At 39.9% G+C, this 144,179-nt stretch overlaps 10 protein-coding genes across 16 annotated transcripts in view; 6 read left to right on the top strand and 4 right to left on the bottom strand.

Moving 5' to 3' along the window:
* Positions 1 to 6,648, bottom strand: part of LOC127418559 (E3 ubiquitin-protein ligase Topors-like) — an 8,027-nt gene extending 1,379 nt beyond the window's left edge. The window contains exons 1-3 of the mRNA XM_051659137.1: positions 6,483 to 6,648; positions 4,562 to 5,545; positions 1 to 2,951 (exon numbers count right to left, since the gene is read on the bottom strand). The exon at positions 1 to 2,951 is cut by the window's left edge and continues 1,379 nt beyond it. Coding sequence (XP_051515097.1) covers positions 1,062 to 2,951; positions 4,562 to 5,545 — 2,874 coding nt within the window. The 5' untranslated portion in view covers positions 6,483 to 6,648 and the 3' untranslated portion in view covers positions 1 to 1,061. The remainder of the gene's footprint in view (positions 2,952 to 4,561; positions 5,546 to 6,482) is intronic.
* A 5,505-nt stretch (positions 6,649 to 12,153) lies between these two features.
* Positions 12,154 to 27,651, bottom strand: LOC127418635 (hepatocyte cell adhesion molecule-like). 3 transcript variants are annotated; one of them, XM_051659298.1, is made up of 4 exons: positions 27,539 to 27,651; positions 14,771 to 15,100; positions 14,260 to 14,547; positions 12,154 to 13,998 (listed from the first exon to the last, which is right to left on the bottom strand). In XM_051659298.1, the coding sequence occupies exons 2-4, from the start codon at positions 14,991 to 14,993 to the stop codon at positions 13,844 to 13,846; spliced, it is 666 nt and encodes a 221-aa protein (XP_051515258.1). In that variant the 5' UTR covers positions 14,994 to 15,100; positions 27,539 to 27,651; the 3' UTR covers positions 12,154 to 13,843. The 3 variants fall into 3 exon arrangements, with proteins under 3 accessions (XP_051515258.1, XP_051515256.1, XP_051515257.1); XM_051659296.1 differs by lacking the exon at positions 27,539 to 27,651 and adding an exon at positions 15,577 to 15,686; XM_051659297.1 differs by lacking the exon at positions 27,539 to 27,651 and adding an exon at positions 15,577 to 15,686 and having other exon boundaries at positions 12,154 to 13,995.
* Positions 27,645 to 30,506, top strand: LOC127418630 (zinc-binding protein A33-like). The gene is made up of 5 exons (XM_051659287.1): positions 27,645 to 27,850; positions 27,933 to 28,166; positions 28,249 to 28,387; positions 28,720 to 28,746; positions 28,915 to 30,506. The coding sequence occupies exons 1-5, from the start codon at positions 27,791 to 27,793 to the stop codon at positions 29,457 to 29,459; spliced, it is 1,005 nt and encodes a 334-aa protein (XP_051515247.1). The 5' UTR covers positions 27,645 to 27,790; the 3' UTR covers positions 29,460 to 30,506.
* A 12,597-nt stretch (positions 30,507 to 43,103) lies between these two features.
* Positions 43,104 to 46,878, top strand: LOC127418628 (E3 ubiquitin/ISG15 ligase TRIM25-like). The gene is made up of 5 exons (XM_051659285.1): positions 43,104 to 43,167; positions 45,283 to 45,836; positions 45,930 to 46,025; positions 46,108 to 46,341; positions 46,424 to 46,878. The coding sequence occupies exons 2-5, from the start codon at positions 45,285 to 45,287 to the stop codon at positions 46,607 to 46,609; spliced, it is 1,068 nt and encodes a 355-aa protein (XP_051515245.1). The 5' UTR covers positions 43,104 to 43,167; positions 45,283 to 45,284; the 3' UTR covers positions 46,610 to 46,878.
* A 27,654-nt stretch (positions 46,879 to 74,532) lies between these two features.
* On the bottom strand, positions 74,533 to 75,784 carry LOC127418639 (erythroid membrane-associated protein-like). The gene is made up of 2 exons (XM_051659304.1): positions 75,516 to 75,784; positions 74,533 to 75,347 (listed from the first exon to the last, which is right to left on the bottom strand). The coding sequence occupies exons 1-2, from the start codon at positions 75,529 to 75,531 to the stop codon at positions 74,803 to 74,805; spliced, it is 561 nt and encodes a 186-aa protein (XP_051515264.1). The 5' UTR covers positions 75,532 to 75,784; the 3' UTR covers positions 74,533 to 74,802.
* Positions 75,785 to 81,166: 5,382 nt separating this feature from the next.
* On the top strand, positions 81,167 to 95,878 carry prelid1b (PRELI domain containing 1b). 3 transcript variants are annotated; one of them, XM_051659301.1, is made up of 6 exons: positions 81,167 to 81,283; positions 83,896 to 84,019; positions 84,095 to 84,320; positions 89,638 to 89,751; positions 89,865 to 89,943; positions 94,455 to 95,878. In XM_051659301.1, exons 1-6 carry the CDS (start codon positions 81,196 to 81,198, stop codon positions 94,556 to 94,558), a joined length of 735 nt encoding a protein of 244 aa, XP_051515261.1. In that variant the 5' UTR covers positions 81,167 to 81,195; the 3' UTR covers positions 94,559 to 95,878. The 3 variants fall into 3 exon arrangements, with proteins under 3 accessions (XP_051515261.1, XP_051515262.1, XP_051515263.1); XM_051659303.1 differs by having other exon boundaries at positions 81,234 to 81,297; XM_051659302.1 differs by lacking the exon at positions 89,865 to 89,943.
* A 3,496-nt stretch (positions 95,879 to 99,374) lies between these two features.
* On the top strand, positions 99,375 to 106,011 carry si:ch73-290k24.6 (mucin-4). Of its 3 annotated transcripts, none has more exons than XM_051659226.1 (5): positions 99,376 to 99,776; positions 100,088 to 100,129; positions 101,329 to 101,565; positions 102,398 to 102,559; positions 104,901 to 106,011. In XM_051659226.1, exons 1-5 carry the CDS (start codon positions 99,728 to 99,730, stop codon positions 106,001 to 106,003), a joined length of 1,593 nt encoding a protein of 530 aa, XP_051515186.1. In that variant the 5' UTR covers positions 99,376 to 99,727; the 3' UTR covers positions 106,004 to 106,011. The 3 variants fall into 3 exon arrangements, with proteins under 3 accessions (XP_051515185.1, XP_051515186.1, XP_051515187.1); XM_051659227.1 differs by having other exon boundaries at positions 99,379 to 99,679; XM_051659225.1 differs by having other exon boundaries at positions 99,375 to 100,129.
* Positions 106,012 to 108,623: 2,612 nt separating this feature from the next.
* LOC127418618 (steroid 17-alpha-hydroxylase/17,20 lyase) lies at positions 108,624 to 117,233 on the bottom strand. Its single transcript, XM_051659259.1, has 9 exons — positions 117,034 to 117,233; positions 116,628 to 116,871; positions 114,055 to 114,193; positions 113,676 to 113,905; positions 112,392 to 112,478; positions 111,949 to 112,313; positions 111,436 to 111,539; positions 110,718 to 110,917; positions 108,624 to 108,748 (listed from the first exon to the last, which is right to left on the bottom strand). The coding sequence occupies exons 2-9, from the start codon at positions 116,847 to 116,849 to the stop codon at positions 108,746 to 108,748; spliced, it is 1,350 nt and encodes a 449-aa protein (XP_051515219.1). The 5' UTR covers positions 116,850 to 116,871; positions 117,034 to 117,233; the 3' UTR covers positions 108,624 to 108,745.
* Positions 117,234 to 130,946: 13,713 nt separating this feature from the next.
* Positions 130,947 to 134,058, top strand: egr4 (early growth response 4). The gene is made up of 2 exons (XM_051659283.1): positions 130,947 to 131,432; positions 131,805 to 134,058. The coding sequence occupies exons 1-2, from the start codon at positions 131,336 to 131,338 to the stop codon at positions 132,809 to 132,811; spliced, it is 1,104 nt and encodes a 367-aa protein (XP_051515243.1). The 5' UTR covers positions 130,947 to 131,335; the 3' UTR covers positions 132,812 to 134,058.
* Positions 134,059 to 139,312: 5,254 nt separating this feature from the next.
* Positions 139,313 to 144,179, top strand: part of LOC127418568 (F-box only protein 41-like) — a 17,721-nt gene continuing 12,854 nt past the window's right edge. The window contains exons 1-6 of the mRNA XM_051659181.1: positions 139,313 to 139,983; positions 140,410 to 140,608; positions 140,692 to 140,765; positions 142,789 to 143,015; positions 143,234 to 143,373; positions 143,491 to 143,574. Coding sequence (XP_051515141.1) covers positions 139,313 to 139,983; positions 140,410 to 140,608; positions 140,692 to 140,765; positions 142,789 to 143,015; positions 143,234 to 143,373; positions 143,491 to 143,574 — 1,395 coding nt within the window. The remainder of the gene's footprint in view (positions 139,984 to 140,409; positions 140,609 to 140,691; positions 140,766 to 142,788; positions 143,016 to 143,233; positions 143,374 to 143,490; positions 143,575 to 144,179) is intronic.

Below are 144,179 nucleotides of genomic sequence, written 5' to 3'. Positions count from 1 at the left end.
AATAATAATAATAATAATAATCGGCACAGATTTTTACAGATTAATCAGTAATACAAATATATCGATCTACCTCCACTCGAGACACGTTCTTCAAAGCTGAACTACTTTTAACATGACACAACACTCATGTCACGAGTTGCAGGAAAATAGCGAGCCTTGATGCAATCTGGCACATGCATATATTGAAAAACTACTAAGAGATGACAGAACGCAGTAGCATGTCCTGTATGAACAACCCCTCAAGGCTAGGGTATACTTCGTTTTTCCATATGCCTTTAAAGTATAGTCTTTTCACAGCGAGCCCATACGAATGTGTTTGACGCGTGCACACAGCGACTGCTTTGTGATACTCTTGTAGCTCAGTTAACAGCAGGAGCAAAAACACAGACTGTCTGCGTGCCTAGAAAAACTACGCTGCACGCAAACAGTCGTGATGGAATTTGCGTCACATGCAAGGGCGTAGATTTGGCTTGTACACTGGGAGGGTTGCAGCATGAAGCATCTACGTATTTCCAATAATCATGGTTCCATTGAAATAATGGGGGGGGGGGGGGTTGTACTTGCTTTTTTTTATTATTATCCCCCCTGGAATCTACGCCCCTGGTCACATGCTTTGTGTGCGGGTCCACGAGACATACCGGCACGTAGAAACCTTAAGTATTCTTTGGCCTGAAGGATAGGAGTTGGGGTAAGTCTTGCATGAGTTTGCAGCTTCAGTGTTACCATCTAGACAAGACTGTTGGGTTTTTGTTGGTTTGTGAGCAGTTGGCACAGCGAGTCAGCACCAGGTTCGAGTCAGAGGAAAACTGTAACTATACTATACAATACACATTAACAATAATAATAACATTGCAAATGACAAAATGTTTTCTGAATGTTTCTTAAGCAGTCTTTGATTGAGTCTTTCAAAAAACAACAAATGTTTCTGGCTAGGCATTCAGACAAGCATAATTAGTGTCTGTAACAAGTACGTTAGTATGAGTTCTAGCTAGCCGTGTTGGCCTCCGTCTCTTGTCCATCACTGTCCATGTCCTTGTTTTCCAAGCCCGCTGCATATCCTCTTACGTTGATTGGTCCCTTTGAGGGCTAACAGCGTCTTCTTGTAAGCTTATAGGACTCTTGCGGTTTGGTAGTGCCTCTTGGTTTTCCCCCGGTAGAAATTCTTTAAAATCCTGCAATAAAGTTTCTAGCAGCCGTGTTTCCGACGGTGGGGTCGTCGCCACTGAAACCACTGGGAAAGGGTCTGGCATGGACTCCAAGAGGTTATCAGCATCCAAACCTTTGGTGTCCGTATTCCGGGTGCAGTCAAGAGCATCGGAACTGTTATGATCAACTACATCCATCACACAGTCATCCAGGTTTAATGAATGGTCAGGAGAATCACTATGGCTTACTGAGCTTGAGGACTCTAGAGAAATATTCGTAGAGGGCAAAGTCACACCAATATTGTTCTGCAACACATCTTGCTCAGGAGTACCTTCCCTCTGCTCGTCATCACCTCCTGCTGCGGTATGGTCTATATCATCCATGACACGGTCCAGACAGTCAATGGTACGATCGCTGTCACTGTCAATAGTGATCACAGTGGGTGACCACTGCTCCCTCCTCTTCTTTCGGTGCCTCCGCTTCCTTTGCTGGTACCACTGCATGTCAGGTGCACTTCGTTCATAGATAATCTCCACACTTGGGCTCCGACTTTGTGGCCGTTCATGGCTGCGCCGTCGTTCCCTGCGTCCAGGCCGTTTTTCCTTGGACTTAGTTCCCTTCTTGTGCTGCCGCTGGGCAGCTCGCTCCAAGTGGCGGGTTTTGTACTTGCGTTTGCCACTGGGTTTGTCCAGGTGGGATCTTTCTAAGTGCAAGTCATCACTACTACTGCTGATGGACCGTCTGCAGCGTTTATGGCAACGCTGCGACTCACGAGAGTGACTGCGGTGATGGTGGGAACCAAGAAACGAGTCCAAATCAGGAGACCTACTCGTCCTTTCCCTTGTTCTTGTCCTCCTGCGCTCTTTCTCCCAGTACGAAGGAGATTGCGAGTATCTGTCTCTCACATGTCGAAAGCGCTCCGGACTCCTGTCATTGCTGGTGTTGTTTCCAGAGGGCGAGCAATCGCTGCCACTCAAAATGGACACCGATGGACTCTGGCCTGACCAGCTCCGGTGCGAATGCGCTTGACTTGGCGAGCGCTCTTGATTGCTGGCGTGCTGCGACCGTTCCAAAATCTCATCTCTCTCCTTGCTGTCTGACCGCCGATGTGAGTGGTCTCTGCGTCTCTTGTGAATGCTGAACCCAGAACGTTCTTGATTTTGGTGTGAATGTGACCATGAACTCTCCTTGGACTGATGTTGGTGGCTATGCGTATGATGCCAACGGGATGATGGGGAGCAACTTTGGATGTCTTTTTCCTTGTTGTGCGAGTCTGGGTGTATATGGTGGGGACTGCATGACGGCACGAGGCCTGGAGAGGAGTCGGGGTTAAGCAGGTTCTCATGGGACTGTGATGGAGCCTGCACCTGGGATGTCTCTGGTTTCATTACTGTTGCCATCGCATCTGTGGCTGCTGCCTCTGGCTCCTCTTCAGATGAATCAGATGAGAGCTGAACAAGCTCAGGTGTCCGCTCGGCCATGGGCTTCACATATCCCACAATCAGGCACTCTTCCTCATCATCTTCACCCGGTCCTGCTGAGACAGTTGCACTCACTGAAGGGGCAGTCATTTCCAGGGCACTCAGGGCTAGGGCTGTGCTTGAGCCTGGCTCCAACCCTTCATCCTGTGATTGGCTGGATGAAGGGAGGAGGGTTGTGTAGGAGGGACCAGGTGTTTCATCATCCCACACAGACTGGCTCAGTAAACTTTCCGTGCCGCTTGCTGTGGGAACAGATGGAAGGCATTCCTGGACAAAAGATGGATTCTCCATGACATTGTCCTCACTATCATTATCATCATCATCCTAGGAAAGGAAAGACACAGAGTGAGCGCACATTTTACCTCCTAATGTGATGTATTTCTAAGTGAAACAGGATATTCAACATGATAAAAATAAGGGGTGGCAATTGATTTTGCCGATACTGATAGGTGACCAACTAAGGTGGTGGAAAAGGCTGATAACCGATTAATCAGCTGATAGTTTTAAAAATAAATTCATAGAATGGTAAAAAAAATATTCTTAGTCTTTCCTTACTATGACAGGCACAGGCATAGTGTCTACAAGAGTGCAAAATGAATAAAATCCCAGATGCAGTTTTTTTGCGCAACCTAAATCCCAATAATAACCAGAAAAAAGGAACATTCAATGAACAACGTGGGACTTTTAATTATAAACAACCCTGAAATTCACCTCATACTCTTATTTTGAAATGATGGAGATGTTCCCTTTGTTATGATGCTCTATATTTAAGTAATTACCAAATTAAGCTTTTAGAAGCCAATATAGACACCACATGAGGGATTTTGTACAGAAATATTTCATCAGATTTTATTTACAAGATAAATAGTTGGAGACACGATTTTTGTGCTATGGGCAACGTTTCCAAATAAACATATTTTACTTTGCATGCCCTCGCTTCAATTCAGATTGTGGAGGACGACTCCCCTACTAAACTCCTCCTGCACCCACTTTTGAGGAGGCTGATGATCAAGTACACATTCTACAGCATCTCGACATATACCAATGGTAACAATTCTTTTACAAATCTCTTGTTATTTGCTATTATTCCCAAAAACTTTGTCACATTAAAAGCAAGGGGCTACTTCGTTTGTCCATGTGTTGTTTCGTCACACACGTGGTCGAGCGCTCAGCCTTTGACCTTAAGTGCCATTAAATTACTGTTAACTATTGATAAGATAGTAGAAAGGCTGAAATGAAGGGGGCCTGGTTACTACCACCCCTGGAGTCGTGAGTTCGAATCCAGGGCGTGCTGAGTGACTCCAGCCAGGTCTCCTAAGCAACCAAATTGGCCCGGTTGCTAGGGAGGGTAGAGTCACATGGGGTAACCTCCTCGTGGTCATGATTAGTGGTTCTCGCTCTCAATGGGGCGTGTGGTGAGTTGTGTGTGGATCGCGGAGAGTAGCATGAGCCTCCACATGCTGTGAGTCTCCGCGGTGTCATGCACAACGAGTCACGTGATAAGATGCACGGATTGACGGTCTCAGAAGCAGAGGCAACTGAGACTTGTCCTCCGCCACCCGGATTGAGGTGAGTAACCGCGCCACCACGAGGACCTACTAAGTAGTGGGAATTGGGCATTCCAAATTGGGAGAAAAGGGGATAAAAAAAACAATGACTAAATAGCCATTTGGTTATTTACTGACATTATTTTCCATCCTAAAAAACAGAGGCAGATTTTTTCATTTGAAAAGATAACAAAGAGAAACAGTTTCTCTTTATAATAACGTTCACAGATTAATCGTGCACAACAAGACCAGGAACATGCTATTTACTTCACGAAAGTTAATAAAGTCATATGGTTTTACGTTGAAAACATTAGTTTTATCTTCGGAAAATCTCACAAATCTCACAATATTTTACAGAGATAAATGTTTCTCTTTTGTGTGTCTCACCTCAGAGATGGCGATAACAGAGTCGTCAGAGCTGCTTCCCTCCTCGTAACTGGGGGCGGGGCAATCGTAGATGGCCTGCTGGTCATATGCCTCCATGCTGAGGGTCGAGCGGGCAAAACTCACCAGCTCATGCAGGAAGTGGTCAGTGCGTGCCAGCAGGAAGGGGCGGAGCTCGTCCCGGATGGCCGAGTCCTCCATGTTGTAGTTTGTGATGCGTGACATGATGATGTGCTGCACGATGTTCACCAGTGAACCATGCGAACCGTACAACACCGTCAGCTCACGCTGCAGCCATGGCAACAGCCGGTGCAAACACGCGGGGTTCTGTCGCAAGAACGCGGCCGAAACGTCCCTCTGCCTCCCCGCGTCTCTTGTGTTCCGCACACGTACACCAGTCCTGTAAAGTGCGCGCCGGAACGCCACCACATCCTGGTCTCGCAAACGCCTCAGGCTCCGCCCCTCGCCCCGCCCCCGTCGGCGTGCTCTCAGTTGCATTACCATTTGCTCCATGTCTTGGCTCACGGTAAGTGGCGCTGCGTCTGAAAAACCGTCAAGCATCACGTCGTCGTCTAGTGTGGGGGACGAGGAAGGGGCAGGCTGTTGTAACCTGCGGCTCGGCCTCGCTCTGCCTCGGAGCATTCGGGGGCGGAGTACACGTTCAGCTGCGGCGGCGTTTGGAGCTGCTACGTTCTCTGCTGGCCGCAGCACAAACTCCTTAAAATCATTTTCGCCTTTTACGGAGTGGAATATGGAGTGGAACGGCTGCTTGCAAAGTGGACATTCGGCTTTGTTCTTAGACCACTCATGGATGCAGTGGAAACAGAAGCGGTGCAGGCAGCGGTCCAGCGATGCCACGTTTTTGAAGCCGTCGAGACAGATGGGGCATTTGGAGTCTGGAGAAGCATTAGCCAGTAAACGCTGAGAAGATTTGCCACCACTGTCTTTCTTCCTCACACGCAACTTCATCTTAGAGGGGGCCATCATCTACAACACACATAAAATCATTATTATACATGAATGCAACTGAGAAACTGTTTAAAGGAATATTTCAGGTTCAATACAAGTTCAGCTCAATCGACACAATAGTAGCATAATTTTGATTACCACAAAAAACAGAAACAGATCAATAGTCCTTTTTTTTAATCATAAATTCTCCTCCCTGCACAGTAGGGGGCGATATGCACGAAGAATGTGAATCACCATAAACAGAAGAAGAAGAATGTGAAAGTTAAAGTGGAGATTTATAGTAAAAAAGGGCTTAAATAATGATCTATTTCTCACCCACACCTATCGTATCACTTCAGAAGACTTGGATTAAACCACTGGAGTCGTACAGATTACTTTTATGCTGCCTTTGTGTTTTTTGGAGTGTTAAAGTTCTGGTCACCATTCACTTGCATTGTATGGACCTACAGAGGTTAAATATTCTTCTTAAAACTTCATTTGTGTTCAGCAAAAGAAAGAAAGTCATACACATCTGGGATGACATGAGGGTGAGTAAATGATGAGAGAAGTTTCATTTTTGGGTGAACTGTCCCTTTAAGTGTTTTACTTCCAATATACAAATATCAACATAACCATTTTACTCACACTGGCATGCTGCTAATAATATAAGTTTGTCATTATTAAATGATGAAAGATGTCAAAATAGACGCATTTTCACAAGTGGACCGATTTATTTAATGAGTTTACTAATAAAAATGATCAGATTTTCAAATATTCTTAATCATAAACGTCCCAAAGGCATCCGAAAAAATACGTCTTCCAGATGTAAACAAACATCACACAACTCACCAGGCCATCACAAATACTGCCAAACACAGAATAAATGTTCAAGTTTACATACTTGACTGAACAGATGGATAAATAAATTGAAGATCATTAAAAACGCTGAAAAGAGAGTTTAATAACACATTCTTACCTGATCAACTCTAAATCATCCAAACACAACGTAGAAACGCTCATAAACACATCTATGACACATCAGCGTCTTTTTCATGCTGATAAAAACATAAAACTAAAATAAAACCTCGATTAAAGTGGAGCGGTTTCACACTGCTGTCCAGGAACAGAACCAGAACCTCCAGGAAGTTCGGAACAAGCAGCGCGCCGCTTCCGGTAGAAGACTGACGCATGCGCGCCTCTAGCGCACTGGAGCGGTATTGCACCTGTGGCATTGCCAATAGAATATAAAATGCTATATAATTTAAATATATATATATATATATATTCATGTAATAAAAAAAATATTCAGATTTAAAATATATGTATACATTGCTAAAAACATAATAAACATCCATTTTCATCAAATATATGTATGTTTATTGCCTCTCTGTGCATTTAATTTAATTTAAATAATTTAAATAAATAACTTAATAAATGTAAACAACATTTTATTCAGATTTAAAATATATGTATATATTGCTAAAACATAATAAACATCCATTTTCATCAAATATATGTGTGTTTATTGCCTCTGTGTATTTAATTTAATTTAAATAATTTAAATAAATAATATTTAATAAATTTAAACAAAATTTTCTTTAGATTTAAAATATATGTGTATATTGCTAAAAACATAATAAACATTCATTTTCTTTCAATACGTGTTTATTGCCTATTTGTGTATTTAATTTAAATAATTTAAATAAATAATTTGTAATAAATGTTAAAAAAAATAATGTATTCAGATTTAAAATATATGTATACATTGCTAAAAACATAAAAAAACATAAATTTTCATCAAATATATATTTGTTGATATAAAATGGATGTTTATTTTTTTTTAGCAATATATACATATATTTTAAAACTGAATAAAATTTTGTTTATTGCCTCTCTGTGTATTTAATTTAATTTAAATAATCTAAATAAATAACTTAATAAATGTAAACAAAATTTTATTCAGATTTAAAATATATGTATATATTGCTAAAAAACATAATAAACATCCATTTTCATCAAATATATGTGTGTTTATTGCCTCTCTGTGTATTTAATTTAATTTAAATACATTTAAACAACATTTTATTCTGATTTAAAATAGATGTATTATTGCTAAAACATACAGAAACATACAAATCATATAAATATAGTCAAAATATCAATTCAAACATCAGATAATCCAAGTTCAGGAGAAAACTGCATTTGCTCTCTTATAAACAATAATTAATGTTTGAAATAAATAAATAAATAATACAAATTCTAATGTCTATGTTGTTCTTCGAATGGTTAATATATATCAACGTAATCTAATCTAAATATAATAGTGGTTTTAAACATTTTCATATCTAAACACAACATTTTATTATACCAGCACTTACTATATTTAGATAATATTACAGCCGGATATTTTCTTCTTATACGACTGAATCCGATTCTGATGGTTACATTATTCAATTTTTATTTATGACTAATAATAAATAATTTGTATGAACGTAACAATATAAGAGATAACAATTCTTTCAATAAAAATAATAATAATATGGTATATATATTTTGCGCTTTTCATTGCCTGTGTTAACATATGGTTTACATTTATTAAAAAATGTTTACGAAATTAACTACTACTTTTGCCTTTACAATACACGTTAAAAAATAAAAACAAATGAGGAGAAATATGGAAAATGCTCATTGGCCAGAGTACTTTTTAAAATGAAACTCCAACCGCCAGATCTTATAGTATTACTAAAACAATCTTCGCGGTTCGAGCGTAAGTTTACGACAGTTTGCTGATACCATACAAATGAATGGGGAGAGCCGTAAACTGACACCATCCAGTCGTAAAATCGTCTGTGACTTCCCTTATAAAACAGCTATTTTATCATAGTAAACTCCACACATAGTTCAGTCCAAAATATTTTTAATGTGTAAAACATGTTGAAGATTAGAGTAAATGCGGTTAATTCATTAAAGTATTAAATGTTTCCTCACAAAAGTAGTTTATTCAGCACACTATAGCATCTCCTCCATAGACATCCATTCAAAACGAACGGCGTCTTGTCACCTCGGCTAAGCTAGGCTCCTTAATTCCGGTCGCTGTCTTGGCGTCCGATCGTATGTTTCCGGTCGTCATTCGACACGTGGAAACGGTCTGTTTTCATTTACATCTACGATTAAAATAAACAGATAAAAATCATGTATGTTAGTCGACGCTGTTTGGGCAGAATTTCCTCCATCGTGAGTATCAGTACAAGTGCTGAATTTGATGCGGTTTGTCATGTTTACATTAGAGAAACAAGAAGCTAAAGTTATAAACAGAACATTTGGGAATTTTAAATGCATTATGAAACATAGATGTAGATATTTAAATGTTCACATAGCTATATAGTTCTATACTTGACTTTATGACTTCTTTTTACAATGTTTTATTTTTTATTTTGTTTTAAACAAATAGAGTTATTAGAAGTTATTTTTACATTTAGCATAGTAGCTCAAATGTTTTTATGACTTACAGTAAAGTACCATTACATCATGTGAACTCTGGAGTACCAGGCAAATGTAATCATATATAAATATGGTATATTGTATATATCATTCATTAAGTACCATAGCATCTACAGTTGAAGTCAGAAGTTTACATACACCTTAGCCAAATACATTTAAACTCAGTTTTTCACAATTCCTGATATTTAATGGTAGAAAACATTCCCTGTCTTAGGTCAGTTAGGATCACTACTTTATTTTAAGAATGTGAAATGTCAGAATAATAGTAGAGAGAATGATTTATTTCAGCTTTTATTTCTTTCATCACATTCCCAGTGGTTCAGAAGTTTACACACACTTTGTTAGTATTTGGTAGCATTGCCTTTAAATTGTTTAACTTGGCTCAAATGTTTTGGGTATCCTTCCACAAGCTTCTCACAATACGTTGCTGGAATTTTGTCCCATTCCTCCAGACAGAACTGGTGTAACTGAGTCAGGTTTGTAGGCCTCCTTGCTCACACACGCTTTTTCAGTTCTGCCCACAAATTTTCTATCAGATTGAGGTCAGGGCTTTGTGATGGCCACTCCAATACCTTGACTTTGTTGTCCTTAAGCCATTTTGCCACAACTTTGGAGGTATGCTTGGGGTCATTGTCCATTTGGAAGACTCATTTGCGACTGAGCTTTAATTTCCTGGCTGATGTCTTGAGATGTTGCTTCAATATATCCACATAATTTTCCTTCCTCATGATGCCATCTATTTTGTGAAGTGCACCAGTCCCTCCTGCAGCAAATCACCCCCACAACATGATGTTGCCACCCCGATGCTTCACGATTGGGATGGTGTTCTTCGGCTTGCCTCACCCTTTTTCCTCCAAACATAACGATGGTCATTATGGCCAAAGAGACCAGAGGTTTCATCAGACCAGAGGACGTTTCTCCACAAAGTAAGATCTTTGTCCCCATGTGCACTTGCAAACTGTAGTCTGGCTTTTTAATGATGGTTTTGGAGCAGTGGCTTCTTCCTTGCTGAGCAGCCTTTCAGGTTATGTCGATATAGGACTCGTTTTACTGTGGATATAGATACTCGTCTACCTGTTTCCTCCAGCATCTTCACAAGGTCCTTTGCTGTTTTTCTGGGATTGATTTACACTTTTCGCACCAAACTATGTTCATCTCTAGGAGACAGAATGCGTCTCCTTCCTGAGCGGAATGATGGCTGTGTGGTCCCGTGGTGTTTATACTTGCGTACTATTGTTTGTACAGATGAACGTGGTACCTTCAGGTGTTTGGAAATTGCTCCCAAGGCTGAACCAGACTTGTGGAGGTCCACAGTTTTTTTTTCTGTGGTCTTGGCTGATTTCTTTTGATATTCCCATGATGTCAAGCAAAGAGGCACTGAGTTTGAAGGTAGGCTTTAAAATACATCCACTGGTACACCTCCAATTGACTCCAATTAGCCTATCAGAAGCTAAATTAAGCTTGACATCATTTTCTGGAATTTTCCAAGCTGCTTAAAGGCACAGTTAACTTAGTCTATGTAAGCTTCTGACCCACTGGAATTGTGATATAGTCAATTAAAAGTGAAACAATCGGTCTGTAAACAATTGTTGGAAAAATTACTCGTGTCATGCACAAAGTAGATGTCCTAAACGACTTGTCAAAACTGTAGTTTTCTAATATTAAATCTGTGGAGTGATTAAAAAATGAGTTTTAACGACTTCAACCTAAGCGTATGTAAACTTCTGACATCAACTGTATCAAAGCACTATTGATGTATCAATGTATTATGGTATTGTCACAAACTTTTCTGATATAAGTTCTGTACACTAATATACATAAACGTGTGTATGTGTGTGTATATATATATATATATATATATATATTATAATTTATTGACATGATCTATTGTGTCTTCTGCAGGTTCTTCTAGCTGTGGTGGTGTTGTCCTGGGGTTTTGTCATCTACGGCACACGAATAGCCGCCCAATGGGAGCTGGAGAAGAGATTAAAGATAAAGACAAAGACGTAAATCACAGTAAACGGCTTTGAATCAATAGCACTGTTGACTGCTGTGAAATGTGTCTGTTTGATACGTCTCATTCCATCTTTAAGACACATCTGGATACAGGAGATTGCTTTTGAAAGGAGTTCATCCAGAATTACACTCTTTCTAAAAGACCCTCAGGAGTTTCAGCGGAGATGTGGCGATGAAATCACATTCCAGACTAAATCAGAAAATATTTCCTCACATGCTATAATGTAAAATGCGAGTTTTTCAGTGTGCTGTATTTCATACAGGGATGTTTATACTTGAATTTTATATATTTTCATAATAGCAAAGTTAGTGTTTTGCTCATTATTTTGTTAATATCTGACATTTATAAGACCAGCTATAAGAGCAGTACACCCACTAGGTGGTGAGCTGCACCAGAAACAGGCACGTTTATTCATGACAAACACACTGTTACACAATAAACATGAGATCTGGAGAGAGAAAGAACACTTGTTGATACCCATTTGACTTTCTTTCTTCTGTGGAACAGAAACAGAGATGTTAAACAGAATGGCAGCCTCAGTCACCATTCACTGTCATACAAAAATGTTTCTACCATGACAGTACAATAGTGACTGTATTGTCATTCATTTAACATCTGTTTGTGTTCCACAGAAGAAAGTCATATGGGTTTGGAACGACATATTTTTCATTTTTTGTTGAATTTACCTTAGTATGTTGGTACGTTTGTTATGTATTAGATCTTTGTCCCCATGTGCACTTGTAAAGTGTAGTCTGGCTTTTTTATGGCAGTTTTGGAGCAGTGGCTTCTTCTTTGCTGAGCAGCCTTTCAGGTTATGTTGATATAGGACTTGTTTTGCTGTGGATATAGATACTCGTCTACCTGTTTCCTCCAACATCTTCACAAGGTCCTTTGCTGTTGTTCTGGGATTGATTTGCACTTTTCACACCAAACTACGTTCATCTACGTTTGTATTTATTGTTGCAGCGTGTGTTGAACGAAATTGAATAAATAAAAAGAAAATACAAAATCATTGAAAGGAATAAAAAGTCAAAGAAATTTGGTCTTTGTGAGTGCAGTCTCTACAGAATGTTTATCCAGGAATCATAGATGACATGGAAATGCATGAAAGACAATCTGTGTTTATTAGCAGTGTAGTTACGTACACTTATAAATAAAAAAAAAAAATACATTCTTTATAATATATTCTTTACTTAGGTACAGTAAACGATAGTCTTATCAAGAACCATTTTCTGTGTAAAGGGTTCTTGAGTTGAGCCATGTGGTTCTGTGTAGATTACAAGCCTAATATACTTTGTTTCATCATAAATGAATAAGATCAGTGTTTTGGTTTCTGGGTTCTTTAGAGCTGCAGGAATAAGTAGGGAATAAAAAGTTCTTTGTGGAACTTAAAAAGGTTCTCCAAAAACACCAGACTGTAAAATAATGTAAAAGTTGTACAGTAAAAAAAACTTTAATTGGTTAATGGCTGGTTACCTTAACACATGTGGTTAAAAAAATGTAATATATTTAACAGGACAATGCATGGAATTATACAGTAAAATATTGTATTTTTTTTTTTTAATGATTTTACTGTATAATCAGTAGTAAAAATGTATATTACTGTATGTTTAACCAGGGACTAAAAACAAAATGTTTTTCATTTCCATACGTTATGAGCAAAAACAGTATTTTTTCGTTCCGGTTCGGAAATTCTGCAGTCTTCCTTCCAAATGGTAACCGGTTAGAACAAAATAAAAGGATGGTTAATATCGTTCTTTTTTAAAGTGACGGTACTCTGTGCTAAAGGGGTGGGTGAAATAACAGTTTCAGTGTTGCCAGATCTTGCAAGAGAAACTGGTCTGGAAAAACAAGCCCAAAATAAGCCACTTGCCTCACCAAAATAAACAAAAATAAGCTATTTTTTCCTGTGTGGTGGATTTATCAGCATAGAAATCATAAGCAGTTAATTAACAGTTAAGTATAATTTTAATTACAGATCTGCTTCTCAGTCAAAACCCAACAGCATCAAATCTGTATTAATGCATCAAATATGAATATTGACCCTCTTCGCAGAATGAAAAGGTACGAACAGTGTGACTATTTTAAAACATTCTCAATATAATAACTGAAGCGTCTCTTACTGTAGGTTTAGTTTAATTCAAGTGTTGCATCACTGTTAGTTTTGTTACATCCTCTACATTGCAAGCAGCAATGGGACATGCGGTGAGATCGAATCCAAGATCATTTCAAATACCGCTGGTACTATTCGCTCTGATCCTAAAGCTTTTTTCTTGCCAGGTGATGTTTCAGCACACCTTTAAATTGCTCAGCAGACACATCTGATTGATTACAAAGCTCAACTATTGCAAAAAAAACATGTTGTCAATATAAAGTTCAGATGCATGTAACAGGAATACACCTAAATAGAAACCTGTAATTGACACTTCTCACAATTAGTGAATCGTGGCAGCTATAATCATAACATTGATTATTGTTCTGATTAACTGTGCAGTCCTAATGGTGAATGAGAATAACTTCTCCTTTTGTGTTCCATGACAGAAAGAACGTTATACAGGTTTGACAGAATTATCTTTTTTTTTTTTGGTCAACCTTTAAGACAGACAGGATGAATGAGAGTGTGGGCACGAACAAAGATTTGTTGTAGAGTCTAAAAACTCTTGAGAAAGCTTGATCACTCTCATTTCGTCATTCTTACTCCTCTGGAGTTGGAGAGGAGTGTTTGGAGAATGTTTGGAGAGGAAATTGCTGACATGCTCTGAATGGATCCAGATGTTCAAGAACGTCTTCCCCTAGCGAATATCTTATTCATCAGTTATTTACTTGAGTGATGTTGTCTGTTCTCTCCTCTCCTGCCCAACACTTTTAGATCTGACGTCATAAACCAGAACAGCAACAGCAGCCACGCCCACCAGACCAGAGACGACCAATCGGATCACAGCTTCAGTGAAGCCATAACCACATGTGTAGTCTTCTGAGAAAAGAGAGACTCTGTTAGTTGCTCAGGGCCATGTTTTGCAAACTGTCAGTTTAGAGAAAAAAATCATTATTATGGGTCACTGGGGTTTGAACTACTTTACACAAGCATCTTTATTCAGAGCGTGAAACAGAGAAAACAACAGATACACTGAACTTAGTAAAACGTGAAATGAGACATGATGATGAATGAATCTACAGTATAAATGAGGCCACAAATGAGTTCAGTAACAAAACATCGATATCACCGCTGACGTACCTGAACACGTCTGACAGACTTCAGTAATGTTCAGATGTTTCGTCTGGTTTATGATGGGATTGTTGATCACACAGCTGTAGATGTTGTTCTCCTGATATTCCAGCTCCAGATGTAAAGAGACAGTACTGCTGAGATCAGACACACTGACGGAGGAGAATAAACGGTTTCCTTTGTACCAGGAGAGAGTCACCTGTGTCACATTCACCACTGAACACACCAACACACATATAGAGCTTGAAGAACATTGAGAAGAGTTTCTGCTGATGATGACAGGAACGGGCAGATGAGCTGCAAAATATAAACAGACAATAAGAGGGTTGTTTTATGTCAGTTCATTCATATTTAAATCAATTAAAATGTTGAGAATCAAATGTCATTAAAAGTCAATTACAGATCACAAGGTTAAAGTCATCTACCATTTCATAATAATCTAAATAATGATGAGAGTGATTAGTATCAAACATTTCAAAAGATGCATGTATATCAAACAGGGCAAGTTTTCTGTACTCACCATAGACAGTCATAGTGAATATTTTCAGTAGGGTCTCTTTGCTTTTGGTGGTTACATTATATTGTCCAGAGTCTGTAGTTCTGGTGTCTGTGATGGTGAGAGATCCAGTCTGATCCAGCTGTATTCTGCCTCTGAATCTCCCATCAGCAGCATCATTAATGACATTTTTGGCTTCTCTTTTGATGTGAGCAATGAGAATTTGTTTAGGTCCAAACGTCCACATGATCCCATCATCTCTCAGTATTTCAGTATCATTATTCTTTAGAGTAACAGAATCTCCCTCCGTCACTGACACTGACTCTAAAACATCTGTCTCAACACCAAACACACCTGCAGAACAAACAGAGACAGTTACTAAGAGAGCCACTGGAAATCATTTCATATCATTTCAAAATGAATTTGAATGTATAATGAGATAATCTGCTGTTCGCATTTTCACACAATGAGTTTGATGAAGGTATTTGGTGTTCTGTCTGTGACTGAGTGCTCGAGCAGCATTCATGATTTCAGTAAATGCACTATATGATCAAAAGTATGTGCACACCCTCTTCTAATTTACAGGTTTATCTATTCCAGTAATTCCAGTAAAAACAAATCTTAATGCAACAGCACAAAGTCCAGACCTGAACCTCACTGAACACCTTTAAAATAAACTGAAAGTGTCTCAAATCATAGACAGTAGTATTGATTGATTGATCTGACATTAACTCATGTTAAAGACAAGTAAATGCTGTCATTAGTTGTAGTTAATCACACTGTACTAAAAGAGAAAGAACTGAAGTCATAAAAACATATTTATAACTTACCAAACAGACTCCAAAAGCACAAACAGAAAGTCACGTCAAACATTTTCTTCATCAGTTTCAAATAAACAGCTCATAAAACAGTCCACAATTGTACAATGACTAGAACTGAAACATACACGACAGAAACGGGGTTCTTGTGCTCTTAAACTCTGATGATCGTTTCATTAGATGCCAAACGACTCGTCTGACGAGACATGAGAGGAGGAGACTGATGATGATGATGTGTCGCTCGAGAATGAATCTGTGTTTTGAATCAATAATCGATCTCGTTCACTTTCGTACACTGACTCATTTAAGTCTCTTTCTTTCTAAACCAATGACCTCTAGTTTGTAAAGTCGTGTGGAAGTACTTGTAATGACCAACCGAACAATACACCCCTTGACTAGTGATAGGGATTTTGATTCATCCTAGTGACTCGAATCTTTCGAATCTGTTCACCAAAAGATTCATTTGGAGACATTGCTGCGTCCCAGTTCGCATACTTATACTATGCCCTTAAAGTGTGCACTCTTTTTGTGATGGAAAAGTGTCTACTGTTTAGTTTGCATCCTGTCACCATACACCGACTTGTTAATCATCATGAGTAAATCTGATCTTTTTAAGATGATTAGCAGATGTTAATTAGTTTGTGATGCTTTCCAGATGAAACGATCTAAAACAGACATCTCAGAGATGTAAGTGTGCTATCTGGGTAGTTATCATGATATGCACGTTCCTCATTTAATTTTTACTATCATTCATTCATTGTTCTTCAATGTTTCTGTGAAGAAACAGCATGTTGTTGTAGATCTGTCACAGGGTGTTTCATTTAGAAAGCCACTGATGTTTTGATATATAATTATGCATGTAGTAGTGTGTAGTTAATGTAAACAAAACTAATCTCTTCTGCTGAGCAAGGGATTGTGGGCAGTATTAGCTGAAAGAGAGGCTGAGATTGGAATGACATACTACCCATCCTACGTTTACTACTTCTGCCAGATGTGTCTATGGCAGATATGAGTATTATGGTAGTATGCAAATCCGAACACAGTTTTCAAGGATCCACACTTTGAAAATCGACAGGACATAGTAGACCATCCAGGCAACCTTGAGACACTCATTTCCACATACTATGATTTGGGACACCCTAATTCTGATCTCAGATACTGTTTACAGTATGTCAGAGATGGTGCGGATTGGGACGCAGGGAGCATCTATCATTTTGTGAACTGCTGAGCTCAACTTATCAAAATATACATGAAATAGTGTCCCCTTCGGGGTTGGTGCCCTATGCAAACTGTGCATCTACGTATATGGAACTGCGGTTCATCATAATAGGAAAAAAATATTTTTGGTTGTTTATGGTGAAAACAGTTGTGGTGCTTATTTAAACACTTTCTTAAAGGTGCTACAAGCGATTTTAGCTTTTGCTGTAACTTCCAGGGGACTGAGCCGTTAAATTAGCAACAACACCTCTTTCCGAAACCCCGTACATCAAAGATGGTCGGTGCTTCTCAATCAGAAGGCTGCAGCCTAGTTAGGGTGGATATCTCGACTGCCACGTCATCAAGCACCATTGAAGGTCATTTTAATTGTGAGGACCCTTAGAAGGCAGCCTTGTTTTGAAGCCTTCATTCGGCATATTTTGGATGATGCATCAAGTGCAAACTTTGTGGCCTTCAATCACCCACAATCCCTTGCACGTGTCCCAATTTATTAATAAAAAGGGCAGATTTTTTTTTATTTTTCATGCTATTGCATCAATGTGCACTGTCCAGGATATTTCCTCCATTTCTACAAAGAATTTGTAGAGGATCAGCACAATTTTCACATCTGTCATCTTCGATGCCACTTGTTCTCTTCAAAGTTTTCACGCTGTGACTGCGGAAGCGGAAACTTTTTATGACATAGCCATGCGCACTTACAAAACTTGACCGTCTCTTTCTAGCGCTGAATGCTCAGGAGGAGCCTAGCCTACAGCCGAACTAGGCTGTAGCCTTCTGACTGAGAAGCGCCCGGTGTTGAGACCAACTCAACTTAAAGATGTGAATTGTAAATACTTGCCATGTTGTATATTTTGTATTTGAAATCCTGACTCTCTTAGTAACAAAATTAAACGTGTACAAATTGAAAAACTGAGTTGATTCAGTGATTGTACTGTGGTAAATAATGGCATGTCCCCTTTATTTCTGAAAAGTATATGAACATGAGAACGGTCAAAATATATACACACTGGCAGCTAAATTTTGGAAAAATGTACAGATTTTGCTCTTAAGAAAATAAATTGGTACTTTTATTCACCAAAGTGGCATTCAACTGATCACAATGTGCAGGTGCATCTCAATAAATTAGAATGTCGTGGAAAAGTTCATTTATTTCAGTAATTCAACTCAAATTGTGAAACTCGTGTATTAAATAAATTCAATGCACACAGACTGAAGTAGTTTAAGTCTTTGGTTCTTTTAATTGTGATGATTTTGGCTCACATTTAACAAAAACCCACCAATTCACTATCTCAACAAATTAGAATACATCATAAGACCAATAAAAAAAACATTTTTAGTGAATTGTTGGCCTTCTGGAAAGTATGTTCATTTACTGTATATGTACTCAATACTTGGTAGGGGCTCCTTTTGCTTTAATTACTGCCTCAATTCGGCGTGGCATGGAGGTGATCAGTTTGTGGCACTGCTGAGGTGGTATGGAAGCCCAGGTTTCTTTGACAGTGGCATTCAGCTCATCTGCATTTTTTGGTCTCTTGTTTCTCATTTTCCTCTTGACAATACCCCATAGATTCTCTATGGGGTTCAGGTCTGGTGAGTTTGCTGGCCAGTCAAGCACACCAACACCATGGTCATTTAACCAACTTTTGGTGCTTTTGGCAGTGTGGGCAGGTGCCAAATCCTACTGGAAAATGAAATCAGCATCTTTAAAAAGCTGGTCAGCAGAAGGAAGCATGAATGCTCCAAAATTTCTTGGTAAACGGGTGCAGTGACTTTGGTTTTCAAAAAACACAATGGACCAACACCAGCAGATGATATTGCACCCCAAATCATCACAGACTGTGGAAACTTAACACTGGACTTCAAGCAACTTGGGCTATGAGCTTCTCCACCCTTCCTCCAGACTCTAGGACCTTGGTTTCCATATGAAATACAAAACTTGCTCTCATCTGAAAAGAGGACTTTGGACCACTGGGCAACAGTCCAGTTCTTCTTCTCCTTAGCCCAGGTAAGACGACTCTGACGTTGTCTGTGGTTCAGGAGTGGCTTAACAAGAGGAATACGACAACTGTAGCCAAATTCCTTGACATGTCTGTGTGTGGTGGCTCTTGATGCCTTGACCCCAGCCTCAGTCCATTCCTTGTGAAGTTCACCCAGATTCTTGAATCGATTTTGCTTGACAATCATAAGGCTGCGGTTCTCTCGGTTGGTTGTGCATCTTTTTCTTCCACACTTTTTCCTTCCACTCAACTTTCTGTTAACATGCTTGGATACAGCACTCTGTGAACAGCCAGCTTCTTTGGCAATGAATGTTTGTGGCTTACCCTCCTTGTGAAGGGTGTCAATGATTGTCTTCTGGACAACTGTCAGATCAGCAGTCTTCCCCATGATTGTGTAGCCTAGTGAACCAAACTGAGAGACCATTTTGAAGGCACAGGAAACCTTTGCAGGTGTAGTGATTGAGATAGTGAATTGGTGGGTTTTTGTTAAATGTGAGCCAAAATCATCACAATTAAAAGAACCAAAGACTTAAACTACTTCAGTCTGTGTGCATTGAATTTATTTAATACACGAGTTTCACAATTTGAGTTGAATTACTGAAATAAATGAACTTTTCCACAACATTCTAATTTATTGAGATGCACCTGTATAGGCAGAACATTAATAACGTGAAAAATTACTGTCACAATTTGAATTTTTTTTTCATAACTTCTTAAACTACTTCAAAGAGTTCTCATCAATAAATCCACCACGTGCAGCAATGACAGCTTTGCAGATCCTTGTTATTCTAGCTGTCGGTTTGTTCAGATACTCAGGTGACATTTCACCCCACACTTCCTGTAGCACTTGTCATAGATGTGACTGTCTTGTCGGGCACTTCTCACGCACCTTACAGTCTTGCTGATCCCACAAAAGCTCAATGGGTTTAAGATCCAGAACACTCTTTTCCAATTATCTGTTGTCCAATGTCTGTGTTTCTTTGCACACTCGAACCTTTTCTTTTTGTTTTTCTGTTTCAAAAGTGGCTTTTTCTTTGCAATTCTTCCCATAAGACCTGCACCCCTGAGTCTTCTCTTTACTGTTGTACATGAAACTGGTGTTGAGTGGGTAGAATTCAATGAAGCTGTCAGCTGAGGACATGTGAGGCGTCTATTTCTCAAACTAGAGACTCTGATGTACTTATCCTCTTGTTTAGTTGTACATCTGGTCTTCCACATCTCTTTCTGTCCTTGTTAGAGCCAGTTGTCCTTTGTCTTTGAAGACTGTAGTGTACACCTTTTGTATGAAATCTTCAGGTTTTGTTTTTTTTGCCAATTTCAAGCATTGTATAGCCTTCATTCCTCAAAACAATGATTGACTGATGAGTTTCTAGGGAAAGCTGTTTCTTTTTTGCCATTTGTGACCTAATATTGACCTTAAGACATGCCAGTCTATTGCATACTGTGGCAACTCAAAAACAAACACAAAGACAATGCTAAGCTTCATTTAACGAACCAAATAGCTTTCAACTGTGTTTGATATAAATGGCAAGTGATTTTCTAGTACCAAATTAGCAATTTCGCATGATTACTCAAGGATAAGGTGTTGGAGTGATGGCTGCTGGAAATGGGGCCTGTCTAGATTTTATCAAATGACTTTTTTCAAATGGTGATTGTGCTGTTTTTTGTTTTTTTATATCAGTAATGTCCTGACTATACTTTGCAATCAGTTGAATGCCATTTTGGTGAATTAAAGAACTTAAGATTTGTGAAAAGGTGTGCCGTCACTTCCGAAAACAAAAGAGAAGGAAAGCACAGGGCCCAGATAGTGTTTCACCCACTTATCTTAGATCCTATGCTCTGTATGTGTGTGTGTGTGTGTGTGTAATAGATGACAGAGAGAAGAGTATTTGATGTGTGCTGCACATACAGACTATGTATTTATTTAATTCAATCACAGCTTAATAATCGCACTAGGCCATGTAGCGAACTGCTTATCTGGAGATGAGAAACTACAGTCAAAAACACATAGAAATGGCAAAATAAAAGCTCAGTTTAAATGGACACGTGTATTTTTGCTGAAATACTACATTTGTTGGGCACATAATATGTCCTGGAAAATTGTGCCTTTTAAAAGAGTTGGAACCCTGAACAGGGGCTTAAGCCACACCCCAAACACACAGCACCCCTGATATCTGCATATATATATATATATATATATATATATATATATATATATATATATATATATATATATATATTTAATCCCCTTTTTCTCACAATTTGAAATGCCCAATTTCCAATACTTAGTAGGTCCTCGTGGTGGTGTGGTACTTGCCTCCATCCGGGTGGTGGAGGACAAGTCTCAGTTGCCTCCGCTTCTGAGACCGTCAATCCGCGCATCTTATCACGTGACTCGTTGTGCATGACACCGTGGAGACTCACAGCATGTGGAGGCTCATGCTACTCTCCACGATCCACACACAACTTACCACGCGCCCCATTGAGAGCGAGAACCACTAATCGTGACCACGAGGAGGTTACCCCATGTGACTCTACCCTCCCTAGCAACCGGGCCAATTTGGTTGCTTAGGAGACTTGGCTGGAGTCACTCAGCAAGCCCTGGATTCGTACTTGTGACTCCAGGGGTGGTAGTCAACATCAATACTCGCTAAGCTACCCAGGCCCCTGATATCTGCATATTAATGAGTGAGAGAACTGAGGAAACACAAAAATCAAGGCTCAGTTTTCAGTATGGTACAGTGTTAGATAAAACAAAATACATGTTACAGCAAATCTTACATATTAATAGAAGAATTACATCTTACATGTTAATTTAACCTACCTGTTAAGGGGGTTTCCCTGCCTTAAATCGGCCTGAGTTAGCCTACCCCCACAACCTTACATAGGATAAGACAAGCAGGTACAAGGATTGTAAAAAGAATGAATATTAATTTATGGATAAAGAGGTTAGGAGAATGTTAGGGTAAGGGTAGGTGAACATTAGTGGAACATTAGAATAATGCTAGAAGGACTGTAAAAGGTGAAGGATGGGCAAGGAGGAGGCGGGAACCAGCTGAACAGTAAACATAACGTTTAATGATAAAACGCAACATAACAAAAATGTTCCGCGTGCGTCTCTCTCCCGAACCGGCATCTCCAGCTGCCCTTTATCTCGCTCCCCTACTGATAAGCTGATTCAGCGCCGGCTGTGCTCCATCACGGCCTGGCCACACACTCCTCCCCTGCCCGATTCAGGCCGGGGCACCACCGGACCAAAGTCTTTAACAAGTCTAAGCTATTTTTCTATGTAAACAAGCGGCATGCCAGTGCAGTTCCTATCTACTTGAATGAGTTAAGACCGAAATCTCCAAAATGGTTGGTCAAGATTACGATCACAGAACATATTTCAAATCAGCAGTAAAATCTGACAACACTGTTATAATGAATTGTGCTTCTGTACCTCAAATTACGCTAAATAAAAAAAAATTCCCAGCTTGTATAGCTAATGCACATGCGTGTTCTCGAGTTGACTGACAGGTGATGATTGAATTGAAAAGGTGATTGGCTCTTTTAACTGTAAGGTGGGACTTCCTTTTCACAACTGTTGGGCGTTCCAATTTCTCCCATTCATTTTAATAGAAATGGCTCATCTATGCTAAATAGTATCTGGCTGGACTCATGGTGGGGACACCAGCACAACAGCATTATGTGGGGACCAGCAACCAAACTCTTTCATTTAGCAGACGTTTTAATCCAAAGCGATTTACAGTAGAAATGTTAAATGCTTAAAGTCTGCAAAATTATATTACAGAGAATCTACATGCTGCAAGTAACTGTGTAATTTGAAAAGTACATCAAATTGCTGAATGCAATTTTGACAGTCGAAGGAAAAGTCTAAAGTTCAGACACTAAAGCCAAAGGCCAAACATGAGAATATCTGTAGATCCACATGTCAGGTCAAACATCATTAGAAACAGAGCTGATCTAGATTGCATACAGTTTCAATTTAATTTGATTATTGATTTTTAGCACTTTGATGCTACAATAAAACATCTATATCAGTATTTCTGTTTATTTTAGTTTTTCATTACTTTCTGCAATATCCCTGTTTTTTTTTTTTTTTTCTATTATATTAAATAAACACACTTAAACACAACACATTATACTGTATGCTCTTCACATAATTTCAGAATTCAGGCTTTGCCTCCTATTAATCACGGCTGATTTGATTTTACATGTTAATTCTGTTAGTCAAAAGGAATAAATCCACGAACAGCTTCTGCATTTTCAAGTTTTCTGCATGACTAATCAAATATGAACCAAAAACTGATTAAAAACTCTTTCAGCACATGGCATCTGGAGACCCAACAAGACAAATTACTGCACTGAGAATTGCAATCTTAGGTCCCACAACACAAAACTGGTCATCAGAAGCAATGTACTGACAATAACATCCACCCTTTGTCATTATGTAAAACAAACAACTTTGTCTTGCTTTGGTCACATATAGATCTTTAGATTGCACATGTGTACATGAACACAGAGATACTGTAGAATAAAATTATCTAGAGCCTTGTTTGAGATTTACATGTAATATGTATTAATTTACCAAATGCTTATCCACAAAATACAAGAGATCTCATTAGGCCTTAACATGACAAAAGATGTGCATGCGACTTGGATAGAACTATTGGATAAAATGAATGCAGGAGTGCATAACACCACCAACAACAAGTAAATATAAACATGTATTATTATTATTTAAGAGTAAATTCCTTTTACATATATTATAAACATTAAACTGTCTTTTAAAAGTTGAGGCCCAGTGGGGTGGAAAATGTCACACTGAGAATGAATTGAGAAGATAAAGTGACCACAGTCACACTCACAGAAATAAATGTGTGAACTTTAGGCCACGTCAGTTCTTCATTTCACTCTACAATTAATAGTTCTCTCTCAAGAACAATTGCAGCTCATTTTTTTATGGCTATTTAAGTCCAGGAGTTTCCTGACATCATTCGCATGTTTGGCCTTTTATCAGATTTCTAATCTGTCATCCTACAGCTGTCAAAACTAGATTCAGAACTGTGTGTTTGGTTCCTACAAACCACAATCAAACATGCCAGTTTAACCACAGCTGCTTTCAGTCAGCTGACTCAACACATGAAACGATTCCTCAAGACAAACACTAATGAGTTCAACACAACCATCTTAATGGGTTTACATGCATGAAACTTACATTTAAATGCACAAATGTATCAAGTAATCTATTGTTTTAACCCTGTTTAAACTGTAGAATATAAAATCTTGACCAGTCTTGGGTGGGGATGTGTTAAGAACAAGACTGGATCATGAGGCCCCTGGACGTCTTTCAAGGCTCCCCACCATTGCCCCTTGTTGCAGACCCCTCTTGCTATAGTTACCTACAAGCGTGATTTCCTTAAACATACTAATGGGCCCAAATGGACCCATCCACAATCCAGCTCTGGTGAAGAATAAATGGCACTATAGTTCAAGGTAGTTATTAGATTCTAAGAATTATCAGAGAGCAGTGGCGTATCCAGGACATTTTTACTGGGGTGGCCAAGATGGGGCACAGACATAGTGTGGGGTGGCGATACTGGGAGAACCTTTATGAATGGCACATGATCAAAATGCGTAAATATCACATTGCTTTGCTTCAACATCTACACATGTAGAATAAATGAATTCTTAAACTCATGTTAGCATTCCCTGAATTGTTTGTATTCAACATCAGACTGTTGTTTTGACATTTGACAGTTTTCTATTCCTGTTCTATTTCAGCCTATTACAGTTTCTGGGAATCTCTGGTTATTTTAACATAACATCCATTTTTAAATCAGTAATTGTTTAGGAAAAGTCAGTCACACATTTTTAAGAGCTATTCTCATTGTAGAGAATTAATCTGCATATAACATCAGGTATAGTGTATAATCATAAAAAGATACAAGTACAGGTGATAACTGATTGAGGCGCAATTCAATCAATCATTCATTCATTTATTAGCTATAACTGCACTGTCCAGCAGAAATATTGTTAAATTGGGTACAAATCAGTGTGTGAAATTGGCTACGAGGGCTTATAGGTGTCTGTCTGGAAACCCCAAAATTGCAGATTGAGCTCTGAATACAGTAAAAAACAAAACTCTATTTACAGTGTATTTTCCACATGTTCTGATAGCTTCAATTACTTTGAATATTAGTCAAATCATTTGCAGCATTTAAGTGCAATTTGCCCTGCCTCTGCATATTTAAAATGTCAAATAAGGTATAAAAACTTTGAAGATTTTATTGGTCTGACTGACCAATAATACACATAAAGAGCTCATAAATAACTCATGTAAAGATTTAAAATACAGTCACAGCACAAACACACAGGTTAGCCATATATATAACTTTAGCTATTGAACATATACATCTGTAAAACGCTTTACACACCTCCGTCATTAAATCAGAAAACATGGCATTTCATATTTCATGTCAATATAAAGATAACATGCTGAATGTGGTGTAGGGTCTAGCTTACTCTTTAACCTAGCTACTGTAACAATGACAAAATGTTTTCACATTCACATGGAAATTCGGGATAACTCATTGGAAGTTGGAGGTAGACGCTAGCTCGTGTTATCTTCCTGCTTCTGACCGACCATTATACTCCAGACCTGGCGCCCGCTGCCCGCGACCTTTGGCACCTGCCTGGCCACCCGCGGCCTGCCCCTCCCCCCACCGATCAAAGATCAGCTCACGCAGCTTCAGTCCCACCACTACTATAATGGTCATAAATATAAAACTGACCCTGGGTCAGTGTGGCTTTAAATCTATAAATGACCTGAGATGCCATCTTTGATTGACAGGTGTTTCTATTGGTTCTTTGTTCTTGTGTTGATGAACATGATGAACTACCAATCAGTTCTGGGGTGGCCAATGAGATTTCAGGCCACCCCCTAAAATCGCCACTGCCAGAGAGAACTATTAAAACTCATTAACTCTAAACACACTGTGGTTCAATGTGTTAAAATAAACACCGTTAAAGGTGCTATATGTAACATGTTAAGTTGAAATACTGGCTTCTCTGATAACAGTGCTACAGCCAGTATATTCTACTTTGAAGTTTCCATTCTAGTCTGGAGATTATGTTTTGGCCTGTGTGATCCCCCCCACTGCCCACTGAACAATAGTATTTCAACACCACCGGGTTGCCAGATTTGAACAAGTTTGCAGGCAAACAACACTGCGTGCTGCAGCCATGGAAGCCAGCAAACCAACTGGATCAGAGATAACAGATTCCACCCGACGTAAAACGCCTCGCCATCCGTCTAAAAACCACCATGACCAGAGGCGTAGTAAAACAAGGATAAATACTGGAGATGCCTTTGGAAGATGGAGACAGCTTAAAGCCCAGAAATCCTTGCTGAGTTGGCTAATTTGCATGTCAACTTTCTGGCAACCCGTATGAGCTTTGAGTCTGGGGCGGGGCACACAGCTCTCCAATATTTTGAATTTGGACTGCAGTACCCATTTCAAAGGCTTGTTGTCAATATTACATACAGGTGCATCTCAATAAATTAGAATGTTGTGGAAAAGTTCAATTTATTGAGATGCACCTGTATAGCACCTTTAAGATCTCACACCCAAAGTGAGAGAAATGCTGCAGATATTTCTGCTGATTTGCACATGTACATGTGTGAGAGAGATAAAGTGTGACATGAGACAAATAAAGCCACAACAGACCAGTCCATGAGAGAATGTGCTTTTAAAATCTCAAGATGATTCTCAAACCTGCTTGTGTCACTTCTGTTTTTACTCCATTATATTAATTTACAACCACTAAACGTTATAGACCATTTCAAAGAAAATGTTCATGGCAATAGGAGGAAGAGCAGGTTTTTGTTATTAAGTGACAAACACAATGTTCAAGAAAAATTGTTTGGCTAGGCCTTTTTGTTTTTTTAATTTTTTAGTCAAGATATATCTTAATTCCACAGCAAATTCAGCCAATTCTTTTTCTGATCCAGTATGATAAAACCCTTGTGTACACAGCGAGGTCCGTATAAACATGATTTAAGGAGTCTGATGTGGAACAACTTGACAGTCCTGAACCCCTTCTGAACACCTTTGAGATGAATGAGAACACCGATGTCAATAGTTTTAAAATGAAATGCTCAACCAGCACAAATGGGTGTAGTGCTTGAGTTTCCACAAACATTTTGCCATATGTATTAACAAGAGTGTGATCAACTGATATAATGCACGCAATTTAGAACATTAGGGGTGTGTTTATAGTTGATTGTACTATCAGAATTTGCCATATTATAATTGTCTTGTTTGTGCCTTAACATTATGTAACTTTGTAGTCCTCAGATACCAGAACTGAAGGTGTGCCATGGTTATGTATGTGTGGTTGTGTCAGACTCTGTGTCTCATTTGAGTAACAGCAAAAAGGAGACTTTAATGAGCTCTAACACCATGAAATGTAGCATAACATCAGAATACAAATAGTGATATTTTAATGGTTGAAAGTGGGGAGGCACACCCCTGCTGTACTGTAAGAGGTGCTGTAGACTAGAGGTTCTGTACATGAATGGTATACTAGCATATTGCTAACTGAATACTACACACTAAATACTGAAATCGGTTTTTAACTTCAACATTTATTACTTTGGATCACAGACACTTTTTTAACAATTGAACTTTTGATTACCATCTTACGTCGAGACATTTCATAAAACTGGAGATGTAGAATATATGAGTACTTACTCAGAAGTGTACTGAATGTCCTCTTGAGAACTTCATCAGATGTGTGTGTGTTTGTCCTGCACTGAAGGAGACCACAAGACTCACATCACTGTTCCTATAGAGGACGAGAGTGTAGAGAAGAAGGCAAGAGTTACTAATATTCAATCAATACTTATTTTGAAGATGGAAAAGCTATGTTGAGTGATGAAATGTGTCTGTGTTGTTCTCTGTCTGTAGAATCAGCTGGTAAAGACACAGACAGACGTGCAGCAGATGATCCAGGACAGAATGAAGAAGATTCAAGACATCCAACACTCTGTAGAGATGAGAAAGGTGAGTCAAATTTTGTGTCAATCTTCTTTATAAATAAAGGTGCTGAATTAAATACATTTAAACTGTGACTTGATCTCATCAGAGAAACACAGAAGAAGAGAAATCACACAGTGTTGAGGTGTTCACGGCTCTGATCCGCTCCATTGAGAGATGTCAGACTGAAGTTGTTGAGATGTTGGAGCAGAAGCAGAAAGCAGCAGAGAAACAGGCTGAAGATCTCATTAAAGAGCTGGAGCAGGAGATCACTGAGCTAAAGAGGAGAAACTCTGAGCTGGAGCAGATCTCACACACTGAAGATCATCTTCATCTCCTACAGGTCAGTGTCCATCTCTCTCATCAATGAGAATGATTAGAAAACACTCCTCATGCTGATGGATTTCTCCTCTCTCCTGATGTAGATTGACCCGTCCCTGTACAGCCCTATAAACAGTAAGAACTGGACTGAGATCAGTATTAACACTCATGTGAGTATGGACACTCTGAATAGAGCTCTGACTCGACTCAAAGACACTCTACATCAAAAACTCGGTCAAACTGGTAAGTGTTTAGTAGACCTGCAGAAAAAAAACACCATAAAAATATGACAATTTATATGACAATTAATCGTGAAAGCCCTTAACAAGACAATTAATCATCATAATCACAATTATTAGTTTGACAATTAATCGTCTTGCAAATGTCATAATCGTGACAGCTCTAGTGTATAGCAAACATAATGTACAGATTTACTTGTGTCAGTAACTGTCTTGAGACGAGTTAAAATGACTTTGTGTGTTAATCAACAGCATGTCCATAGAGTTTCAGAAGCATTTATCCTGTAATATTCCTAGAAACAATTGATGATGTTTTCTTGTGATTTGTGTTGACAGTATTGAGGAGGATGCAGCAGTATGCAGGTACAGTGTGTGATCTTCACTGTTCTCTCATATACACTTACAATACTGTACATTTATATACTGACAGCTGACTTACTGCACTACAGTTTCATTATACTCTGGATTAAATATTACATCAATCAAAATGTTTGTATTCTGAAGTGACTGATATTCTCTGATCTCTCTCAGTGGATGTGACTCTGGATCCTGATACAGCTAATCCATATCTTATCCTGTCTGCTGATGGAAAACAAGTGAGATGTGGAGACATTAGACAAAAACTCCCAAATAAACCAGAGAGATTTGATACATGTGTCCGTGTCCTGGGAAAGAAGGGATTCAGTTCAGGCAGATTTTATTTTGAGGTGCAGGTGAAGGGAAAGACTGACTGGTATTTAGGAGTGGTCAGAGAATCCATTAACAGGAAGGGATCGATCACACCAAATCCAGTGAATGGATTCTGGACTGTGTGTTTGAGGAATGGGAATGAATATAAAGCCTGTGAAGATCCTCTTGTCTCTCTGTGTGTGAGAGTGAAGCCACAGAAGGTTGGTGTGTTTGTGGATTATGAGGAGGGTCTGGTCTCCTTTTATGATGTGGAGTCCAGCTCTCATATCTACTCTTTCACTGGTCAGTCTTTCACTCAAACACTCTTTCCATATTTCAACCCATGTCTTAATAATAAAGGTAAAAACTCAACTCCACTGATCATCACACCTGTCAGTTACAATTAATGAATTTACACCCATAAATATATAAAACTACATGAACATTATATTTGTACATTTCTTAAAAGAAAATATGAGGTATGGTTGCTAGGGAGATCTGGATGGTTGCTAGTGTGCTCTATATGGCGTCATTTTTATATCACCAGAACTTGAATTTGAAAAAGTCTCCCAATTCATGATCTTCAACAAAGACTGGGTGTAATTTGATATTATCGAAAAATGTTGCTGTTCATTTTTAATATTTGAAAATATTTTGTGTGAATTCACCTAAAAAAAAAATTCAGGTCGTGAAATTCAGGTCTCAATATTCAGGTTGTTGACTACTGGTTGAAAAATTCAGGTGACAAAATTCGAGGATGACATTCGGGAATGCAAGGAAGAGCCAACGAGAGTCAATCATAAAGCGATGGAAACAGCTCAAAAAAGGAATTTTAAATGAATGAATGAATATATACAGTATATTATACATACAGTATATAGTAGTAAATATATATAGCCTACATTTTTAATAATGTGCAAACTGTCTTTGCTCCTTGGCACATTGAACAAATGCTGAAAAGGCAATTAAAATGATTCACGTGCACACATACATGACCAGATAACACGATCTCCAGTTGATCCATAACACCGGCCAATCTCAGTGGTACATCACAGTAAACATCTCTCATTCAGAAGTTTCAGAAGTGTTGTTTTGTGGTCTGATTAAAATACAAAATGTCTGTGATAGAAGTCTGTATGAATGTAAGAGCTGCTTTTAACTCATGAAGAACACACGAAAAGCGAAAGCATCCGAGGCAGTCTTTATGGCTAATGTTTACATTGTAGTCTGGCAGTGTGAATGAAGTCTGTGCTTCATAATCTTATGTGTTGTTTATTGACCAACATTAGTATATACACATAAACAATATACTGTAAATTGACATAATGCTTTTTTATTATTATGTGTTACAATCATGATATACCATAGTCTGGGTGTTATGAACTTATACATGAATGAACATATGTACTGTATTTGATACACAGAACTGAAATGTCTAAATAAAGAAGAAACATACACGAGTTATATCTCTGTTCTCCTCCTTCATCGCTGCTTGACTTGGGTGAAATGAAGCCGTGCTGCCTGAAAGATAAAACATAAAAAAAAAAAAATAATAAATGTTGGCTCTGGTAAATAAACAGCAGTAACACTTTCAAGATTTGTAAATAGAAACAAAAAAGGTGCTGGCTTTTGTTGCGTCCCGCGCAGCACACTGTCTGAAAGTAAATGGAATTTTGGTCACAAAGGCAGCGTGATCATATAGTGATGTCACATGTAACAGGTCAATATGCTCATGCATTACCGTGAATTATTTGATTTATTTTCATTTTTGGTAGATGAACGAATTGAGTGTATAGGAAATTAATATAATAATACCTGATTAATAATAGCTACAGGAAATGACAAAGAATACTTTAAAGGCCTCTGTATTATTATTAATATTTCTGTGTGTGTGTGTGTGTGTGTGTGTGTGTGTGTGTGTGTGTGTGTGTGTGTGTGTTTGTGTGTGTGTGTGTGTGTGTGTGTGTGTGTGTGTGTGAATACTTAAAAGAAAATGTGAGAAAGAAAAAGACTGACATTTACGGTTAAATGACTCGTGTAATGATCACTTTTGATCTTTCACGTATGCATAACATGCAAAAGAAACTATAATGGAAAACTGCTGTCTAATTTTAGTAAGGGGTACAATGCAAATGCACATATTACAGAACACTTCTGTAAAGTATATAGATGGAGCCCAGGTTTGTATTATCATGAAGGTGCGTGGTCTGCCTGAAAATAAACATAATATATAAGACACACAAATAATCAGTAGTCTACATATGTAATACATAAGAGGTTAGACTACCCAGAATTTTGATAAAAATATTAAAAAGCTAGATGGCATGCTAACTCAAGCGATCCAGACTGATGTAAACAATTAGGAACAGAATGTGTGTTGTACATTTCAAGTTCACTATATTTTCATTCAACACTAGTACAAATGTGCAAGAGAAAGTGAAATATAATTATAATAAATCTTATCAAACAGCCAAGACATGCAACACACTTACAAAATGGGTAAAGGCGGCTGTTGTTTCAGTCAGCCATAGGTCAGTATTATTTCACTTATTTACAGTAACAACAAGAGGTAGATATCTACCCGATTCATATTATCTTGGATGTAGGCTAATGATTAAACACACTCTGTTGTCCTCTGAAGGCAAAGAGAAAATATATATATATATATATATATATATATATATATATATATTTTTTTTTTTTTTTTAGGTTTATTATGTAATACTTCTTGACTACATTTATTTATTTATTTATTTTCTTTCAGACTTGCAGTTAAAATGAGGTAGTTTGATTATTTGTTTCCACTGGTAAATGTCCTTTGCCCATATCATTATGAAATAAGGTTCTTGATGAAACTTTCTGTTAAGTGAAGGATCCAATTTACTGATTAAGTTGATCTTTTCTTCAAAACACATTAATGAAACATTATAAGTATCCCTAAAGTATAGCTTTTAGTTTTTTCACAATGTTGTTGTCACAGCTGTTTAAAACGAGGAGTGTGAGATCGGAGAACCATGTCTGGGTGGGCCAGTAGGGTGCTAATAGGATGACCTGCTCCCTGTCCTCCCTGAGTAGGTTCACTGGGGGAAACGCATACTTGCGTAGTCCAGGGGGCCAGCAACGCGTCTATACCGAGAGGTGCCTCGGTCAGGGTGTACCAAAGCGGGCAGTGGGAGGATTCCCAGAAAGCAAACAGGTCTACCTGTGCTTGACCGAATTGACTCCAAATCAGCTGGACCACCTGAGGGTGGAGTCTTCACTCTCCCCTGAGGGTAACCTGACGTGACAGCATGTCCGCTGCAGTGTTGAGGTCGCCCGGGATGTGAGTGACTCTTAGCGACTTGAGGCGCTGCTGACTCCAGAGGAGGAGATGGCTGGTGAGTTGTGACATGCGATGGGAGCATAGACTGCCTTGGCGGTTAATGTAAGCTACCGTCGCTGTGTTGTCTGTCTGGACCAACACGTGCTTTCCCTGGATCAACGGCCAAAACCTCCGCAAGGCAAGCAGTACTGCCAACAACTCTAGGCAGTTGGTGTGCCAACGCAGCCGCGGGCCAGTCCAAGAACTGGCGGCTGTGTGCCCATTGGATACAGCGCCCCAGCCCGTCTTGGAGGTGTCTGTTGTAACCACGAAGCATCTGGAGACCTGCTCTAGGGGAACCCCTGCCCGTAAAAATGCCATGTCGGTCCAAGGGCTGAAGAGGCGGCGACAGATCAGCGTGATAGCCACGCGATGTGTCCCGCGGCGCCATGCCCATCTTGGGACTCGAGTCTGAAGCCAGTACTGAAGCGGTCTCATATGCATCAACCCGAGTGGTGTGGCCGTCGCTGAGGATGCCATATGCCCCAGGAGCCTCTGATAAAGTTTCAGTGGAAACGCTGTCCTCCGTCTGAATGCCTTCAGACAGTTCAGCACCGACTGAGCACGTTCATTCATGAGACGTGCTGTCATCGAGACCGAGTCCAACTCCAGACTGAGAAAAGAGATGCTCTGAACCGGGGAGAGCTTGCTCTTTTCCCAGTTGACCCGAAGCCCCAGTCAGCTGAGGTGTCGAAGCACAAGGTCCCTGTGTGCGCATAGCAACTCTGGAGAGTGAGCTAAGATCAGCCAGTCGTCTAAATAGTTGAGAATGCGGATGCCCACTTCCCTTAGCGGGGCAAGGGCTGCCTCCGTGACCTTCGTGAAGACGCGAGGGGACAAGGACAGGCTGAAGGGGAGGACCTCAGGACCACAGGAAGGGTCTGTGTCAAGGTAGGACCGAGACGTGGAAGTACGCGTCCTTCAGGTCTACCACCGCGAATCAATCTAGATGTCGGACGCTCGCTAGAATGCATTTTTGCATCAGCATCTTAAACGGGAGTCTGTGCAAGGCCCGGTTCAGTACTCGCAGGTCCAAGATTGGTCGCAACCCTTCGCCTTTCTTTAGTATGATGAAGTAAGGGCTGTAGAACCCTTTCATCATCTCGGCTGGAGGGACAGGCTCTATCACGCCCTTGCTCAGGAGGGTCGCGATCTCCACATGCAAGGTAGTGGCGTTATCGAGGTTAAGCGGATGCCGCTGAACCTGGGTGGGCACCTGGCGAACTGAATCGCGTAGCCGAGTCAGACGGTCCGGGTTAGCCATCGCGACGGGTTGGAAAGCGCGAGCCACGCATCCAAACTCCGGGCGAGGGGGACCAAGGGGATAATTGTGTCGAACGTACCAGCGGGTGGGGCCTCGCGGTGGGGTGGAACGCGAGGTGCCACGTCAAAGGGACTCGAGCACCATGGCTGTGCTGAGTCTAGGCACATCGAAGCACTTACCTGGCTCCTGCCGCCCACCATGAGATTGGCTGAGGAGAGGGAGGAGGAGTTTCGTCACCGAGGTCCATCGGCACTAATCCTGTGTGGGGGTATTCATGCCACAGCTGGGCGCCCAGGGGTGGGGGGTCCGCCGCTGGAGCGCCAACCCTGCCAAAAAGGAATGGTGGACGGCGGTCGTGACGACGGCCATGCACACCGGACATGTGACCCAGGAAACAAGGAAACTGCTCTTTTGCTGAACCTTTGGGTACCGCAGCCTCTGGGGTATGCAGCAAAAAGGAAAAAAAAGATTCTCCTCCTGGCCCTCCACCAGGGGATGGAGTAGTCTGTGCACCAACTCCAAAGAGATGGGTCTCCTTGTCCCTGGGTCGCCTGTCTCAGGGGTGCTTCGAAGCTTCCTCGGGTTCTTGGCGGCCGGCTGTGAGACGGGGGGCGTCTGCTTCCTGCAATGGGATGCATGCCAGGGCCGGAGATGTTGGTGCAGGGAGATGCCCTTGGCGACGAGCAGACAGGGTGCAGGATCTTGAGCTGCGCCAGGGCAGGATGTGCTTTATAGCCTCCGTCTGCTTCTTCACCGTCAAGAACTGCTGGGCAAAAGTCTTCGATGGTGTCACCAAACAGGCCAACCTGGGAGAAGGGGGCGTCAAGGAACCGTGCCTTGTCGGCCTCTCGCATCTCTACCAAGTTGAGCCAGAGGTGGCGCTCCTGGACCACGAGAGTGGACATCGCCTGCCCGAGAGACCGCGCTGTGACCTACATCGCCCGGAGAGCGAGGTCGGTTGCCGAGCGCAGTTCCTGCATCAATCCCGGGTCATAACTACCCTCGTGCAGTTCTTTTAGCGCCTTGGCTTGGTGTACTTGCAGGAGAGCCATGGCGTACAGGGCGGAGGCGGCTTGTCCAGTGGCACCGTAGGCCTTAGCCGTCAGAGAAGACGTAAACCTACAGGCCTTGGACGGGAGCTTCGGGGGCCTTTTCCACTTGGGGGATCACCGAATACCCCCTGGCCGCTCCACCATCGAGGGTAGTGAGAGCGGGGGAGTTGATAGATTGGGACCGGGCAGTAAAAGGTGCCTTCCACGACCTTGTCAGCTCCTCATGCACTTAAGAGAAGAAAGGAACGGGAACCAATCGTCAAGCCGCAAGAATTCAGGGGAGAGTGGAAGGTTCCACTCTAGCCCGACGCTCGTGGCTGCCCGGGAAAGCATGTCCTTCATTTCCGCGTAGGCCTGAAACTGTCTTCAGCTTTTCCACATCACTGAGAGAGAGAAAATAAACTTTATCTATAAACACACTCTAAGAACAATGTTTATCATATTTAAAAGAGCACATGATGTACATTTATGTTGTTGGTTTTTGTGACAGATTTAAAGTTCATGAAAACAGCTCACCTCAGATTAAAACAGTATAAAAATCAAATTGATCATTTTAAGCAAAAACAATCTTTCAGACTCTCTGCATTTCTTATTCCTCTATATGGAACAAAACATTCTTCAACACTTGAGGCAGTGGATTCTGGAATGTGATCTTGACAGTCAACTCACATTAAAACACACAATCACACAATCAATCAATCAGTGCGTTTATACGCACAACACAATGTTAATTAAAGATGAGCTCGTTTAAATAAAAAACAACAATGCTAGAAATTTGTAGAACAGTCTGGCTGCAGACATGCACTCTGCATCTGAAACCATGCACTGTCACAGTATGTACTGTATTTGATGAGAAACACACTTCTCGGCCGGTAAAACAGTACGCTCTTTAGGTATGTGAGAGGCAGTGTGAATAGAATTCGGACATATTAACATCTGGGAATGTACGCGTGGTCCCGTGACCAGAATATATGACGTGACAACAACAACCATGAAAATAATCCACTCAAATTCGGTTAAACAAGTGCCATTTAACTGCAATGAGCAACGTTCTTTGCGCATACAGCACTTACTGTAGAAAACACTCTTCAGTCCCTCGGTTCTCCACCGTTTGTTTTAAATCCAGCATTTGAACATGACGTCTCCTCAGCTCCCAATGCAATGTGGAATAAGAAAGTTTGTTTTTTGTTTTTTAGTTTTGAATGTTTTTATTTATTTATTTATTTTCAATTGGTAACTTATTCATTAACTCTTTTACATAACAGACTGAGGTCACAATCAAATTAGCATAATTCAAAACAAAAGTAGAAAGAAAAAAAGAATATATAAAATAAATAAAAATAAGATAATATTTGTAGGGGTTTGTTATATGAATTCAAACTTGTCTAACAATGAAAACAGGTTTCTGGCTTGGGGAAAAGTCATTATTTTCAGCGAGTCCACATATATAGATAGTTCTTTTTTGAACATGTGTAGTTAGGGTGGTGTTCCCTATCTATCACTCACTCAACGTTGTGTCGATGTAGTGACACTAGGGGTCACTCTTGGGAGCCCGAGACACCTCTGGTCTTTGATAAAAGGCCAATGAAAATTGGCGAGTGGTATTTGCATGCCACTCCCCGGACAGATTTTCTCATCGGAGCCGAATGGTATGCTCACTGAGCTGAATACTACTGTTCATTCACCTCTGCTGGATCTGACAGGGCATTTCAGCAGCTTCTCCCTTCTCTGCACTGGTGCACTGCAGAGAACGCCCCTGGTCGCTTCGGCAGAAAAACTAGAGAGTATATTTTCTGAAAGAGCTTTTTCCCCTCTAAAAGAGTATATATTTCTATAAAAGAGTGGCACACATGGAACGTCTTTTTAAAGACGCGTCTTTTTAAAGATGCCTTTCCGATTGTGTGTTGTTCCTGGTTGCGGTTGTTATCTCTCAACTTCAGATGGCCATGATCGCTGTCTTTCGTGTCTGGGCTGCGAGAACATGACCATGGCAAAGTTGCAGTCACGCAAGCAAGCCACCCCAGCGGCTCCCCGCCTCGACCCTTCTACCTATGGGTATGAGGCCAGCACGGCTAGCACTGGGGGCAATTTGGGGAACCCAATGTGATCGTCTCCGCCGGGTATCCCCCCGCGGACCTCCCATTTCCCAGCACACTCGTCTGCCCCAATTGGGCTTCCGGATGAGTTCGCCGGCTCCTCTCACGGCGAGTCTGGCTTCTTGTTCAGAGCCCGCGAAGATGATGAGCTCTCGAGCGCAGCATTGGAGAGCAGGCTTGTCCAGTCTGACGTAGAAGCCTCAGCTGGGCTTCCCCCTTCGGGGACGATTGCCCAGTCACAGGCCGATGCCGAAATGATGGACATGCTTTCCTGGGTGGCCGCGAACGTCGGGTTAGAGTGGAACCCTCCGCTCTCCCCTGAATCCTCACAGCTTGATGACTGGTTTCTGGGCTCGCGGTGCCGCTCAAAGCAGCCACGCCCCACTCCAGTGCCATTCTTCCCGGAAGTGCACGAGGAGCTGACAAAGTCGTGGGAGGCACCTTTCACTGCCCGGCCCCGGCCCCGATTCCGCAGTTCCCCTGCTCTCACTACCCTCGATGGCGGGGCGGCCAGGGGCTATACGGCGATTCCCCTGGTGGATAAGGCGCTCGCGGTGCACCTATGCCCGCAGAGCACCGCCACCTGGCGCGGACGTCCAAAGCTCCAGTCCAAGCCCTGTAGGCTCACGTCGTCCCTGAAGGCTAAAGCCTACAGCGCTGCTGGACAAGCCGCCTCTGCCTTGCACACCATGGCTCTCCTGCAGGTCCACGAAGCCAAGGCACTGAAAGAACTGCACGAGGGTAGTTCCGCCCCAGATTTGATGCAGGAACTGCGCTCGGTGACCGACCTCACTCTCCGAGCGATGAAGGTCATGGCACAGACTCTCAGGCGGATGATGGCCACACTAGTGGTCCAGGAGCGCCACCTTTGGCTCAACCTGGTCGAGATGGGCGAGGCCGACAAGTCACGGTTCCTTGCTGCCCCCATTTCCCAGGCGGGCCTATCTGGCGACACCGTCGAGGACTTTGCCCAGCAGTTCTCGGCGGTGAAGCAGCAGACGGAGGCTATCCGGCACATCCTGCCCCGGTGCGGCTCAAGATCCCGCACCCCGTCTGCTAGTCGCCAAGGGCATCCCCCTGTGGTGACTGCACCGGCTCCGCCGCAGAACGCCCCTTCGGCCCGGTCCCGGAGTGGAGCCCACCACAGGAAGCAGATGCCACCCGTCACAGCCAGCGCCGAAGAACCCAAGGAGGTCCTCAAAGAGCCCCTGAGACGGGTGACCCAGGGATGAGGGAACCCACTCACGTGGAGCTGGTAAGAAGACCACTCCATCACCCGGTGGAGGGCCGGGTGGAAAATCTTTTGTTGCCTTTTTGTTTGATTTTGCCATATGCCCAAGTGGCTGCGGTACCCAACAGTTCAGCAAAAGAGTGGCTTCCTTCCATCCTGGGTCACATACCCGGTGTGTACGGTCGTCACCACGACTACTGTCCACGGGTTTTTTCTTGGAGGATTGGCGCTCCAGCGGTGGCCTTTCCGCCCCTGAGCGCCCAGCTGTGGCACACAGCCGCCCCCGATGTGGCAGTCTCCACGGGTTACGAGGACAGGCCTCTTCCTCCCCCATTCCAGGCTGTTCCGGGGGTGGTCAGAAGGAGCCAGGTAAGTGCTTCGATGTCCCTAGACTCAGCACGGCCACGACATGGTGTGGCACCTCGTGCTCCACCCCGCCGTGAGGCCCCACCTGCCAGTACGTCCGACGATGTTGTCCCCTTGGTCCCCCTCACATGGAACTTGGATGCATGGCTCGCGCCCGCGGTGGTAGACACGATCACTCAGGCTAGGGCCCCCTCTACAAGGTGCCTGTATGCCTTTAAGTGCCGTCTGTTCACTAAGTGGTGTTCTTCCCGACGCGAAGACCCCCAGAGATGCGCAGTTGGATCAGTGCTTTCCCTCCTGCAGGAGAGGTTGGAAGGGAGGCTGTCCCCTTCCACCTTGAAGGTGTACGTTGCCGCCATAGCAGCACACCATGACGGAGTCGACGGTAAGTCCTTAGGGAAGCACGACCTGATCATCAGGTTCTAAAGAGGCGCCATGAGGCTGAATCCCTCCAGACCGCGCCTCGTTCCCTCATGGGACCTCTCTGTAGTTCTTCAGGGTCTACAGAGAGCCCCCTTTGAGCCTTTGCAGTCAGCCAAGCTTAAGGCACTCTCCTTGAAGACTGCCCTCCTGACTGTGCTCACTTCCATCAAGAGAGTAGGTGACATGCAAGGATTCTCTGTCAGCGAAACGTGCCTGGAGTTCGGTCTGGGTTACTCTCACGTGATCCTGAGACCCTGACCGGGCTATGTGCCCAAGGTTCCCATCACCCCTTTTAGGGACCAGGTGGTGAACCTGCAAGCACACCAGGAGGAGGCAGACCCAGCCCTGTCGTTGCTGTGTCCGGTGTGCGCTTTACGCATCTATTTGGATTGCATGCAGAGCTTTAGAATCTCTGAGCAGCTCTTTGTCTCTTTTGGTGCACAGCGGAAAGGAGTTTGTAGTAACCCCTCCACCTTTGGGTAGGATCTACCTTGAAGACTCTCCACATGGTCGGGAAGACCATGTGACATATTCTTCCATTTAAATGTCCCCCCCTCTCTTTGGGCGAGGTGTGGTCTCCGCTGTGTCTTCCCCTTGGGAGGGACACCCCCCGACTAAACCTGGTGGCCCAGTCGGATAATCCCCCTTCTTTTTTAGGGAGTGGAAAAAGAGAAGGGGAAAAGAGGCCACGACTGGGTTAAGCCTGTCTCTATCTCTTGGGTAGTCAACTTGTCCCCAAAAGGTTACGTGTCGACCTTTTGTGCTGGCTATGAGGCACACAGTAGTCTGCCCACCACACACCACCAGTTCACTTTACACAGTTCAGCCAATTGTGGCATTTTGTATAGGGACCCCAGGTGTCACTTCATCGACACAACATCGAGTGAGTGACAGATAGGGAATGTCATGTTTACTCATGTAACCTCCATTCCCTGATGGAGGGAACGAGACATTGTGTCCCTCCTGCCACAATGCTTACTACCCGCTGAAATGGCCGGACCTTATATCGGCACCTCAGCATAAAACCTGAATGAGTGGTTGCATACCAGCTCCTTTTATACCCATATGTCCAGGGGAGTGGCATGCAAATACCACTCGCCAATTTTCAGTGGCCTTTTGTCAAAGACCAGAGGTGTCTCGGGCTCCCAAGAGTGATCCCTAGTGTCACTACATCAACACAACGTCTCGTTCCCTCCATCAGGGAAAGTGCATTAAGCTTGGCTGACTGCAAAGGCTCAAAGGGGGCTCTCTGTAGACCCCGAAGAACTACAGAGATGTCCCATGAGGGAACGAGGCGTGGTCTGGATGGATTCAGCCTCCTGGCGCTTCTTAGGAACCTGATGATCAGGTCGTGCTTCCCTAAGGACTTACCGTCGACTGCGTCGTGGTGTGCTGCTATGGTGGCAACGTACACCTTCAAGGTTGAAGGGGACAGCCTCCCTTCCAACCTCTCCTGCGGGAAGGAAAGCATTGATCCGACTGCGCATCTCTGGGGGTCTTCTCGTCGGGAAGAACACCACTTTGCGAACAGACGCCACTTAAAGGCATACAGGCGCCTTGTAGAGAGGGCCCTAGCCTGAGTGATCATGTCTACCACCGCTTAGATCTTCTGCATCCTATCCAGGGGCCAGACATGGAGATTCCAGAGGTCTGGTCACGGGTGCCATAGGGTGCCCTGTCCCTGAGAAAGAAGGTCCTTCCTCAGGGGAATTCGCCGGGGGGGGGGGTGCTGTCGCGAGGAGTGTGAGGTCCAAGAACCACGGCCAGTAGGGTGCTACCAGGACGACCTGCTCCTTGTCCTCCCTGACCTTGCACAGGGTCTGTGCAAGTAGGCTCACTGGGGGAAATGCATATTTGCGCAGGCCAGGGGGCCAGCTGTGTGCCAGCATGTCTATGCCGAGGGGAGCCTCGGTGAAGGCGTACCAGAGAGGGCAGTGGGAGGATTATTGGGAGGCGAACAGGTCCACCTGTGCCCATCCGAATTGACTCCAAATCAGCTGGACCACCTGAGGGTGGAGTCTCCACTCTCCCCTGAGGGTAACCTGCCATGACAGTGCGTCCGCTGTAGTGTTGAGATTGCCTGCGATGTGACTGGCTTGCAGCGACTTGAAGTGCTGCTGACTCCAGAGGAGGAGACGGTGGGCGAGTTGTGACATACAACAAGAGCGCAGACCACCTTGGCGGTTGACATATGCTACCTTTGTCATGTTGTCTATCCGAACAAGCACGTGCTTGCCCTTGATCAACGGCCGAAACCTCCACAGGGCGAGCAGAATTGCCAACAACTCGAGGCAGTTGATGTACCAATGCAGTCACAGGCCTGTCCACAGGCTGGCAGCTGCATGCCCATTACAAACAGCGCCCCAGCCCATTTTGGAGGCGTCTGTCGTGACCACGACGTGCCTGGAGACCAGTTCTAGAGGAACACGAGAAACGAGAGGTCGGTCCAAGGGCTGAAAAGACGGTGACAGACCGGCGTGATGACCATGCAATGTGTCCCGTGGCACCATGCCCATCTCGGGACTTGAATCTGAAGCCAGTGCTGAAACGGTCTCATATGCATCAACCCGAGCGGGGTGGCCACCGCCGAGGATGCCATATGCCCCAGGAGCCTCTGAAAAAGTTTAAGTGGAACTGCTGTTTTCTGTTAGAACGCCTTCAAACAGGCCAGAACCGACTGGGCACGCTCGTTCGTAAGGCGTGCCGTCAAAGAGACTGAGTCCAGCTCCAAACCGAGAAAAGAGATGCTCTGAACTGGGAGGAGCTTGCTCTTTTCCCAGTTGACCCGAAGCCTTAGTCGGCTGAGGTGTGAGAGCACCAAGTTCCTGCATCAAATCTGGGGCGGAACTACCCTCGTGCAGTTCTTTCAATGCCTTGGCTTGGTGGACCTGCAGGAGAGCCATGGCGTGCAGGGCAGAGGCGGCTTGTCCAGCAGCGCTGTAGGCTTTAGCCGTCAGGGACAACGTGAGCCTACAGGGCTTGGACGAGAGCTTAGGGCATCCACGCCAGGCGGCGGCACTCTGCGGGCATAGGTGCACCACGTGCGGCTTATCCACCGGGGGAATCGCCGTATAGCCCCTGGCCGCCCCGCCATCGAGGGTAGTGAGAGCGGGGGAACTGTGGAATCGGAGCCGGGCAGTAAATGGTGCCTCCCAAGATTTCATCAGCTCCTCGTGCACTTCTGGGAAGAAAGGCACTGGAGCAGGGCGTGGCTGCTTTGAGCGGCGCCGCGAGCCCAGGAAACAATCATCAAGCCATGAGGGTTCAGGGGAGAGCGGAGGGTTCCACTCTAACCCGACTTTCGCGGCTGCTCGGGAAAGCATGTCCGTCATTTTGGCATCAGCCTGTGACTGGGCAATTGTCCCTGAGGGTGGGAGCCCAGCTGAGGCTTCTGCATCCGACTGGACAAGCCCGCTCTCCGATGCTGTGCTCGAGAGCTCATCATCTTCGCGGGCTCCGAACAAGAAGCCAGACTTGCCGTGAGACGAGCCGGCGAACTCGTCTGGAAGAACTCGTTTCTTACGAAAGCAAGCCGCGACCGCAATGTTGCCATGGTCATGTTCTCCACAACATGAACCATCCACAAATGCTGCCTCCATATGGGTCGCGCCCAGGCACGAAAGACAGTGATCATGGCCATCCAAAGTTGAGAGATAATGACCACAACCAGGAATAGCACACAATCGGAAAGGCATCTTTAAAAAGACGCGTCTTTAAAAAGACGTTCCGTGTGTGCCACTCTTTTAGAGAAATATACTCTTTTAGAGGAAAAGCTCTTTCAGAAAATATACTCTCTTTGTTTTCTGCCGAAGCGCCCAGAGGCGTTCTCTGCAGTGCACCAGTGCAGAGGAGGGAGAAGCCGCTGAAATGTGCCATCAGATCCAGCAGAGGTGAATGAACAGTAGAATTCAGCTCAGTGAGCATGACTGAATGAGAAAATCTGAATGAGTGGTTGCATACCAGCTCCTTTTATACCCGTATGTCCAGGGGAGTGGCATGCAAATACCACTCGCCAATTTTCATTGGCCTTTTATCAAAGACCAGAGGTGTCTTGGGCTCTCAAGTGTGACCCCTAGTGTCACTACATCGACACAATCGTCGAGTGAGTGACAGATAGGGAATCATTCTTAATACAAACACACACTAAACAGGTATGAATTATGATCTGTTCCATATTCATGAACATATGGGTGGAGCTATGACATCACTGCAGATGAGTGAAAGATTTCAGGGAAAGTAAAACTAAACTGATGAATAACTGAAGTCTAACAGGAATCAGACACTCAGAGACTTTAGAGATCACAGCTGACATTCACTTACAGGTTAGTGATGGAAATATAAGAACTAGTTCAGTAGTTTGCTGACCTGAAATAGAATCACAATGTCATTAAATGTCTGTCATTTAATTGGCTATAAAGTAGAGTTTGATGTGTACTGTCATGTTGTTAAATTTAAAGAAACAGTAAGTATTTGAACTACAGACAGAACACAGTCCAGTGAAAACTGACGGTGAAAATTAAGATAATTGATTACAAAAAAATTTTTTTTTAATTCTCTTTTTTCCTATTTAGTCTTTAAAGAGTCTTTCATGATAATGTTAAAGTGTTGTTGTAAAGATCTGTTTCTATGTTCTGCACTGTGGCTCCTGGAGATTTTGTATTTCAGTTCTTCTCCAACAGCGTTTTAGATTCTGTCAGTGGCTTTAATGTGTAAACTCTCTGGAATATTTCATTCCTAACAGTAAAATGATTGTGATTTATTCCCACTATCAGTGTCTGCATGAGATAAAACAACTCTATATAACCAATTTAATGTGAACTTTGATGATATGACCATGAATTGGCTTGATTTTCAATTCTTTGAAGAGGAAATGCAAAACTTAACCAACAAGTTATTTAGACCGGTTTGCAAGACTTAATGTTAAGAATGTACTTCCTGAAGTGCCTGTCTGCCTGTGGTGTGAGATAGTAAAGAACAGGATTGGTAACAGACAGGGTGTAACCTACTTGAGTAATAGTACTTTGTTACTTTACAAAGTTTTACTTTCGAAAGAACGCAACTTGCATGCTCCTCATGGCCCTCAGTTCTGGAATTTGGACAAAGATTTATTTTTTTCTTCTCCTCTCAAGCATTGTAACGGGAAAATGACGTACTGACAATTCTGGCAATGCTGACTGGATAATGGCATTACAAGCAGTGTTGGGGAGTAACGAAATACATGTAAAGGGATTACGTATTTAAAATACATAATATAAGTAAATGTATTCCACTACAGTTACAATTGAAATCATTGGTAATTAGAATACAGTTACATTCATAAAGTATTTAGATTACTGAAGAGATTACTTTGCATTTTATTGTCATTTGTTTCATTTAATATTTAGTCCTTTCAGATGGAAAACATTTATACATATAAATGATGTGATCCAAAGTACATTTGAACAGCAGTGAAACACTTTCTTATGATGTGTTACATTCATACGAGCAGACAGAGGAGTACGTTTGAAGTAAGTTTGGAGCAGAAGAAATAGAAATAAACCTTGTGTAAATTGTCAGCTTTATGCTAAGATAAAATGCTATTTCTAGCCATTAACATTCACATTACCAGGTACGATCATATTTTTTTATCAAGAAAATTCACGTTGGATCATAATTTCTTTTTTTCTAGTAAGACCTTTAATATTAGGGCAAAAATCATATTCTTGATAATAAATTTTGTATTGTTTTCCTGTAAAAATATCTAAAAATCAGTTTGATTTATCTTGTTTTAGAAACAACACTGCATAAGATATTTCGGTTTTTCAGAGAATGTATTTTTAACATGTGTATTTTGTCTTACTGTACTGGCAGAGTTTTTATAGTTAAAACAAGTGAAAAAATCGACCAGTGCTGAAGAAGTAATCCAAAGTATTTAGATTACATTACTGACCTTGAGTAATCTAATTACATTTTACAGCATGTATTCTGTAATCTGTAGTTTTCCTGCTTTGAAAAGCACAAAAAAATGGTTTATATGCTGCCTGCAAAAGTTTTTATTTTGTCAGAATACACGGCTACTTTTGAATGGTCATCAATGGAGAAACATGCTTTCCATAGAATGGTATAGTTATAGCATTTATTAGTATGGACTAACTCACCATGATATCAGTGATACGAGTACCTTATTAGTATTATTAAAATGGTTCAATCCAGAAATGTAATTTATATATTGTAGAGGTCAAACAATGTTGGATTTTGCAGACACCGACAAGGAAGAAAACTGATAACCAATGAATTGGCTGATTCAATATTTTGAATGTATTTAGGGTTTACAGTTAGCAGGGACGTCCAATATTTTCACCAAAATGTTGGCCCATATTTTAGCTGCATTACATTCGACCTCTAATATCGATCGGCAACACCGGCCTCTAATATATTATAAATAATTGTCTTTTCAGCCATGTCGTCCTCCAGTAGTGCACTAAATGAGGAGCTTCAGTGTGCAATCTGTCTGGATGTGTTCACTGATCCAGTCAGCACTCCATGTGGACACAACTTCTGCAAGACCTGCCTGAATGAATGCTGGAAAAACACTCAGAACTGCAGCTGTCCATTCTGTAAAGAAACATTCAGCAAAAGACCTGATCTGAAGATTAATACAACACTCAGAGAGCTCGTGCAACACTTTAAGATGAAGTTTAATCTGGGGAAATCTGAAGTTCTCTGTGACATCTGTGATGAAAGAAAACAGAAAGCCGTGAAGTCTTGTCTGATGTGTCAAAGCTCTTACTGTGAAACTCACCTGGAGCCTCATCAGAGAGTCCCACGTCTAAAGAAACACAAACTGATGGACGCTGCGGAGAATCTGGAGGATTATATATGCCAGAAACACGAGAGACCTCTGGAGCTGTTCTGCAGAGATGATCAGACATGTGTGTGTTTGTCCTGCACTGAAGGAGACCACAAGACTCACATCACTGTTCCTATAGAGGACGAGAGTGTAGAGAAGAAGGCAAGAGTTACTAATATTCAATCAATACTTATTTTGAAGATGGAAAAGCTATGTTGAGTGATGAAATGTGTCTGTGTTGTTCTCTGTCTGTAGAATCAGCTGGTAAAGACACAGACAGACGTGCAGCAGATGATCCAGGACAGAATGAAGAAGATTCAAGACATCCAACACTCTGTCGAGATGAGAAAAGTGAGTCAAATTTTGTGTCAATCTTCTTTATAAATAAAGGTGCTGAATTAAATACATTTAAACTGTGACTTGATCTCATCAGAGAAACACAGAAGAAGAGAAATCACACAGTGTTGAGGAGTTCACGGCTCTGATCCGCTCCATTGAGAGATGTCAGACTGAAGTTGTTGAGATGTTGGAGGAGAAGCAGAAAGCAGCAGAGAAACAGGCTGAAGATCTCATTAAAGAGCTGGAGCAGGAGATCACTGAGCTAAAGAGGAGAAACTCTGAGCTGGAGCAGATCTCACACACTGAAGATCATCTTCATCTCCTACAGGTCAGTGTCCATCTCTCTCATCAATGAGAATGATTAGAAAACACTCCTCATGCTGATGGATTTCTCCTCTCTCCTGATGTAGATTGACCCGTCCCTGTACAGCCCTATAAACAGTAAGAACTGGACTGAGATCAGTATTAACACTCATGTGAGTATGGACACTCTGAATAGAGCTCTGACTCGACTCAAAGACACTCTACATCAAAAACTCGGTCAAACTGGTAAGTGTTTAGTAGACCTGCAGAAAAAAAACACCATAAAAATATGACAATTTATATGACAATTAATCGTGAAAGCCCTTAACAAGACAATTAATCATCATAATCACAATTATTAGTTTGACAATTAATCGTCTTGCAAATGTCATAATCGTGACAGCTCTAGTGTATAGCAAACATAATGTACAGATTTACTTGTGTCAGTAACTGTCTTGAGACGAGTTAAAATGACTTTGTGTGTTAATCAACAGCATGTCCATAGAGTTTCAGAAGCATTTATCCTGTAATATTCCTAGAAACAATTGATGATGTTTTCTTGTGATTTGTGTTGACAGTATTGAGGAGGATGCAGCAGTATGCAGGTACAGTGTGTGATCTTCACTGTTCTCTCATATACACTTACAATACTGTACATTTATATACTGACAGCTGACTTACTGCACTACAGTTTCATTATACTCTGGATTAAATATTACATCAATCAAAATGTTTGTATTCTGAAGTGACTGATATTCTCTGATCTCTCTCAGTGGATGTGACTCTGGATCCTGATACAGCTAATCCATATCTTATCCTGTCTGCTGATGGAAAACAAGTGAGATGTGGAGACATTAGACAAAAACTCCCAAATAAACCAGAGAGATTTGATACATGTGTCCGTGTCCTGGGAAAGAAGGGATTCAGTTCAGGCAGATTTTATTTTGAGGTGCAGGTGAAGGGAAAGACTGACTGGTATTTAGGAGTGGTCAGAGAATCCATTAACAGGAAGGGATCGATCACACCAAATCCAGTGAATGGATTCTGGACTGTGTGTTTGAGGAATGGGAATGAATATAAAGCCTGTGAAGATCCTCTTGTCTCTCTGTGTGTGAGAGTGAAGCCACAGAAGGTTGGTGTGTTTGTGGATTATGAGGAGGGTCTGGTCTCCTTTTATGATGTGGAGTCCAGCTCTCGTATCTACTCTTTCACTGGTCAGTCTTTCACTCAAACACTCTTTCCATATTTCAGCCCATGTCTTAATAATAAAGGTAAAAACTCAACTCCACTGATCATCACACCTGTCAGTTACAATTAATGAATTTACACCACATAAATACACTATATTGCCAAAAGTATTCGCTCACCTGCCTTTAGACGCATATGAACTTAAGTGACATCCCATTCTTAATCATAGGGTTTAATATGACGTCGTCCCACCCTTTGCAGCTATAACAGCTTCAACTATTCTGGGAAGGCTTTCCACAAGCTATAGGAGTGTGTTTATGGGAATTTTTGACCATTCTTCCAGAAGCGCATTTGTGAGGTCAGACACTGATGTTGGACGTGAAGGCCTGGCTCGCAGTCTTCGCTCTAATTCATCCCAAAGGTGCTCTATCGGGTTGAGGTCAGGACTCTGTGCAGGCCAGTCAAGTTCTTCCACACCAAACTCGCTCATCCATGTCTTTATGGACCTTGCTTTGCGCACTGGTGCACAGTCATGTTGGAACAGGAAGGGGCCATCCCCAAACTGTTCCCACAAAGTTGGGAGCATGGAATTGTCCAAAATCTCTTGGTATGCTGAAGCATTCAGAGTTCCTTTCACTGGAACTAAGGGGCCAAGCCCAGCTCCTGAAAAACAACCCCACACCATAATCCCCCCTCCACCAAACTTAACAGTTGGCACAATGCAGTCAGACAAGTACCATTCTCTTGGCAACCGCCAAACCCAGACTCGTCCATCAGATTGCCAGATGGAGAAGCGTGATTCGTCACTCCAGAGAACGCGTCTCCACTGCTCTAGAGTCCAGTGGCGGCGTGCTTTACACCACTGCATCCAACGCTTTGCATTGCACTTGGTGATGTATGGCTTAGATGCAGCTGCTCGGCCATAGAAACCCATTCCATGAAGCTCTCTACGCACTGTTCTTGAGCTAATCTGAAGGCCACATGAACTTTGGAGGTCTGTAGCGATTGACTCTGCAGAAAGTTGGCGACCTCTGCGCACTATGCACCTCAGCATCCGCTGACCCCGCTCTGTCATTTTACGTGGCCTACCACTTCGTGGCTGAATTGCTGTCATTCCCAATCGCTTCCACTTTGTTATAATACCACTGACAGTTGACTGTGGAATATTTAGTAGCGAGGAAATTTCACGACTGGACTTGTTGCACAGGTGGCATCCTATCACAGTACCACGCTGGAATTCACTGAGCTCCTGAGAGCGGCCCATTCTTTCACAAATGTTTGTAGAAGCAGTCTGCATGCCTAGGTGCTTCATTTTATACACCTGTGGCCATGGAAGTGATTGGAACACCTGAATTCAATTATTTGGATGGGTGAGCGAATACTTTTGGCAATATAGTGTATATAAAACTACATGAACATTAGATTTGTACATTTCTTAAAAGAAAATATGAGGTATAGTTGCTAGGGAGATCTGGATGGTTGCTAGTGTATTCTGTGTACTTTAGTTTGAGCACAATATCACTGACTCTGTGCACTTGAGCCGGGCAACATGAGAACAAATTTCTCCATCAATGAAACTGTCTTCAGCTTTTCCACATCACTGAGAGAGAGAGAGAGAAAATAAACTTTTCACACTATAAGAGCAGTTTTATCATATTTAAAACAGCACATCATGTACATTTATGGGATTTTTTGTAACATATGTAAAATTCATGAAAACAGCTCACCTCAGATTAAAACAGTATAAAAATAAATGTGATCATCTTAAACAAAAACAATCTTTCTGACTCTCTGCGTTTCCTATTCCTCTATACGGAACAAAACATTCTTCAACACTTGCGGCAGTGGATTCTGGAATGTGATCTTGACAGTCAACTCACATGTTAATTAAAAATGAGCTCTTTTAAATAAAAAAACAACAATGCAAGAAATATGGAGAAGCGTCTGGCAGCAGACATGCACCCTGCGTCTGAAACCACGTACTGTCACAGTATGCACTGTATTTGATGAGAAACACACTTCTCGGCTGGTAACACAGTACGCTCTTTAGGTATGTGAGAGGCAGTGTGAATAGAATTCGGGAGGACTTCCAGCAAGATGGCGAACTGAGCCCATGTGTTTTCTGTGACTCAGATTATCAGTCCCAAATTTACAAATGTTTCTTGTCCTTCTTATTTATTTTACTTAGTTCTTTGACCACTTAATATGTAAGTAAGGACTCTAACTGTATCTACTGATGTGATTTTGTATGACACTTTAAACATGCCAAAACCTAAAAGGGCTTCAGCAGGAGATGCTTCTTTGGGTGTACACCCATTAATGTCTCACTACTACGCTGTCTCTGCCAAGGATGATTTGATGGAAACTCCGACAGTGAGTGTAGGGAGACCAATGTAGATTACCCCTACTAAAATCCCTGTGCCTCAAAAGAGATTAAAGGAGGATGCTCAGCCATAGGTTTCCAACGCACCATCCTTGAAGCGATAAATAATCTGACAGCCATGATGGAGTGTTTTGGGACGCAACTAAAACAGAACACGGTAATGATTGCAGAACTGTCAAAAAGTGTTGAATTCAACACAAAGGAGATTAAGGACTGTAAATCTACATCCAGTACCGTAGAAAAAGAAGTGTCCAAGCTGGCAAAGGAAAAAGCGGAACTGAAGGGGCGTGTACAGGAGCTGGAACGTTATAAACGCCGCTGGAATCTCATGCTTCACAGCTTAAAAGAGTAAAGGGAAGAAAGAATACGGGATGAGGGACTTGGGATCATGGCGAGGATCAATCAACAATGGTCCACAAACATGGAGAATATTGTGGATTCGTTGCATCGTTTGGAAAAAAGGAGGAGGGGCGAAACCGACAGATGGTTATGCAGTTCACCATGAGACATTACAGAGATGAGTTCTGGCATCTAACATAAAACTCTTCAGTATGCATGGACTTGAACATCAGTTTCGCCGAGCACATCTTACCAGCGGACAGGGAGGCAAGAGCACTAGTATGGCCGCAGATCAAGCAGGCGAGGGATGCAGGTCAACGAGCCTAGTTCAGAGGTCCATATGGTTACATTAATGTGAAAAGAATTTCCACTTCTTAAATGTTAATGCAGTCTAAGGTGCAAAGATTTAAGAAGGATGCTTTAATGATCGTTAAAGGGACGATGCCAAGGTCTACTCTCACAGGAGTTAAGGTTTATTAGTTTGTATTTACTCTGTTCCTGTTCAAATGTTCTCTTTAAAGAGTGATTTTCATTTTTCTTCCTTTAATGTTAGGGGTCTTTGAGATAATGTGAAACGTAAAGCCCTTTTTTTTTATTTAGTAAAGGCAAAAAGGCACACTGTATTATGTTACAAGAAACTCACTCAAGTGAACTGAATGAGAAATTTTGGTCTAATCAATGGGGGGACAACATTTTATTTAGTCATGGAACAAATCGTTCTGCAGGAATTGCCATTCTGTTTCATAATAGCTCTGGAAAGGTGGTTATGCATAAAGCTAACGCAGATGGTCACCCTGACTTATTTGCGCGTTTACCATTGATGACTTGTTTATTATTGTAGGAAATATATATGGTTATAATAATAATAGTCAAAATAGGGAATTGGTATCTGAAGTTAGTGAAGTTATAAAGGTCCTGAAACATACATATTCCACTGACAATATTACATCATGATGGTGCCGCGGATGGCCGCCTCGGTGTGGAGCACTTCTATTGTTTTGTTATTTTTGTTTGTTTGTCCTGTGTTTAGTAATCTTTTTTCAGTCAGTTTTAACAGAGACAAACTGCTGAACATTCGACAGCATACACCAGTCAATCTTTTCCCGGATTTTGAATATTCGGACATTTTGTTTGACATTTTAGCTGGAGGCGCGGCTGTGTTGTTGAAACGCGCTATAAGACGTAGGCGAGGGAGATGTGCAGGCACGCTGGTCAGGCTCTGTCGGTGGGGCTTTCGAACAATGCTGCCGAGCATTCATCTAGCAAATCTCTGCTCTCTCCCTAACAAAACGGACGAACTACGTCTCCTCACCCACACAGACAAGGACTTTTCAAACTCTGCTGCCTTGTGCCTCACAGAAACCTGGCTGAGTGAAGCCATTCCGGACAGCGCGTTACATCTACCGGGCTTTCAGCTGTTCAGAGCGGATCACATCGCGGAGTTAACGGGGAAAACGAGAGGCGGTGGAACATGCTTTTACATCAATGAAAGTTGGTGTACAGATGTAACAACGTTAAAGAAGATATGCTGTCCTAATTTGGAAGCACTCTTTATTAACTGTAAATCTTTCTACTCGCCGCGGGAGTTTTCCTTTGGTGAGTGTGTATATGCCGCCAAACGCGTGTTTGAATGCTGCGCTGCAACAGCTGGCTGATCAAATCACAGACACGGAACAACAAGACCCGGACTCAGTTATTATTATTCTTGGGGATTTTAACAAAGCAAACCTCACACGTGAACTGCCCAAATACAAACAATGGAAAAAAGCCGGAAAAATCACTCTGGACCCCACTCACCCTGCCCATTACCTTTTTGAACTGTTGCCTTCTGGCCGACGCTTCAGAACTCTGAGCACCAGAACCGTCAGGCACAGGAACAGTTTTTTCCCTCAGGCTATCCATCTAATGAACAGTTAAATTGCCCCATTGAGCAATAACTATGTGCAATACACAGCTTAGTCTGTTTATATTATCCAACACATCCAACCTCTTCTGCCATTTCATTCCTCTGGAAAAAAAACATTTGCACTGTACATAACAGATTGTATTAGATTTGCACTACCCATGTGTATGTGTGTGTCTGTACGTATGTGTATAATTAGTTTGTATTTTTTTTATTTTTTATTATTATCTATGTCTTGCTGCTGTTTTTGTATCATTGTACACTGGAAGCTCCTGTCACCAAGACAAATTCCTTGTATGTGTAAGCATACCTGGCAATAAAGCTGATTCTGATTCTGATTCTGATTATATTAGGAGGGGGTTTTAACATGGTTCAGGATGATTGGCTGGACCGTTTTCCTTCTAAATTTTATACTCATCACTACAACCCTATATTATTTAATTTGTGTAGTTCTATTGGCCTGCTAGACCCCTGGAGAGATTTATACCCCAATTTATGTCAATACTCATGGTTAAAACCAGATCTAGATGGGACTTTTGGCTAATCTCATACCATATTAAGGAAAATGTCTCTAAATGTCTCTAAATGTTACATATCTCCTGCACCCATTTTTGATCATCGCATAATTGGTTTAAATTTAAAGCCTCTTGCTGTATGACCTCGTAATATGGGGTTTTGGAAATTTAATGCCAATCTTCTTAACTTGGAGAATTTCTGTCAAGGAAATAAAACTATTATTGCAGAAGTTAGTGAAGATTGTTCACTTCCTTCAAACATCAGTAAATGGGAATTTGTAAAATTTAGAGTTCGCAATTTGTCTATTTCTTTTGGTAATAGTATAGCAGAGTAAGTCTTCCCATTTAGAGGAGATTAATCTTATTAAAGAGATAAGTGAATGCTGTAGTAATATACATTCTGACGAAGCTGATAAAAGGAAGCTTTTACTCTTGCAATCTAAACTTGATAGTATCTATATTGGAAAGGTGAAGGGAGCTTACATTCGTTCTAGGGCTAAATGGATAGAGGAAGGAGAGAGAAACTCAGCGTACTTCTGTAGATTGGAAAAGAGTAGACAGGAGAAAAACAATATACAAACTTTAATAATTGATGGTAGAGAGTCTTTCAGTGCTCTTGTTATTGCACAGGAAATATTCATTTTTAGAACAATTTATATAAATCAACATTCTCTGAAACTAATGCAGATGTTTTTTTGATAGTGTTGATAGTGAAAGTTTTCTCTACAGGAATTAGATAAGGCTTTGCAATCATTGTCTTCTGACAAATCCCCTGGCTCCGATGGTCTAACGGCCTTTTATATTTACTGCTTTGGAACTTTATGGTTTTGGTGAAAAATGTAGGAGTATAATTAGTAGTTTGTATCAGGATACTAACTGATCTATTTCACTGACAGAAGGGACTACTCCATGCATTAATATAAACCAAGGTATTAAGCAAGGTTGTCCCATTTCACCATTACTTTTTATATTGGTGGCTGAAATGCTTGCTCTTGCAACCAAAAATTCAGACATCGAGCAGCTGAAGGTTTTTGGTGACTCCATAGTGATCAGTCAATTGGCTGATGACACGGCCTTATTTTTAAAGAATAATGATCAGGTTCCAAAAGCTCTCCAAATTATTAATAATTTTTCCAATGCCTCTGGCATATGTCTTAATCTGAGTAAAAGTGAAATAATTACTCATTTTACAGCAATTTGTGGTGTACTAATTAAATCTAGGATTAACTATCTAGGGATTATAATTACCAAAGATACAGACTTAAGTGAAACATTAAATATACCCAAAAGAATATCTGAATGTAAGACCAGGTTGGACAGATGGATGCAGAGAGATATTTCTATCTTTGGTGGAATTTTGTTGACAAAAGTTGAGTCTTTATCTAGATGCGTCTACCCTGCATGCTCTCTTCCTATTTCTGATAAGAAGATTAAGATGATCAACCAGATGAATTTTAATTATATCTGGAAGAGAAAAACCCATTATATTATAAAAGGGGTACTACTGAAAGATCATAAAGACGGGGGTCTACAGGCTATAGATTTTGACTGCATGAATGGAACGTTTAAGATTAATTAGTTAAAATATTTTTTATTAAATAATAAGAGTTTTTGGTTTTGTGCCCCTAGGAATATTTTTAAAAGTGTTGGTGGAATTGAATTTCTATTATGTTGTAATTTCTCAATACAAAAACTCCCTCTCAAATTGTCAAGACTTTCATAGGCAAGTTCTTTTATACTGGAAGTTGATTTATAAACATAATTTCACCCCTCATAATTCAGCTATTTGGAACAATAGATACATCTTATTTAAGAATAAGTCACTCTTTCTAAGAGATTGGTGGATGAGAGGTATCTGGTCTGTTGTTCATCTTTTAGATGAGGAAGGTAATTTTATGGAACACAGTTTTCATTGTGTTCACAAGCTGTATGATAAGGTGTTGAGTTGTATTCCAAAGGCTTTTGTTCTGTTGGTTAGAAATACAGTTCCCAATGTAACTGAAGCTCTTCATTTACCACCATTGAAAATAAATGGGCATGATTTTATTAGGAGTAGTCTAACAAACAAAACAATATGAATTTTGTTGACACATACATTTCCAAATCAAGTTAGTCGAAATAAAGTGAAAATGTTTTTTTTCCAAGAGCTCTATTAATAAATTAAGAACCATATATATTTCCTTCCCTGTACCTCCCAAAGCTAAGGAAATACACTTTAAAATATTTAATGATATTTATCCATCCTCAGAACTTCTTAGACATACATTTAATATTGATCATAATAAATGTACTTTTTGTGAATCTGAAATGGGAACAACAGTACGTTTGTTTTTTGACTGTTCAAACAGCAGGGCGTTTTGCTCTGACATGTATGTTTAAAATTTCAATTCATTTGATCTCTCAGTTTTCTAAAAATGACATTACCTTTGCTATAATAATGGAACATGTACACATTCAGTTTTTATTGAATAATATTTTTATTTTGGGGACATTTTATACTCATAAATGTAAGTGCCTTAAAATAAAGCCATTGTTTTCTGTTTTTCACAAAGAATTTTGGAATTACTGTAAATCCTTGAGATTTACAAAAATGAAAAGTGGAAGAAGATTATTTAGTTTATTGAAGAAATGTAACTTATCAGAGGACCCTGATATATAAGTAATTTTTATTACTCGTGGTATTTATTTATTTTATTTATTATTATTAGTAGTAGTAGTAGTAGTAGTAGTATTTTCTCTCTTTTTCTTTTTTATGTAGTTTGTGCTCTGTTCTTTGGGAACCTTATTTGGTTTTGTAATGCCTTATTGTAATTGTGTTTCTGCAATAAACAAAATAAAAAAAAAGGTGACAGGCTCTAGGGGTTCTCTGCAAGTTTAAATTCTTCTATTAAGTTACAAAGTTCCAAGGCAACCTTCTTCTTCTTTGACTTCAGTGATAAGAAATAATGACATCGCTCCTTGTGAAATGTATAAAAGTTCGGTACTGTTTTAAGGAATCTACTCTTATGTAAAAAGAATTTTCCAAGAATAATAATTATGTTAATTGCTAAGTCGTGTTTTCCCTCTTTCATAAATATACCAAATATCACATTTTCTTTTGTTAATTCAGAAAAAGTGTCAAATTTAGGAAATAACCAGTAATGTAAATCTTCCCAGAAGGCGTTAGCAAATTTACATTCATAAAATAAGTGTTCTGTCGTTTCAATTTGTTCGTCACAAAATGAACAATTGTTATGATCTAGACCAAATGAAGAAAATGGATATAATTCATTGACAAAAGCTTTCCGGATTGTGATGTTTGGCAGTTTCAGATTAGTGAGAGCTAGTCCATTCACCAAGAGTTTAGGAAGATGCGGATTTACATTACTTTGACATAAACTATAAGACATTTGAATTATAGATTGAGGGATTGCTTTGATAACAGTACCATACTGTTTTCGGTCATTTATCTTAAATTTTGAACAAAAAATCTCAGAAGGCATAATGATTCCTGTATTTTCCAAAAGGTCCATCACAGACCATATTCCTTAGTCTAACCAATTGTTGTAGAACAAAGACTTGTTCCTAAATACCACATATCTACAATTCCACAACGGGATGATATGAGGGTTAAAATTATGCTTGTAAATCATCTTCCAATATAGTAAAACCTGTTGATGAAACTCTGATAACTTGACAGGGAGTTTTTTTTAGGTCATAATCACATCTAAGAAGGAGGCTGATGCCCCCTAATTTCATAAAAAGTTTGTTAAGGTATATGGAACCAAAGGCTGTTTTCATTTTTTACAAAGGATCTTAGCCAATTCGTTTTGATATAGTACCATTAATACACTCAATATCAATGTGGTTGTTTAAAGGAGCTCAATATGACAATACTTGAACAAAAATGAGCTGCATGGTCGAGTTGCTAGAATGAAGCCAATGCCACAAAAAAGCCCGGTTACAATATGCCCGACAACACCTTGACACGCCTCACAGCTTCTGGCACACTGTAATTTGGAGTGACAAGACCAAAATAGAGCTTTATGGTCACAACCATAAGCGCTATGTTTGGAGAGGGGTCAACAAGTATTGTACTCCTTGAAACAACCACACCATCTTTTTCCAGAGCAGCCTGTATTTCTTCTGAGGTGACCTGTGGGTTTTTCTTTGTATCCTGAACAATTCTTCTGGCAGTTGTGGCTGAAATCTTTCTTGGTCTACCTGACCTTGGCTTGGTATCAAGAGATCCCCAAATTTTCCACTTCTTAATAAGTGATTGAACAGTACTGACTGGCATTTTCAAGGCTTTGGATATCTTTTTATATCCTTTTCCATCTTTATAAAGTTCCATTACCTTGTTACGCAGGTCTTTTGACAGTTCTTTTCTGCTCCCCATGGCTCAGTATCTAGCCTGCTCAGTGCATCCACGTGAGAGCTAACAAACTCATTGACTATTTATACACAGACATTAATTAAATTTAAAAAGCCACAGGTGTGGGAAATTAACCTTTAATTGCCATTTAAACCTGTGTGTCACCTTGTGTGTCTGTAACAAGGCCAAACATTCAAGGGTATGTAAACTTTTGATCAGGGCCATTTGGGTGATTTCTGTTATCATTATGATTTAAAAAGGAGCCAAACAACTATGTGATAATAAATGGCTTCATATGATCACTATCCTTAAATAAAAGACAGTTTTTTTTTGCATGATCAGCCATATTTTCAAAATCAATGCGAAAATTTCACAATTTCTGCCAGGGTATGCAAACTTTTGAGCACAACTGTTTGTTATAATAATTTAACCCTTTCCCTCATTGAATTCAGATTTTTAATTTGCGGCAACAGGCTACTGAGAAAGAGCTCATCTGGGTCTTCAGATGCAGGTGGAGGAGGAGATGATAGTGCTGCCTCTGCCCTATTTAAGGGTGCAATTAGCAGTTCTCAAAAAGAGTCACACCTTTTTGCATTTTTACATTTTCAAAAAAACATAGTTTATTATGTTTACAAAGCCATTTGCCTCGTGGGGACCGCTGGCTGGTCCCCACAATGTGGGTGATCTCAGGTTTTACTATCCTTGTGGGTACATTTGGTCCCCACAATGGAGGTTAAACCTGTACACACACACACACACACACACACACACATATACAGACATGTATTTATTTTATGACAACATAACATACCATATGAATAATCAGATGTAATGAGTAACTATACCAGTAATATAATAATATACAACATTATAGAAGTAACATAAATTTGATTCTGTAAGATATATACAGTATATACAAGGTGTCTCACAGAATACATTATATTATATTGTATTAAACAAGTTATACACTACAGTGTACAGTCCATATATATATATATATATATATATATACATATATGTTTATGTGTGTATATGTGTATACATGCGTTTCTCCACAATCAATGTATGCTTATTCATTACATCTGGTTATTTATGTGGTATCGTATGCATTACATGCAACATGTCTTCAACACTTACTGTATTAATTAATATTTAATATTACTGGCAACACATTAATAGTTAGAATTACTGATTGTTCATTACGTTAAGAACCAACTTGGAATCCCCACGATCTCAGATATGCTTTTTAATGCATAATTTTTTTTTAATTGTCCCTGTACGCGGCCAGAGACATGTCGTAAAAAATTGGGAAATTACTGACGGAAAGTATCAATTTCTCCTCCATCTTTTGTCACTCCACTACAGTGGCTGTCATGAGATGGATCATGTGAGCTCTACTGTCTTCTCTCCTATTGGTTGTGGCTCCTGAAAATCGCTCCTAATTTGCATGAAGTTGAACTTTTTTCAACATTGCTGTGTCGCTCGCCATGCCCACATCTAGTTGCCAGAGGTCACTGTCGCTCGTGTCACCAGCTCTCATTGAAAATGAATGAGAACTACTCGCTTTGTTGCTGGATGTCGCTGCATGTGTGTATGGGGCTTTAAGCTATGGTGGCAATGCCAGAGAAGGGTTAGGATTAGAGTCATAAAGTCAAGTCAAGTCAAGTCATTTGTATTTGTATAGCACCTTTCACAACACACATCGTTTCAAAGCAGCTTTACAGAAGATCATGCATTAACAGAAGATAAAACTGTAATATTTATAATGTCTTAGAGTCATCATTGTGTAGTTTGATAAAATACGATTGTGAAGTGTGTTTAAAAATAAGTAATTAAATAATAATTGTATTTATAAACCCAGTGAGCAAGCCGAAGGCGACTGTGGCAAGGAACACAAAACTCCATAAGATGTTGATTAATGGAGAAAAGTAACCTTGGGAGAAACCAGACTCACTGTGGAGGCCAGTTCCCCTCTGAATAACATCATGAATATAATGCCAATATTACTTATGTATAGTGCAAGTCATGGTTTTAAAATTATTAAACTAAGTAAGTGTTAAGGGTCAGTGTTTAAACAAAGATTTTGTATGAACTGTAAGATTAATGACTAATGTCTTTGAAGTTCATCCTGGATTAACTGCTGAAGTTCACATAGATGCAATTGTCCTTGTTAGTTGGCTGATGAAGTGTTTTGTTGGCAATTAATTGATAGTCTATGTATTCCATTTCAAGAGTGTAGTCTATCATTAGACAAAGGTGATGCAGGCAGAGATCAGTGAGGTGCATCGCAGTTCAACCTGGCTGGTAATTTCGGTGAGGTCTAGCCTAAGTCCGAGGTTCAGGCAATGGCATATGAAGTATCCCATGTCTTATGGTTGGAGTTGGCATCAGTTCATCCTCTGAAGTCCTTCGTAATATACTGAAGTGATGTTTGGATCTCACCGACTGCTATTAATCATCATCACACAGTGACACGTAGCAGTGGAGTCCAACATGAAGCAGGAATGGAGCTGGATCCAGCCAGTTCTGGTGACCTCAGGATGGGAGTCCCGAGGTTGAGACAGGGAAACAAATAAAATAATATTAGCATAGATGCCATTCAATTTATTGCAGAGTTATAGACCATGATCACTGTTTCTGGTTCTGGCAGACCTAACTAAAGCAGCCTACTTGTGAGTTGAAGGATAAATTAAGTGTATGTCTGGCTAAATAGATGAGTCTTTAGTCTAGACTTAAACTGAGTGAGTGTGTCTGCATCTCGAACAGTGTTAGGGAGACTATTCCATAGTTAAAGAGCCAAACATGAAAAGGATCTACCTCCTTTTGTGGATTTTGATATTCTAGGAACTATTAACAGGCCAGAATTTTGCGATCATAATGAATGTGATGGAATATAGTGTGGTAGAAGGTCACTTAAGTACTGCGCAGCTAGACCATTCAAAGCTTTGTACGTAGTTAACAGAATTTTAAAATTAATATGATATTTAATAGGTAGTCAATGTAACGATGATAAAATGGGGCTAATATGATCATATTTCTTGGTTATCATCAGCACTCTGGCTGCTGCATTTTGAACCAATTGAAGTTTATTTATTGATCTTGCTGGACATCCTCCCAGTAATGCATTACAATAATCTAGTCTTGAGGTCTTGAATGCATGAATTAGTATATTCTCTAAAAGAGTGGGCACTGACAGAAAGTGTCTTTTTAAAGATGCCTTTCCGATTATGTGCAGTTTCTGGTTGCAGTCGTTATCTCTCCCCTTCTGACTGTCTCGATCGCTTACGTGTCTGGGCTCCAGACATGCTGAGACAGCGTTCGTGGAAGGTTCATGCTCGTACTGCAAGAGTATGACCATGTCCACGTTGCGATCGCGGCTTTCCTTCCTCAGAGGGAAAGCCACTCCAGCCACTCCTGTGGAATATTTTTTATTAAGTTAAATATAAATTAACCAAGTATAATCAATGTAAATATAGCCAATTATTTCTGATAGTCAAGTATGTATTTTACTGTGTGGGTTTGTGTGTAGAGGCCAGTGAAAATGAGGTCCTCTTAAAAGGGAATGTGTGCTCACATATGGCACTCATATATAGTAAACTTGAGTCTCATGTTTTGATACTAGAGAAAATATAGGATAAGCCCTTAAAGAGGTTCCAGATGGTGAGGCCTCCTTCAAATAGTTTCCTGTTCCTTTGTTAAAAATAACAGACTGAAGACACAGAACAAAATGTATGGAGTGTATTGGTCATGCCCTGGTGGATATGTGTATATAGGCATGTTTGAATACTGAAAGTTCAGTTGTGCTAGGAGCAACTCTGCTTTTTTTTATCTCTGATAATAAAGTCTATCTTCTGGCATCAAAACCCCAAGACTTCAAGAGTGATGCTTCACAGAGGTGGCAGAAGCCACAACAAATTGGCGACGAGGGTGGGATACTGGAAAGGAGCAGAATGAAACACCACAACGGGCTAGCTGGACGAGCAACTCAAACAGTGGCCACTTAAAAAGGTAAGCATTTTTTGCTTATATAGTTAGTTTGTGTTGCTTGCCAGAATCTGGCCGTGGTCGTAAGGATATTCAAAAAGCTCCTCCAAATTCAAAGAACAAAAAACAAAAAAAGAATAAAGGGTTCTGATTCCAGAAGAAATAATTGCATGCAATGATCTGTTTTTACTGTTAAGGGGGCCTTGATGGATTACAGTAAATGAAAGCAGATAAAATTTAAAAAATAAAAAATCCAGGAAGGCAAGAGAGACAGGTTTTTGACCGGGTAGGCAAATCCTGCAATCATCTGTTTTTACTGTTAAGGGGGCCTTGATGGATAACAGTAAATGAAAGCAGATAAAATTTGAAAATAAAAAAATTACAAAGCCAGGAAGGCAAGAGAGGCAAATCCTGCAGGTCACCTAAGAGGGGTGGTAGAATAGTTGCGTTTTAGAATTTTATTGTATTCTTTGAGAGCTCTGTGTTTATAAAGGCCTTGTGTTTGTGTGAAAGTTTCTGTGTCTGTGAGAGTGTTGGTGTGAATGTGGATGTATGAGAAAATTAGTTCTGTATCTTGTGGACAATTTATTGTCACACCTGAGAGGAGAGTATGAGAAATAATGAGCCCAAATAAATGGGACAAGTATATATGAGAAATCTGAAGTATGAGAAATTTGAGCCCCACACAACAATAAAGGTCCTTTTATGAACTTATGTATTGAATAGTGAAGGTGAAACAAATTAGAAAAATTGTTTCAAGATATTGGCTTTGCAGATTATTGTAGTAGGAAATAAACTAAAATAGTAAGATATACGTTTATCCTTTAAATTTAATGAGTTATCTAAATGAATGGTGATAAAATAATTTTTCATTCATTGTATGACAAGTAAAATAACAATGAAAGAAATAAAGATTCAGCTAACCTAAAAAAAGCAGCTGTTATTGTGATTTGGCACTATTTAAATGCAGAGTGATCCTAAAAGTAAATTGACAACATATAGAAAATGTCCTAGGCCGTTTATCCGATTGGCACAAGGCTGGTATACATCATCTACAGACTCTCCTGACAAAAAGCTATCAAAAAATTTTGATATGTCAAATCGATTTCTAAGATATAAATAAATATGTTTTGGGGTGTTATCTTGTGTGTAATTTTCAAACTTAACAAAACTTTGTACACATTGACAAGAGAACACACTGAGGTAACATGCCTAGTTTCATTCATTTTTGATGCAAGTGGGTGCTATAACTTAAGAAAATCCTATTTTTGCAACTGTGCTCAAAGCAGTTAAAATGTCACACAAAAATAGCTGTGTCCATAGCTTCCACAGGATCTTATGTCAACTTTGATTACTGTGGTCATCTCGCCATACGTTTGCGCCCCCGACAAACGCTGTTTGGTTCATTTTTAAAAATTATAATTCTGAACCACTAAGTAATTGTAATAATTGTTCAAACTGTGCATTATACTGTATATATATATATATATATATATATATATATATATATATATATATATATATATATATTATTGTTCAATTTTGTTTATTATATATAGCCTATGTATTATATTATATATTGTTAGACAATAGCAACTGTAAATGGCACAAACTGTATCATAGTAGTGTTACATAAGTGTCAAGTTTTGTTTCATATTGTAATTTTATTAATTTGATTTTAGTAAATAACAATTGTTGCATGTCTGCGGGAGAGGGTGAGCGGTAAGGCTCATCATCTGGGCTGTAATTATCTCTAATACCTGTCTCTCATTATAGTGATGGCAGAGAGAGACCTGAAAAAGCACATCAGAGCGTCAGAGAGGGGAGAGAGACCAGAGTCACCACGTGAATGTGTGTGTGCGTGTGTGTGTGTGTTTGGCCATCAAGAGCTATTTTTGTTTGAGTTGTTCTAAACATTGCGAAAGAGTAATAAAACTCTCACCTTGTGAGAGTTAAAGGGAAACACTGTTCGCTGTCTCCTGGCTCCTCCTTTGCCCAGAACTCAAAGACATTGTTACAACAATCAACAACAGACTTTTGTTAAACTCTTTCACACAGCTCATTGTGACTGTATAAACTCAGCAAAAAAAGAAACGTCCTCTCACTTTCAGCTGCTTTTATTTTCAGCAAACTCAACATGTGTAAATATTTGTATGAACAGAAAAAGATTCAAAAACTAAGACATAAACAACAAGTTTCATGGACATGTGTCTAACAGAAATGGAATAATGTGTCCCTGAACAAAGGGACGGTCTGAATCAAAAGTAACAGTCAGCATCTGGTGTGGCCACCAGCTACATTAAATACTGCAGTGCATCTCCTCCTCATGGACTGCACCAGATTTACCAGTTCTTGCTGTGAGATGTTACCCCACTCTTCCACCAAGGCACTTGCAAGTTCCCAGACATTTCTGAGGGGAATGGCCCTAGCCTTCACCCTCCGATCCAACAGGTCCCAGATGTGCTCAATGGGATAAAGATATGGGCTCTTCGCTGGCCATGGCAGAACACTGACATTCCTGTCTTGCAGGAAATCACGCACAGAACGAGCAGTATGGCTGGTGGCATTGTCATGCTGGAGGGTCATGTCAGGATGAGCCTGCAGGAAGGGTACCACATGAGGGAGGAGGATGTCTTCCCTGTAACACAGTGTTAAGATTGCCTGCAATTACAACAAGCTCAGTCCGATGATGCTGTGACACACCGCCCCAGACAATGACGGACCTTCCACCTCCAAATCGATCCCGCTCCAGAGTACAGGCATCAGTGTAACGCTCATTCCTTCAATGATAAACGTGAGTCCGGCCATCACCCCTGGTGAGACAAAACCACGACTCGTCAGTACAGAGCACTTTTTGCCAGTCCTGTCTGGTCCAGCGATGGTGGGTTTGTGCCCATAGGCGACATTATTGCCAGTGATGTCTGGTAAGGACCTGCCTTACAACAGGCCTACAAGCCCTCAGTCCAGCCTCTCTCAGCCTATTGCTGACAGTCTGAGCACTGATGGAGGGATTGTGCATTCCTGGTGTAACTCAGGCAGTTGTTGTTGCCATCCTGTACCTGTCCCGCAGGTGTGATATTCAGATGTACCGATCCTGTGCAGGTGTTGTTACACGAGGTCTGCCACTGCGAGGATGATCAGCTGTCCTTCCTGGCTCCTTGTAGCACTGTCTTAGGCATCTCACAGTACAGACATTGCAATTAATTGCCCTGGCCACATCTGCAGTCCTCATACCTCCATGCAGCATGCCTAAGGCACATTCATGCAGATGAGCAGGGACCCTGGGCATCTTTCTTTTGGTGTTTTTCAGAGTCAGTAGAAAGGTCTCTTTAGTGTCCTAAGTTTTTATAAATGTGACCTTAATTCCCTACCATCTGTAAGCTGTTAGTGTCTTAAAGACCGTTCCACAGGTGCATGATCATTAATTGTTTGTGGTTCATAGAACAAGCATGGAAAACATTGTTTAAACCCTTTACAATAAAGATCTGTAAAATTATTTGGATTTTTATAAAATTATCTTTAAAATACAGTGTCCTGAAAAAGGGATGTTTCTTTTTTTTGCTGAGTTTATTTAAATTCTTCTGAAGTCATTTGATAGTGTTGTGTGAGGGACCGACCGAAATATTAGTGTTAATTCATCGTTTCCCCCATTTGAAACTGACGCACACGAGATGTCTTTGTTTATATAAGTGCAGCTGAGAACTCACCTGATACTGTTTCATACTTTATGTCGTTCACTCTGCGGTGCTGAAAGTTTAAACAAACAGGAGAAAAGGCAGAGGTGAAGACATTGTGCACATTGGTTCTTGTGTGTATTGTCATTTTTTTTCTGAATATGTGAAAGTGATTTGAGAACGGGTGAGACTTCCGCACCCCCCATACAATACCTTCACGCACCACACTTTGAGACCCACTGGCGTAAATTAAGTTTGATTTGATGGGATGAACCAAGATGGCGGAGTGAGCAGACTCATTTATGCAGGCTCTGATATAAAAAGTTTTATAACATCCTAGAACTGATGCTTTGACAAAGAAACCTACCAACAATAGGCATAATCGCTCCAAAATCTATTGACATTTGTCTTGGAAGTGCTATATCTCTTAAGTTAATATCTGTAACTTTTAAATGTGTACGTGATGGCTAATACTGATCAAGCCCATACCGGGATCGCAAACCATGACTACAATTTGATGGCTCTTAAGAAGGCGTGTGATGAAGAAGAAATTGAAGTGATGATGGAAGACGATGATAGAATAAGACATGAATACACTCCACTGCCCAGCCCCAACCCCAAGGAAAAAAAAACAAAGGCGGACAGGGGGAAACAGTCAGGTGAGATTACCAATGAAGTCATTTTTGATGCAATCCAAGCTCTGATTATGAGATCTGATGAGCAAGATCAATGTCTAAAAATAATAGAAAGTTGGATGGAAGATAATACACAGGCAGTAAAAGAAAACAAAGAAGAAATCGGCAACATGAAAGAAGAAATTGTGTGCCTGAGATAAGAGAATGATTCACTGAGGCAGATGTGCTTGGAACAAGCCAGATACAAGAGAAGATGGGATCTCAGATTAATCGGCCTACCAGAAAAAGAAAAAGAAGATGCAAGAGAGACAGTGACTGATATTGTCACCCGGGTGATTCCGTGGTTAGTGGACAAGATACAGGCAACAGTGGACACAGTCCATCTCATAGGGAAAAGGAACGATGCCACCACCAACAAGATGCCCAGACCAATCATCATCCAGTTTGCAATGCAGACTGTCCAAGACGAAGTTTGGAAAAGATCAAGGGACAAGAGAGTCTGCAAGGAAATGAACATTCAGTTCAAGGAAGACTTTTCAAAGGAAGATCGCGACGCGTGGGCTAAGTTGTGGCCATTAGTGCAAGAAGCCAGAAAAAAGGGAAAAAAGCTTCTCTAAGAGAAGGCTATGCACTCATTGACGGACACAGAATTGACCCTTAATCGATGCTTCCAGAAAGGTAATAGTCACTGTGTTTAACATCATACGGCTCTGATATGGCGATATCAGATGGAAATATTCTGACTAATCAATCAACAAAAAGGAAAAAAGAGATAAGACAAAAGAAGAAAGTTGTAAAAGTTAAAAACCACTGTTAATTTCCAATAAGTGGTATGGTTTTGTTATTGAGTTCTTAAGGACAGCATGTTCACTCCTGCATAACAGAACAAAGTTCAGTGCATATTTTAAACAGTTACATTAAGTTATGTTTATTTCTTTGTTATCTTTAAATGTTAGGGGGTTGAAAAACAGTGTTAAGGGTAAATCTATTTTTTTGATTTGCAAGGAACAAAAATCAAACTGTGTTTTCTTACAAAAGACTCATTTGACTGAAGTGGATGAAAAATTCTGGAAAATTCAGTGGGGAGATTCGGCCTTCTTTGTGCATGGTTCTTCACATTCGGCTGGAGTAATGGTATTATTTAACAGGTTTATAGGCTCAGTAATTGACCATGTAGTGGATACTGAGGGTCATTGGTTAATGATTGTAGTGGAGGTAAACAATACACTCTATATCTTATTATGTATATATGGCTATAATAACAAAGTTGCTAATAGAGAAATGTTTGTGAATCTAAGTAAATTAGTTAACAAATGGAAAATATTATATAAAACAGATAAAGTGTGTAGAGCCGAGGAGGGCGGGGCGGGCTGGAATGAGACACACCCGGTCCCCAATCAGCCTGATGGGGCGCGCGAGGGATAAAGGCGGCCGGGGACGACAGTTCGAGAGAGAGAGAATTGCAGGCAGCTGTACTGTGTGTTTTCAGTTGTGTGTTTTGGTTGTGTTTTTTTGGTTAATAAATTGTTATTTAAGTTGTCAAGCCGGTTCTCGCCTCCTCCTTTCCACTAAACCCCTTACACGTGATAATGGGGGGAGATTTTAATATAGCCCCTGATTCATGGTTGGATCGAAAGCCCCATAGAAGCCCACATCCTGTATATAATGATATCTTATTGAATTTGTGTACAACGACAAATGTGATTGACTACTGGAGAATTTCCAATCCGAACAGTATGCAAAATACATGGGTGAATCCCTCAGGAAACGGACAAAGTTCAACACTAAATTATTGGCTTATCTCTAGTCAGCTAGGTAATGACATATCAGGTTGTAAAATTTCAGCTTCTCCACTAACAGATCATTGTATGATTAGTCTGACTTCTTATCTAAGAAACCTCAAATCTCTCACAATATTTGGAAGTTCAACAATGACTTGTTACAGAATAACAGTTTTCGCAAACAGGTGATGTCTCTCATTGAAGACGTTGAAAAGCTTGACATGTAAACATGTCTGGTTTAAATTTAAGGTTAAACAAATAGCCATAGAAACAGGTAAAGGTATATCTGCGGCTAGAAAACCAAAACAAAAGGAACTAATTGAAGAAATAAATTCATTGTCAAGTAGCACACAACTATCTCCAGAAAACAATACAAAATTAAAATCCTTACAATTGCAATTGGATGAGATGCATTTAAATAAAGCAAATGGAGCTTGTGTTCGATCAAGAGCAAGATGAATTGAAAAAAGTGAAAAGGTTCATCTTACTTTTTTGGCCTAGAAAAACAAAGACAGTCAAAGAAAAAAAACGTATGATTAATGATATTATAATAGAAGATCAAAAAATGGTTCAGGACGAAATTTGGCTTTTCTATGAAAACCTTTATAAATCTAAATACAATGAATCAGATTGTGACTCTTTATTTGTAAATATCAAGGACAACATCCAAAAACTGAACAAGGATGATAAATACTTGAAGAGGATTTAAAAATAACGGACATAGATACTGCATTAAAACAAATGAAAAGTGGCAAATCACCAGGAATTGATGGTTTATCAACAGAATTTTTAAAATACATTTGGAATGATATTAGGAAGCTTCTATATAATGCACTTTTGGAATGCAGTCAGAATGGGTGTTTATCCCCAACCATGAAAACAGGTTTAATAATTTTGCTACCTAAACCCAAGAAACAACTGTGAACACTAGATAATTGGAGACCAATAACTCTATTATGTAATGATTATAAATTACTTGCCTTAGTGTATGCTAATCGTCTTAAACTTGTTCTTGTGAAACTTGTAGAAGAATATCAATCAGCATTCATCAAGGGGAAGATATATCCAAAATCATGTTAGACTAATTTTGGATATGATTGATTATCAATCAATGATTCAGTCAGATAGCCTCATTTTATTTATTGACTTTTTTAAGGCATTCGATACTGTGGAACATGAGTTTATGTTTACAACACTTACAATGCTTGGGTTTGGAGAAGAGTTTTGCAAGGTTATTAAAATGTTTTATAACAATATTTATAGTTATATATCTCTCAACCCTGGAATGTCACCAAAAATTAACATTTTATGTGGGATTAGACAGGGATGTCCAGTTTCACCCAAACTGTTTATATTATGTACTCAAATGCTAGCTTACTTAATAGTGAACCATCCTCATTTAAAAGCAATTACCATTTTTGATTATGAATACTGTATTAGTCAATTTGTGGACGACACAGTAATTTTCTTAAAAGATAAATCCATAATTAGTAAAGCCCTGAACATCACTGCATTATTTTCAAGAGCATCTGGTCTGTGCTTAAATTTGAAAAAATGTGAACTGCTACCTCTGTACTCATGTGATGAGAAAATTATTGAATCCATTCCTGTTAAGTAAAATACCTTGGTATAACAATGTCAAAAGATATAAATACAAGGGAACAAATAAACAGAGGAGAAATTTGAAAGTATGAAAAACTCCTTAAATTATTGGCTTATAAGAGATCTGTCGATATTGGGTAGAATTCTTTTGACTAAAGCAGAAGGCTTTAACTAATTTATTCATGTTACTCTCTTTACATCCCCCATTTTTAAAAATTTACAATTTTTAACTTTATATAGAAAAACAAAACCCACTATATAAAAAAGTCCCAGATAATTAAAGATTATAATAATGGTGGGTTGAAAGCCATTGAATTTGAATCCATGATTGGAATACACAAATTAAATTGGGTAAAAACATTTTTGGCACAACCTAATGCAGTATGGTTCCATATACCTAAATGTTTATTCAACAGAGTTGGAGGGCTGGAATTTTTGCTGAAATGCAATTTTGAGGTCTCTAAATTACCTTTTAAGCTGACAACCCAGTGGGCAATTGATGTTGAAAAGACATCAGCATTGACGTCAAAAAACAGGTCAAATATGCAAATCAAACTGAGGTCAAAAACTAAGTTACCTGTGCCTTTAAGCAGCTTGGAAAATTCCAGAAAATGTCAAGCCTTTAGGCAATTAGCCGAATAAACAAATAAATGTGCCGTTTTCTAATTTTTCTACTTTCATTATTAAATAAAAAAACGAATGAACGCAATGTACACGGACCAAAACAACTCCGTTGCATTCATTCGTTTTTCGATTTAGCATCTGGAGTTACTGACACTAAGTAATGACAAACCTAGACATGACATGTATTATAATGGGCTTGTGTGACAGTTTTTTACAGGTTTATTTAAATTTACAGTTGTTAAAACATTGATAATGATCTGTAATCCTCGTTAATAAATGATACCCTTATGAAAACTTACCATGGATTTACTGTAGTAATATTGTATTAACCATGATTTTCTCTCTCTCTCTCTCTCTCTTTGGCAGAAAGCAAGGTTTTGACACAACCATGGTTTTATTGGTAAATTGGTTTTAGTAATAGTAACAATATACAAATATCTATGGTTAATTTTGTGGTTTTATATGTTGCTTATACTTACAAATTTTTAAAGGGTAAACAAAGCAGCCAAATAATGTTCTGTTTAGGCCTATACATACACTATATTGCCAAAAGTATTCGCTCATCTGCCTTTAGACGCATATGAACTTAAGTGACATCCCATTCTTAATCCATAGGGTTTAATATGATGTCGGCCCACCCTTTGCAGCTATAACAGCTTCAACTCTTCTGGGAAGGCTTTCCACAAGGTTTAGGAGTGTGTTTATGGGAATTTTTGACCATTCTTCCAGAAGCGCATTTGTGAGGTCAGACACTGATGTTGGACGAGAAGGCCTGGCTCGCAGTCTTCACTCTAATTCATCCCAAAGGTGCTCTATCGGGTTGAGGTCAGGACTCTGTGCAGGCCAGTCAAGTTCTTCCACACCAAACTCGCTCATCCATGTCTTTATGGACCTTGCTTTGTGCACTGGTGCGCAGTCATGTTGGAACAGGAAGAGGCCATCCCCAAACTGTTCCCACAAAGTTGGGAGCATGGAATTGTCCAAAATCTCTTGGTATGCTGAAGCATACAGAGTTCCTTTCACTGGAACTAAGGGGCCAAGCCCAGCTCCTGAAAAACAACCCCACACCATAATCCCCCCTCCACCAAACTTCACAGTTGGCACAATGCAGTCAGACAAGTACCGTTCTCCTGGCAACTGCCAAACCCAGACTCGTCCATCAGATTGCCAGATGGAGAAGCGTGATTCATCACTCCAGAGAATGCGTCTCCACTGCTCTAGAGTCCAGTGGCGGCGTGCTTTACACCACTGCATCTGACGCTTTGCATTGCACTTGGTGATGTATGGCTTGGATGCAGCTGCTCGGCCATGGAAACCCATTCCATGAAGCTCTCTACGCACTGTTCTTGAGCTAACCTGAAGGCCACATGAACTTTGGAGGTCTGTAGCGATTGACTCTGCAGAAAGTTGGCGACCTCTGCGCACTATGCGCCTCAGTATCCGCTGACCCCGCTCTGTCATTTTACGTGGCCTACCACTTCGTGGCTGAGTTGCTGTCATTCCCAATCGCTTCCACTTTGTTTTTAATACCACTGACAGTTGACTGTGGAATATTTAGTAGCGAGGAAATTTCACGACTGGACTTGTTGCACAGGTGGCATCCTATCACAGTACCACGCTGGAATTCACTGAGCTCCTGAGAGCGGCCCATTCTTTCACAAATGTTTGTAGAAGCAGTCTGCATGCCTATGTGCTTCATTTTATACACCTGTGGCCATGGAAGTGATTGGAACACCTGAATTCAATTATTTGGATGGGTGAGCGAATACTTTTGGCAATATAGTGTATGTAAAAAATGTAAGTAATAATTTAAGTTACTGATTTTATCCAAAGAATTCGTTCAAATTAAATTGAATAGAGGTAGCGGTATTGGTATCGATATCAGCGATACTGGCCTAAAAGTACTTGGTATCGGATCGAAAAGAAAATAAGTGGTAGCCTATTGCCCATCCCTATTTTGAGTTTTGACAGTTGGGGCAGGACAAATTCTAATTGCTGCTGGCCTTCTCTGGAACTCCTGTTTTGATTGGCTGCTGGCCTTCTCTGGAACTCCTGTTTTGATTGGCTGCTGGCCTTCTCTGGAACTCCTGTTTTGATTGGCTGCTGAAGTGATAGAGCAATTTTTAATTGATAGAAATTCGCATTTATTTAAATTTAACTCCAAGGCTTCAGAAAAGGACTGAAGAATACACAAAGCCACTGGAGTTTGTGACGAATCATTCAAGAATAAAGATGTATCATCTGCTAATTGACAAATTTTTTTTTTATATAGTATTGCCAACTGTGATACCCTTTAAATGACTACTATTGATATGTGAGCTAAGGAACTGTGTTGCAATTAAGAATAGATAAGGGGAAACTGGGCATCCTTGTCTAACTCCTCGATTTAAAAAGAATCTAGGTGAAGTACCATTACTTATTTAGATTGAACTGTCTCCGTTTATGTATAGCATTTTAACCATCCTGCAAAAGGAGTCGCCAAAGCCAATTTTTTGAAGAGCCTGAAATAAAAATTTGTGTTCCAATGTGTCAAAAGCTTTGTAATAATCTAAAAAGAAAATGAAGCCATCACTGTCAATTAAATCTGAATAGTTTAACCGTATATTATTGGAAATGTGTCTTTTCTGCATAAACCCTGACTGTGTTTCATCAAAGATAGAGTTCAATCATATTTTAATCTTTTTACTAGGACTAAAGCTATTATTTTATAATCATTATTTAACAGTGTGATTGGATGCCAATTGTCTATTATTATTTAATTTTGGGATAAGAGTTATTAACCCTTTGCATAATGTGGCTGGAAGTAATGTTTCCTCATAAACCTTTAATAAGAATGGTGCTGACTAAACAGCTTGTAAAATTCTGAGCTGAGTCCATCTGTTCCAGGAGATTTATTGGCTTTTAAAGAGTTAATAGCTTCCTTTATCTCTTTCAATGTGATAGAGGCATCACAAAAGTGTTGATCTAAATCACTCAACTGGTTTATGTTAGGTAAGGATTTAAATAAATCATATGTTGTTGGGATAATTTAGAAGTATACAAATCACTATAAAATTTGGCACAGAACTTTGCAATATTTTTTGGGTCATCACTAATATTACCATTACTCATGAGTTTTTGAATTTGATTATTTTGAGTTTTTTTCACCCTCTTCAATCCATTTTCTGCGCGATCTAATAAACACCCCTTCAGCTTTATGTTTATATATGTTGTCTAATTTGTGCTGCAAGTCAGCCAATCCTGCTTTTTCCCAATCAAGTAAATCATGTACATTTTCAGATAAAAGATGGTGATTTTGCATATAATGGTATTTTCAGCAGTTCTTTTTTCTTATTTGCTAATTTCATATTTAGTAAATTCCCAGTTGCTGCTGTAACTGTTCTCCTCTCTTGCTTTATTCCAATTTTTGTTAATTATCTTATTGATTTCATCTTTTACTTCACTATAAGAGGGAACGGAGTTGTTACGTTTCCAGTAAGAAGAGAACCCACGCACATTATCAGAAGCTAGAAAATGGGTACGAATAAAGATATTCTTATGGTCAGAAAATGTCAGTAGAGGTATTGCATAATTCCTTAGAAATAAGCCACAGGTCAATTCGGGACTGGGAGGAGAGAGAGTTATTGCTCCATGTGAACATGTTATGAGAGGGATGCAACTCTCTCCAACTATCGATTAAGGAGAATCTTTGCATAAACATTTTCAAGTATAGACTAATATTGTCAAGGAGTTTTGGAGGCCATCTGTCTGTGCTGCTATCTAAAGCCACATTAAAATCTCCACCAAAAATAAGCATGGAATTTGGTATTTAGTCAATAATTTTAACACATGTTCCTCTAAACGACTAATAAAGGTTTAATTTTCTTTCTGGTTATAAACATAAACACAAACAAGAATACACATCAAATTTGAAATTTCAAGAACAAGGCAGACATAACATCCACCTAAATCACTTTCACTGAGTAACACCTTCCCTTTAAACTGATTTTTTAAATGCATACACCGGCTGAATGTGTCGTACCATGAGACATCCATATGTCCAGTCCCCATTGTGACCTCCAGAAATTAAGATCCTCACAGCCGCGCCCCGCCCCCGTTCCTTTCTTCCCGGAAGTGTATGAGGAGCTCACGAGGTCATGTGAGGCACCTTTTACTGCCCGGTCCCGATCTTTCAGCTCCCCCGCTCTCGCTACCCTCGATGGTGGAGCAGCCAGGGGGTATTCGGTGATCCCCCAAGTGGAAAAGGCGCTCGCAGTGCATTATATCCGCAGAGAGCCGCCACCTGGCGTGGGCGCCCGAAGCTCCCGTCCAAGGCCTGTAGGTTTACGTCGTCTCTGACGGCTAAGGCCTACGGTGCCGCCGGACAAGCCACCTCCGCCCTGCATGCCATGGCTCTCCTGCAAGTTCCAGCAGTTCTCGTCGATGAAGAAGCAGACAGAGGCTATAAAGCACATCCTGACCCGGTGCAGCTCAAGATCCCGCACCCTGTCTGCTCGTCGCCAAGGGCGTCTCCCTGCAGCAACATCTCCGGCTCCGCCACAGCCCGCCCCCGTGGCTGTTGTTTCAGTCAGCCATAGGTCAGTATTATTTCACTTATTTACAGTAACAACAAGAGGTAGATATCTACCCGATTCATATTATCTTGGATGTAGGCTAATGATTAAACACACTCTGTTGTCCTCTGAAGGCAAAGAGAAAATATATATATATATATAATATTTTTCTTTTTAGGTTTATTATGTAATACTTCTTGACTACATTTATTTATTTATTTATTTTCTTTCAGACTTGCAGTTAAAATGAGGTAGTTTGATTATTTGTTTCCACTGGTAAATGTCCTTTGCCCATATCATTATGAAATAAGGTTCTTGATGAAACTTTCTGTTAGGTGAAGGATCCAATTTACAGATTAATTTGATCTTTTCTTCAAAACACATTAATGAAACATTATAAGTATCCCTAAAGTATAGCTTTTAGTTTTTTCACAATGTTGTTGTCACAGCTGTTTAAAATGATTTTTGAGCTGTTTCCATTGCTTTGCGATTGTCTGTGAGAGAGACATCGATGCTCGTTTGCTCTTCCTTGCATTCACAGATGTCATCCTCGAATTTTGCCACCTGAATTTCTCAACCCCTATTCAACAACCTGAATATTGAGACCTGAATTTCACAACATGAAATCCACCACTTGAATAATAAAAACTGAATCTCACAACCTGATTTTTTTTTATTATTTTTTTAATGTGAATTCACACAAAATATTTTCAAATATTAAAAATGAACAGCAACATTTTTCGATAATATCAAATTACACCCAGTCTTTGTTGAAGATCATGAATTGGGAGACTTTTTCAAATTCAAGTTCTGGTGATATAAAAATGACGCCATATAGAACACACTAGCAACCATCCAGATCTCCCTAGCAACCATACCTCATATTTTCTTTTAAGAAATGTACAAATCTAATGTTCATGTAGTTTTATATATTTATGTGGTGTAAATTCATTAATTGTAACTGACAGGTGTGATGATCAGTGGAGTTGAGTTTTTACCTTTATTATTAAGACATGGGTTGAAATATGGAAAGAGTGTTTGAGTGAAAGACTGACCAGTGAAAGAGTAGATATGAGAGCTGGACTCCACATCATAAAAGGAGACCAGACCCTCCTCATAATCCACATATACACCAACCTTCTGTGGCTTCACTCTCACACACAGAGAGACAAGAGGATCTTCACAGGCTTTATATTCATTCTCATTCAACAAACACACAGTCCAGAATCCATTCACTGGATTTGGTGTGATCGATCCCTTCCTGTTAATGGATTCTCTGACCACTCCTAAATACCAGTCAGTCTTTCCCTTCACCTGCACCTCAAAATAAAATCTGCCTGAACTGAATCCCTTCTTTCCCAGGACACGGACACATGTATCAAATCTCTCTGGTTTATTTGGGAGTTTCTGTCTAATATCTCCACATCTCACTTGTTTTCCATCAGCAGACAGGATGAGATATGGATTAGCTGTATCAGGATCCAGAGTCACATCCACTGAGAGAGATCAGAGAATATCAGTCACTTCAGAATACAAACATTTTGATTGATGTAATATTTAATCCAGAGTATAATGAAACTGTAGTGCAGTAAGTCAGCTGTCAGTATATAAATGTACAGTATTGTAAGTGTATATGAGAGAACAGTGAAGATCACACACTGTACCTGCATACTGCTGCATCCTCCTCAATACTGTCAACACAAATCACAAGAAAACATCATCAATTGTTTCTAGGAATATTACAGGATAAATGCTTCTGAAACTCTATGGACATGCTGTTGATTAACACACAAAGTCATTTTAACTCGTCTCAAGACAGTTACTGACACAAGTAAATCTGTACATTATGTTTGCTATACACTAGAGCTGTCACGATTATGACATTTGCAAGACGATTAATTGTCAAACTAATAATTGTGATTATGATGATTAATTGTCTCGTTAAGGGCTTTCACGATTAATTGTCATATACAGGTGCATCTCAATAAATTAGAATGTCGTGGAAAAGTTCATTTATTTCAGTAATTCAACTCAAATTGTGAAACTCGTGTATTAAATAAATTCAATGCACACAGACTGAAGTAGTTTAAGTCTTTGGTTCTTTTAATTGTGATGATTTTGGCTCACATTTAACAAAAACCCACCAATTCACTATCTCAAAAAATTAGAATATGGTGACATGCCAATCAGCTAATCAACTTCTGGGCTCTGCTGGATCTGTGATGGACCTGATGAACACAGAAACTCTGACATTAATATCTATCTGTCTGTCTGTCTGTCTGTATCTGTCCATCCCTCTAGACATGACTGTACCTGTGTATGAAGACTTCGTTGTTGACGGCCCACTGGTAAAACTCATCAGAATGGACAGCTGTGACAAAACTCATGTCACAGAGTAAATGACAGTGAATTCTTCACTGCTTAGAACCTTGTCTGGAGGACACAGAACCCACGCCATTTCTAGACCTGCACACACACACACACATGGTACCCAACCACATATGATGAGTCTGACAATCAAATCGTGATAAAAAAAAAGTGAAAATGTGCCGTGTTACTTGTGACACAAGGTGGTGTAAATGATGACAGAATTTACATTTTTGGGTGATATATCCCTTTAGGAAGCTATTTCTACTGAGCTAAACCTTGAAAATGACTTTGGTCAAACCTAATGTAGTCAGTTTTAATCAGTGTTTTAAAGGAATATTCTGTGTTCAACACAAGTTCAGCTCATTCGACAGCATTTGTGGCATAATGTTGATAACCATGAAAAATAATTTCGACTTGTCCCTCCTTTTCTTTAAATGTGTGTTCCAGTGAGACACTTACAATGGAAGTCAATGGGGTCAATATTGGAGGGTTTAAAGGCAGAAATGTGACGGTTATAATTTTATAAAAGCACTTACATTAATTCTTCTGTTAATTCACATGGATTATTTGAGCTCTGAAGTTGTTTAAATCGTCATCAAGTTGTAAAATTGTCACTATCTTTCCACAGATGTGGTTAGTAAGTGATTTCATCACAGTAAAATCATGTTAACACACATATTGTTTATGTCTTGTGTCTATACTTTTGAAACAGTGAGTATTTTAATGTTTACAGATTACTGACCCCATTGACTTCCATTGTAAGTGACTCACTGGAACACACATTTAAAGGAAAGGAGGGACGAGTTATCAACATTATGCCACAAATGCTGGATTACAGGGTTGTCATGGCAACGAAGTTGTAAAATTGACTATAACTTTCCACAGATGTGGTTAGTAAGTGATTTATCACAGTAAAATCATGTTAACACACAGTTTCTCAACTCAGATGTGTGTGTGTGTGTATGTGACAGTCGGTCATGTTGAGTTCATCCGGTTTGTCGAGCGGCCAGCAGTCATATTCGCTGTTATCTAGATCAAACCATCCAAACACACACACCACAAAACACAACAACAACAACACGGAACAACACCATGAAACGCACAGGTTATTTACCAGCTCATTTGAGCTTCAGCCATTCAGAAATCATTTGTAACCTGATATAACTAGTTCTTACCATGCATATGCAGCGATTACTCACAGTGGTGCTCATCCTGATGCTGATGATGCTCTGCAGGTTTGTGTGACTAATGAGATTCACACTGAAGGATGAAGGATGTGGGGCTGTCCATCACCTGGACACGACCACACAAATGAACTCATATGCACATTCCTCTTTGATACAACATATCTCCAATTACTTCAGGATCAGTACTATTGACAATTACATTTTTTGGCTCTTCGGGTCAGTGTTCTTGAAAAAGCCACATGCAATAATGTGATTTGACTGATCCACTTTACTTTCTTATCAATAATCATTCATATGTTTAAACACCTCCGATAAAAGTGTATTTGTTTATTAGGGAGTAATAGTTCTTTAGTGAATTAATCATATAATGTGTGTTAATTATATAGTGCTGTGAGACTTGTGTGCAGTTTTAAAACTGGTAACACTTCTCCACCTAGTGGAACAAACTATATTAGTTTTATATATATAGTTATAAATAACTTCCCCCAAAACACCAACCCATTATGAATTACAACCCAGTCAAAATCTATATTCATCAAAAAGTCTATATTTATATATATATTTGAGGAAAAACTTGTTTTCTAATTCTTTCATTGTATATCAAGCCTTTTTATTTTAATAGAAAGAGAATTTATCTTAATGAAGAATAAATATATGGTACTTCTACATACTGTAGGCTAATAACATGTAATTTCATAATGCTTATATGCATTAAAATTATAAAGTAAATATGTTACCTCTGCTAAAAATGCTATAGAAGGAATAGTGATGGGTATCAGTTATATTCTGCATAAATTACAGGATTTGTAATTGAGTCGGGTTGGTTGGCACATTGATTTTTGGGTATATAAAAAATAGATAAGCTTCATCATTTTCATACTTAATACCTCTACATACACACAAATACAAGATAAAATATTGTATATTAATAATTGTTATTATTATTACACATACAATCATTTCAAGCCTTGCCAATAGCACAATTAGTTTATGTGATTATGTGAAAAATGTGTACATTTATGTCATGTTTCTATAAGATGTATATATTTATAAATTTTTTAAATAAATTAATTATACATTAATCATATTCGCATCATTACTCATCTTAATGATATAAGACAAAAATGTGTTCCTGTTAAATTTATGGTAAAAAACTGGCCGCTGTGGTCGCCAGAAATTCACCGTTAAAAATACGGTAACCACGTTTCAGGCTTTACGGGATGTAATTTTGATGCCTGTATATTAAACGGTGCATTACTGTCATTTATAAATTATTATTAAATAATAAACTTGATATATTAACCTTCTGAAACTGTAAAAATCTGCTTTTTACTTTATAATGTATTGTTAATTACTGTAGTCATTACAGAAGAGCACATGATGACATCATCAATAGCGGCTTTTCCTGGAGCAATGATCAATAAACACGTCGAGACAGCGCTCAGTGTCACTCACACAAACACTAAACACCATCAGGGGAACGCGTGTGAAATTAAAGTAATTTAAGAAACATAACTATTCCCATAAAATATAATTAAATGAACTGGGTCACGCAGGGAATTCTGGGAATGCCCGATTATTGTTTTTTTACCGTAATTTTAACAGTTTACCGTAAAAAGTACATCTCTTGTTGTCTAAAGTAATAAACATTTTTACTGCTAGTATACACAACATCATACTTTTTACATTTAAAAAAATATATTTTTACAACAATTTACCGTAAAACTACATGTATTGTCTTTTTAAATATATTACAATTTTTTACCGTATATTTTAAGGTAACTACCCGTTAACCAATTAACGTTTTTTTACTGTCGCATTTTTACAGTCTTTTACTGTTAAAATTACGAACGTTAGTCCTGTTTTAAAATAAACTATTGTTAAAATGTTAGTGTTTTAACACTGTGCCAGCCAACTTTAAAGGAATGTTCCGGGTTCAATGCAAGTTTAGCTCAATCGACAGCAGTTGCGGCATAATGTTGATTACCACAAAAATTTAAAAAAACACAAAAACTTTTCTTTACAAAAGCACAAATGTGTGTTCCAGTGAGACATTTACAATGGAAGTCAATGGGGTCAATTTTTGGAGGGTTTTGAGTTCACAAAACTGACATCTTTTAAGTTACCTGAATAGTTTTGTTGTGTTGAGTCTCTTTAAATTTACCGGAAATAGAAAATATTTATTTTTCCCAGCTTTGCAGGGCACTGGACAGGGAGAGTAAATGTTAAAATGAAGTGCAAGATGAATGTAAAGTGTTGTTAGTGTTTCATGTTTTGCTGTGTTATTTCGAGGAGTTTCTGTTATGTTGTAGTTTTGGGGGTTATCATTATGGTGAAGGTTTAGGTTGAGGACAGGTACAACGTAAGAATATTTATGTTGCTTTACTCATTTAGCAATTGCTATCCTAATTAAAACATAGTGTTACCATATAGAGTGCACCAGAGATTATTTAACAAAGACGGGCCACTTCTATTTAAATGAATTGGAGAAATCGAAACGCCCAACGGTCAACGGATGTAGAAAGTCCCGCTTTACAGTTAAAAGAGCCAATCACCTTTTAGATACAGATTTCACCTGTCAATCAACTCTACCATTTTATTTAATTTTTTTGAGTTCTGCTAACTTATTAGGGTTTAAAAGTCAATATAGACTATATCTGGTGACACTGAATGTGAATTTGTTTTTTTGTTTATAACCGTACGTAACCCTTGCGCGACCTTTGGGACATTTTTGTCTTTTTCATTTTTGTTTTTTTGATAATTTTGGCTGTTAATGCCAACAGCTTAAATTTAGCCAAAGGTGTGTATTTTTGGGGGAATTTTGATATTTCAACCTCAGTTCCTATAATACATCTGTAATACACTGTGTACACGAAATAGTTACACTCAGGACCTTCAGGACAAAAATGTCCCCATTGAAACCCATTAAAACTGCAATATTTGATCCCAGTGCCATTAAAGCATAAAATCATTAATTCTATGATATTATGATTTAATTCCAGAGCCCTGACTTCAAAATTTACATTTTTAATATTTTCCACCAGATGGCGCCATTTTTCTCATGTTTAGCCTATGGAGCAAATACAAGCTTTTCCCCTATTTTCTGTTTGCTGTATTATAGAGCACTGCAGGACAACTGAATAAATGATGCAGATAAAAGTGTGTGTGTGTGTGTTGGTATGGATGTCAGAGTGTGTTTTGTATGTGTGTATTGAGAAGTGTGTGTTTGTGTGTGTGTGTGTGTGTGTGTGTGTGTGTGTGTGTGTGTGTAAAAACAACAGTGGCATTATATAAACAAACTGGCATTTAAAGGGTTAAAATCCTGAAAATGAATGAATATTTGGTAGTTATGATCAGGACTGATGTTGGATAAAAACGTCAGTGAAAGTGGAAGATAATATTAATATATAATATTATTATGGCAGTTTTCTGACGTGGGCATTTTTGTCCTCTAATGTCCTGAGTGTGTTTTTTTTTTGTTTTTTTTATCTGACACTGCACAAAATATAATAATGCATCAAAATCAATGTTATTGCTAATCATTGACATATCCCAGAGTGTGATAATCCAAAAATAAAATTCCCCTTAGCGTTTAGTATATGGAAAATAATTCAATTTTTGTGTTTTTTTTATTATGGCAGTTTTTTGACGTGGACATTTTTGTCCTCTAAGGACCTCTGAGTAACTTTTTTATACTGACGCACAAGGGTTTAAGTATTGAAATACATATAATAATTTATGTTGTTATTTATTCCATTATTATGTATTCTCACTCCGCTTCAGACAGATGAAGACGGAAGACACACGGAAGAAACACACACAAGGCGGAAATGTAGCGGAAGTGTTTGATGTGTCGGCAGAGCTGCAGGATTACAGTGAGTTTAAATAAGTGCGTGTGTGTGTGTTTTTAAAGTTTTTACCGACATTAACACGGTTATTTCCCGTATATTCGGCTGTATTTGTATTTAAACTGTATTCTGTATATTGTCTTTGCGCTCGCAGCTGATGGTCGCGATATGGAGGTCATTTGAGCACAAAAAATACACGAATGTTAAAAAAATAAATACAAATATCAAATAATAATCGATGCATTTAATAGCTATAATCGTGTGAAATTCGTGTTAAACGGGTTAGTTCGCATTGTTGAAAGCACGCGACTCGTCTGGAGTTTATTTACTAAAGCCGATTAGTGCAGATAAACTATAACTTTTAACATGATTTAATATCAATATAAACAATGAAAAGTGTGAAATTCAGTCTGTGTGTGTTTGTAACGTGTATCTGTGTGGATCAGCTGATCCTGTATTAATACACTTCCGCTCGAGCAGATCACCATGGTAACCATCCCAGATATCACACGTACGTCTCTGCGATGTCTGTTTAAGAGCATTGTAAATAACATCTGCTAAACATCTTAAAAAGATCAGATTTACAAACGTTCTTATTCATACAGGTCTTAAAGACATCTGCTGAACGTCTTATTGACATCCGAGAGGAAATCAATTTTAGACGCAATGCAGACCTGAAAAATACGTCTTCCAGATGTAAACAAACACATCAGATAGATGTCTGTTTACATCTTTCTCAAATTTTCTCCCAATTTGGAATGCCCAATTCCCAATGTGCTTTTAAGTCCTCGTGGTCGCGTAGTGATTCGCCTCAATCCGGTGGCGGAGGACCAATCCCAGTTGCCTCTGCGTCTGAGACCGTCAACCCTTGAGGCTTCATGCCACCCACCGCAGCATCCACACCCAACTCACCACGTGCCCCACCAAGAACAAACCACATTATAGCGACCACGAGGAGGTTACCCCATGTGACTCCACCCTCCCTAGCAACCGGGCCAATTTGGTTGCTTAGGAGACCACCCTGGATTCGAACTAGCGAACTCCAGGGGTGGTAGCCAGCGTATTTTACCACTAAGCCACCCAGGCCCCCAATTGGCAGCTGTCTTGAATGTTTCACACTTGTGAATAATCTTTCTCACTGTAGAATGATGGACTTTATATTGTTTGGAAATGGCCTTATAACCCTTCCCAGATTGATGGGCAGCAACAGTTGCTTCTCTAAGATCATTGCTGCTGTCTTTCTTCTTGGCATTGTGTTAACACACACCTGAATGTTCCAGACCAGCAAACTGCTCAAACTTCAGCTTTTACAGAGGTGGTCACACTTGCTGATGATCAATTAATCAAGGGCATTTGATCAGCAGCACCTGGCTACTACTTAGCCTCTTAATTCCTATGGAAGCAGTAAGGGTGTACTTAGTTTTTCACACATGGATTCTCCATTTTGGCTTTATTTTTGTTAAATAAATCATGACATGTAATATGTCATGTGAGGTTGTATTTACCTCATTTTAAGACCTGCTAAGGACCAGATGATTTTTATTATGTCCTGATACGTAAAACCATAGAATTCAAGGAGGGTGTACTTTCTTTTTCCCATGACTGTATATATTTCGTATATGTTGAAACTTGACACCGGGCGACGCACCCTGAAAACTGCACCGTTAGATCGGTTTCATGCTGAAGAGCCGCTTAAAAGTACGTTGTTTTTTTTGTTTGTTTTTTTTACTCTCATTAATGTAAACGAGTGTAAATGTCAACATCATCATATATGTCGAAAGGATTGAAGCCTGTCACGCAAAACATGAGCTCATTGATGTCATAAAATATCATTCTGCTTTTTATTCCATCCATTATTCCTGGTTGGAGGCTGCCGTAAATATTTAGTTCATACATAGGGTTATTTCCTACCTAAATGTAACGGTGCAACGCACAAATATTTAATACTGTGTAAATTGTGACTTAGTTCCCATTTATGCCACAACTAGGCTAAATTGTAACGTACGTATAGCTGGTGCAACCGGCCCCAGGGGCGTAGATCCCCCCTCACCCCCCCGATAATCAAAACAAGCAAGTACAATATTTTGTAAAGTTTATATTATGTTAAACAAGAGAGTACATGTACTATTTGAGGTAAACTATTGTTAAAATTACGGTGTACTGTGTTATATTTGATGTTGTTTAGTAAATGTGCCACATGTGTTACCCTGATGGTGTTTTGTGTGAGTAACACTGTGGACCGTCTCTACATGTGTATTAATTATTGTTCACTGTTGATGAACTTTAAGTCATCATGTACGGTGATTAGCAATACATTTTAAAGTTCCAGAAGGTGAGAAAATGTAGCGATTATTCACATGTCTTCCCACCAAGTTGCACAAGTGGCCCAAATGATGTGAAAGAATGTGGTAAACCGGGTATATAGCTTATAAAACATATCCAGTATCTTTCTCAAAAGAACATGGGGTTTGTGCCTTTTTTAAAACAAAAAGTAACATCAGTTTTGAACCCTATTTATGAAGAGTGCCCATTGCAAAGAATGAAGACTGCTCAAAAGAACTTGACATTTATTTGTTAGTTTTAGGCTAAGCTCAAAGTGGAACTATCTGGTTTCTTGTGATGATGTTTCTGTGTTTCAGGGGTCTTTTGGTGGGGTTCTGCTGGGGTCGTGATGGGGAAGTATTTCTTCAGTGAGACGGACATCGAGAGCGCGTGGGAACTCGTTTCGACGGCGTTCTGGCAACGATACCCAAACCCTTACAGGTACTGCAGGGCGTCCTGAAAGTTGGAATGAATATGAATTTGAATTTTCTCACTCTTTTCGTTGTTATTTCTCAGCACTCACGTTCTGACGGAGGACGTTGTTTTCCGTGAGGTGACGTCAGATAACTGTCTCGTGTCCCGGCGGCTCCTCACCAAGACCAATCGTCTTCCTCGCTGGGCGGAGCGCATCTTCCCAGGGAGCCTAACACGATCGGTGTACATCATAGAGGATTCTGTCGTCGACCTCAGCAACAGAAGCCTCACGACACTGACCTGGAACATAAATCATGCTAAATTCATGGTAAATGGCAACACTTCTGGTGTCGAGTTAAGCCTGCACTGTACCTGCTCAACATTTTGTGGAAAGACGCAATGCTGCGTTAAAGCCAGACTAAATTAAGCCTGCTCTGACCCACCTCCACTCCGAGCATTAAAGGCATTTCTGATGCTGCTTTGTTTCTGTGTAAATGAAATGCAGCATCAGAGCAGCCATAAACTGTGTTGTTGTCATGATATAGCAAATATTTCAGAATTTAGTTGCGTATTTAAATGTACAATATCATATTTTCATTAATTTCATATTTCTATTTTCATAATTTTAGATTAAAAAAATAATCTCATTACATTATTTATGCCTGCTCTGAGCAGCATTAAACAGTCTGTAAGTGTAAATACACCTAAATGCCACTTCAGATGCAGCTTCTGTGCCACCTTTGCAACGTAAAGATGGCTTTACACTCACCTTATCATTTAGAAAGAGACAACATGCTTGTAGGAGCAAAATTAATTGAAAAAAGTATATACTTCCCCGATTTTAGCTAAAAAACAAACAAACAGGTAATTTGTGTCTAAAAACTGTATATGCTTGTGTTAAATTTAAAGAAGTACTTTTATAAAAGGGTATAGCAGACTTTCAGAAAAATGGTGGACCCAAAATTCATTATTTTGTCACTATTTACTAATCGTCATGTCATTCTAACAGTGTGCTGTTATTGTTCAATAATAAAAAATTAAAGAATCTTCACAGATCTTTTCCATAAAACAACAGCAATAGTAGCCATATGCTGTTAAGGTCCAAAAAGGACAATAATAAATTGATTACAAATAGAAAAATGTTTTGTTTTAAATATTTTGATTAGAGAAAGTGTGAAGAAACACCTGAAATATTTCTTAACAAATAGACAGCTTTTCATTTTAGAAGTTAGTGCTAAGCACCTGTCGACATGGCAAAAATGACAACATCCGTTCAAACCAAAGTATTTTTTTTAATAATTTCACTTACTTTTGATTTTGTGATTGATACTGAGAAAACTAACTAATATGGTTTCTATCTTTGACAATTGCGAGTTTAATATTTTATCCAATATGGCTGATTATATTTTGCATAATGAAAATGAAGCCTACAGTTTGGACCATTAAGATTTTTTGTGTTGTAATTAGTGCTATCAGTCGATTAAGATATTTAATCGTGATTAACGCATAATTTTTCATAGTTAATCACATTAATTGCATGATTTATCATAGTAAATCACATGATTTTTCATAGTTAATCACAATTAATCGCATGATTTCTCGTATTAATTGCAATTAATCGCATGACTTCATAGTTAAGCACGATTAATCACATGATTTCTCATAGTTAATAGTAATTAATCGCATGATTTTTCATAGTTAAGCACGATTAATCGCATGATTTCTCATAGTTAATCGTAATTGCATGATTTTTCATAGTTAAGCACGATTAATCACATGAGTTCTCGTATTAATTGCAATTAATCGCATGACTTCATAGTTAAGCACGATTAATCACATGATTTCTCATAGTTAATAGTAATTAATCGCATGATTTTTCATAGTTAAGCACGATTAATCACATGATTTCTCATAGTTAATCGTAATTGCATGATTTTTCATAGTTAAGCACGATTAATCACTTGATTTCTCATAGTTAATCGCAATTAAGCGCATAATTTTTCATAGGTAATCACGATTAATCACATGATTTTTCATAGGTAATCACGATTAATCGCAGATTTTGAAAGTGCTGAAATCTGACTCTTGGGCCACGTCTAAACAAATACATTTTCGTTTGAAAACGCATCTTTTTCTCTACTTTTGGCCTTCCGTCCACACTGAGAGGGCATTTTTGTCAGCGAAAACTGAGCTTTTTGAAAACGCTCTCCCATGTGCATAAATTTGAAAATGCCGTCTTCACGTTGTAGTGTGGACTGGGAAAATGTATATACAGTTGTACTCAAAAGTTTGCACACCCTGGCAGAAATTGTGAAATTTTGGCATTGATTTTGAAAATATGACTGATTATACAAAAAAACTAAAAAGTCTTTTATTTAAGGATAGTGATCATATGAAGCCATTTATTATCACATAGTTGTTTGGCTCCTTTTTAAATCATAATGATAACGGAAATCACCCAAATGGCCCTGATCAAAAGTTTACACACCCTTGAATGTTTGGCCTTGTTACAGACACACAAGGTGACACACACAGGTTTAAATGGCAATTAAAGGTTAATTTCCCACACCTGTGGCTTTTTAAATTGCAATTAGTGTCTGTGTATAAATAGTCAATGAGTTTGTTAGCTCTCACGTGGATGCACTGAGCAGGCTAGATACTGAGTCATGGGGAGCAGAAAAGAACTGTCAAAAGACCTGCGTAACAAGGTAATGGAACTTTATAAAGATGGAAAAGGATATAAAAAGATATCCAAAGCCTTGAAAATGCCAGTCAGTACTGTTCAATCACTTATTGGAAAAGTGGAAAATTCGGGGATCTCTTGATACTAAGCCAAGGTCAGGTAGACCGAGAAAGATTTCAGCCACAACTGCCAGAAGAATTATTCGGGATACAAAGAAAAACCCACAGGTAACCTCAGGAGAAATACAGGCTGCTCTGGAAAAAGACGGTGTGGTTGTTTCAAGGAGCACAATATGATGATACTTGAACAAAAATGAGCTGCATGGTCGAGTTGCCAGAAAGAAGCATTTACTGCACCAATGCCACAAAAAAGCCCGGTTACAATATGCCCAACAACACCTTGACACGCCTCACAGCTTCTGGCACACTGTAATTTGGAGTGACGAGACCAAAATAGAGCTTTATGGTCACAACCATAAGCGCTATGTTTGGAGAGGGGTCAACAAGGCCTATAGTGAAAAGAATACCATCCCCACTGTGAAGCATGGTGGTGGCTCACTGATGTTTTGGGGGTGTGTGAGCTCTAAAGGCACGGGGAATCTTGTGAAAATTAATGGCAAGATGAATGCAGCATGTTATCAGAAAATACTGGCAGACAATTTGCATTCTTCTGCATGAAAGCTGCGCATGGGACGCTCTTGGACTTTCCAGCATGACAATGACCCTAAGCACAAGGCCAAGTTGACCCTCCAGTGGTTACAGCAGAAAAAGGTGAAGGTTCTGGAGTGGCCCTCACAGTCTCCTGACCTTAATATCATCGAGCCACTCTGGGGAGATCTCAAACGTGCGGTTCATGCAAGACGACCAAAGACTTTGCATGACCTGGAGGCATTTTGCCAAGATGAATGGGCAGCTATACCACCTGCAAGAATTTGGGGCCTCATAGACAACTATTACAAAAGACTGCACGCTGTCATTGATGCTAAAGGGGGCAATACACAGTATTATGAACTAAGGGTATGCAAACTTTTGAGCACAACTGTATATGAAAACGATGACGTATTTGTTGTCATTTGCTGCAGTCATGTGAACAATTCAACCAAAACAATCAAGATTGCGGCCCGTGTTGTAGTAGCGCTGCTGTGCCTGATATTCACATTGATGGCATTGTTAAAGATAAATGTTTTTTTTGTACAATCTTCACATTGCATTCCTTCAAAGGCGACAGGAAGTTTAATCAGATTTGGTGTCCGGCGACGGAACTGTGCAAAAGCGATTTAAGCATTTTAATACGTTTCAGTGTGGTCGAGCAACATTAGGAAAACACTTGAAAATGGCAGTTTGGACGGAGCGCGTTTTGAAAACGAAAACGGCATTTTCAAATGTAACCACATTAATGTAGACGTAGCCTAAATATGCTTCTTCTCCTGTCAAAATGCATTTGTTTCCTTTTAATGAAAGACATTTTTTTTTTTGTTTTGTTTTTTTGTAATAATAATAATTTATTAACATTTTCCAAATAAAGCCCTTCCACTGTATAAAGGCACACTATAAATGCAATAAAATAGCACGAATTCAAATAACATTAAACGTTTCCCAAATCCTAAATGGGAGATTGACTAATTAAAGAGAACTAGTCCCCATAGGTTGCGTATTCATTGAAATATGCTTTAAATCTCTTAAACCCTCATCCTCCGTAACATTAATTGTGGCTATCCACATTGCTACAGCAATCGTGAAGCTGCATTTACATAATTTGTGCTGCTTTAAACTCCATGAAAAGCGCTTGTAAAAAAAAATGTCTTTTTTTTTTCTCCCAATTTGGAATGCCCAATTCCCAATGTGCTCTAAGTCCTCATGGTGGCGTAGTGACTCGTCTCAATCCAGATGGCAGAGGACGAATCCCAGTTGCCTCCACGTCTGAGACCGTCAACCCGCACATCACGTGGCTTGTTGAGCGCGATGCCACGGAGACATAGTGCATGTGGAGGCTTCATGACATCCACCGCGGCAACCACGCCCAACTCACCACGCACCCCACTGAGAACTAACCACATTATAGCGACCACGAGGAGGTTACCCCATGTGACTCTACCCTCCCTAGCAACCGGGCCAATTTGGTTGCTTAGGAGACCTGGCTGGAGTCAATCAGCACGCCCTGGATTCGAACTAGCAAACTAGCGAACTCCAGGGTTGGTAGCTAGTGTCTTTTACCACTGAGCTACCCAGGCCCCCAAAAACGTCTTGTTTTAGTGTTGTCATGTAATTATACTTCATCCAAATCGTCTGGAAACTAAATGTTTTACTGTTAATCTTCCAATTGTTTTCAATGGGTATTCTCATTACCATAACACAGCTATTTTGTAGTGTATCACAGTAAAAAGATGCTGTAATATAATGATTTTTTGTAAATAAAATGTGCAAAAATGATAGGCAGTACCAAGTGAGAACTACTATGATGTATAAATACTTTTACAGTTTAACTAAAATCTTATTTTTTTCACGTTGTGGTACTGGGAATTGGGGAAAATTTGTCTTGAAAATGATGTCACAATAAAAAAAATCGTAATGATTTAAAAAAATTATATAAAAATATGCTTCATTTTCTTTATGCAAAATGTAATTTCTGGACCAGTAAAATAGGACCAGGACATTTTCTTGACAGGTTTCATGAGAATACAAAAACACATATATGATGCTTTATAGTAAGAATGACCCTACAGATCTTTTGGGTGTGGACTGGTGGAGAAGTCTTTTCTTTGCACTGATTTTACCTCGTTGTGTGATATTGAATGAAATCTTTCATTTAATGTTTGATATTGTAATAAGTAACAGAACTTGGTAGGTTGAAGGTTTTTATCAGTGTTGATGTCAGGTCAGTGTTTATCTGTATTATCGGATGTGATCTGAGCGAACATGTGCTGGTTCGGTTTGTTAATGCGCCTGTGTGTGTGTTTTATCAGCGGGTCGTGGAGCGCTGTGTGTTTCATGGTGAGCGGGAAAGCCCTGTTCGGACGCAGCTCACCAGAGAAGCCTGGATCTCATCAGGAGTGTTTGGTCTCTCTAGACCAATACAGGTAATCCGTCGACCAGATGAACTGACTGCAGGAGACTCTTGGGTGATTTTAGTAAGGCAGGGTTAGGGGTTACTCACGTAAGATATTTTAATGTTGTTCTCTCTCTCCTGTAGGAGTTCGGTTTGGCCAGATTCAGGAGTAATCAGGTGAAATCTATGAAGGGTTTGGAGTATGCTCTATCAAATCTACAGAGTAAGACCTCTATTTATTTTGTATAACATAAACCTCATAACCCCTAACTCTAACCTGAAACCCTGAACCTTTGGGTACGGTTGCACAAGTCGTGCGTGAGGTCTCACTTAAGTTAGGACGTAAAGTTCAAACTAAGTGCTTAGTAACTATTAGTTTGTTTGTAACTCTTCTTAATTTGGTTGCACCACTAGTTCTTAACACAAGACTTAAGTCGTAAGCTCTCCGTAAAGTCATGCATAGTCACATAATATGACGTTTACCTTAGTGATCCAATAAGCAGCCATTAAATAATAAATTAAAAAGGCAATGAATTACATTTCCCTTGAAATACAATATGTAAAATATAACTAATATATTGTGTCTATCTATCTACCTATCTGTCCATCTAGCTGTCCGTTTATCTATCTATCTATCTATCTATCTGTCTGTCTGTCTGTTTGTCAGTGTATCTGTCTATCTGTCTATCTGTCTGTCTGTCTGTCCGTATATCTGTCAGTGTATCTATCTATCCGTCTGTCTGTCTATCTATCTATCTTTCCATATATCTGTCAGCGTATCTCTATCTACCCATCTGTCCATCTAGCTGTCCGTGTATCTATCTATCTATCTGTCTGTCTGTCTGTCAGTGTATCTGTCTATCTGTCTATCTATCTGTCTGTCCGTATATCTGTCAGTGTATCTATCTATCCGTCTGTCTGTCTATCTATCTATCTATCTATCTGTCTGTCTGTCTATCTAGCTGTCCATCTAGCTGTCCGTGTATCTGTCTGTCTGTTTGTCTGTCTGTCTGTCTGTCTGTCTGTCTATCTAGCTGTCCATCTATCTGTCTATCTATCTATCTATCTATCTATCTATCTATCTATCTGTCTGTCTGTCTATCTAGCTGTCCATCTAGCTGTCCGTGTATCTGTCTGTCTGTCTGTCTGTCTATCTATCTATCTATCTATCTATCTGTCTGTCTGTCTAGCTGTCCATCTAGCTGTCCATGTATCTGTCTGTCTGTCTATCTATCTATCTGTCCATATATCTGTCAGTGTATCTCTATCTATCCATCTGTCTGTCTGTCTGTCTGTCTGTCTGTCTGTCTATCTAGCTGTCCGTGTATCTGTCTGTCTGTCTATCTATCTATCTGTCCATATATCTGTCAGTGTATCTCCATCTGTCTGTCTGTCTATCTATCTGTCCGTGTAGCTGTCCGTGTATCTGTCTGTCTGTCCATCTTTCCCATCCGTCTGTCTGTCTGTCTATCTATCTGTCCGTCTATCTGTCCGTGTATCGATCCATCCATCCGTTCGTCCGTCTCTATCTATCTATCTATCTGTCCGTGTACCTGTCCGTGTATTGATCCATCTATCCGATTGTCCGGCTGTCTGTCTGTCTGTCTGTTTATCTATCTTTCTATCTGTCTGTCTGCTGTCCGTCCATCTATCAATCCATCTATCCGTCTCTCCGTCTGTCTGTATGTATGTCTGTTTGTCCATCTTTCCCATCCATCTGTCCATCTGTTCGTCTGTCTGTCTGTCAGTCTATCAATCCATCTATCCATCTCTGTCTGTCATCTATCTATCTATCTTTTCCTTCCATCTGTCTGTCTGTCTGTCTGTCTGTCTGTCTGTCTGTCCGTTTATCAATCCATCTATCCATCTCTCCGTCTATCTATCTATCTTTTTTGGCTGTCTGTCTGTCCATCTATCGATCTGTCTGTCTGTCTGTCTATCTATCTATCTGTCTGTCTGTCTATCCATCCATCTGTCTATCCATCCATCTGTCTATCTGTCAGTCTGTCTATCTGTCCATCTGTCCGTCATCTATCTATCTGTCCGTCTGTCTGTCTCTGTCTTTCCCATCCATCTGTCCGTCTGTCCATTTATCTGTCTGTCTGTCTGTCCATTTATCTGTCTGTCTGTCTGTCTGTCTGTTGGGCCAGTAAAACCTTCAAGCTTCAAATCACTTTCAAAATGTCTATTCACCAGTGACTCGAGTGTTTTGAACCAAAAAGTTAAGTTCAGAATCGTTCATTGATTCGTTCATTGACCATTCCTTCAAATTACGCCTTTGCACCAGTAGATGGCCTCAAATGAGTGTAACGGTAGCTAGCTGGTATGTGATAGCTATGCGGTATGTGTAAACCTCACTGGCCTCAAGAGGCGCACTGGCGACTGACAATAGAGGCTGTAGCCTTTAGCCTTCTCGTTAGTGCGCCCGCCTCCCATGCCAGCTGAAGCCGGTTCGAATCCCCCTTGGAGCGGGTCGAGCAGGACCAGTTACATGAGCATCTTTTACGTTTTGAACGAGTAATTGCATTGAACCTAAAGCACAGAGTCATTCATGACCAGAACAAGTCTAAATTTGCGTGTCTACAATCCTACTAAGAGACTTAAGCGCTGCGGAGTGTTTAAGCATCATAATCATTTCCCACAAATAACAACAAAGCATATCTATCATACTGTGAACTACTGAGCATGACTTTTAACCAAGCTATACAACAGAAGGCAACAACTGAAGCCTAAAAAATAATAACGACTTTAAATAACGTCTGATTTCCATTGTAATGTGTGATCATAACTAACTTTTGTTCTGTATTCATACGGCATTTCATTTACGAAAAACCTTTTAAAGATGTTGATGATACGATGTGTTTTTAGATGTGCATTTCATGTGTTGGTTTGATCAATTTGTTAGAAATGTGTATGTGGCACTCTTTTAGTTCCTCTTTGCACTGGTGTTTACACGTCTGCGTTCGATGTGGGTATGATGACGGGCTTTACGCATGATAGTCTGCCATCAGAGAGTCTCCTAACAGTCATCAGATGTCATGTTAATCTTCTCTGGAAGATGGGAAATGGCAGAAAGGAGCAGGGATCGTGTTTTTGAGTAAACCAAAATACAGTGTTAGGTGAAAATGGAAGGGAACGTGCACATTATAGGCCCTGTGACAGGTCACCGTTTAAGGTTTTTACCATTTTTAATCACCTTTCTGCCTTCACTAGCTCATTTTAAAAGTTCCTGTGGTGTAACGAATGAATTTTTAAAAGTACATGTACACTATACTGCCAAAAGTATTCACTCATCTGCCTTTAGACGCATATGAATTTAAGTGACATCCCATTCTTAATCCATAGGGATTAATATGATGTCGGCCCACCCTTTGCAGCTATAACAGCTTCAACTCTTCTGGGAAGGCTTTCCACAAGGTTTAGGAGTGTGTTTATGGGAATTTTTGACCATTCTTCCAGAAGCGCATTTGTGAGGTCAGACACTGATGTTGGACGAGAAGGCCTGGCTCGCAGTCTTCGCTCTAATTCATCCCAAAGGTGCTCTATCGGGTTGAGGTCAGGACTCTGTGCAGGCCAGTCAAGTTCTTCCACACCAAACTCGCTCATCCATGTCTTTATGGACCTTGCTTTGTGCACTGGTGCGCATTCATGTTGGAACAGGAAGGGGCCATCCCCAAACTGTTCCCACAAAGTTGGGAGCATGGAATTGTCCAAAATCTCTTGGTATGCTGAAGCATTCAGAGTTCCTTTCACTGGAACTAAGGGGCCAAGCCCAGCTCCTGAAAAACAACCCCACACCATAATCCCCCCTCCACCAAACTTCACAGTTGGCACAATGCAGTCAGACAAGTACCGTTCTCCTGGCAACCACCAAACCCAGACTCGTCCATCAGATTGCCAGATGGAGAAGCGTGATTCGTCACTCCAGAGAACGCGTCTCCACTGCTCTAGAGTCCAGTGGCGGCGTGCTTTACACCACTGCATCTGACGCTTTGCATTGCACTTGGTGATGTATGGCTTGGATGCAGCTGCTCGGCCATGGAAACCCATTCCATGAAGCTCTCTACGCACTGTTCTTGAGCTAACCTGAAGGCCACATGAACTTTGGAGGTCTGTAGTGATTGACTCTGCAGAAAGTTGGCGACCTCTGCGCACTATGCGCCTCAGCATCCGCTGACCCCGCTCTGTCATTTTACGTGGCCTACCACTTCGTGGCTGAGTTGCTGTCATTCCCAATCGCTTCCACTTTGTTATAATACCACTGACAGTTGACTGTGGAATATTTAGCGAGGAAATTTCACGACTGGACTTGTTGCACAGGTGGCATCCTATCACAGTACCACGCTGGAATTCACTGAGCTCCTGAGAGCGGCCCATTCTTTCACAAATGTTTGTAGAAGCCGTCTGCATGCCTAGGTGCTTCATTTTATACACCTGTGGCCATGGAAGTGATTGGAACACCTGAATTCAATTATTTGGATGGGTGAGCGAATACTTTTGGCAATATAGTGTATTTGATGTAGTTTCTTAATTAAAATGATCATAACTGCATGTGCAATAGTTATAAAAGAATTAGCAAAACACTGTTTAAATAGTTTAAGAAGAAGTATAGCATGTCACACCTCTGGAAATTTCGACTACTCAAACGTACAATTTTATGTCAGACGGTATCAGAACAGTATTGTGCAGTGTTATAACGTTTTAAATTTGTTTTCTGTGTGTCCACCAATCCAGATGCATCAAGCTCATGTCATGGAGACACCTCCAAAGATTCTCCAGAGATACCCAAACACCTCAATTCTGCCTCCAAATCCCAGAAACCGCAGCAGTTCATATGAGCAATATCTCACCAACATGTCCAGGTCACGTTTTACATGAAAATCAAAAACCTGTTTTTAGGATTTTTTGCATTGTTACATTTTATGACAATTAAATTAATTCTCATTAGTGCATTGCAAAAAGTGCACATTTATTTAAATGGTAAAGTATTTACACCTCATGGTAATATTTGTTGTATTGCCTTTTAATTAAAATTGATTTTAATAGTAATAAAAAAAATATCGTATTACAGTAATAAGAATGACGACTGAAAAATGCTTAATTTTCATAAAAATTAAGTACATTTTAAAATTATGTCGCAATATAAATAAGCATTTTATTGTATTTTTTTTTCGAAATAAAATGTATTTATTTTTGCTTCTTTTGATTTTGGAGTAAAAATAGGACCTGAACATGTTTACATGAGATTCATCCATAAAACAAACTACTGTTTAATGGCTGCTAATATTAAAGCTCAGGGAACAGTTTAATGAAGACTGAAATGTGAATGCTTGATAACGCTGAGTTATTTATGGCTGCCTGCTAAGCATGAAAATATATAAATCGTGCATCAGAACACATACAGTATACTGTACATGCTGTTATGCACCATATTTATATTTATTTTGAAATGTAACACATTCATTAGAAATGAACTCAGGGACAGATGTAAAACTGGAGCTGTCACCTCTCAACGAGCGTTTCTGTTTAAATGTACAGTAGCTTGTGCTGTTTAGGTTATTATTATAGTTTATACATTCATCAGCGCTGAATATGCTGAGGCCAAATTGTGCTACAATAATCAAATGTGAACAAACTTGTGACATTGTTTATTCTTGCTTTCATTGAAATGCACAAGATGCTCTTTGGAACACATTCTCAAATCGTGCTGATCGTCATGTTTTGATCATGCCGGCTCGAGTGCATGAACACGTTGTGCTGATAATATAATTTTCACATTCAACTCTGTAATGCAGTCTCTCACTCTACTAATGTTTTAATTAGTTTCTAGTCTAACAAGTCCTGAGAAATCACCTTTTTAATATGGATATAATCGTACTACAAGACTACAGTTCATTCATTTCAATCTTTTTACTATTATATTATCAGCATGTTAATATTGCATCATCATCATTATTATTATTATTATTATTATTAGACATATCAGTTATTTAATACATTTCATTGTAGAATTTTTCAGCAGCTTTACATTTGAATTTAAAGTGTTTTAATATTTCTGCTCATAGTATCTGTTCATTTAAATTAATGGAGGAAAACTATACTGCAATGCTGTAAACTGTAATGTATGTACTTTCTAATAAAACAAAACGATAAACTTGTTACATGTTTTGTTCCATTCAGAATTCATGGTGCATTTGTTAATCATAAGATTCTGTACAAATCAAAAGAATTGTTTTAGAACAGAAATATTGTTGTGACTGTCCAGTAGAAGCAGTCAGTTTTGGGCTTGTAAAGATGAGATTGTTTAGAAAGATATTTAACCCTTAAACACATGCCTGGGGTCTTTAGTGACCCGGGACCTCATTTCACCTCATCCATTTTTTGGAGTTGTGCCTCTTTAGTATTCCTCAATATCTCTCTTATAAATAATGTAACCAAAAAAAATAATAATAATGGCTTTAGTACCAGAAGTGTATAGGGTCATGTAATGTCTCTTTTTTATGATTATTTCATAAGTTTACTATCACAAGATTTAGATCTTTATTACAAGACAAATGAGTACTATATTCATACAAATAAATACTATATCAATTTTGAATTATCACTATCCCAAATGCATGTACACATATGTATTAAACATGCTATTTCTTACTCAAGGTGGTTTCTTGATTGACATATATATATATATATATATATATATATATATATATATGTGTGTGTGTGTGTGTTTCACTAGATGAGGGATACAAAAAGCACCTATCGGCAACAATCGGCATACATTTGTGCAGATAACCGATAGTTCCATAAAGCAACTATTGGCACCGATTAATCTGTCAAACCGATATATCGGTCTGCCTCTAGTTTCTTCACATTTGGGAACTTTGATGTGCCCGAGGTTTCTTTTCATTAAAACAAACATAGTTCCACTTTTTGCTCTATGAAGGTCTCCTTAACGCTGAGTCAGACACTTTTCACCTGGTCTTCATCATTTATTGTTTGATTTACCTGTTTTATCTTTCAGACACAGACTTTCAACATTCCACTATGAAAATACTAATTATAACATGTTTAAAACTACAATGATTAATAACAGAAAGTATTCCAATAATTACTGTGTGAAAAGGATTTTTATAAATTGTTCTCACAGTTGTGGCGTCATTTCCACCACTCCAAACGATTTCACCCCAATAACGTTTTATTTTTTTAAGTTGGCGTACTTGTTAAGCAAGTGGACAAAATGTCAGTGAAGAGGATGAAATATGAGAAAAAAACTTACGAAAAATCAAGGGATATAAAGGGTTTATCGATCAAGCTGTAAAAAGTGTAAAAGATTATTTAATTGTGAGCATTTAAGATACATCGAGTGTTAGAGTTAAAAATGTCATTTCCAGCACAGAATTCTATTAAACACAATACAGAATTTGAGATGTGCTGGAAATTAATTTTCATGACTTGAATGACATAAATCTGTGATGCATGAACACAAACTGATGGACATTGTTAGTAGACACATTATGTTTAACGAGTCCACAGTGCTAAAAGTGCCAAATATTTTATTTTTTAACTTTTTTTTTTTTATTATCCCCTTTTCTTCCCAATTTGGAATGCCCAATTCCCACTAATTAGTAGGTCCTCGTGGTGGCGCGGTTACTCACCTCAATCCGGGTGGCATAGGACAAGTCTCAGTTGACCATCAATCCGCGCATCTTATCACGTGACTCGTTGTGCATGACACCGCGGAGACTCACAGCATGTGGAGGCTCATGCTACTCTCCGTGATCCACACACAACTTACCACACGCCCCATTGAGAGCGAGAACCACTAATCACGACCACAAGGAGGTTACCCCATGTGACTCTACCCTCCCTAGCAACCGGGCTAATTTGGTTGCTTAGGAGACCTGGCTGGAGTCACTCTGCACGCCCTGGATTCGAACTCGCAACTTAAGGGGTGGTAGTCTGTCTCAGCAAGTATTGACGCTGACTATCACCCCTTAAGTTGCGAGTTCGAATCCAGGGCGTGCAGAGTGACTCCAGCCAGGTCTCCTAAGCAACCAAAGCAACGATGCACGGATTGACGGTCTCAGATGCGGAGGCAGCTGAGATTCGTCCTCCGCCACCCGGATTGAGGCGAGTCACTACACCACCACGAGGACTTAGAGCGCATTGGGAATTGGGCATTCCAATTTGGGGAGAAAAAGGGAGAAAATAAACAAAAATAAAAATTTACATTTTGAAGCCAGGGCTCCAGAATGAAAGCGTAATATCATAGAATTCACGATTTTATGCTTTAATGGCACTGGGATCAAATATTGCAGTTTTAATGGGTTTCAATGGGGACATTTTTGTCCTGAAGGTCCCGAGTGTAACTATTTTGTGTATTATAGATGCATTATAGATGGCCACCACATATTAATTTGTGGGAACGTAATATTATTTTGAGGCCACAAAATCATTTTGTCACGACTTCTAATTTAAAAAAAAGTTAAAAAGACCTTCATGACGTCAGAAATGTGGGATTAACATAATGGAGATATTATCCAATAAAACAACAGAACAGTTTTCTTTGATTTGGGAACGATAGTGTGCATTTAAGTCGTGGCTACTGTACATGGACGGGTCTAAGGGAGGGCACTGCCCCCCTAGATTGATCCTTGTGCCCCCCAGTCGGATGCTGAAACAACCCAGGGAGAGCCCAACATGTTCTGAGTGAGTCACAGAATCGTTGACTCAACTGATTCATTGAAAAACACAGAGCTGAGGTGTCTTACCTGTAACAGTGAGATTTACATGTATATGTCTGTCTGTCTGTCTGACAATGTTTAACTTTAACTCTAAAGCAGGTTTGTGTGGATATATTGTTATTAACTGTGCATCTGTGCATCCCCTGGTCTTCTTGAGTCAGGTTGGAAATCAACAGAGAGTCGTCTTATGAAACATGTGAATTCTGCCTTTGTAATGAGACGTTTTGTTGGACACCTCAGTCTCATTAGAGTCTATATTAGAATTGGGCATTCCTTTGGGTCTGTGCATGAGCAGGACAGACACACACTCACAGATGTGTGACTTTATTTCGTCTGCAGAACACAAATGAAGATTTTAAGAGAAATAGGCTATCTCAGCTCTGTAGGTCCATACAACGCAAGTGAATGGTGACCAGAACTTTCAAGCTCCAAAAAGCACATAAATGCAGCATAAAAGCAACCCAGTTCCAGTGGTTTAATCCATGTCTTCAGAAGAGATATGATAGGTGTGGGTGAGAAACAGATCAATATTTAAGTCCTTTTTTACTATAAATCTCCACTTTCACATCTGTTGTTTTTGGTGATTCGCACTCTTTGTGCATATCGCCCCCTACTGGGCAGGGAGGATATTTATAGAGTGATTTATAGAATCATTAATGATTGTTGCTCCTCTGGTTTTGTCTGCAGCATGTGGACTTCAAGATTACTTTGTTTGTCTCTAAACAAACACTGAAAAATCTCCAGATATATTCTTTATTATGTATCAGATAAAGATACCTCTCAGGGTGAGTGTGGCTATATGGTCTCCTCATCTTCAGCTGTTGCCATGACAGTTGCAGCTCTGCTCTGATTGGTCCGTCTCCAGCTGCCTCGAGCCAATCAGCATTAGATCCGATAAAATGCGCATCTCTCCGTCTGCTGTAATAATTATATTTTGTTTTTATATTTAACAGATGCGTGCATAGTGAAGATGTTAATGTGTAGTTCGGTTTACCGTTAAAACATCACGGTAATTTCAGCCGTTAAATGTCGCCTGTGATGCGGAGGCAGAAGCTGCGGGTGGAAATGGCGGACGGAGAGAGACAGTTGGTGCAGAATCGGAAAAAATGATCGAATCCGAAACAACACCGACTTTCATTACTAGCCGTATGCGATAAAAACGCGCGCGCTCCGGACATCAGATTTCACTGAAGTGGACGCATCGCGTTTATTACGGTCGGTGTGTTTATTATCACTGCGGGTATATAAAGCATCACATCTAATATGCTTATATACCCGTTCTTATTCGCTATCTCTTCCATATGTATATACTGTAAGTAATGATAGATGCTCTATTGTGTAATGTGGTTTAATGCACAGGAACATTAACAGAACTGATTCGGCCTGTTTCTCCTTCCACCACAGGCCTACTGCCAAAACAACGCATTACACACTACAAAATAAACACACTGATAATATGTTTAATAAGCATTTAAAACACACACACACACACACACACAGAAATGTTTCATGTTTGCATGCATCTCTCTCACACAAGGCATTTTATTTGTGCGTATAGAATTAGATATAGAGCTGAGCTATTCTTAGTTGATTTGATCTGTTTTATTTCTGCTCATTTTATAGATGGTCCTGACAGCATCTATGGACACCTGTGTCCTTCACCAGGTAAATACCTGATTTATTACTGTTCTTCATTGCATTCATTATTGCATTAGTTAACGACATTTGTTAACATGGCCTAACGATGATCAATACTTTTACAGCATTTATTCATCTTGGTTAATGTAACATTTTTAACCTATACTAATACATTTTTTTTTAAATCAAAAGTTGTATTTGTGAACATTGGTTAATGCACTATGAACTTACATGAACTAACAAATGTATTTTTATCATAAAGATTAATAAAACTGTAAAAAAAGATATTGTTCATTGCTTGTTCGTGATGCCTAATGCAACGTATGGTAAAGATAATGGACAATTTAATTGATTGAATGCATAACTAGGCCTAGAAAAAAAAATGTTATCCCCTTTTCTTCCCAATATGGTATGCCCAATTCCCACTACTTATAATAATTATAATTTTCTTTATTTTTCACACATTATACAGTGAAATTCTTCTTTCTCACATATCCCAGCTAGGCTGGGGTCAGAGTGTAGGGTCAGCCATGATACAGCGCCCCTGGAGCAGATAGGGTCAAGGGCCTTGCTCAAGGGCCCAACAGTGGCATCTTGGCAGTGCTGGGGCTTGAACCCCTGACCTTCTGATCAGTAACCCAGAGCCTTAACCGCTGAGCCACCACTTACTAGGTCCTTGTGGTGGCGCGGTTACTCTTCTCAATCCAGGTGGTGGAGGACAAGTCTCAGTTGCCTCCGCTTCTGAGACTGTCAATCCGTGCATCTTATCACGTGACTCGTTGTGCATGACACCGCGGAGACTCACAGCATGTGGAGACTCATGCTACTCTCCACGATCCACACACAACTTATCACACGCCCCATTGAGAGCGAGAACCACTAATCACGACCACGAGGAGGTTACCCCATGTGACTCTACCCTCCCTAGCAACCGGGCCAATTTGGTTGCTTAGGAGACCTGGCTGGAGTCACTCAGCACGCCCTGGATGCGAACTCGTGATTCCAGGGGTGATAGTCAGCGTCAATACTCGCTGAGCTACCCAGACCCCCAAGAATTGAATATTAAGAACTTCAGCACATCAGATGTTAAAACAAAAAACAAAAAAAACAAGGAATTTTTAAATGTAAGGCGGCATTTTAGCCACTTTCATGGGCATGTTTGCCCCCTTCATTTCTGCCCCTGCTCGACATTTCTCTCCTTGCCTTTGTTTTCCTGCGTTTGACAGACTCTGAGTGGTCAGACGCTGTCGCCATAGCAGCAGTTCTGGAGGAAGCAGAGGAGCGAGTGTTTCGGTGGCGCCACGCCCTGCTGCAGGGTATGGAGTACCACAGTTCTGGGACGTTGCCCCTCTTGGGCAGCCCGCGCTACTGCCCGGGAACTAACAGCGCTAGCGGCTACCTCTGCCAGACCGGCCACTGCTGCCAGGAGACGGGCTGCTGTACCTACTACTATGAGCTGTGGTGTGAGTCCAGCAGTTTCACACACATGTGTACTTAAGTATTAAACCCTTCAATGTGCCTCAACCTCGTGAGACCCCGCGTGAACATGACATTTTGGCTTCGCTATAGGCTATGCTTAATTATTTTGTTTTAAAACCAACTGATCTCAGTTCTGGAGACTCTAGGCTGTCATAAAAGGGTTAAACTTTCAACGCACCGTGTCATGTGACAAAACAACATGAGTGCGAATCTCATCCGAGTTTGTCTTTCGGAGATACGGCAACAAAACAACATCTGGTAAGAAACCAGCTTAAGTTTTCACATTGAAACCTGTTTGAGTCAAAAGAGTAGAGTCTCTAGTTTCATCCGATATGCCATTTTAAAAATTGCATAGATTTATCACGAAACGGTACGCTGTTAAACGCAATGTCCACGTATGTGGACAACAGGACTAACGTTCCATAAAAATCCTACATACACTGTGCATTATCACAGAGGCTTTATATGGAGTTAGGATGAAAATAAGGTGCATTTCCCCCTTTTTTTATTAGGTGCTACTAGTTACTAATCAAAAAGGGAAATAGAAAATGCACACAGCACTCACACTCGGGTCTCAGGAGGTTAAAGGAATAAATATGAAAATGATGTCACGTTCCAAACTCGTATGATGTAATTTCTACCATGGAACACAAAACGAAAATGTTAGATTATCAGCCAATAAATCTCAAAATGGACTGGTTAATCGGTCCCTCACTGTTAAGACAAAATGGTATGAACGCAGAATGAACAATAGAACGTGGACACCAACTTTCAGATTAAGTGGTCTTAGTATTGTGTGTTTTGTGTGTATTTCAGGGTTTTGGCTGCTGTGGAGTGTACTCATCTTGTTTAGCTGTTGTTGTGCGTATCGTCACCGTCAGGCGAAGCAGCGCGTTCAGCAGCAGCAGAGACAGAGAGAGATAAACCTCATGGCATATCACGGAGCCTGCAGTTACCCGTCCTCGATGTTTGACCTCAGTAAGAACTCCTAACACTCTTGTTTTCCCTCACTCTTAAAGGAATGTTTCACCCGAAAATTCTGTCATCATTTACTCACCCTCCTGTTGTTTCAAACCTGTATGATTTCTCTCTTCTGTGTAACACACAATAGGGACGTTAGGCAGATTGACAGCTTCAGTCACCATTGACTTTCATTGCAATTTCTTATACTATGAAAGTGAATGGTGACTGAAGCTGTCAGTCCCTAATAATCTTTTAAGTTCAATGAATGCAAGAAATGAATATGGGTTTGAAACAACATGAGGATGAGTAAATGAAATAAAAATTTTATGCATGAACTATCCCTGCATTGCTAATTTTTGCATGACTACTTTATTCCAAGCTACAAGCTACTCATAAATTTAAGTAGTTAAACTACAGCGAAACAACCTTTTTTAAAAGTAGTCAGCCATACTACAAATACTAACAAGCTATTTTCAGAACAATATCTTGATCATTATAATAGTAATTAAAAGTATTTTCTTGCACAAAAACAATGGTCTCAATTAAATTCACAACATAAGAATTGAAAACAAATTTACACTAAATACAACTAATAAAAAAACACTGAATCGAAAACCTATAGTTGCTCCTCAACACTGGTGCTAACAGGATTGTGTTCTTCACAATACAATATACAGTATACAGTTGAAGTCAGAAGTTTACATACACCTCAGCCAAATACATTTAAACTCAGTTTTTCACAATTCCTGACATTTAATCGTAGAAAACATTCCCTGTCTTAGGTCAGTTAGGATCACTACTTTATTTTAAGAATGTGAAATGTCAGAATAATAGTAGAGAGAATGATTTATTTCAGCTTTTATTTCTTTCATCACATTCCCAGTGGGTCAGAAGTTTACATACACTTTGTTAGTATTTGGTAGCATTGCCTTTAAATTGTTTAACTTGGGTCAAATGTTTTGGGTAGCCTTCCACAAGCTTCTCACAATAAGTTGCTGGAATTTTGGCCCATTCCTCCAGACAGAACTGGTGTAACTGAGTCAGGTTTGTAGGCCTCCTTGCTCACACATGCTTTTTCAGTTCTGCCCACAAATTTTCTATCAGATTGAGGTCAGGGCTTTGTGATGGACACTCCAATACCTTGACTTTGTTGTCCTTAAGCCATTTTGCCACAACTTTGGAGGTATGCTTGGGGTCATTGTCCATTTGGAAGACCCATTTGCGACCGAATTTTAACTTCCTGGCTGATGTCTTGAGATGTTGCTTCAATATATCCACATAATTTTCGTTCCTCATGATGCCATCTATTTTATGAAGTGCACCAGTCCCTCCTGCAGCAAAGCACCCCCACAACATGATGCTGCCACCCCCATGCTTCATGGTTGGGATGGTGTTCTTCGGCTTGCAAGCCTCACCCTTTTTCCTCCAAACATAACGATGGTCATTATGGCCAAACAGTTCGATTTTTGTTTCATCAGACCAGAGGACATTTCTCCAGAAAGTAAGATCTTTGTCCCCATGTGCACTTGCAAACTGTAGTCTGGCTTTTTTATGGCAGTTTTGGAGCAGTAGCTTCTTCCTTGCTGAGCAGCCTTTCAGGTTATGTCGATATAGGACTCGTTTTGCTGTGGATATAGATACTTGTCTACCTGTTTCCTCCAGCATCTTCACAAGGTCCTTTGCTGTTGTTCTGGGATTGATTTGCACTTTTCGCACCAAACTACGTTCATCTCTAGGAGACAGAATGCGTCTCCTTCCTGAGCGGTATGATGGCTGTGTGGTCCCATGGTGTTTATACTTGTGTACTATTGTTTGTACAGATGAACGTGGTAACTTCAGGTGTTTGGAAATTGCTCCCAAGGATGAACCAGATTTGTGGAGGTCCACAATTTTTTTTCTGAGGTCTTGGCTGATTTCTTTTGATTTTCCCATGATGTCAAGCAAAGAGGCACTGAGTTTGAAGGTAGACCTTAAAATAGATCCACATGTACACCTCCAGTTCAGTACACCTCTTATCAGAAGCTAATTGGTTAATTGTCTAAAGGCTTGGCATAATATTCTGGAATTTTCCAAGCTGCTTAAAGGCACAGTTAACTTAGTGTATGTAAACTTCTGACCCACTGGAATTGTGATATAGTCAATTAAAAGTGAATGTAATAATTTTTAAAAGATCATGTGAGTGCTTTTTTATTTACATTAAACTTGTAAACAGAAGTTAAACAGTGAATGAAAATAAGAAAGATAAAAATGACAATTTTATTATTGTTCAAAAAAATCTATTTAGTATTTAAAATTTCCTGAGCCATGCACCAAATACCCTTTTTTATAAGAAATGATCATGAGTTCTCATTGGCAGGTTTCCTTGCGTCCCTCAAACTGCCATCTTATGAGGAAGTAGCTGCCCAACCCAGCACCCCGCCCCCTCCCTACAGCTCTGTCACTTATCCACGAGGCTCTGCCCACCCTGGCCCAAGTCACATGCTGTCATCCCAGAGCTCTGACAACTACACCAGCTGCTCCTGTGACTCCTGCTGTCCGTCATCCCCCTGTAGCTCCTCCCCCTCTTCTGCTCAACTCACAGATGAGACGGACACAAGCCACGCCTCCACACCCTCCCTCAGTGAGCCTGGTCACAGCCACTCCACAGCAGCGGCTACACACGGCGAGACTGTTTCAATGCCGCCAATCAATGAATGCAGCCAATCTCCTACGCTCAGCACAGCAGAGGTACTGGAGGCAGAGCTAATAGGTTCCACCCCCTCGGAATGCAACGGCAACAACACCGTCACCCTAATCAGCAGCAAGCTTTTGAAGAAAAGCACAGATAATGCTAGTAATGCCACGGAAATATGTAACGCATCTCACGCTAAAAGTACTAGCAATATTTGCACCACTAGTTGCTCAAACAACTCCAGCAGCGTTAGTTCCAACATTAATCCAACATCTAAGAACATCACCAGCTTTTCAAGACAAAATGCTACAGCAACCGTTCCTCTCGCCTCAACCCCTTCGCCCTCTTCCTCGTCTCTCAAACTCTTTTCGATCTCTGACCAGCAAAATTCCGCAACACAAGGGCCTGTACAAGACACCCCCTTTGCCCCGCCTCCACAGTCTCCTCCCAGATCCGCCCTCTTTTCTCCTGGCGTGGAAACCGAGCGTCGCGATTCCGCCGTGAGCGACTTGGACGTGGACCAAATGCACTTCCAGCAGCGACGGCTAACTGGTGACTCCGGCATCGAGGTTTGTCGCTGCCGTGTTGAGCAGGAAGAAGAGGATGAGGATGAAGATCAGTTACAGACAGAGTCGGCTGTTGAGCCAAACGACGGTCTACATGACAGCCCAGACTGTTCTGCTAGAGCCAGACAGTCACCGGCGGAAGGGGGCGGAAAAGAGGCGTGGCCTGTCTCCCCGGTCCCTCTGCCGGTGGAAGCAGTCGTTATTGCCATGGAAACTGACTGAAGGTAAACCAAAAGTGGGTGATGGAAATCCAGTGCATACACGCTTAGTGTAATTGTTTGCGCCAACATCGGTACTGGGCTCAAACCACCGACATGAGAGCAACTGTAAAGATTGAAGTTAGAAGATACACAATATTAATCTTCGATCTGGTCTTCGGTCTTAGGGTTATATATCTCTGTCCGTCTCTGTTTTTATTCTTTGTGTTTCTCTGTTGTTTATCCAACAACACAGACTGTATGTCTGCAGACTAAGAGCACTTACACACTAGAGAAAACTTTGACGGAGCCTTTGACGGATGGGAATGTGTAAGATGCGTTAAAAGACACGAGTCGGGTGAGTTTAAAATCAAAGCGAGTATAAAGCTAAATGGATTTCAGAAAGCACAACTGGACCTGCTTGTCTGAATAGACGGCTACGTTAGTTAAAATTTTTGCAGCAATTGATGCAAAACATAGCATTTATCGTCTACATCCTTTCAATGAATGCAATGGACTCGCAGCGTTCTCTGAGACACTGTAAACTCTAGTGTGTACAGTAGGCACAACTATCAGTATGTTTGACAAAGGACAATGTTCTGACTTTACCAGCGAATCGGACCCTCAAAGTGTGACAGTCAAGCTGCTTCTTTCGCTCATTTCGTTAAAAAAACGCCAACATTTGTGATACAACAACACAAACTGCACAGTTTCCATTAAATCCTTAGGAACGCCAAGGTGGCCATTTTTCACTCTCAATTAATACCGTTTGTCACCAGTTTCGCAGTGTTCTGGAATGTCCACTAGGATGCTCCAGAACTTCAGTCTGCACCCCGCCCCCCATCCCAATGTTCCAGAACACCAGCTTGGCCAAACAGATGCTGCATCGCAACCACTAAAGAAGAATAAATAGAGCACCTCAGGACATTTGTTTGGTTCTGTTTTCGATTTATTATTATGATTTTATTCACATTTTGTCACGTCTTTATGTATAACATTGAAACAGCATTGTTCATTTACAACATGTAGGTGAGTGAATCTCTGAAAAACAGGTGCCGTGGTCATGTTTCACCCCAAAATCAAAATAAATAAATTCTGTTTTGCTTAAAGGAATTTTCTGGGTTCAAGTTGAGCTCAGTTAACAGCACTGGTGACATAATGTTGATTTCCACAAAGAATATTTTCGATTTTCGATGTCCCTTCTTTATGTAAAAAGTAATTTACAATGGGGTCAATCCGTAAATGTTAAAAAAAAATCACTGTTTCAAAAGTATAGCCGCAAGACGTAATCAATATGTGTGTAAAATTATTTTAGTGTTATAATATCCCTTACTAATCAAATCCTTGTAAAGTTATATACAATATTACAACATGGTCGTTATGACAACAAAAACCTATAACTCCGGTATTGGCTATATCTTTCCACAGATACGGTTAGTAAGTGATTTTATCCCACTAAAATCATGTTAACACACATGTTGTTTATGGCTTGTGTCTATACTTTTGAAACGATGTGTATTTGAGCGTTCTTGGACTGGCCCCATTGACTTCCATTGTAGCTTAACTTATACTGAACCCAGAACTTTCCTTAAAAAAAAAAGAAGACATTTACTGATTTTTTGCACTGTAACATCACTATTAAGATAAATGAGAATTACTGTACAAACAAACTCCAACAAAACATGCAAACATTCATAATAGGCTTCATTTTCTCAATGCAAAATATACATTTGCATTTTCGTACTTTTGATTTTGGGGTGAAATGTGACCTGGACATGCTTTCGTGACATTAAGACATGCAGCCTAAAGACTTAAAGCAAACTGCTGTTAACATACATGAATATATAACGAAATAGATATAATTATATATAAGAATAAATATAGTAGCTTCAGATAGAATATACAGTATAAGCTCTGTCTATATAAAGTGATTTATATTTTCTAAGCATGCTGATAGGAGTGTTTGGTGTGTGGTGTTTAATGTTGTCAGAGGGGTTCTGTGTTCCATCTTTAGAATATGGACAGTGTTACCACCATCACTGTTGCGTTACCATGGCGTTACTATGACGACCCACTCTAGTGTAAGCATTAGAGTGTGTTTGACGTTGATGTGTGGCGCTGTAAAAGGTGTAATTCAAACATTTAAAGACTAAACGCTATCCTGAAACAACACAATGAACAGCCTGTCTTGTAATCTCTGTTTGCCCAGTGAATGCTTTGTGTGTGTGTGTGACTGAATGTAAATTGTGATTTATGAGTCACTGGTGCTTTAGAGAAAACTGATGAATTGTGAATAATTAAATTAAATAGAATTCCTCACTCTGTTGTATTTAATCCGTTCCATGAAAATATAATTGGGCATTGTTTACAATGGCATGATTTAATTTGACATTTTTCACCAAACGCCTGTTAAGTACAATTTGGTTATTAACCCAAGAGCAAAGCAGGTGGGAAAAAGTGCCCATTTGAGTGTTGGGGAATGTTACTTTTAAAACAGCGTGTTACATAATTGAGCTAAACTAAATAAATGTAACTATTAATGTTACATCATTACCTTTAATGAAAAATAACCCTTTAGTTTGCACTTTTGCAATACATTCCACAACAGAAGTGCTATGCTTTGCTTACAGGGGTTTTTATTCGAAGTGGTTTGCCAACATGGTTAATAAGGCATGCAGCGACTGCATTATGGACAGCTCTGTTGATTGTAGCATGAGCATTGTAGTTTCTTTGTGTTGCAGTGTTATTTCCACTCAGTAGGCCAACGTCACTGCGTTATGGAGAAAGGAGAGGTTTTAAATTGCACTTTTAAAGAAATAAATGTAACACAAAAACTTGTCACTTCCAAAAAGTAATCTTACTACGTAATGCATGTTACTTTTAATGCAATATTCCCAGCACAAGGCCATCAGCCTAAATATTGCCACCTAGTGGCTAGAAAAAGAAATTAATAGAAACTGGACTGCACGCGGACAGCCTGCGACTTTGTGCGTCGTTGGCATAAGCACCTGGTGTTGACTGCACTAAAAGAGTATCAGAGCAATCATAGTGTGCATGTCTTAAACGCATCTGTATGGGATCGCGTAATGTATGAGCATACTGTGCTGATGTGGAAATTTGCGTCATGCGCATTGTGCGCAAGACGTAGCGACACATGGAAAAGTTACGAAAATGAACTATTGTTGTGGTATTATGGCGTAAATTCAAAACGCAATGTGCTACTGTACTTGTCACTTTCAAAAAGTAATCTTACTATGTAATGCGTGTTACTTTTAATGTGTTATCCCCAGCACAAGGCCATCAGCCTAAATATTGCCACCTAGTGGCTAGAAAAGAAAAACAAAAAACTGGGCTGCACACAGACAGTCCACATCTTGTGTGTCACTGCTGCATTCGCCTGGTGTTGACTGCGCTAAAAGAGTATCACAAAGCAGTCTTAGTGCACTTGCCTTGAATGCATCTGTATGGGCTCGCATACTATACGAGCATACTGTGCTGATGTAGAAATTGGCATCACGCGCACTGTGCACGAGATGTAGCTGCACGTGGAAAAGTAACGCAGATTTCTTGAAAATGAACTATTGTTACAGTATTATGACGTTAATTCAAAAAGTAATGTGTTACTGGATTTATCACTTCCAAAAGTAATCTTACTACGTAATGCGTGTTTCTGTTAATGTGTTAACCCCCAGCACAAAGCCATCAGCCTAAAAGGTGCCATCTAGTGGCTAGAAAAGGAAATGATTGGAAAACGAAAAACTGGGCTGCACGCAGACAGTCTGCATCTTTGCAGCTGGCATTGACTGCGCTAAAAGAGTATAACAAAGCATTCATAGTGCGCATGCTTCAAAAACGTCCATAGCTAGCATACTGTATGCGCATACTATGCTGATGTAGAAATTTGTGTCTCGTGCATACGTGGAAATGCAAGGCACATTTCTTGAAAATGAACTATTGTTATGGTATTGTGCCGTAAATTCAAAAAGTAACGTGTTACTGTATTTGTCACTTCCAATAGTAATCGTACTTCTTAAATGCGTGTTACTTTTAATGTGTTATCCCCAGCACAAGGCCTCAGCCTAAAAAGCACCACCTAGTGGCTAGAAAAGGAAATTATCGGAAAATGAAAAACATGGCTGCACAGGGACAGGCTGCGTCTCTGCGGCAGGCGTTGACTGCTCTAAAAGAGTATAACAAAGCATTCATAGTGTGCATGCTTCGAACACATCCATGGCTAGCATACTGTATGCGCATACTGTGCTGATGTAGAAATTTGCGTCATGCGCACTGTGCACGAGATGTAGTGCCATATGGAAAATTAATGCACATTTCTTACAAATGTTATATTGTTATGGTATTATGGCGTAAATTCGAAAAGCAATGTGTTACTGTACTCATTACTTCCAAAAAGTAATCTTACTATATAATGTGTGTTACTTTAATTGGTTACTCCCCAGCACAAAGCCATTGGCCTAAAAATGCCACCTAGTGGCTAGAAAAGGAAATCATAGGAAAACGAAAAACTGGTTTGCATGCAGACAGTCTTTGTGCATCGTTGGCACATGCACTTGGTGTTGACTGCACTAAAAGTGTATAACAATGCAGTCATAATGCACATGCCTCGAACGCGTCTGTACATGCATACTGTGCTCATGTCGAAATTTGCGCATGCAGAAAGGCAAAGTATACTTTAGCTTTTAGTGTGTATGTGTTTGTCAGTGTCGTGGTGTGACTCTCACAGTGTAGCGTTGTGGTTGAAGCACTACACCGTAACGCCCCTGCAGGTCAGGTAAGGAAGCCCCTGAGGGCACGCTGAAGTGAAAGTGCTGCAGTAGACAGCTGACGAACAAGAAGAGCTCCATTCTGGCCAGAGATTCACCCACACAAACACGAGGACCGGCACCAAACGGCAGGAAACTGGAGGGAGTTATTCTCTTTCCTGAGGCGTCGAGGAATCTCTCTGTGAGGGAGGAAAGAGGCGTGTTTAAATACAGAATCACTGAAATGCAAGGTATTACATGTCTGATGCTGAAACTGCAGGTGTATTGCGCAACAGTAGTATGATCTTATTTGGCTTTATGCAACTTCCAGGAGTTTCCAGACTGCTACTATAAGCACTTCTAAGGAAGAACCAGTCACTGGATTTGACAAACATTTTATTCGGTTTCAGATTTATACGCCTCTAAACATCACATAAAAAAACAAACTGTGGCTGGCTTCTTTATATGTCCATCCAGGGCCGTTTCAGACCATTCTGGCGCCCTAGGCGAGATCCCTATTGGCGCCCCTGTTCTGGGGAGATGAGGGGGTGTTTGGGGAGCATGGCAGCGGCCTCCTCTTTGGCGCCCTCCCAGCAGGTGGTGCCCTGGGCGACCGCCTAGTTCGCCTATGCCTAGAAACATCCCTGTGTCCATCTTATCAAAAACTGATGTGGGCAATCTGATGAAACTGTGTTACCTGGTCTGAATCTATCAGCCTCGTCCCAGTGTTTGGGGTCGTGGTGGATCGCCCACATGTTCACCAAAACTCGAGTTCCTTTAGGAACTGCATGACCTCCCAGACTGTAGGAGGCAGTAAAGAGGCATTATGCATTAAGACACATTTGTCTTCACACACATCTCAGAAGACAGGGAGGACATTTAGAAATGTAGGAAATATTCCTGAAACAGTTTTGTGTTCTCTCACAGTAAATGTTGCATTCCCATCTATATGCTAGTGTATTCAAAGTTGATAAAAGAAACTTTAAGCACATATACACATTTTAAATATACAGTTTTTCTCTTTAATGAAAACCAGATGAAAAAATATTGATGACATACAAGACTGCAGGTGACAGTTTTGCACACACAAAATGTTTTTCATAAGCTGGCAATCATGAAATTGCATGTTTCATCTAATATTCTTATGGTTATGACTTTTCTCTATCGCTATGGCAACCTGTGGTTTTCACTGTGCTGTTGCCATGGTTACCTGGTGTCCTGCATGGCAACATGTGGGATGAGGATTGGGCTGACGGGACGGATCCGCATGACCTCACAGATAACACTCTCCAGGAAGGGCAGACTGGACCTGTCACTCAGAGCAGGGGGGCGGTCCCTCCCCAAACACTCATCCAGTTCAGCGTGAATGCGCTCCTGTACCTGAGGGTGGTGCAGTAAGAATGCTATAGTCCAGAGTAGGGTGGTGGATGTCGTCTCAACACCGGCTCCAAAGGCCTCCGCTGCTGTCATGAGCACATGATCATCAGTGATGTCATCCTCCCCACCTGACCCTTTCGTCTGACCAATCAGAAGAGCGTCCAGCAGGTCACGCGGCTCTCCAGGTGTTAGGGTCATCTGCAGAGTTCAAAGGTCATGAAGATGACAAAAATGTGTGTGTGTTTATGTGAGTGTGTGTGTGTGTATGTGCTGTACCTTGTGCTCCAGCAGTTTCTTGCTCAGCAGTTGGTCTCTCACTGCCACACACTGTTTCAGTTTATTCAGGTCTTTGTTGGGGAAAATCTGATGAAACAATGTTTAAAACAGCACTATGATATTTACTAGGGCTGTCAATCAGTTAAAATATTTAATCAGATTAATTACATAATATGCCAATTAATTAATCTAATTAAGTGCAATAAACACTTTATTTTTATATAATTAATCAAATTAAATCAACAGCCAGAATACGAATCAGAAACCAAATATTTACAACCCCATAATAAATTATAATAAATCTGATATTGTAAAAAAATTATTATATATATATATATATATATTAATATGTTAATATAATTAATTATAATTATTAAATCTATTTTATCTAACGAATGACTGTAGAAACAAAATATGTTTTACTTTAAATAAGTGTCATCTTGCTATTTTTAATTGAATTAATTACATGATAAATTTGATTAATTAATCAAATTAATTACTTATAAAGATATATAACAATATTTGCTGAGAAAGGCCCCCAAACAGTTCAGGTGCCATGATGAATTTTTTTGTCATTTAATGCATTATTTTTATATATAATTATTCACATTAAATTAACATGTTTAATCAACAGCCCTAATATTTACACAAATCATAAAGCAAATATTTACACCCCCATGATAAAATATTTTATTAATGCCCCAGAAATGTTCGTATTTGTTAGTTGATTGGACAGCTGTGCCATAGTTTAAAATAGTTAAACTAAAGTTAAAATAAATAAATAAAAAACAGTTAAAATATTTTGTATCTAACGAATGGCTTTTAATAATTATTTATTTTATTTTTTTACTTTTTTTGTATTACAAAATATGTAAATGTGTCATCAATTTTAATTAAAATCTTGTCAATTTTAATCGAATTAATAATCACATAATTCACGATTAATTGGATATATCACCATTTGCTGAGAAAGGCCCCCCCTTTGTATATATATATATATATATATATATGAAATATTTACACACAATATACAGTGGCCCCAGAAATAAATAATAATGATAATAATAATAAAAAGCTAAAATAATTTTTTTTTTTTTTTTTTTTTTTTTTCTGTATTTTAAGCCTATATTTTTTGCAATGACTTTGACATGATTTTTAGAGGATTTAAAACTTTCTGATATATTGTTATCTAAAGCAGTGGCATTCAGCGTAACTTAAAAGTCACAATACTTCTTGGAAAGTTTTTAAAAAGTGTTTATAAAAGTGTTAACATTGTTCACACACTCTTAGCCAGGGAAAGACGTCGACTAGTCCTCCTCTGGCGATGGTCTGTACAATGCCGTCGTTATAATCCATGACCTTTAGGAGCTCAGGGTCATTGGGCTGGTATGAGGAACTGAACACTAGTTGACACACGACATTAGTGACGGCCCGCATGAGAACAGGACTGAGATCTAAACTCTGCCCCCCACAGACCTGGAGCTCCTCACAAAGACTGTCAGCCGCCTCCAGAACTAAACACACAGAGCGAGTAAACATTTCATCATCATTTATGAAGGATTTGTTGTTTTAACTCAATAAAACTCTATGTTTTAAATGAAAAAATCCAAGCTTTTCAGTGTGGTCAGACGTTTGGACCCCACTGTACTGTATGTGTGTTTACCGATGGTCTGTAGTTTACTGGATCCCTCGCCGAACAGTGTAAACGAGGAGTGCACCAGCCTGCGATGGTTCTTCCACAGAGGACTGTAGTCTGCAAACGCAATATCCTTCCCACCCTGAGTCAACAGATCAGTCGTTACCTTGATGATCAGAGTGAGAAAGAGAGCGGTTTAAAACTATAGGAAAGTCAAGAGTTGCTACTAATTAATGCTGATCTGCCATGAAACCTGTCAAGAACAAATCCGGCTCATATTATCTTGAAGAAAATGAACCTTGTTTTTAGGACCATTGAGGATTGTATTATTTTTATGACAATTAAGCACGTTTTCCCCAAATGTCTCATTCTCATCTCTGTAACGCTATAAATAATGATATATTATTTCAATTGTACAGCATTTAATAACCCAAACAATACATTTACTTCTAAAGCCACTTTTTGTATTGTCTAATGCGTCACTCGTCTGCCATATTATTGTACTATCTTTGAATGATCTTATTACAATTCTTATATTAATGACATATTATATTTAAGATTTTTATTAATTATATATTAATTAATTAATTAATTCGATTAAACCTTTTAAACGATTGACAGGCCAAGCATTTATACATCATATTAGTATTTGTTGTATCACATTTAATTTATGCTGATTTAATAAAAAATAATTGTATTCATGCAATTAATTGTGATTAATTTGATTAATTAATCAGCATAACATGTAATTAATTTTATTATATTTATTTTATCGATTGACAACCTAGCATTTATACATAATATATGTATTTGTTTTACAACATTTAATTTATGGTGATTTAATTAAAAAACAATTATACAATTAATTGTGATTAATCGGCATATCATGTAATTAATTTGGTTATTTTTTTTATCAATTGAAATCCTAGACTTTATACATCATATAAGTATTTGTTGTACTATATTTCATTTATTCTGATTTAATAAAAAATAATTTTTATTAATGCAATTAATTGTGATTAAATTGATTAATTAATAAGTATATCATGCAATAAATTTCATTAAAACATTTTATTGATTAGCAGTCAAGCATTTATAAATCATATCAGTAATTGTTCTACTACATTTAATTTATGCTGATTTAATAAAAAATAATTGTTATAATGCAATTAATTGTGATTAATTGTATTAATTAATAGGCATATTTTATTGATTCAACTAAAAAATTTAATGATTGGCAGCCTAGCATCTATGCAGAATATTAGTATTTGTTGTACCCCATTTAATTTATGCTGATTTAATAAAAATAATTGTATTAATGCAATTAATTGTGATTAATTTGATTAATCAGCATAACATGTAATTCATTCGATTATATTTTTTTATCGATTGACAGCCTAGCATTTATACATTATTTACGTATTTGTTTTACTTCATTTAATTTATGGTGATTTAATTTTAAAAGATTATGCGATTAATTGTGATTAATTGTGATTAATTAATTGGCATATCATGTAATAAATTCAGTTATTTTTTATCAATTGAAAGCCTTGAATTTATACATCATATAAGCATTTGTTGTACTATATGTAATTTATTCTGATTTAATAAAAAAATAATTGTATTAATGCAATTAATTGTGATTAATTGTATTAATTAGTAAGTATATCATGCAATTAATTTCATTAAAACATTTTAGCAATTGACAGCCTAGCATCTATGCAGAATATTAGTATTTGTTGTACCCCATTTAATTTATGCTGATTTAATAAAAAATTATTGTATTAATGCAATTAATTGTGATTAATTTTATTAATTAATCAGCATATCATGTAATTAATTCAATTTTTAAAAATTATCGATTGACAACCTAGCATTTATACATCATATTATTATTTGTTCTACTACATTTAATTTATGCTGAAATAATTGTATAATGCAATTAATTGTGATTAATTGGAATAATTAATCAGCATATCATGCAATTAATTTGATTAAAACATTTTATTGATTGGCAGCCAGCCATTTATACATCATATTATTATTTGTTGTACCACATTTAATTTATGCTATTTAAATAAAATAAAAAACATTATATTAATGCAATTAATAGTGATTAATTAATCGTTATATGTTATTGATTTGAATCAGCATATCATGTAATTAATTCAATAAAAAATGTTAACGATTGACAGCCTAGCATTTATATATTATATTAGTATTTGTTTTACTACATTTAATAAATAAATAACTTTTTTTTTTCCTTTTTATTTTGCAGTGAAATGTGGAATTGATATGTTTTCAGGATGTTCACCCGAGTAGAAATATGTAATTGTACAAATACACACACACACACACACACACACACACACACACACACACACACACACACTACTATAGTATTAGTCTCAAACTATCCATGGGTTATTCTATGTCAAATCAACCAAATTTCAAAAAGTCAGAATCATTTATGCATTTCTTAACCATTAAAAAAAAAGATGTCCAAAACAAAATGTTGAGCCGGGGACCTCTGGAGGAGTTGACACAGAATGACCCCAAAACTACTGATCATCCAGTAATCTCTGTGCTCCAGTACTCACCATCTTGGGCCGTCCAGCGAACTCTCTTCCATGCTGCAGCAGCACCTCTCTCACCAGACTCACTTCGCTCACCACCAGCGTGAAGTGTGGACCCACATACAGGCCAAAAAGAGAGCCGTACCTGCTCGCCAGGTGAGTGAACAGCAGGTGAGGGGGCAGAGCAGAGCGCAGGTGTAGCAGACTTCCCAGCACGGGCACTCGCGGCAGACACGGCAACAACATGCCACCTCTGAAAGACCAGCGCCTTCCCAGCACGCATTTCACCAACACCAGCACAGCAGCACAGACACAGAAGAACAGAGTGAAGACTGAAGAGATGCTGCACATGATGGAACCAATAAGACTAATTTTACATAAATATTCAGTTAATCTGTGTGTTTTAATGCAGAAAGAAGCCAGCACTCACTCTCAGGGCCGATTTAAATGCTCTGGTCAGGGGGCTTTACTGTGGGCGGGCCATTTGGAGAACCTTGGTTTGGGGTTGGAGGTCACAGAAACCCTGAGGTTGTTTGATCAGTGACAGAGCAGCTCCGATTACTGCTATTTAACTATTTTCAATGGAGGATTGTTAAAATATTACATTAAATATTTGGTTGAATATTGAGTGTTTTTTTTAAGGAAACTTAAAAAATAACATGATTTGTGAAGCACTTTGAGCTGCACTAAGAAATGTGCCATACAAATCACATTAATTTGTATTATTGTAATCACAAAATGTATATTAAAAGCATATACAAATATAAAAAGATTTTTTTTTTTTTTTTTTTTTAATAAAGATGTATAAGCTAACTATTTTTTATTTTATTCAAACTGAAAAAAAAAAAAATTAAATGCCTTTTGCCTCAGTAAGAAATTTGAGTGTGAATTATAATTTGACAGAGGCATTTCTTGCATTTGCATATACTCTCTCTACAAATCATCAAGCCGTCTAACTCTGTCTGGTTTAAAGTATGAAACTCTCGGACTGGCCTTGAGTGCTCCAAGGTTTGGCATCAGTATAAACAGCAGAATGTTTACTGAACCGTTTGACCATGAATGTGAGAAAGGACAGTGATGAAAAATACATCGTCATTCAGTATAATTTGTCATCACATATACACACACTTATATAAACAGTATTAAAACAGATCATCATTCACTTCTGGGTATTAAACGGAGCCATAGCCTTATTAAAGAATGTGTGTGTCCTATATGATAGCCAAACAACAGAATCACTTCTGTAAGCATTTTAGGATCAGGACTGTATTTAATTGAGCAGATGTACTGACTCATTTAAATACCACATATATTAAAATCATTACTGTGAATAAATAACCTTCACTGACGAATAAACCCATCACTGCAGCTGTCATCATTCTACAATCATCCAAATAACAGGCTGAACTCATTGCTCATACCAACACTGCTTTGACTTGAGCCAGTAAGTAATCCCCTAGCAACCACCCTGGACACCCTAGCAACCACATAGCAACTACTCAGAACATGCAAGCAATCACATAGCAACTACTCAGAACATCCTAGCAACCACATAGCAACTACTCAGAACACCCTAGTGACCACATAGCAAATACTCTGAACCCCATAGCAACCGCATAGCAACTACTCAGAACATCCACAGCAACTGAATAGCAACTACTCAGAACACCCTAGCAACCACATAGCAACTACTCAGAACACTCTAACAACCACATAGCAACAACCCTGGACACCCCAGCAACTGCATAGCAACTACCCTGAACACCCTAGCAACTGCATGGCAACTACACTGAACACCCCAGAACTATATAGCAACTACCCTGAACACCCTAGCAAATGCATAGCAACTATTTAGAGCACACTAGAAACCACATAGCTACTACTCAGAACATCTTAGCAACCACACAGCAACTATTTAGAAAATCCACAGCAACCACATAGCAACTACATTGAACACCATAGCAACCACATTGTAACTACCCTGAACACCCCAGCAACTGCATAGTAACTACCCTGAACACCCTAGAAACCACATAGCAATTAATCAGAACACCATAGCAACTGCATAGCAACTACCCTGAACACCCTAGCAACCACATAGCAACTACCCTGAACACTCTAGCAACCACATAGTAACTACTCTGAACACCCTAGCAGCCACATAGCAACTACTCAGAAAACCACAGTAACTGAAAAGCAACTACAATGAACACCATAGCAACCACATTGTAACTATCCTGAACACCCCAGCAACTGCATAGTAACTACCCTGAACACCCTAGAAACCACATAGCAACTAATCAGAACACCATAGCAACTGCATAGCAACTACCCTGAACACCCTAGCAACCACATAGCAACTACCCTGAACACTCTAGCAACCACATAGTAACTACTCTGAACACCCTAGCAACCACATAGCAACTACTCAGAAAACCACAGTAACTGAAAAGCAACTACAATGAACACCATAGCAACCACATTGTAACTACCCTGAACACCCCAGCAACTGCATAGTAACTACCCTGAACACCCTAGAAACCACATAGCAACTAATCAGAACACCATAGCAACTGCATAGCAACTACCCTGAACACCCTAGCAACCACATAGCAACTACCCTGAACACTCTAGCAACCACATAGTAACTACTCTGAACACCCTAGCAACCACATAGCAACTACTCAGAAAACCACAGTAACTGAAAAGCAACTACAATGAACACCATAGCAACCATTAGAACACCCTGGCAACTATAAACTACCCTGAACACCATAGCAACCGCACAGCAACTATTTAGAACATTCTAGAAATCATATAACAACTACCCTGGACACCCCAGCAACTGCATAGCAACTACCCTGAACACCCTAGCAACCACATGGCAACTACCCTGAACACCCTACCAACCGCATAGCAACTATTTAAAACACTCTAAAACCACATAGCTACTACTGAGAACACCTTTGCAACCACACAGCAACTATTTAGAACATCCACATCAACCACATAGCAACTACTCTGAACACTCTAACAACCACATAGTAACTACCTTGAACACCCCTGCAACTGCATAGCAACTACCCTGAACACCCTAGCAACCACACAGCAACTATTCAGAACACTCTAGAAACCACATTGCAACTACTCAGAACACCTTAGCAATTGCATAGCAACTACCATGAACACCCTAGCAACCACATAGCAACTACCCTGAACACAATAGCAACCACACAGTAACTACCCTAAACACCCTAGCAACCACATAGCAACTACTCAGAAAACCACATCAACTGAAAAGCAACTACAATGAACACCATAGCAACTGCATAGCAACTACTCAGAACACCCTAGCAACCTCATAGCAACTACTCAGAACACCCTAACAACTGCATATAACTACCATGATCACTATAGCAACTGAATATCAACTACTCAGAACACCCTAGCAACCACATAGCAACTAATTAGAACACCACAGCAACTGAATATCAACTATTCAGAACACCCAATTAACTGCATAGCAACAACCATGAACACCATAGCAACCACTTAGAACACCCTGGCAACCACCCACATCAAGCAGGTGTACACTAGCATTGTCTTTGGTTTTTCTCTCATTCTGTTCCAGTCATATTAAATGTGTTGAATTGTGTTTCTGCTAACTGAAATGAAGTCGTTCTCTCAGCAGTGTCACAGAAGTGCAGAGTTTGATATAAAATCATTATGGCTGTCAAAGCATTCTTGTCAATCTCTCTTAGTCGGTCAATGACACACACACACACACACACACACACACACAACTCCCACATTCACAATCACACGAACACACACATTTGAAAGAATACAAGTTTGAGCTCTAAATTTATCGGTGTTATTCAGGCTGTGCTGCTCCTGTGTGGGTGGAGATAAGCTGGTGAAGCTCTGCAGCAGTTTCCATCTTATTACACAATACCCAGAAAAACACCTCACACTGATCCAGGGTCAGCTGAATCACAGCTCCACTCATTATCAGTCATTTTCATTGGCCTGGCAAGAGGACAGTGTCTCTGAAGGAGGTTAGGAATAAACTGAACATAAATGCAAGACTTACTTTGATATCGGCTATTATTTAAGCCTTATGTAATAACTGATTAATATGCAGATTGTTTAAAAAAAAAAAAAATTTACAGAATGATACAAAAATGTGTAGTCCTTACTCTGACGGGCACAGATATTAAGGCTACAAGTGTCTTAAATGAACAAAATCCCAAAAGCAGTTTACTGTATAACCAAAATCCCAATTATAACCAAAAAATTAAGATAAGGTGTGGGACATTTGACTTTAAACTAGCCAGAAAAACACTGGGGACTCTTATTTTTGCTCCATTAAAATGCTCTATATTTAAGTATTTACCAAATTAAGCTTTTTATTACAAATATATTTACCAGATTGCTACCGTTACACTTAAACCACACTCCCATCCGGGTCATGTCACCACTGTAACCGGTCCTGCTCAACCCACTCCAAGCGGGATTTTAACCAGGGTTTTTGGCATGAGAGGCGGGCACGCTAATGAGGAGGCTAAAGGCTACAGCCTCAAGCATCAGTTGCTAGTGTGCCTCTTGAGGCCAGGGGAGTGAGGTTTACACATACCACACAGCTATCACGTAACAGCTGGCTCCCGTTACACTCACCCCTCTAAACCTAACTCCCATCCGGGTCACGACACCACTGTAACCAGTCCTGCTCAACCCGCTCTGAGTGGGATTCGACCCAGAGTCTATGGCATGGGAGGTGGGTGCGCTAACGAGGAGGCTAAAGGCTACAGCCTCTAACATCAGTCGCTAGTGCGCCTCTTGAGGCCAAGGAAGTGAGGTTTACACATTCCGCACAGCCATCACGTACCAGCTGGCTCCCATTACACTCACCCCCCTAAACCTCACTCCCATCCAGGTCATGACACCACTGTAACCGATCCTGCTTGACCCACTCCAAGAAGGATTTGAACTGGGGTCTACGGCATGGGAGGTGGGTGCGTTAACGAGGAGGCTAAAGGCTACAGCCACTAACATCAGCCGCTAGTGCGCCTCTTGAGGCCAGGGGAATGAGGTTTATATATACCGCACAGCTATCACGTACCAGCTGGCTCCCATTACAATCACCCCCATAAACCTCATTCCCATCCGGGTCATGACACCACTGTAACCTATCCTGCTTGACCCGCTCCGAGCAGGATTTGAACCGGGGTCCTCAGCATGGGAGGCAGGCGCGCTAATGAGGAGGCTAAAAGATATAGCCTTTAGCATCAGTTGCTAGTGAGCCTCTTGAGGCTAGGGGAATGAGATTTACACATACCGCACAGTCATCACATACCAGCTGGCTCCTTTTACATATATTACCAGATTACGTTTATTAAAGAGGGATAAAAAATTTAACTTTTTATTTTTTAAGTTGCTGATAACGATAGTTCCAAAAAGCAACTATCAGTATTGATTAATTTTAAAACCAATATATCAGTATACTTCTCATATATAAAGCACCTTTTTTAAAACAGTATTTACAAAGTGCTTTACTGAAGACATGCATAGGCTACATTAGAAACTACCTAGAACATACTAGAAACCACATACCAATGTTCTAAAAACCACTCAGAACACCATAGCAAACGCACACTAATGCGCTAAAAACAATCAGAACACTTCAGCAACCACATTCCAGTGGCCTAGTGACCACCCACAACTATCATCGAGGCGGGAAGTTTTGCACGGGCAAACATCACTCACTTGTTCTTCAGAATGAAAATGCTGAAATGACAGGCCAAATCATGCAGGGCATGTTAGTTCTCATGTGTGTTAGTAAACAAATGATTATTTCTCAAGATGCATCATTTATAATCTCTTCCCGTTCTTTTAGCTGTGAAGTGTGACGGCTCCAGAAGGACTTGCATGGCAGTATGTCTGCAGCTCTCTGTGGGAGCGTGCATATATTTTTGGAGGCGTGGGGAAAGCCTTGTGTTTGACAGCATGCCGTTAATGGGAACGGGTTGCCCCGGAGCTCTCCTATGCTCTCCAGAGGATTCAGCGATCTGAAACAATAGACACCTTAGCAATCACACAGCACCTATTTAGAACATCCACAGCAACCACATAGCAACTACCCTGAACACCCTAGCAACCACATAATAACTACCCTGAACACCCCAGCAACTGCATATCAACTACCATGTACACCCAAGCAACCACATAGCAACCATTCAGAACACTCTAGAAACCACATAGCAACTACATAGAACACCGTAGCAACTGCATAGCAACTACACTGAACAACCTAGCAACCACATAGCAACTACTCTGAACACTCTAGTAACCACATAGTAACTACCCTGAACACCCTAGCAACCACACAGCAACTACTCAAAAACCACAGCAACTGAAAAGCAACTACAATGAACACATAGCAACCATTTAGAACACCCTGGCAACTTAATATAAACTACCCAGAACACCATAGCAACCGCATAGCAACTATTTAGAACACTCTAGAAACCACATAGCAACTACTCAGATCACCCTAGTAACCACATAGCAACTACCCTGAACACCCCAGCCACCACATAGCAACTACCTTGAACACCCTAGCAACTGCATGGCAACTACGCTGAACACCCCAGAAACTGCATAGCAACTACATGAACACCCTAGCAACCACATATCAACTGTTTAGAACACTCTAGAAACCACATAGCTACTACTCAGAACACCTTAGCAACCACACAGCAACTATTTAGAACATCCACAGCAACCACATAGCAACTATCCTGAACACCCTAGCAACCACATAGTAACTACAATGAACACCCCAGCAACTGCATAGCAACTACCCTGAACACCCTAGCGACCACATAGCAACTACTCAAAAACCACAGCAACTGAAAAGCAACTACAATGAACACATAGCAACCATTTAGAACACCCTGGCAACTTAATATAAACTACCCAGAACACCATAGCAACCGCATAGCAACTATTTAGAACACTCTAGAAACCACATAGTAACTACCCTGAACACCCTAGCAACCACATAGCAACTACCCTGAACACCCTAGCGACCACATAGCAACTACCCTGAACACTCTAGCAACCACATAGTAACTACCCTGAACACCCTAGCAACCACATAGCAACTATTTAGAAAACCACAGCAACTGAAAAGCAACTACAATGAACACCATAGCAACCACTTAGAATACCCTGGCAACTTAATATAAACTACCCAGAACACCATAGCAACCGCATAGCAACTATTTAAAACACTCTAGAAACCACATAGTAACTACCCTGAACACCCTAGTGACCACATAGCAACTACCCTGAACACTCTAGCAACCACATAGTAACTACCCTGAACACCCTAGCAACCACATAGCAACTATTTAGAAAACCACAGCAACTGAAAAGCAACTACAATGAACACCATAGCAACCACTTAGAATACCCTGGCAACTGAATAAAAACTACCCTGAACACCATTGCAACCGCATAGCAACTACTCAGAACACCCTAGCAACTGCCTATAACTACCATGATCACTATAGCAACTGAATATCAACTACTCAGAACAGCCAAGCAACTGCATAGCAACTACCATGAACACCATAGCAACCACTTAGAGCACCCTGGCAACCACCCACATCAAGCAGGTGTACACTAGCATTGTCTTTGGTTTTTCTCTCATTCTGTTCCAGTCATATTAAATGTGTTGAATTGAGTTTCTGCTAACTGAAATGAAGTCATTCTCTCAGCAGTGTCACAGAAGTGCAGAGTTTGATATAAAATCATTATGGCTGTCAAAGCATTCTTGTCAATCTCACTTAGTCGGTCAAGGACACACACACACACACACACACACACACACACACACAACTCCCACATTCATAATCACACAGACACACACATTTGAAAGAATACAAGTTTGAGCTCTAAATTTATCGGTGTTATTCAGGCTGTGCTGCTCCTGTGTGGGTGGAGAGAAGCTGCAGCAATTTCCATCTTATTACACAATACCCAGAAAAACACCTCACACTGATCCAGGGTCAGCTGAATCACAGCTCCACTCATTATCAGTCATTTTCATTGGCCTGGCAAGAGGACAGTGTCTCTGAAGGAGGTTAGGAATAAACTGAACATAAATGCAAGACTTACTTTGATATCGGCTATTATTTAAGCCTTATGTAGTTTGAATACTTACTTGGCTGGATAAGACTCATTCAGTCAATAGTCAATTAAATGTTTATTTATTTACTTATTTATTACTTTTGATTGCATTAAAATCCTACATACTTTAACCTTAAAAAATAATGAAAACAGATACTAGCAGAGTATTGCGGCTACTTTTAAGGACAACTAGTAAGTTTGCTGAAACTTACATATACTGTATTAGAGGTTGACTAATAGTAGATTTTGACAATACCGATAACTAAGGCAGTGGAAAAGGCTGATAACCGATTAATAGGCAGATTGTTTAAAAAAAAAATCTATTTACAGAATGATACAAAAAATGTGTAGTCCTTACTCTGACGGGCACAGATATTAAGGCTACAAGTGTCTTAAATGAACAAAATCCCAAAAGCAGTTTACTGTATAACCAAAATCCCAATTATAACCAAAAAATTAAGATGCGGTGCACAATGTGGGACATTTGACTTTAAACTAGCCAGAAATACACGGGGACTCTTATTTTTGCTCCATTAAAATGCTCTATATTTAAGTATTTACCAAATTATGCTTTTTTAACAAATACATTCCCCAGATGGCTACTGTTACACTCACCCCCCTAAACCTCACTCCCATCAGGGCCACTGTAACCGATCCTGCTTGACCCGCTCTGAGTGGGATTCTACAGCATGGGAGGCAGGTGTGCTAACGAGGAGGCTAAAGCCTCTAACATCAGTCGCTAGTGCGCCTCTTGAGGCCAGGGGAGTGAGGTTTACACATACCACACAGCTATCACATACCAGCAGGCTCCCGTTACATATATTGCCAGATTAAGTTTAATAATAAGGAATAAAAAAATTAACTTTTTTCAAAAAGTTGCCGATAACCGATAGTTCCAAAAAGCAACTATCAGCACTGATTAATTGTAAAACCGGTATATCAGTATACTTCTGATATATAAAGCACCTTTTTTAAAACAGTATTTACAAAGTGCTTTACTGAAGACATACATAGGCTACATTAGAACTACCCAGAACATACTAGAAACCACATACCAATGTTCTAAAAACCACTCAGAACACCATAGCAAACGCACACTAATGCGCTAAAAACAATCAGAACACTTCAGCAACCACATTCCAGTGGCCTAGTGACCACCCACAACTATCATCGAGGCAGGAAGTTTTGCACAGGCAAACATCACTCACTTGTTCTTCAGAATGAAAATGCTGAAATGACAGGCCAAATCATGCAGGGCATGCTAGTTCTCATGTGTGTTAGTAAACAAATGATTATTTCTCAAGATGCATCATTTATAATCTCTTCCCGTTCTTTTAGCTGTGAAGTGTGACGGCTCCAGAAGGACTTGCATGGCGGTATGTCTGCAGCTCTCTGTGGGAGCGTGCGTATATTTTTGGAGGCGTGGGGAAAGCCTTGTGTTTGACAGAACAGGTTTGCCCTGGAGCTCTCCCACGCTCTCCAGAGGATTCAGTGCTCTGAAACAAGAGAAATGTCACCCGAAACCAGATGAATCACGTGCAACAAGCTGTCACAGACGCCTTGCGGTTCTCTTTATAAATAACCATTTTTGGACTTAATTTCCGGAAACAGAGGCCAACCTGCAGTTCACGTTATACAATGTGTTTTGGTTCTAAGACAGGGGGCTTTCAAACTTTTTGATGCCAAGGTCCCCCAAATATGATGACTATCCCCTCGCGAGGGACACCTTCCCTAATATAATGAGGCATTTAGCCTATATTTTAAACTTTAAGTCCTATTCTTTGTGAGAAAATTAGTAAGTGTGATATTCTAAAGACAACGTGTTGTTTGCAAAATGAAATCATTGGTGTTACCAAGACCAAAATAAATGATTAAAAATGATTAAAACATTCACTCTCAGTTTACTTTCGGTATTAAGTAGACAGTGTCTTTTTGAAATCTTTTTTATTTTCTACACGCTATTAGAATAATGTTAGGAGTGTAAACATGAAGAGAAACATTTTCAACTCTTTTCAATGGGTTGAAGCCTTGTTAAAATGTCAACAAAAAAAAAAAATATATATATATATATATATATATATAATAGATACAAACTCCAGAAAACAAAACATGAGTTGTGAACATTAGTGATCTAGGAGCTTTATTCAGTGCATCCCGTTGACATCCTCACAGCCTCGTTTTCATTCCCATCAAAAATTAAAGATGGTGCTCTGTATAGAATAAAATAATCAAGATTAATCTCTACTTTTCGACCAGTCTTTTGAAACCAGAATGGTAATAATGTCAAATACAGTATTTTTTTAATACATTTCTTTCACTTTCTTCTCTGAAATTTTCACGGACCCCCTAGCACCCCCTTGTGGCCCCCTAAGAGGCCCCGGACCCCACTTTGAAACTCCGCCTTTTAAGACACGACGACAATAATGCAATATTTTTGGTAATATTGCATAATTATTATATAATCTATAGCTATATAGACTTAAATTACATACATTGTATACAACAATAACAATATACCATATTATAGCTACACTACCAGGCAAATATATGGACATACTTGACTGAAGTTGCTACTTATGATCTTAGAAACATTTTGATCTTGCTTAAATGATTTAACCTCATGCGACCCGACGTCCTTCTGTGCGGACATAATTCATTAAACTGACTGATCTCAGTTCAGGAGACTCTGTGCTGTCAGTAAAGGGTTAAACTTTCGACGTACGGATTCATGAGATAAAACAACATAGTGCTGTTTGTCTTTGGGAGAAACACCAACAAAACTACATTTGGTAAGAAATCTAATTAAGTTTTTACATTGAAACCTGTTTGAGTCAAAAGATTAGAGTCTCTAGTTTCATCCGATATGCTATTTTAAAAATTTGAGCAATTTATCTTGAAACGGCACGCTGTTAAACACAATGCACACTAATGTGGACAATAGCGCTAGTTTTTCATTAGAAATCCTATATTCACTGTGCATCTTCACAAATTTTTGCTTTCAGAGGCTTTATATGGAGTTAGGATGAAAATAAGGTGCATTTCAAACTGTTCTGAGACCAGTGCAGACAGACAGCACACTGGAGGTTAAGTCATTCACTAAATAGGGAGCAAGGGAGCATCCTATATCTCTCTATGCAGTTAAGTGCATTCACTCCTAAAATCTGATCAAAAGTTCAGTTTCAGGCTGCAGATGATGTTTGGATCACTCAACATGTTTGACAGACATGTGACAACAGTGATTGGATGATGCTGGACATTACTTTGAATCAGAATTAATTATGCTCATTTCTGATTGGTAAAATGCTTCAGCATTGACTATCACTTCTTTGTTTGACAGTGCAAAGAGAGAACACTGAGATTTTATTGACAAAGTAGAAAAAACCATTCTAACGTACAATAAAAGTCACATTTTTATTTGTAGAGTTTTTTATTTGTGCTTTTCCCAATACACATTGTTCCAAAGCAGCTTTACAGAAAATCAAAAAGGGACTGGAAAATGCACACAGGGTCTCAAGAGGTTAAGTATCCATTTCTTTACAAAACTTACATTTTATTGACAGAAAAAAAACTTTTAGATGAGTTGTAGTGTATAGTGAAGAAAATATGTAATCAAGTGTCCAGCATACGTGTGAAATTCTTCAGTAACATTTAAAAAGCATCTCAGGATGATGCAACTCATAAAATTGCACTGTAAAAAATGATTTTGTCTTTTAGATATTAAAACATAAAATGCTGAGTTAGAGTAACTGCCATAGATTGATCTGGTTGAGATAACTCAGTTATTAAAGTTTTTGTTGGCTGAACTTGTGATAAGCTTTTGCACTGAAAAAATCTTTCAATTTTGTTAAATAAAATCAATTTAAAAAAATGACTGAACAATATAATGTAGACAATATGGAGATTACTGAAAACTAGCAATAAAGTAAACCTTTATGGCATTTAAGTTGCCTCCGCTTCTGAGACTGTCAATCCACGCATCTTATCACGTGACTCGTTGTGCATGACACCGCGGAGACTCACAGCATGTGGAGACTCATGCTACTCTCCACGATCCACACACAACTTACCACACGCCCCATTGAGAGCGAGAACCACTAATCATGACCACGAGGAGGTTACCCCATGTGACTCTACCCTCCCTAGCAACCGGGCCAATTTGGTTGCTTAGGAGACCTGGCTGGAGTCACTCAGCACATCCTGGATTCGAACTCACGACTCCAGAGGTGATAGTCAGATAACCTCAATTTTAAAAGTTGACAGAACAATATAATGTAGACAATGTGGAGATTACTTAAAACAAGCAATAAAGTCAACTTTTATGGCATTTAAATCGGAGCAAGTTAAAATGTTAAACAGTGAGCACATACAGTACAATGTCAAGTTTGCTCAGTCCTGAGGAGGTCATTTGTGACAGAATAATGATCTTATGATCTTATGTAGAAATCTGCTTAATAACGAATATATTTTGATATTATTTTCATGAATATTGAAAATTATGGACAGCTACTTAAAGATGCAAGTTTATTGAACTTAAAATCATTCATATTTTTGAGTTTGCTGAACTTATTATATTGAGTTCATGGAACTTAAAAACCAACTTGAAGTTTCAACTTGTTAAGTTGGTACAACTAATTTGAATTAAGTTGAGTAAACTCAGAGTTGCTTTTCTTTTTTTTAAGTTTACTCAACTTTTTATTTTTGACAGTGAACTTAGAAAAACTATTTATAAGTTTACTTAAAAAGACATTTAGCTCATTTAACAAGTTTAATTATTATTGATTTAATGTAACGTAATGTACTGAATGTTCTGTTTAAATAACTTTGGCTTTTTAAGTTGACACAACTTAAAATTTTAAGGCAGTGCGAACAGTAACTTTTTAAGTTGAAACAACAAGATTTCTTTACAGTGTGCTTGAGAGAATGTTGTTGAATCTACACAAACAACAACCTCAAATATAATTACTTTAACAGGTCACTATTTATTTCCAAGACTTTTGTCTTATTTCATTTAGTTTTGAGACCTTTACTATTATTCCGAATTATGGAAAATATGATAATGAGTAGGTGTGTCCAGGATTTTGCTTGGTGTACCTATATTGCATATAAAACATATAATACAGTAGTGTATGACAATATAGGATACTAATAATATATTATACTATATATAATTGTTAATACATAAACATTGTCATGACTTTTCCTCATTTAATGAGAAGCGAGTATAAACATCAACAGGTTAAAGCTTCAAAAAGATCTGCAGTTTCTAATAGGATCAGATCGTTTTTAATAAAGAGAGAGAGGATGCACACCAAACAATCAGGAAGTCTACAAAAAGTATTCATTGAAGAACGTAACAGGTTTCCCAGAAGATCCCAAAAGGTCGCACCATCTAATATAAATATGATGTCCATGTGCCCTAAAGCAGAAAGTGGTTAAATGTTATTATCAATGGGCGCGGAAGAAACTTTGACTCAAATGTCAAAACATGGTTATAAATGTTGCACACAGCGGCTCATTCGCCGCACAGGAGAAATGAACCGTTACATAACAGGCGTTCAAACGACAATAAATTCACACGTTTGCATTGGCTAAAAGCAGTATACGTAACACAAGGGGACCTGAATTAAATCCCAACATCAGTCTAGTTTTACCTTTAACATGACTTTTAGATTCATCATGCATTTTGGCATGTATTGCATCAGGAGGGCATCATGCATGCTGTGAATGCACGACTGTTGTCGCTGTCCGCGGTGCTGAAAGCTGCAGGCTGCGGAGGCTGATGCATCAACAGTCATTACTGCAGAACAGATGCGAAACAACTGATCTAGAATCAGCCCGTGCCATTATGAAGCGGAAAAACGTTGAGCCAGATCAGTAGTTACGGGTAACCCCAGTGCCCATCATTACAACAGATTGCTGCAAATGCCAAACTTGCTAGTTTTATTACAAACATGTCTAGTGGTTTGAATGCAAACCATTTTGCATCGTTATATCCGCACTGCATGTGCTTGCACGGGGTTTTAGCGTTATTAATACCCTCCTGTTGCTGTTTATCGTTCATCTAAACGCTTTAACACATCAGATCATGTGTCATAAGTCACCCAGGGCGCTTCTAGTTTTGCATTTCCACCGCGAGCACAATGGCCTCCTGTCATTCACAAACGCGCCTCATTTTTCCGCAATGGTCTTCAGGAAAGTCGCCGCTGCGTCACGCCCCTGTGCCCATTTTCGGAGGGGAACCCCGTCACATCCTCTGCCCATATTTGGGCAAGAACCATCCAAAGTCTGCACACGGCGGGGATTCCTTCTGTCGACGTAGATGAGCGCAGGGCGGAGCTCCGGTTGAGCCGAACAGTATAAAAGGGGGACGAGGGATTCCAGTAAACGAATCGACGGACACCAGAATCGGGAAGCCATAGGAGCTCTGCTTGCCGGGAAACAAGAAAAGGGAATCCCAAAGCATTCGGAAATAATTCCAACGACACTCCTTGTGGATTTTGATATATAGGCCTATTTTTTGCACTTAAGAAGACATCATGCTGAACACCGTGGACTTCAGTGCGCTGGATTTCCTCTGCGCCCAAACCGAGAGTCTGGAGGCACAATCTAGCCCTCAGATTCAACCTGATGCTGGTGAGTACTGGTGTTTTTTATTGTATTTTCTATATTAGTCCTATATATTGAGCTGCATCTTAAATCTAGTGTTTTTCACATTGCATTTGGACCACAATCATCAAAACTCTCATTTTCGATCCAATGCATAATATATCTTAATGTCTCCTTCTAATGCAAAAGATTATAGGGATGCATATACATCGTGTTAGACTCCATGCAATGCACAATTGCGAGTCCAAATGTAATGATTCAAGAATCAACAATTGGAAAATCCAGCACTAATCTGAATTTTGGGGTGGACTAATGTCTAAGATGGTTACAGCCCATTAGCACTGAGCAGTCTGTGAACGCTTATGTAACGTCATCACTCTCTTTCTTGTCCTCTCGCAGCTCGCGGACTGTTGAAGCCCAAAGTGGAGCCGCAGGATGCCGGCTTTTCCGAGTGCTCCAATGACGGCTACCCGCCGTCTCCAACGACCTACACCGGCAGTTTCTACACTGAGACCGGCCCTTGTAGCGCGGACGCCCTGCTCAGCATCCTCGCCGAAATCGTCGGTATCTCCACGGCACCCATTTCCGAGCTGAGCGCCGAAAACTTCTGCGGAAACTCTCGCGGAAACGCTTTGTCACGCCAGGAGTCGTTGCTATCCACGGGGAGCTCGCTGGGTTCGCCGGAACCGTGCTGCAACGACTCGTCGGACGAATATATGGACGGTTCGAGTGTCCAGCAGTCTTTCCCAGTGACTGTTAAGAGTGAGTTCGGCAGCAGTTGCCATGGCTGCGATCTTTTCGCAGGGTTCGGTACTCCAGATAGTTCGCTCACGCACGAGCCCTCAGACCTGGATGACATCATTGACTTGCTCTCTCCATTGGGTCCCGAGACGGACTCCGTTTTGGACACGTGGATCAAGCAAGAGCCATTGGATCAGATGATCCCGCTAAACTACTCACCCAACTTCACTAACTTTCAGATTCCCGTTCCGACACCAAGCGCGTTTGGACTCGGCTGCGCGTTCGACTCTCTTGTCGTAAAGAGTAAAGCGCGATCCAGGAAGGGCGCGGCCCGCGAGAAGCCCTTCATCTGCCCGATGGAGAACTGCGAGCGCCGCTTCTCCCGTTCCGACGAGCTCAACCGTCATGTCCGGATCCACACCGGCCACAAGCCCTTCCAGTGCCGCGTCTGCCTGCGCTGCTTCAGCCGCAGCGACCACCTCACCACGCACATGCGCACGCACACCGGAGAGAAGCCGTTCTCCTGCGACGTGTGCGGGCGTCGCTTCGCGCGCAGCGACGAGAGGAAGCGGCACGGGCGAGTGCATCTCAAACAGCGCGAGAGGATGCAGCAGAAGACGGAACTGCTGGCTGCATGCGCGTTTTCGCTTCCAGGACTTGTGTGATCTCCAGGGACAGTGGTTGTGTTCCCGTTTTTCCCTCTTTGGGAAGTTTATGGCTCAAGCGTAGCTCAGTTGATGTGCGCGAGCAGGTCAGTGCTCGAAACACTGGGAGAGTTGAATGGGACTGAACTGGTCGATGCGGGTTGTGAAGAGTTCGGCATGCGATTGAAAGCGACAAGACTCTAACTGTATGAGATTTATTGCCTGGGAAAGGCAGACAATGTGCAACACTTGGACTTTACCTCAACGCTTTATGTGTCAAATGCGCAACAACAACAACACAGCTAAACACCATAGTTGTTAACAGTGAAATATTTTTCTACAAGAAGTGATGTAGAGAGAAATTTACTTTGATCACGAGACCCGAACCTCAGATGTTGTTTTGACATACTGTATCTTGCATGTCTCAGTCAGTATGACGTAAACGTGTATTTGTTTTACACACGCTGGCATGCACAATGTGATCTGCGTCTTTTAAATGGTTAGTTGCATTTTGATACATCACTTTATAATCACACGAGAAGAGCCCTATATATTTGTACATTACTGATTGTAATTTTCTATTTGTCAGTTTACTTAAAGAGAGTATGAGGAATCTATTCTATAGATTTCCCTAAGTGATTGTATTCCACTTTTGACAGTAGAATGTGTCTGGTTGGTTCTTGGGAACCTGAAGCAGAATATTTACAGACTTCAACATCGTAGTTGAGTTGCAGTAGCACACTTGGATGTGCAGTTAAACCTCTGTTGTTTCCTCTGGAATAGCTGAGGTCGTGTCGATATTATTGTCTATTTGCCTTTGAAAACTGTTCTTGTGCAATGAATGCTGTTAAATGCCTTATGGATATTCTGAGGCTATTGAATGTTTCAAATAAAACTTTATATATACTGACATTATTTTGGGTCTTGTTTCAGGCTGATATCCCAATGATAACACTAAGACTATACATGCATAAATTGAGTTCTATGTTGAGTACAATATGCAAACTACTGAATAAAATCAATGGACTCCAAATTCAAACTAATGGATGAAAAATTATAGTTAAAAATTAAAGTTTGTCTAAAGTATTATGTAAATTAACTTCATTAGTCAAACATATTATTTGTTATCAAAATGGCTACAATAGGTTAACCAAAGATAGTCATTTTAAGGGTTAGCTCTATTTCTTAGGACAACTATTTCAATTATATCAGTCCCTAAAAGGCAACAACTGAACAGTTTGACTTTGTATAGTGCACTGAAAACCCTAATAAACTGACTTTACTCAAATGTTTGAGCAAACTCGTTCCCTCAATTGAATTGAGTAATGGCATCTCCAAAACTTGTGTAATTAAGTTCACTTAACTAGGTGATCATGTAGATGAACTAAAAAAAAAATGAAGTTAAGTTAGCTAGATGTAAGTAGACTTAACTTAGTTTGCTATCGAATGTTTTTTTTGTTTGTTTGTTTGTTTTTTTTACTTAAAATATTTAATTAAATGTATTCAAATTTAGGTCATAAAACAACACAGCTTAAATAAAAAAAAGATTATGTCTTGTTCTAGGTCAATCGTTAAAACTTATTTCTCCACAGAATTGCATATGCTTTTTTTTTCTCCCTTTTTCTCCCCAATTTGGAATGCTCAATTCCCAATGCGCTCTAAGTCCTCGTGGTGGCGTAGTGACTCACCTTAATCCGGGTGGCGGAGGACAAATCTCAGTTGCCTCTGCGTCTGAGACCGTCAATCCGAACATTTAATCACGTGGCTTGTTGAGCGTGTTACCGCGGAGACAAAGCATGTGTGGAGGCTTCACGCTATTCTCTACGACATCCACGCACAACTCACCACACGCACCACCGAGAGCGAGAACCACATCATAGTGACCACGAGGAGGTTACCCCATGTGACTCTACCCTCCCTAGCAACTGGGCCAATTTGGTTGCTTAGGAGACCTGGCTGGAGTCAACAGAATTGCATATGTAACCAGTATTGCTCGATCTGCTCCGAGCGAGATTCGAACCGGGGTGTCTGGCATGCTAACGAGGAGGTTAAATGCTACAGCTTCTATCATCAGTCGCTAGTGTGCTTCTTGAGGCCAGGGGAGTGAGGTTTACACATACCGCACAGCTATCACATACCAGCTGGCTCCTGTTACACATAAACACCTGTACTTCAGTTAAACATGCACAAAAAAGCACTAAGAGTGTGTTAACAGGGTCCAACTTGAGACACAGATCACCCTAACGATGACATCACACAGGGCCGTAGCTAGAGGGGTGAAAGGTGGAAATGATTCTAGGGGCCCACAGGTCCAGGGGGTCCCACGAAAAGATTCTAAACTGTATTTTTTTTTAATAGGAAAGAGGCCCAAAGCAATATATAGTCAGGGGCCCCAGAATACCCAGCTACGGCCCTGACATCACATGAATCAACTATTTGCAAAAAAAACAACATCAATAATATTACAAAAGATCTAGGAATTCTTAATAACAACACTTGAAATGCCCCCATATTTTCCCTTTGAAAACACAATTAAAGAATTAATTATGGGTATTCTAGCTTCTATTTTGTTCTCCATAATTTGAGTTAGTAACACTCAAAATCTTAAGTCTACGTATTTTAAAGAGAAAGAAGTTCAAGAAACACAGATGTTTGAGTTATGAACCCAAACCTTGACATTTCAAGTAATTAAGACAACTCTATTATTTTTCCAGTAATGACAACATTAGGGTTTACAGTGTGTACATTTCAACTGATCGTAATATTCAGCTTCATGAGACCACTGTCTAGCGCCCCCTTCGTGCCATGTGATACACCACAGAGCTCTGAAAGAAAGAGAACTCAGTGACCCTGCTGGCATGTCAGTTCACTCAACCTAATTTTGTTAGAAAGAATCCTGAAACTAGGACAATGGTTTGTGCATCTAAACTCTGGCCCTATATGATGTAGTTTAAATGTAGCCTTGCTAATTCTATTCGCTAACTATTGCATTCATCGCAAACTAAAGGCCCTTTGACATAATTACAACATAATAGGCTGTAATTGCGCTACCTCACCCCAGGACAAAAATGACACGCTCTCAGTGCAAACGCGCGTGGGTCCAGTGTGGATTTCAGCACCACGCGCCCTGGACAGCACCGCGCGCACATCTTCCACAGAGGCGCGTGCCCGAGAGAACGTAAAGCGCGTGTCCAAAGTGATTTACTTTTTTTTATTATTATTATTCGTTCTTTAACACCCCTCGAGTTGTCCATTTCTCTCATACCGAGAGCGACGGTACCGGGAGTGACGTCACAGTCGACCGGAGAGGCTGCCCTTGCGGTCGATGAATACAGAGTTCTCGCTTCCAGTTTTTTTCCCGGTTGTGTTGGAGCAGCAGCGGTGCCGGTTAAAGGACGCGTCAGATGTCTCGGAACCAGGAGATCCGGTGGGTTTAACTTATGGTGCCGTGCATGAAAACTCGTGCATTTACACGCTTAATCCTCAACGTTGATTTAAATGGCACTGTGAACTCGCGCTGCCTGGTATTTACACTGATATACTGCACTGAGTGCATTATAGGCACATGCATATTATATGCATTACATCCACCGTTTGGATATTACACTGAGTGCATTAAGTACATATGCGTATTGGATGATGCGCGCGTGAAGTTGTTGGGTTGGGTCGCGTGATTCATCCACACGTCTGACACATTCCGATACAGGAGCTGCTTTAGTTATAACCTCATAATGCTTCACCACGAGTCATGCATATTAAATAATACCGGCAATGATACTGCATAACAACGTATTTAACGTTTAATGAGAAAGAAATCAGTTCTTTAGAAACAGAAGTGTGAATCGGATCATTCTGGATAATGGATCGACAGAGGAATGTTTCTGGAATGTATTCATTCATCAGATTGTTAATTAAGCTTTACTCTAATAGCGGCTTTTGTCTTCGTGATATTCATGCGGAAATAATGCGTAGAGCGCGCGCACCGTGTGATGCATGCTGCCTGAATTCCAACATGTCACATGGCATCTCTCTCTCTTACATACACACGCACACACACAAGGTGAGACAACTGATGTATACCCGACGTCTTAATTGGCATGTAAATTAGATACATATTGGGGGAAACGAGCAAGAACAGACAAATATGTGTCTAGAGACCGAGATATAGGGACAGACCATGAACTAATATATAACATAATACATGTACAACTATGCACACCCAGGAAACATCTCTTTGGCTGAACTTGACTCAGTCGTGGACAGTGGTTCCACATATTTGAAATAAGTTTTCTTAACTTAAAATTACTATGTAATCTCAACACAAACATTTTGTGTAAAAAGAACCTAGTTGAATTGGGTAAACCCAACAAAATTAGACGTGTCCATATAACTCAGATAATTCTCTTTTATTTCTTAATGTACTAACTAGTGAAAGAGAATGTTAGCATGCTTAATACGTGTTGCTGGGAAGCACTACCGAGTGTAGTTTAGTAACTATGCTATGGTTAGCACAGCAATTGCTCAACGAAGTGCAAAAATCAATTTCTTATGCTAGTTTTTTTGTCAGTAAACTCGAGAAATTGTGTTATTTTGCGTGATCTGAGCTAAAGAAGCACAGTTTATCATCCCAGTGTTGTCAGATTTTACTGCTGATTTTTCTGGAGATTTCAGTCTTTCCCCATTCAAGTAGATAGGAGCTGAACATTTATGCTGCTTGTATCCATACAAAATAGCTGCCTGGGAGCGTTCCAAAGATGGCCAAAGACTGACTTGCCTTGAAAGGGACTATAATTGAACATACGTAACGTGCATTCTTGTGTGGCGGGAACAAACCTCAGTACTCAAGGGGGCAATAGAGTTACCTTCAAACTGGATGTGCTATTATTCAGGGAAGTTGCTTTAAATACATTGACTTTAAATTATTTCCTCTGCAATATTCTCTTTGAACTGCCATGCCAGTAGTTCACTTGAAAGAGAAAACTCACAGTAGAAGTGGACAGTTCACACTAATCTCGCTATAGCGCCCCTAGGGAAGGGAGCTCCAAATAATCAGCAAGGATATAGGGAGCCCATTACCTAACCCTTTCCCTAACCCATACCGTCCGTGGAGGTGTCGCCCCCTTTCGGAGTTGGCGCAAACCACTTTTGGAGTAACACCGACCCCTTCTGGAAAAACCACGCCCTATTTTGGAGATTCCATTCCCATTTGGAGCATTCCGGCCTGCAGCTATACCTTGCAAAATTTTTCAATTCCTTTTGGCTATGCATAATTGCAAAAATACACCCTTTGCCTTAACATTCATAACTGTAATAAAACTAAATGTTTTTCATTTTGGTTTGTTCTGGGCAAAAACTGTATTTTTTCATTCCGGCTCCAGGGTTCCACAGCCTCCTTTCCAAATGGTAACCAGTTAGAATGAAATAACAGAAAGGGTAATTAACTTTCTACTGTATTTAAAATGACAGTACTCTGTGCTAAGGGTGGGTGACATACCAGTTGCAGTGTTGCCAGATCTTGCAAGAGAAACAAGCGACCTGGTCTGGAAAAACAAGACCCGCCCTGTGCCGCCCATGGTAAGATGCCATCCTAGGTGGCTGCCCATATCACCCATGCCTAAATCCGCCCCTGACCTAACCATCAGTGGGGTAAAAATGTTATGTTGGAGGGACATTTTTGCTCTCCTCACTGTTTATGCGAAAACGATTACTTCCTGGTTTCACTGCAGGATCAGAGGTCTCTGGTCTCCTAAGCTGCTGACACAGTGCACTTCAGGTCACACAATAAGGGAAGGGAAACACATTAGAGTCTATGCAAAAATGTCTGATGGGAGTTGGCGCTTGTCAGTGAGTCGGCATAATGTGGCTTATCTAAGGGTACCGGAGCTCTCGGAAACAAGATGCCAAATTCCCGTGGGATATGTGCCCAAAGATAAATAAAACATTTCAAATACACAACCATCCATCTAAAATCAATTAATAAATCTCAGTGCATTTATATGCAATAATTAAAGGCTATATACTGTAGTTGTAAAAAAAAGGTCTTCAGCATGTCAAAGAATACTACATCCACAACTCTAAAGATACACGTGATGCAGCGGTTTCCTACAAAATCAAAGCACATGTTTATCACGTTCAATCAAAATAAGTGAAGCCTTATTTTTTCAGGCAACAGAAGTAGTGTAATTCCAAAAATATACTGTGATAAATCCTTTGGTCTTTGGTTTCATGAAAAAATGATTATAATGAAATAATAACATTGTTAACTGGTTACCAGCATTAAAAAATTACGTTTTCACTCCAGAACAATTGAAAAGGACTTTCAGTTACATTCTGCCAAAAAAAATAAACATTTGTTTCGGTTTCAGTGGGAATCCTCTGGTGTATCTGACTCTGATTATCTGCCTGCCAAAACGAATAAACAAAGTGGGAATAAAGATATGCCTTTTCTGTGCTTCTACTTTACTTCTTTTAGACTGAAACTCTCTGAATGAACAGACCATTGAGTTGGTTGAGCGTGTGAGGATGTCGACCAGCACCGAGATGCCGTTACGCTGCCCAACCTGCGGCGAGGCGTGTGGGTTTGGAGACCACCTATCAAGAGTCCATTCCTGCCAGAAACTCTGTCTGACCCCAAGACGGAGCTCCGAGGGGGGACTGCTGTCCCTGCACACCCAGCGAGGGCACGCTGCATTGGGGAAGAGCGAGACTGGATGTCCCCTGAGCCTGGAGCTCCTTGATGCTTTGAGTCTGGCCTCCTCGGCGACACATCCACTCCGAAAGTTCCTGATCCAGAGAGACTCACTGTCTGTCCTCCCGTCTGCTCTCTCTCCAGTGCTGGCGGTCGCCATGACCTCCAGGGCTGGAGAAACTGAGGCAGGCGCGGGACACGCTGTAGCCCAGCTGGGAGTGCCATGGCTGGGCAGACTTGCGTTGGAGGCAAGGCTTCAACAGCTGGCGCTGGAGGTGCAGGAGCGAGTGTCGCTCAAACTGGAGGGTCTGCAGGAGGAAGTGAAGAGGAGGAGTGTGGAGGTGAGCAGAGCGAGGAGAGAGAGCGAGAGAATGGATAGAGAAAGGAATGAAGCAGAACAGAGAGCGTCTGAACTGGAGCGTCAGGTGGACATCTCTGTGGAGATGTTGGCAAGCCTCAGACACGAGCTGAGAGACAGAGAGGAGCAACTCCAACGCAAACAACAGTGAGTGTTTGTGTGAGTTTTCGAGGGTCAACTCAACCAGAGGTCCTCGGTTAAAAAAAAAAATCAAATTTGTGAAAGACACATAAATGATGATTAAAGTCATTCAAAATGACAATTTTCACCTATGATTTTGGAGCAAAACTACAGGTAAATAAAATTAGTTGACTTCAGCACCTCTTGTTGCATTATACGCCAATGGTGTGAGTCCAAAAATGGGAAAAACACTTTTTTGTGTTGTTTTTCTAAAGTTGGGTTGCCTGTTGTTCCAGAAATATTAAATCAATATGGCTAGCTAAAAGAAAGAGATTTACTTCAGCAAAATTACTGTGCATGTACATGATGACAGATTAAATGCAATATCGTCTCATTTTGTCCTCAATGTAAATGTAGCATCTGTCACAGAAAAACTCTGTGTGTGTTTTGCAGGGAAATGCGTGAGCTGGACAGGTTTGTGCGTGACACAGCATTTAGAGAAGCGAGTGCAAAGATTCGGCTGCAGCATTTCATCGAGGATCTGCTGGACCGAGCAGAGAGGGCGGAGACACAGCTCCAGAACATCCATCTTCACGATGATGTCACTTCCCCTCAAAGACACCTGTCGGGTACCAAAACTACAGGCTACCAAGTGAGACGTTCAACCGAATCTCAACCAAATTCATGCAGATTAAAATCAACTGATACTGAATCTGTGTCTCTGCTATCTCTCAGAAGAGTTACAGTGACTCTGGGAAGTCCAGGAAATCTTCTCAGCTGTACGATCACAGAGCCGTTCAATACTGCAGGTAAACTACCAACATGATTACACTGGAATTCTGATGTACCCTGAACCTGACCCTTATTCTGCCGAATTACTGGCAAACGCCATACCGCATCAAAGGTGTTCACCTTTTCCTGTGGCGCTACTGATTGCAGTGAGCAGCCTCAGAGACACGGGTTCACGTCTCAAGGAAACAGGAAGTAATTGCATTTTCAAAACAAAAGTGAGCATGATTCTGAGGTTGCATTTTTCGCTCTATAATTACATTTTTACTCCAGTGATGGTTAGGTTTAGGATTGGGGTTAGGGGATAGAGTTAATGAAATATGCACTCCTGTTGACTGTATTACATCATTTACAAGTAAAAATACAAAATACACAGCTTTTGGCACCACCTAGTGGACATTTCACTGGTCAACAGCACTTCCAGCTTTGACCCCTGGGGGGCAGTGGTTCGAATTTCGGTAAGCACAGACCGATTTCAGCAGCACAATTTTCGAACTACTGTTGTCGAATACACAGTGTGATCAGTCTGTGTTTACACGAGTCTGTTTACTACGGACAATCAACTGGCTTACAATCATTTGAAATTCAAACAACTCATAATACATTTCGAGAGGGTCCCAGACTGTCTCTCATGTTCTGAACTCTATGTCCTGAAAAGGGTCGGAATGTTTGTATTTGACTTTCAATTTCTGGTTCATATTGAGACTTTTGATCGCAGACTATCTAGGTAACAGTGGAAGTTTATGTGGCAAACATAGTAAGTGCATTTCTGTCAACACAGTTTTTGTTTTTACAAACTGAGGGACGTGACAATTATTTTCTGTAAAGTCTCAAGTTGCGCTCCATTGCTGTCAAGGACAAACACTCCCCCAGTCCCACCCCAAAATCACGACATTGGATGAGCCAGTGTTTTTATGTCTGTTCGTTGCCACTAGTAGTACAGAAATTTGGGATGGGTGACACAACTTATTTTCTTTTCAGTCTAATATCAAGTTCTATCAATGGCAAAACAGATAGCTCAATTTAATTTTTATTTTTTTTCCTGAGGATAAAATGGGCAACATTTGCCATTTGCAATTATATTTAAAAGCCACCATTTTTAAAATGACTAAACTGCTAATTATCTGATCATATCCCCCTGGAGTCGCGAGTTCGAACCAAGGGTGTGCTGAGTGACTCCAGCCAGGTCTCCTAAGCAACCAAATTGGCCCGGTTGCTAGGGAGGGTAGAGTCACATGGGGTAACCTCCTCGTGGTCGCTATAATGTGGTTCTCACTCTCGGTGGGGCGTGTGGTGAGTTGTGCGTAGATGCCGCGGAGAATAGCATGAACCCTCCACAGGTGCTACGTCTCCGCGGTAACGCGCTCAACAAGCCACATGATAAGATGCGCAGATTGACGGTCTCAGATGTGGAGGCAACTGAGATTCGTCCTCCGCCACCCGGATTGAGGCGAGTCACTACGCCACCACGAGGACTTAGAGCGCATTGGGAATTGGGCATTCCAAATTGGGGAGAAAAGGGGAGAATTTTTTTTTTCTGATCAAATCATCTATTTTTGTTTCATACTGTATATCAATAATTTATAAACAATAACATTTTCAGTCTTAACAGGTGTTCATTTACTGTATTTATTATGAAGGTAAATCAGTGCCTTAAAGATTTGCATATGGAGCGTAAGATTTTTAAAACATAAATGAAGTTACGAGCATGATAGAAAGATTTACTAGCGCAAAGAAAGATTTGTGAAAGCGTAAATCACACTGCAAGCGTAAATAAAAATGGCATGCATGCAGAATGTTTTGTAGAGGTTTAAATCAAGTTGCAAGCATAAGAATTGCTTTTAATGCTTTGCGAAAATGGTAATCATGTATTGTGAATCTATAACTTCTTATTAACACAAAATAAATTCAGTGATATGCAAGTAAAGAAAGGCTGTCAAGAACAGCAAAACGGATTGACCGCATAAAATCAGTCTGTATGTGTAAAATTAAACTATTGCAAAAGTACAAATGAATGAAAGTATGACCGATGTCTCTGTGCAGGTATGAAGTTGTGCGACCGCATACGCTGTCGGTGGGGTCAGGAGGTTGCGTGGGTCACTGGGTGGGGGGGCAGTATCATGTGATGTGTCCCGACAGCCATTCTGACCCGCCCTGGATGATGCAACACACACATACAGACGCAGAATCAGAGGACTGGTCCCTTTACAGCGCAGAATCACAGGACGACACACACCAGCATACGGGCTACAGGACGTATAGCCACACAGGTACAACACACATGAGGTCATACTATTTATAATAACTGCAGACTTCATTTATGAATGGTTTTTCTAAATGCCAGGGTAATATAACATAAAGTATAATGCTATAAATTTACACTACATAATTAAAAATTAAAAATATTAAAAATCCTAAAAAATAAACTCTGTGCAAACATAAGTTATGCATCATGTTTAATGATTGTGATATTTTTGTCATGTTTCAGATGAGGATCTATCAGGGCTTCACGTGCGCATGAACAGACCGAGTGAATCGATCGTGTGTTCAGAGCGTTTGAGACTGAAAGCAGCGCTGTTCTGTGTCTTTATTTACCTGGATACACACACTCTACTCACGGCTGCACAGGTGTGTGTGTGTCTGTGTGTACACACTTCCCATTATTTTCTCATTTCTGCCCATTATGATTTTGAATCATTGGTATGGTGGTTTATCATTAGAAGTGAATTTAAATGTGTGTTTCAGGTGTGTAAAGACTGGTGTAGTGTTGCACGTCATCCCGCGGTTTGGACCAGAGTAACACTCGAGAATGCACGCGTCTCATCGAAGGCAAGAGAAACACACACATTTAACTCGCTATCTAAATAAGGACACTCTAATTCTAATTATTTTAGACTAACACGAACCATAACCCTAAGCTAATTTAAAAACATAATTTACAGGGGGTCTGGGTAGCTCAGTGGTAAAAGACGATGGCTACCACCCCTGGAGTTCGCTAGTTCGCTAGTTTGAATCCCACGGTGTGATGAGTGACTCCAGCCTGGTCTCCTAAGCAACCAAATTGGCCCGGTTGCTAGGGAGGGTAGAGTCACATGGGGCAATGTGGTTCGTTCTCGGTGGGGCGTGTGGTGAGTTGTGCGCAGATGCAACGGTGGGTGGCATGAAGCCTCCACACACGCTATGTCTCCATGGCAACATGCTCAACAAGCCACGTGATAAGATGCGCGGGTTGATAGTCTCAGACGCGGAGGCAACTGAGATTCGTCCTCCACCACCCGGATTGAGGCGAGTCACTACGCCACCATGAGGACTTAGAGCGCATTGGGAATTGGGCATTCCAAACAGGTGAAAAAGGGGAAACATAGTTTATGTGATTTATGAATTGTTTTTCTAATTAAGAACGAATGTCCCCAAAGAATTTAGTTCACTTCTGA

This window comes from Myxocyprinus asiaticus, chromosome 28, assembly GCF_019703515.2.
Source record: "Myxocyprinus asiaticus isolate MX2 ecotype Aquarium Trade chromosome 28, UBuf_Myxa_2, whole genome shotgun sequence".
In the NCBI taxonomy this organism is placed as follows: domain Eukaryota; kingdom Metazoa; phylum Chordata; class Actinopteri; order Cypriniformes; family Catostomidae; genus Myxocyprinus; species Myxocyprinus asiaticus.
Note: the sequence above shows the minus strand (reverse complement) of the source record. Positions and strands in the feature narration are given on the sequence as shown.

Excerpts from the sequence above, each read along its gene's own strand:
- LOC127418635 (XM_051659296.1), bottom strand. The coding sequence starts at position 15,628 with ATGAAGAAAATGTTTGACGTGACTTTCTGTTTGTGCTTTTGGAGTCTG. Across the intron at positions 15,101-15,576 it reads GTGCTTTTGGAGTCTGTTTG|GTGTGTTTGGTGTTGAGACA; the intron begins GTAAGTTATAAA and ends TTTGTTCTGCAG. Across the intron at positions 13,999-14,259 it reads AGTCTGTCAGACGTGTTCAG|AAGACTACACATGTGGTTAT; the intron begins GTACGTCAGCGG and ends CTCTTTTCTCAG.
- LOC127418630 (XM_051659287.1), top strand. The coding sequence starts at position 27,791 with ATGATCCAGGACAGAATGAAGAAGATTCAAGACATCCAACACTCTGTA. Across the intron at positions 27,851-27,932 it reads ACTCTGTAGAGATGAGAAAG|AGAAACACAGAAGAAGAGAA; the intron begins GTGAGTCAAATT and ends TGATCTCATCAG. Across the intron at positions 28,747-28,914 it reads GAGGATGCAGCAGTATGCAG|TGGATGTGACTCTGGATCCT; the intron begins GTACAGTGTGTG and ends GATCTCTCTCAG.
- LOC127418628 (XM_051659285.1), top strand. The coding sequence starts at position 45,285 with ATGTCGTCCTCCAGTAGTGCACTAAATGAGGAGCTTCAGTGTGCAATC. Across the intron at positions 45,837-45,929 it reads ACGAGAGTGTAGAGAAGAAG|AATCAGCTGGTAAAGACACA; the intron begins GCAAGAGTTACT and ends CTCTGTCTGTAG. Across the intron at positions 46,342-46,423 it reads ATCATCTTCATCTCCTACAG|ATTGACCCGTCCCTGTACAG; the intron begins GTCAGTGTCCAT and ends CTCCTGATGTAG.
- prelid1b (XM_051659301.1), top strand. The coding sequence starts at position 81,196 with ATGAAGACGGAAGACACACGGAAGAAACACACACAAGGCGGAAATGTA. Across the intron at positions 84,321-89,637 it reads TAAATCATGCTAAATTCATG|CGGGTCGTGGAGCGCTGTGT; the intron begins GTAAATGGCAAC and ends GTGTTTTATCAG. Across the intron at positions 89,944-94,454 it reads TGCTCTATCAAATCTACAGA|ATGCATCAAGCTCATGTCAT; the intron begins GTAAGACCTCTA and ends CCACCAATCCAG.
- si:ch73-290k24.6 (XM_051659225.1), top strand. The coding sequence starts at position 99,967 with ATGTTTCATGTTTGCATGCATCTCTCTCACACAAGGCATTTTATTTGT. Across the intron at positions 100,130-101,328 it reads ACACCTGTGTCCTTCACCAG|ACTCTGAGTGGTCAGACGCT; the intron begins GTAAATACCTGA and ends TGCGTTTGACAG. Across the intron at positions 102,560-104,900 it reads GTCCTCGATGTTTGACCTCA|GTTTCCTTGCGTCCCTCAAA; the intron begins GTAAGAACTCCT and ends TCTCATTGGCAG.
- LOC127418618 (XM_051659259.1), bottom strand. The coding sequence starts at position 116,849 with ATGTTGTTGCCGTGTCTGCCGCGAGTGCCCGTGCTGGGAAGTCTGCTA. Across the intron at positions 114,194-116,627 it reads TCGCTGGACGGCCCAAGATG|GTAACGACTGATCTGTTGAC; the intron begins GTGAGTACTGGA and ends CTGATCATCAAG. Across the intron at positions 112,314-112,391 it reads AGAAACTGCTGGAGCACAAG|ATGACCCTAACACCTGGAGA; the intron begins GTACAGCACATA and ends TGAACTCTGCAG.
- egr4 (XM_051659283.1), top strand. The coding sequence starts at position 131,336 with ATGCTGAACACCGTGGACTTCAGTGCGCTGGATTTCCTCTGCGCCCAA. Across the intron at positions 131,433-131,804 it reads TCAGATTCAACCTGATGCTG|CTCGCGGACTGTTGAAGCCC; the intron begins GTGAGTACTGGT and ends GTCCTCTCGCAG.